The sequence below is a fragment of the Bufo gargarizans genome, chromosome 1 (assembly GCF_014858855.1).
Source record: "Bufo gargarizans isolate SCDJY-AF-19 chromosome 1, ASM1485885v1, whole genome shotgun sequence".
Classification (NCBI taxonomy): Eukaryota; Metazoa; Chordata; class Amphibia; order Anura; family Bufonidae; genus Bufo; species Bufo gargarizans.
In genome coordinates, this window is record NC_058080.1 from 688,060,628 (window position 1) to 688,182,523 (window position 121,896).

The 121,896-nt window shown below is 47.1% G+C and overlaps 3 protein-coding genes across 4 annotated transcripts; all 3 read right to left on the reverse strand.

Annotated features, from left to right (window-relative positions):
* Positions 1 to 6,403: 6,403 nt before the first annotated feature.
* On the reverse strand, positions 6,404 to 27,209 carry TMEM267 (transmembrane protein 267). The gene is made up of 3 exons (XM_044276211.1): positions 27,081 to 27,209; positions 20,996 to 21,368; positions 6,404 to 7,829 (listed from the first exon to the last, which is right to left on the reverse strand). The coding sequence occupies exons 2-3, from the start codon at positions 21,305 to 21,307 to the stop codon at positions 7,494 to 7,496; spliced, it is 648 nt and encodes a 215-aa protein (XP_044132146.1). The 5' UTR covers positions 21,308 to 21,368; positions 27,081 to 27,209; the 3' UTR covers positions 6,404 to 7,493.
* A 15,591-nt stretch (positions 27,210 to 42,800) lies between these two features.
* Positions 42,801 to 74,595, reverse strand: C1H5orf34 (chromosome 1 C5orf34 homolog). Of its 2 annotated transcripts, XM_044276212.1 has the most exons (12): positions 74,364 to 74,595; positions 68,698 to 68,787; positions 66,909 to 67,462; positions 64,037 to 64,132; positions 62,457 to 62,580; positions 55,819 to 55,910; positions 54,606 to 54,675; positions 52,701 to 52,871; positions 51,482 to 51,612; positions 50,859 to 50,963; positions 50,391 to 50,431; positions 42,801 to 43,549 (listed from the first exon to the last, which is right to left on the reverse strand). In XM_044276212.1, exons 1-12 carry the CDS (start codon positions 74,553 to 74,555, stop codon positions 43,383 to 43,385), a joined length of 1,833 nt encoding a protein of 610 aa, XP_044132147.1. In that variant the 5' UTR covers positions 74,556 to 74,595; the 3' UTR covers positions 42,801 to 43,382. The 2 variants fall into 2 exon arrangements, with proteins under 2 accessions (XP_044132147.1, XP_044132148.1); XM_044276213.1 differs by lacking the exon at positions 68,698 to 68,787.
* A 4,585-nt stretch (positions 74,596 to 79,180) lies between these two features.
* On the reverse strand, positions 79,181 to 119,884 carry PAIP1 (poly(A) binding protein interacting protein 1). The gene is made up of 11 exons (XM_044276214.1): positions 119,556 to 119,884; positions 97,736 to 97,887; positions 96,345 to 96,542; positions 94,058 to 94,170; positions 92,135 to 92,246; positions 89,986 to 90,111; positions 84,956 to 85,062; positions 83,268 to 83,385; positions 82,355 to 82,409; positions 82,187 to 82,274; positions 79,181 to 80,774 (listed from the first exon to the last, which is right to left on the reverse strand). Exons 1-11 carry the CDS (start codon positions 119,779 to 119,781, stop codon positions 80,678 to 80,680), a joined length of 1,392 nt encoding a protein of 463 aa, XP_044132149.1. The 5' UTR covers positions 119,782 to 119,884; the 3' UTR covers positions 79,181 to 80,677.
* Positions 119,885 to 121,896: the final 2,012 nt, after the last annotated feature.

The following is a 121,896-nucleotide window of genomic DNA, read 5'->3' on the forward strand; positions in this document are numbered from 1 at the left end:
CATGAAAGATTTAAATTTTTGTCCTAAGTTAGCGGAAAGTGAGACTTTGTGAGAAAAAAAAATAAATAATCAATTTCCGCTAACTTATGCAAAAAAAATAAAAATTCTATGAACTTGCCAGGCCCCTCATTGGATACCTTGGGGTGTCTTCTTTCCAAAGTGGGGTCACATGTGGGGTATTTATACTGCCCTGGCTTTTTAGGGGCCCTAAAGCGTGAGAAGAAGTCTGGGATCCAAATGTCTAAAAATGCCCTCCTAAAAGGAATTTGGGCCCCTTTGCGCATCTAGGCTGCAAAAAAGTGTCACACATCTGGTATCGCCGTACTCAGGAGAAGTTGGGGAATGTGTTTTGGGGTGTCATTTTACATATACCCATGCTGGGTGAGAAAAATATCTTGGTCAAATGCCAACTTTGTATAAAAAAATGGGAAAAGTTGTCTTTTGCCAAGATATTTCTCTCACCCAGCATGGGTATATGTAAAATGACACCCCAAAACACATTCCCCAACTTCTCCTGAGTACGGCGATACCAGATGTGTGACACTTTTTTGATGCCAAGGTGGGCAAAGGGGCACATATTCCAAAGTGCACCTTTCGGATTTCACCGGTCATTTTTTACAGATTTTGATTGCAAAGTACTTCTCACACATATGGGCCCCTAAATTGCCAGGGCAGTATAACTACGCCACAAGTGACCCCATTTTGGAAAGAAGACACCCCAAGGTATTCCGTGAGGGGCATGGCGAGTTCCTAGAATTTTTTATTTTTTGTCGCAAGTTAGTGGAATATGAGACTTTGTAAGGAAAAAAGAGAAAAAAAAAAAAAATCATCATTTTCCGCTAACTTGTGACAAAAAATAAAAAATTCTAGGAACTCGCAGTGCCCCTCACGGAATACCTTGGGGTGTCTTCTTTCCAAAATGGGGTCACTTGTGGCGTAGTTATACTGCCCTGGCAATTTAGGGGCCCAAATGTGTGAGAAGTACCTTGCAATCAAAATGTGTAAAAAATGGCCTGCAAAATCTGAAAGGTGCACTTTGGAATATGTGCCCCTTTGCCCACCTTGGCAGCAAAAAAGTGTGACACATCTGGTATCGCCGTACTCAGGAGAAGTTGGGGAATGTGTTTTGGGGTGTCATTTTACATATACCCATGCTGGATGAGAGAAATATCTTGGCAAAAGACAACTTTTCCCATTTTTTTATACAAAGTTGGCATTTGACCAAGATATTTTTCTCACCCAGCATGGGTATATGTAAAATGACACCCCAAAACACATTCCCCAACTTCTCCTGAGTACGGCGATACCGGATGTGTCACACTTTTTTGCTGCCAAGGTGGGCAAAGGGGCACATATTCCAAAGTGCACCTTTCGGATTTCACCGGTCATTTTTTACAGATTTTGATTGCAAAGTACTTCTCACACATCTGGGCCCCTAAATTGCCAGGGCAGTATAACTACGCCACAAGTGACCCCATTTTGGAAAGAAGACACCCCAAGGTATTCCGTGAGGGGCATGGCGAGTTCCTAGAATTTTTTATTTTTTGTCGCAAGTTAGTGGAATATGAGACTTTGTAAGAAAAAATAAAAAAAATAAAATCATCATCATTTTCCGCTAACTTGTGACAAAAAATAAAAAGTTATATGAACTCACTATGCCCATCAGTGAATACCTTAGGGTGTCTACTTTCCGAAATGGGGTCATTTGTGGGGTTTTTCTACTGTTTGGGCATTGTAGAACCTCAGGAATCATGACAGGTGCTCAGAAAGTCAGAGCTGTTTCAAAAAGCGGAAATTCACATTTTTGTACCATAGTTTGTAAATGCTATAACTTTTACCCAAACCATTTTTTTTTTGCCCAAACATTTTTTTTTATCAAAGACATGTAGAACAATAAATTTGGCGAAAAATTTATATATGGATGTCGTTTTTTTTGCAAAATTTTACAGCTGAAAGTGAAAAATGTCATTTTTTTGCAAAAAAATCGTTACATTTTGATTAATAACAAAAAAAGTAAAAATGCCAGCAGCAATGAAATACCACCAAATGAAAGCTCTATTAGTGAGAAGAAAAGGAGGTAAAATTCATTTGTATGGTAAGTTGCATGACCGAGCGATAAACGGTGAAAGTAGTGTAGTGCCGAAGTGTAAAAAGTAGGGCTGCAACGATTAATCGATGTAATCGATTATATTCGATAACTGGATTCGTTGTCGACGAATCCAGTTATCGAATAATCGCCGATTCGTTGCTATTCGGGCGGGCGGGCGGGCGCTGCATCTTTATTTTACCTTTTTACAATGACGCTCCCGCTCCTGTAACAGCCAGGCAGAGCGGACGGCGGCGTAACGTCACTCAATCACGTGACGCGCCTGCTCCGCCTCCTTCATTCATGAAGTGGGCGGAGCAGGCGCGTCACGTGATTGAGTGACGTTACGCCGCCGTCCGCTCTGCCTGGCTGTTACAGGAGCGGGAGCGTCATTGTAAAAAGGTAAAATAAAGATGCAAGCGCCGGGGCTGTTAGGGGGAAGGGGGGTCTGTGTATAGCACTGCTATGGGGAGGGGGGAGGATCTGTGTATAGCACTGCTATGGGGAGGAGGGGGGGTCTGTGTATGGCACTGCTATGGGAAGGGGGGTCTGTGCACTGTTATGAGGAAAGGGATCTGTGCACTGTTATGCCCATAACAGTGCACATATCCCCCTCTCCATAACTACGCCGTCCACAGATCCCCCATAATAGTGTCGTCCACAGATCCCCCATAAGTGTCGTCCACAGATCCCCCATAAACGCCGTCCACAGATCCCCCATAAACGCCGTCCACAGATCCCCCATAAACGCCGTCCACAGATCCCCCATAAACGCCGTCCACAGATCCCCCATAAACGCCGTCCACAGATCCCCCATAAACGCCGTCCACAGATCCCCCATAATAGTGTCGTCCACAGATCCCCCATAAACGCCGTCCACAGATCCCCCCATAAGTGTCGTCCACAGATCCCCCCATAAGTGTCGTCCACAGATCCCCCCATAAGTGTCGTCCACAGATCCCCCATAAGTGTCGTCCACAGATCCCCCATAAGTGTCGTCCACAGATCCCCCATAAGTGTCGTCCACAGATCCCCCCATAAGTGTCGTCCACAGATCCCCCCCATAAGTGTCGTCCACAGATCCCCCCCATAAGTGTCGTCCACAGATCCCCCCCCCATAAGTGTCGTCCACAGATCCCCCCCCATAAGTGTCGTCCACAGATCCCCCCCCATAAGTGTCGTCCACAGATCCCCCCATAAGTGTCGTCCACAGATCCCCCCATAAGTGTCGTCCACAGATCCCCCCATAAATGTCGTCCACAGATCCCCCCATAATTGTCGTCCACAGATCCCCCATAAGTGTCGTCAACAGATCCCCCATAAGTGTCGTCCACAGATCCCCCATAATAGTGTCGTCCACAGATCCCCCATAATAGTGTCGTCCACAGATCCCCCATAATAGTGTCGTCCACAGATCCCCCATAAGTGTCGTCCACAGATCCCCCATAAGTGTCGTCCACAGATCCCCCATAAGTGTCGTCCACAGATCCCCCATAAGTGTCGTCCACAGATCCCCCATAAGTGTCGTCCACAGATCCCCCATAAGTGTCGTCCACAGATCCCCCATAAGTGTCGTCCACAATTTGTTTTAATATGGCCTTTGAACATAATTTTTCAAGTAAGATCATATAAACCTCTGTTTTGTAATTTTGTCGTTTTTCCCGATTAATCGATTAATCGTAGAAATTAATCGGCAACTAATCGATTATTCAAATAATCGTTAGCTGCAGCCCTAGTAAAAAGTGCTCTGGTCATGAAGGGGGTTTCACCTAGCGGGGCTGAAGTGGTTAAGGGCTAGAACCCTTGTCATATTCACCCTAATAGAGCTCTATTAGGGTGAATAGGACTTTACACTCTCCCTGCTGCCCTGTTCTTTGTGCACACAACAGCAGGGAGCTGACCATGGCGCCAGCCTCTCATGTGCCCCCCAGTCTCTCATGTGCCCCCCCAGCCTCTGATCTGCTCCCCCAGCCTCTGATCTGCCCCCCCCCAGCCTCTGATCTGCCCCCCCCCAGCCTCTGATCTGCCCCCCCCAGCCTCTGATCTGCCCCCCCCAGCCTCTGATCTGCCCCCCCAGCCTCTGATCTGCCCCCCCAGCCTCTGATCTGCCCCCCCCAGCCTCTGATCTGCCCCCCCCAGCCTCTGATCTGCCCCCCCCAGCCTCTGATCTGCCCCCCCCCAGCCTCTGATCCGCCCCCTCTGGTAACGCAAACCCATTCCCCCCTCCCTCCCCAGTATTAATCATTGGTGGCAGTGGCCACAGAGTCCCCCTCTCCACCCCATCATTGGTGGCAGTGGGCAGTTCGGTTACCATGGCAGCCAGGAGTCACGCTACTGAAGCCCTGGCAGCCATGGTATGTTAGTGAGCAGCATTATACTCACGTGCGCCGTGGCCGCCGGTTGCTCCTTCTTCTCATAGGTCTGTGCGGCGCATTGCTAATGCTGTAAGCATTAGCAATCCGACGCACAGACAGAAGAAGGAGCGCCCGGTGGCCACGGAGCACGTGAGTATAATGCTGCTCACTAACATACCATGGCTGCCAGGGCTTCAGTAGCGTGACTCCTGGCTGCCATGGTAACCGATCGGAGCCCCAGCATTACACTGCTGGGAATCCGATCGGAACTGCCCACTGCCACCAATGATGGGGGGGAGGAGGGGGACCCTGTGGGATATAGCCGGCACATTCATTGGTGGCGCAGTGGCCACAGTCCCTCCCCTCCTACACTGTCCTCATTGGTATTTAGCGGCAGCCGCGCACAGTGGGGAGGAAGGGACTCCCTCCTTCTCCCTCCACTGTGCCGGCCGGCTCAGGAGAAAATGGTGCACGCAGAGAGCGCGATCATATCGCGGTCCGGTGATATAGGCGATATGGCGAAAATCCATATCGTGGCCCAAATTTATATCACATATCGCCCACCCCTAGAGTACATTCACAGGGAACTAGCAAGCTAGAAACATTATTGCTCAGGCACCCTCCCACAGTGCCTTAAATATCTGGAGGTGGGATCTCATAGGCTGGGGAAGATTAAGGTGCATGCTACGGGCAATGAGAGCCTGAGCAGGCCTCAGTTTGGGTGGAACGGACAGAGCCACGCTGCTTTGGTGGCCAGACCCACCAGAGAGCAATATGATGCCTGCAGTTTCTGACCACTGGAGACCCAACCGAGGAGGGATGGTGAGCGCTCTGGTGGCTGTACCGGCCGGGAGGAGTAAGGCGGCAGGAGTGGGCCACTGGCATAACAAAAAATCGAAAATCTTGGTAGCTATGAAAGGATTTACGGTAAAATAAACACCAGATCACATTAATACCTGTTTTCTGTTTCAGGGTCGCAAATTCCATTTGTCACTGGAAGTAAACTGTAATATGTGCCCAAAATAAAAAATAAAAAAGGCAAAGGTTTGTGAAGATCCACAGCATAGACACCAATGTGCAGTTAGAAAGCAGACTTGACATTTTTGGAACAATGTAGTGAATTTATTAATGTAGCTCCATTGATCAATTCCCAAATAGTGACATTTCAGGCTTAAAAGTAAGGGATCCTTCCTTTAAAAGAGGCACCCCTACCAGTGTTGACTTTATACTATTTTGTTATACCCCTCCTGACACTCACTATCATATTATTAATAATATAATACTACTTCTCACATTTATACTATTAACACGTGAATAATGTATCGTCTTAATGGGATCTCACTTTTTGGAATCTATTTTATAGGTAAAGCTCTACTTTTCTGACCATTAGTATATGAACACTATTCTGAAAGGTTTAGTACATTTTCTTTAGTTTCTGCAGTCTGATTATATTTTACATCATGACAGATAAAGGGGTAATTGACAAATTAGGAATCCAGTCAGGAAATGGCCAGATTCCAAATTAATTATGTTTCATTGTAACTTCCTAAAGCTCTGATTTTTGTAGGCAGTCCAGCAAACCAGACGGGACCACAAGGGAGGGTGCTATTTGCTGTAAAAGTGGCATTTATTTTCCTGTGACTACTTTTACACTTGCGTTTGTTGCGGATCCGTCATGGATCCGTTCAGATAATACAACCGTCTGCATCCGTTCAGAACAGATCCGTTTGTATTACCTATAATATAGCCAAGAGGGATCCGTCTTTAACATCATTGAAAGTCAATGGAGGACGGATCCGTTTTCTATTGTGCCAGATTGTGTCATAGAAAATGGATCCGTCCCTAATGACTTACATTGTGTGTCGGAACAGATACGTTTGGCTCAGTTTTGTCAGACGGACACCAAAACGGTTCACCTCCAAAGCGGAATGGAGACTGATCGGAGGCAAACTGATGCATTCTCAGCGGATCCTTTTCCATTCAGAATGCATTCGGGCAAAACTGATCCGTTTTGGACCGCTTCTGAGAGCCCTGAACGGATCTCACAAACGGAAACCAAAACGCCAGTGTGAAAGTAGCCTTACCAGGCAAAACATGTAAATAGTGGAAAGTGTCTTATGTGCCTACTGCTGCTGTGCATGTACAAAGACATATATCTCAATCTCCTTGGTTAAAAAAATAATCCCATAATCTCAATGTGGATAAACAGAAATTACCATAGTACATCATATCTTGGAAAAGATCGCAGTAGTGCTGCGGCCTTCTCTCAGCAAACTGAGCACAGTGCCGTACATTGTATAGCGGCTATGCTTGGTATCCCAGCTCAGCTCTATTCACTTCAATGCGGCTGAGCCGAGCCTAGGCCAAGTGACCGGTTAAAGTGACTTCACACGATTTAGGCTAAGCTGAGAGAAGGCCTCTGGGAAAGGGATAGGTCCTCAGTGTAAAACTCACGGAAAACCACTATAAATGCTGCTAAGAACAGCTCAGGCAAGATGACCGCCCATAATCATGTTCAGGAAATAGAACAAAAAAAATCTACAATCAGGAAATATAATCATATTAGAAAAAAGGGATGTGTTTTACTATTAGGCTTTAACTGGCAGAAAGATATTTTGGTGACACATATACTTTAAATACTTATATATGTCTTCCAGTCCCGTGCTTAATCCCCCTCTCTATACTTTCCTAAATTAGAGGTCAGCTTAAAAATCAATGGCATTACTAAATAAATAGTGATATTCTCTTACTCCGAAATCTGATATTCAGATCCAAAATGTGGAAGTAACACCTCAGTTTCTGAAAAAAGAAAGCTCAGGTACGGTAGGTACACCTTCGTTCCCTGCAGGAATATACTGGGCAATTGTATACATAGTGTTAGTGTGCGAGTGATTGCCTCGAGTCAGCAGATACAGATTACACACTACTGTAGAACAGCTTGCATTCTGCTGATGGGACGTAACAGGAAATGCAGACCTGTAGACCACCATCATACATCTTCTGGAATGTAAACATTTTTTTTTTAAACCATCAAGATTTGTCCTCTCGTTCCTTCAGACATCGATGTGTATTCCGTGCTTCTTGGTCATCATTTCTCTCGTTCCAGTTAGGTACATGACGAGGGAGCACAGATTGGGGAGCGAAGCAGTGATCGCCACATAAAGCCAATATGGAAGCGGACCAGTCTTTCCAAATGGACACAGCCAGAGTCCATGGCGAATTCCGTCGCGGACGTGGTGGGAAGTCCAAGATATGAACAACATCCAAGGCAAGAAACACCAAGAGTCCTTCAACCTCAAAAGCTGCATGAGGAACTTCAGGGCAAGGGCCAGGATAGGAATCAAGGTTGAACAGTGGAGAGGAGGACGGTGAGGGAGGTGGAGAGCAGCCTATGGACAGAAGGAAAGAGCATCAGTAACCGCAAGCCTATAAATACAGGATCGTATAAAAGTTATCACTGTGCTTAGAATACAAATACAGGATGTACTGTAGATAAAGCTGGCCATACACAATACAATGTTTTCAGCTGATAGCTATGTCTCCTGACCCCGCTAACAAACGAGGAGCAGGGATCGAGTCTCTGCCAGCTTAGAACAGAAGAATCGGGCAGTTGAAGTTGAGATCTGCTCTTGTAGTAGTTTTAGGAGGCCCCATACATATTAGATGGTTGACTGTCCCAACCGGTCCGCCTGACATTTATCTGATGCGTTTTCCTAGGTAAGTGCCATTAACCTTAACCTATGTCAGACACACAAGAAAGGGGAGCTGGCAGTATCAGCTTTATGTTCGGTAAAGACCTTCATCACCAGTTCTCCAGTCTATGGACCAGACCAAGGGCGTAGCTATAGGGGAAGCAGGAGAAGCGGCTACTTTGGGGCCCGAACTCAGAAGGGGCCCACCCAGGAGGAGGACTAAAAGATTCTATTGTCCGGGCCCCCTCAATAGTATTATACACTGACATTATATACAGTGATACTGTAGGAAACGGATGAAGTGGCTGCCAGGCCTGGTCCGAGAGAGAGGTTTTAACTAGCTACAAGAATGGGGGTTGTGCGGAATAGGGGATTGAGAAGAAGTTGCTTGGGCATGGGGGGCATTCAAAGATTTGCTGTGAGGCCCAGTCGTTTCTAGTTACGCCACTGGACCCGCCCAAACAACTCCCTGTACATTGTATAGCAGATGTGCTTGGTATCACAGCTCAGCCCCGTTCATTTCTATGCTCCTAGGCCTTGTGACCGATGAACATGACATCACTGGCCTTGGAAATGCTGGGGCAAGCCAGAGAGCTAGTACGAGCACCGATGCCTTCTCAAACAGCTGATCGGCGGAGGTCCGAGGTGTCGGACCCCCACCGATCAGATACTGACGATCTATCCGGTCTATCAGCTAAATAGTCTCAGAAAACCTTTTTAATAAATAATAAAATGTCGCGCTGCAGCTTCCGATCATAAACTATATAATCCCTATGTCAAAACTGTAATAGAAAGGAGATTTTAGGAGCATTTTAGTTAATAAAAATGAAAACAGATGTCAGACACAGACTATTTTTCCCTTTTTCCCCCACCAGGTATAAAAAGAAATATGCAAAAAAAAAAGTAAAAAAAAATGGGCAGATTGTCACATAATAGGTGTCACAGGTGTCATCAGGACGGGGCAGACTTCTGGCATCTCATGTGGGACTGCTCGTACTTAAGGGGCTTCTGGGAAGCTGTGGTAGGGGTGCTATCCGCAATAGTCCCAAATGCAGTACCGCTGTGCCCAAAGAGTTGCTTACTCGGCATCCTAGATGAGGAAGTTTGGGGTCATCACCATAGGATTCTTCTGAGCGAAACCCTATTCTTTGCCAGGAAAGCCGTTGCCCTGAGATGGATGGATGATAGAGCACCTACACTGGGTCAATGGAAAGCGTTGGTCAATCAGGCTGTAAGCATGGAAAAGGTTGTCTATATTCACAGGAAGTGCCCACAAAAGTTTGACAGTGTGGGGTGAATGGTGTGCGTCCCCTTTGACTGTGCACAACGCTTGTATGTATTCGGTTGCCGATGTGTAGTATAATGTCTATATGCATTGAGGCACCTGCCTCTTCTACCTCGTGGTCTATAAACGACACCTGACTTGTACATCTCCTTGTTGTACCGGATCTAATGCAATACTGTCTTGTACTGCTGTGCTTGTACTATGTCCCCTGCGTGGGATTGAACCTGGATCTGCTACTTCTTTACTTGTGATAATGTAACATGCCTTTCTTGTTAAACTTCAATAAAACGAGTTTAAAAAAATAAATAAAAAAATAAAGCCCCATGTCTCAACGAACAAAAGGCACAAAAATTATCTACATAAACGAACAGAAAAAAAAGTTGCATGTACTAATAAACAGGAAACGATCTGTCAGGAATGGGATAAATGTCCCAGGTCTTGAACGGGTTAAATATTTGCTACTGTAGGGAAGAGAGAGAAAAAAAAGACACTCATTCCCGCTGATGGAGGTACTGTACCGAAATGAATCAGATATCCTCTCTGGCCGGCTACACGCACGGTTTTCTTCTTTGATCCTCTCCTCTGTTTCTATGGAAACCATCCACATGGCGCATCAGCAGGCTGCGTGTTTTCATTTTGCTACAGACGCTCAATTAACATTTCACCTCGTCTCGGCCTGACCCCGGTAAAAGGCACCCTGACAATCTGCCATCAATACATATTTTATAAGGGCAGAAAGCGGAGGTTTCCTGCAGCGTCCCGTGCGGACTACGCGGTCAGACTGCTTTTCTCATCTACTCGCTCTGTAGCCTGCGGGCTGTATAGGCGAGATCTACCAGATACAATCTTAGGCTCCATGAACACGACCTTGTCCATATTTTGGTCCGCAAACCATGGATCCGCAAACCACAGAATCTCCCGAGTGCGTTCTACCTTCTTCTTATTCTCCTCAATATATAGGACTGCTCTCGTCTGCAGTATGGACTAGAATAGGACACGTCCTATAATTTGTGGAACGGCCACACGGATCCACAATACATGGGGATGTGTGCATGCCCCCACAGAAATGAAGGGGTCAATCTGCTAGCCGCAAAAAATACGGCTGTGTGCATGAGGCCTTAGAAGAACCAGTAATCACCTGCATTCAAGAAACCAGACCAGGGGCGCACGCAAGGTTTTAGGTGTCACTGAGCCTGTACTCAACAATTTTACCTCTTAAATATTCTACATTTTTCAAACCAGCCCCTGGATCGGAATGTTTTTGTAATTGCATGTAATTAAAAATTTTGTATAGCCACAGAGTTATTCAATAAAATGTATCTGAATAGTGCCACCTGCTGTTTGTTCTTTTCCTTACGCTCTGTCCACCTCAATAAAGTGGTCACACGTGCTCAGTTCCATCTTCCACCTGCCACCAGCTGTATCTGTTGTTAGAATCTGTGACTATTACAAGGAAAGAGAGAGGACATGCCAGGTGATCGGTAGAAAGGACATACTCCCTGACCTGTGATAGATCAAGAGATGCAGCAGAAAGGACACGCCCCTGAGCTGCCAGCTCGAAATAAATCTAGCAGAGCAATGAATGGGGAGATCTGTGGATCCATGTGAGGTACAGGGCTGATTCTAGCCTTGTTAGAAAGAGATTGTCATGTACTATAAGGGGTTTCAGTTTAATTTTTTACATTAATAATGGGATAACCCCTCGAACAACCAAACCTGTTTTTTTATAGTTACATTCTGACAGCCCCACGTAAGGGCTTGTTTTACATGGAATGAGTTGACTCTTATTTTTGGGAGGCTGGATGAACAAAAGCAGCACTGTTGTTTATTATTCTTTATTTTTATGGCACTTACTATGTGGGCTACATAATGTGATCATTTATTTCAAGTCATTACATAAGCGGTGTACCAAGATGGCAGTCCTGACAACCATTGTTAGGTCCCCCCGGCTGCCATAGCACACATTGGCACACCATGACCATGTTGTGGAGGGTGGATGGTTTGGAAGAGGGAGCTCCCTCCCTCTGTCTAACCACTTAGATTCAACAGTCGTTTTTGACCGTGGCATCTAAGAGGCTAAACACCCAGCACTGGAGTTATCTCCGATCCTGTAGTCTAGCTGTTATTCACAGCCAAGCTCCAGCGGTGATGGCACAGGCACTGCTTCTGCGCCCATGTAAACACAATGACACAGGTGTACGGCTTTCTGTGGGAAATTCACCCCACTGATGAGGGGCACATATTGGAGAACCCCAAACATAATCCCAATTCCATCTATAACTTAGTAACTCTCTGCCCAGGCAGCACTGTAGCCTGCCATAGCCCAGGGTCTAGTATTCGGGATTATAGGGTATACAATTTCAGCGCAGTTCTGACACTGGTGTATTCAGGTCTAATACTCTGCTTTGTATAAGTAGAAGACGGCAGGTGACCCAAGAGGCATTGGAGAATGTGGGGAAGGATGATCAGTTAGGCGAGTATGACATATTTTTTTCATCATTTTTTATTTACTGGCCAGGCACCCCTTTAATGGTCAGTTCACTGCTTTAACATGATGACACCCCTGAGATACTCTATGATACTATTAAAGATAACTAGACATGTCTGTATTAGTAAATGATCCATGATCTGGCAATTCTGGAGCATCTGTTACAGCTGGGCATTGTGGAGTTCCTCTGTTACTCCTCTTGGAATTTATGAATTCATTAACAACTGGGTGTAACCAGTTGAGGGTGTCCTCCTGTCAGACCCTGTCTAATCAGTGTTGACAGTGCAAGACTGTGTAGGGCCAAACCTTTCCTTTGACAAGGGAAATGGTAACACCGAGTTGTCAGGGGGAATAACAGAGGAACAGTACAACATGGTCTTGCAGGAAATGATGATGCAGAATTGTTGCGTCGTGGGAAACACAAGTATTTACTGAAGCAGCCATGTCATGTAATATGCAAGAATTACTACAATTGCCTGTGATCAGCGCCCCAACCTGCTCCAGTTCTGCTCTGTAAGGCTGATATCATACATGTACGTTTTGATGCAGCTTTTTTTTTTAGCTAGGTTAGGCCTCTTTCACACGAGTGTTACGGATTCTTTCAAGGTCTGTTCAGGAAAAAAAAAAAAAACTGTCTTGTCTGCAATAGGGTTTTCTGCACTTTGGTGCTTTTTGATGCATTTTTCACGCTCATGAAAAAAAAAAAAACCCTGAAGAATAACAATCTACATCTCCTAGCAACCGACTGAAGTCCTATTCACTTCTATGGAAAAAGAGCTGCATGAAAAAACGCAGAATATAGAACAGGCTGCGATTTTTCCTGAACGCAGAAATGATGCGTGAAAACTAGGATTTAGTCCAGATGCTATGCATTTGCGTCACACATCGCACCCTGCCGGAAAACCCCTGTGGAACAAGCCTTAAGGAGTGATTTCAAAAGACAGTGGAAATACAGGTCCTTCTCAAAAAATTAGCATATTGTGATAAAGTTCATTATTTTCTGTAATGTACTGATAAACATTAGACTTTCATATATTTTAGATTCATTACACACCAACTGAAGTAGTTCAAGCCTTTTATGGTTTTAATATTGATGATTTTGGCATACAGCTCATGAAAACCCAAATTCCTATCTCAAAAAATTAGCATATCATGAAAAGGTTCTCTAAACGAGCTATTAACCTAATCATCTGAATCAACTAATTAACTCTAAACACCTGCAAAAGATTCCTGAGGCTTTTAAAAACTCCCAGCCTGGTTCATTACTCAAAACCGCAATCATGGGTAAGACTGCCGACCTGACTGCTGTCCAGAAGGCCATCATTGACACCCTCAAGCAAGAGGGTAAGACACAGAAAGAAATTTCTGAACGAATAGGCTGTTCCCAGAATGCTGTATCAAGGCACCTCAGTGGGAAGTCTGTAGGAAGGAAAAAGTGTGGCAGAAAACGCTGCACAACGACAAGAGGTGACCGGACCCTGAGGAAGATTGTGGAGAAGGACCGATTCCAGACCTTGGGGGACCTGCGAAAGCAGTGGACTGAGTCTGGAGTAGAAACATCCAGAGCCACCGTGTACAGGCGTGTGCAGGAAATGGGCTACAGGTGCCGCATTCCCCAGGTCAAGCCACTTTTGAACCAGAAACAGCGGCAGAAGCGCCTGATCTGGGCTACAGAGAAGCAGCACTGGACTGTTGCATGTCATTCGGAAATCAAGGTGCCAGAGTCTGGAGGAAGACTGGGGAGAGGGAAATGCCAAAATGCCTGAAGTCCAGTGTCAAGTACCCACAGTCAGTGATGGTCTGGGGTGCCATGTCAGCTGCTGGTGTTGGTCCACTGTGTTTTATCAAGGGCAGGGTCAATGCAGCTAGCTATCATGAGATTTTGGAGCACTTCATGCTTCCATCTGCTGAAAAGCTTTATGGAGATGAAGATTTCATTTTTCAGCACGACCTGGCACCTGCTCACAGTGCCAAAACCACTGGTAAATGGTTTACTGACCATGGGATTACTGTGCTCAATTGGCCTGCCAACTCTCCTGACCTGAACCCCATAGAGAATCTGTGGGATATTGGGAAGAGAAAGTTGGGAGACGCAAGACCCAAGACTCTGGATGAGCTTAAGGCCGCTATCGAAGCATCCTGGGCCTCCATAACACCTCAGCAGTGCCACAGGCTGATTGCCTCCATGCCACGCCGCATTGAAGCAGTCATTTCTGCAAAAGGATTCCCGACCAAGTATTGAGTGCATAACTGAACATAATTATTTGAAGGTTGACTTTTTTTGTATTAAAAACACTTTTCTTTTATTGGTCGGATGAAATATGCTAATTTTTTGAGATAGGAAATTTGGGTTTTCATGAGCTGTATGCCAAAATCATCAATATTAAAACAATAAAAGGCTTGAACTACTTCAGTTGGTGTGTAATGAATCTAAAATATATGAAAGTCTAATGTTTATCAGTACATTACAGAAAATAATGAACTTTATCACAATATGCTAATTTTTTGAGAAGGACCTGTATAAGGTAAGGACTTCTTCTCCTTCCCACTGGATCCACTGCTTACTGACACGGCATCAAAAACGGCATGTGTGTATTCGGTTTTATTTTTGCGGTTCAGGCTCTCAGAGTTAAAACGGACAAGAATATGACATGATCAATTTTTTTGCAGGACCACAAAACGGAAATACGGATGCGGACAGCACACAGCCCCACTGAAATGAATGGGTCCGCATCCGATCCACAAAATATGTGAAGCGGATGTGGACCAAACCTACGGTGGTGTGCATGAGGCCTTACTCAAAAAGCTAAAAAATACTGTAATTTCTACTATTCTCCGTGATTTCTACAAGGTGAAACAGACTCGCAGCACAGAGGTTGTGGGAACATCCATATATCACAGCTATGGAGCCAGTGACACCCTCATTACAGTCTACTGGCCTCCTGTAGTGGTGAGACATAACGAGGTGAAGGTGTGACAACAGAGTCACTAACGGGTCCTCACAGGGCACTATTCGCTTTAAATAGGTTCGCCAAGCTCAGATAACCTTTTCCGAGTGGCTAGCTAAGGTGCAACCTGTAGTTCGGGGTCCAACACTGAGCTCTCTGGGGGTTGTAATGTCCCTGTAACTGGGGTTACTATATCAGTCCCAGTTACAGGAGAAATCAGTATTAAAAAAATAAAAATAAAGTGATGTTAAATGTCCTCCAGAAGTAAAAATAAAAGTGCTTTATAAAAAATAAAAAAATTTCACATGTACAAAAGTGCCCTTTTTCCCCAATTAAGTCATTTCAAAATTGTTAAAAATAGAAGAAAAAATAAAATACGGAAAAAAGTGACATAAAAATCCATGCGGTCATTCCGCTTCAATTGGTGCGGATTTACGGGCAGATTTGATGCGGATTTTAAACTCCCCATTGAAGTGAATAGAGAAAATCCGGTCAGATTTTAAAATCTATTCCATAGGTCAAAATCCGCACAAAAAAAAATAAAAAATCTGCATCGTGTGCATGAGAAATTCAAATTCTCATAGAATACAATGTACATGACCTGCGGTGTGGATTTTCCGCACGCAATCCTGATCGTGTGCATTTACCCTAAAAACATCACCTCATCCCACAAAAAAAAACTGACCCTTACACAAGACCATAGCCAGAAATTTTGTCAAAAATATGGCTGTAAGAAAATGGCAACACAAAAACATGCTCTTAATGTGTAAAACTTAAAAAATTATAAATAGACATATTTGGTATCGCGTCTGTAACGACCGACTCTATAAAAATATCACGTGATCCACCCTGTCAGGTGAAAGTCATAAAAAAAAAAATATAAATTATGCCAACATAAAGTAGACATGGTGAATGTTAATTAATAAGTATTTTATGAGGTATCACTATGCGTCTTAAAGGCTTTCTCCGGGATTTTAATATTGATGACCTATGCTCGCCATAGATATAGCAGCAGCGAGCAGGAAGAGAGGAGGGAGACAGGAGTGGTTAAGGGGTTAATATTAGACAGATTTACTTTATGGCGCATGCACTTTTATAAGTTTGGAGTATTGTAAATTCTGCACCAAATTAATGCTAGAATTCCATCCATTTACTCCACAAATACACCAACATTTTGGCGCATTTAAAATCTGTCCCTTTCAGTGAAGCCACACCCACTTCCCATGATGTGATAGAACACTTTAGACAATTGTTATAACTCTTCCTCAAAGGGCCTCATTTATCAAAACTGCCTTAGAGTAAACCGGTCTTTGTTGCCCATAGCAACCAATCTGAGTTTACTTTTAAAGGGGTTGTCCGGGTTCAGAGCTGAACCCGGACATACCCTTATTTTCACCCCGGCAGCCCCCCTGAGCCTAGCATCGGAGCATCTCATGCTCCGATGCGCTCCAGTGCCCTGCGCTAGATCGCGCAGGGCACGGGCTCTTGTGTTTTCAATAACACACTGCCGGGCAGGTAACTTCCGCCCAGCGGTGTGTTCGGTGACGTCACCGGCTCTGAGGGGCGGGCTTTAGCTCTGCCCTAGCCGTTTTACTGGCTAGGGCAGAGCCAAATCCCGCCCATCAGTGCCGGTGACGTCACCGGGGTTCCTGTCAGCCCCATAGAGAGCCCCGGTACGTCACCGGAACTCAGAAAAATGCCTTTGCCCTGCGCAATTTAGCGCAGGGCAAAGGAGAGCATCGGAGCATGAACTGCTCCGATGCTCATGTCAGGGGGGCTGCCTGGGTGAAAATGGAGGTATGTCCGGGTCAGCTCTGAACCTGGACAACCCCTTTAACTTCTTATACCGCCATGAAAAATGAGAACTCCGATTGGTCTCAGTGCCGAATCTGCACATGTGTGTGCAGATCAGACGTTTCCTGCACTGAAACGCAGCACAAAAACTGCAGTACAGCACAAAGTGTGAACGCGGCCTTTTATTACTCCAGTATTTTTAATATGAAACAATATATTTTGCATTCTAGTATTTCGAGTACTTCCCCTTTATGTGATATGTAATATAACTCTCAACATGCCAGTCTGAAGGACAACTGAAAGCCGCACTCACAAATAAAATTCCAGACGCCTTTTCTATCAAATATTCAGCAGCTTTGAGGAAAGATGACCTATTTCTGACGACTGAACATCCAGGCTGCAAAAACAAAACCTAAGTCGTCTCATTGCTGCAAGTACGCAGTGGGGTCAGCATTTATTTAGAAATGTACAGTGGCGTAACTAGGAATGACTGGGCCCCACAACAAGTTTTTTAATGACCCCCCCCCCCAAGCGACTCAGACAAGGCCCGGCAGCAGCTCAGTCCGTTTCCTACAGTGTCTGTAGATAATGTCATTGTATAATACTGTTGAGGGGGCTCTGAAAATAAAATCTTTTAGTCCTCCTCCTGGGTGGGCCCCTTAGCGGCTGCTTCCCCTATAGCTACACCCCTACAAATGGACTATTATTTCATATATGCGATATAGGTCAGAGAACTCCACAGGAGGTCCTGGCGAAGAAGGCCATTTGCACAAAATTTCTCACCTCCATTCAGACAGCACGGATCCGGCAGGGGGAAGCCATGAGCCCTAATCGGTTTTGTGACTCATTTGCTTCCAGCCCCAGAAGAGGGGGAGTGGGAAGAGGCCGGGAGGGGCCGGCTACAGGTCAAAAGGCTTGTGCCAGCAAGCGGGCGAGTCTTTTCTCTAAAGGGGGGGGGGGGGGGTCACATCGTGCCATGTGTTTAGAGGGACCTGCAAACTGCTGACATCACTGCCTCCCATGTGACTACAGCTAAGAACTCATCACAACCCAAAGGACTCATATGCCTGGTGAACTGACTTTTGCTCTGCTCCCTGGTTGTACCCCATCATCTGTATTTGTAACCTCAGACCACTGTATATATTCTTTGTGTGTATAGTGTTATGTCTAGTGAGCCCTTAAGGCAATTAAATATATAATTAAATCTTTCGCTGTTCTGGCATTTCGATCACGAATCCCCACGTCCGTGTTTCAGCCTAGTTATACGCTACTGCGGGTTGGTTTCTCACCCTATATAATTAAAGGGGTTGTATCATCTCAGACAATGGGGTAATATCGCTAGGATACGCCCCCATTATCTTATCGGTGGGGGTCCCAGCGGTGGGACGCGCACCTATATCGGGAACGGAGCCCCGCAAAGTGGTGACTGGAGGACTCCAGTCCGGCCACCACAGAGCGCTCTCTACCCATAGACGTGAATGGGAACGGGCTTATATCAAACGAGAAGCTGGTGGCAGTCTTCCCGGGCTGAGGAAGCGCTGTTTCACTCCCTCAGATTGTTGCCCTTCTGTGCCCGTGTGGACAGGAGAGGTTTGTGAACACTGTACCAAGCTGACCTTACCTGCTCCTCAGGGATGGCGTAACGTCATGCCTTGGTAACAAGTGACTATACCGTATCTCGCTGGCTCTACGTATTTGACGTCCGGTGGCAGCAAGGTGCGGTATTCGTCACACCCCCGCTTCTTCCTTCCAGTGCAGAGAAGGGTGACCCGTCATGTGTCACCACATAGACCTCCTTATTTTATGGCATATATGAGATGTCCTGCTGTCCTGAAGATGTTCTGATCGGTGGTCATGCCGTTTGCCAATGGCTCGCAAGCTTTTTTACTGGCCATGATGGTTCAGGTGTGGGCTCTATCCTGCTACTTAAAGGGGTTGTCCCACGAAAAATATTCAGCAGTTTTCAAACCAGCAGCTGGATCTGAATACTTTTGTAATTGCGTGTAATAAAAATTTTTGTATAGCCCAAGAGTTATTCAGTAAAATATATCTGTATAGCGCCACCTGCTGTTTGCTTTGTTTCTTATTCCTCTGTCCACCTCGCTATGGTGGATGCTCAGTTCCATCTTTCAACTTCCTTGAGAGTTGCAGCAGAAAGAACACACCCATTTGGCTGTCATCTTGATATAAATGTAGCAGAGCAATGAATAGGGAGACCTCTGGATCTATGTGAGGTACAGGGCTGGTTCTAGCTTTGTTAGAAAGTGATAGTCATGTTCTATTTTTACATCAATCATGGGATAGCCCCTGGAGCCATACATATTAAATATCAACAGAATCAGACAATTATTATGTATGAGGGTCTCCCAACTGTCACCGAAGACTACAGATAGCTTTGGGCTGAACACTTGTCAAACTATCTTAACAGCCCCATTCACTTAAGGGCGTTGTCTTACTTCAGTAAATGGCATTTATCATGTAGAGAAAGTTAATATACAAGCCACTTACTAATGTATTGTGATTGGCCATATTGCCTCCTTTGCTGGCTAGATTCATTTTTCCATCACATTATACACTGCTTGTTTCCATGGTTATGACCACCCAGCAATCCAGCAGAGGTGGCCATGCTTACACACTATTGGAAAAGCACCAGCTTAGGTGTACTCCCACGGTCCCAGCCACCAGAGAGGCTGGCACTTTACTTTGCAAGCATGACCACCACTGCTGGATTGCAGGGTGGTCGCAATCATGGAAACAAGCAATTTATAATGTGATGGAAAAATGAATCTGGCCAGCAAAAGAGGTAATATGGACAATCACAATACATTAGTAAGTGCCTTGTTTTAACATTCTCGACATGATAAATGCCATTTTCTGAAGTGAAACAAAACCTTTAAGTGCAATGCCAGACACACCCCATGCACAGATGAGGAGGTGTTCCTGGAAGAAAGCAGCCATGTTTTTATAATCCTTACAACCCATGCAATCGTACAGAAGCCTCCAAGATACAAGGTGCAGGAGACTTCTGTAACAGGTAACCCCCAAAATACAAGGTGTAGAAGATTTATGTAACAGGTAACCTCCAAAATACAAGGTGCAGGAGACTTCTGTAACAGGTAACCTCCAAGATACAAGGTGCAGGAGACTTCTGTAACAGGTAACCCCCAAAATACGAGGTGCAGGAGACTTCTGTAACAGGTAACCTCCAAAATACAAGGTGCAGGAGACTTCTGTAACAGGTAACCTCCAAAAAACAAGGTGTAGAAGATTTATGTAACAGGTGACCTTCCAGGGGTTTTAATGTTCACAATGAATCAGTAGTTAGGATTTTCTTTAGCCTAGTTCACACAAACGGTTTTTTTTTGCGAGTGTATGGGCCGTTTTTTTGTGTTCCGTATACGGAACCATTCATTTCAATGGTTCCGCAAAAAAAACGGAATGTACTCCGTATGCATTCCATTTCTGCATTTCCGTTTTTCCGTTCCGTTGAAAGATAGAACATGTCCTGTATTTGGCCGCAAATCACATTCCGTGGCTCCATTCAAGTCAATGGGTCCGCAAAAAAAGGAACACATACGGAAATGCATCCGTATGTCTTCCGTATCCGTTCCATTTTTTCTGAACCATCTATTGAAAATGTTATGCCCAGCCCAATTTTGTCTATGTAATTACTGTATACTGTACATGGCATACGGAAAAAACGAAACGGAAAAACAGAAACACAATGGAACTCAAAAACGGAACAACGGATCCGTGAAAAACGGACCGCAAAAAACTATAAAAGCCATACGTTCGTGTGAACTAGGCCTTAGGCCCCATGCACACTGCCGTGTTTCACAGCCGTGTGCGGGCCGTGGAACCGCGGCCTGGATCCCTCCTGAGAGCAGGAGCGCACGGCGTCACTGGTTGCTATGACGCCGTGCGCTCCCTGCTGCCGCCGCAATACAGTAATGCACTGGTATGATCTATACCAGTGTATTACTGTACTGTGCCGGCAGCAGGGAGCGCACGGCGTCATAGCAACCAGTGACGCCGTGCGCTCCTGCTCTCAGGAGGGATCCAGGCCGCGGTAACACGGCCCGCACACGGCTGTGAACAACGGCCGTGTGCATGGGGCCTTACTCTGGGAAAGGATTAAAATCACCACCCTAGCCCTATATCTAAATCACTTGGTCAAGGTAGAGTTTGTTGAAGCTCCTCCTGGCACGCAGCATGACGGCACATATCTGGTCGTCCCTTAGCTAGCCCCCCGATATCTACCAACAACATATAATATGTCTAGGATGGATTTGCGCATTACTGTGTGCTCAGGGAGGTAATATTTTATTTAAGTCATGGAGTCACTGACCTTTAATGAGAAGGAGTCGGCAATGAAGAAGTGGTCCAAGTCTATGATACAGGCAAAGAATCCAGCAAGAATAACTTCACAGAAGTCACTTCTCTTCCGGAGGCCAACGACGATGGCCCACGACCACATGCCAATCACACCATGGGTTGCGCTGTCGGACATGGCTCGAAGCCAATCATTTTGCTGGATGAAAGGCGCTTGCTGCACTTTGTCTGCCAAGAAGCAGAAGACGCCCAACCCTAGACTGGAGGCCACGGACGCAGTGCTGATTGTCTGGAGGAGAGCATCGGCCTTCTCCATCTCTGAAGCCATTGCGACTTACAAGGCACTAAAACTCCAAGACGCCAGCAGCCCATCTCAACACCGGTTCATTCTGCAAAACACAAAGATTTTGTAAGCGGTAAAGTCCTGCGAGTCCTGACGAATGTCTCATTAATGCAGAATTTCTCACCAAATTACTAATCAAGGAGCTTGTATCTGCCTATACAGGTTTGTTGATCACAGCCGTGTTACACGTGTTCATGCTTATGACATATGGACACAGCACGTGTGCCATGTTATTATCTGCCTGCCAATTTCTGCAGGCTTTCCTTGCGGCTCATCATTTCCATTTTCAGTACTTAGATACTGATGACCTCAGGATAGGTCATCAGTATCAGATTAGTAGGGGTCTGACACCTGGCTCCCCCACAGATCAGCTGTTTTGGGCAGGCACTGGAAACACTACAGTAGACGGAACAGGTGGCGCAAGGTTCTGTCCACCGTCTAGTGCCCACACCAGGGTACTGCAGCCCAGCTCCTATTCAAGTGAACGGTTGCTGAGCTGCAGCCTTCTGTCTACTCTATCGTTTCAGGCACCTGCCCCAAACAGTTGAATGGCAGGGGTGCCAAGTTGGCAGACCCCTACTAATCTCATACTGGTGACCTACCCTGAGTATAGGCCAATAGTATTTAAGTTCTAGGAACCCTCTTTAAAAGGGTTTTCCCACGGAAAATGCAGTTTCCAAACCAGCACCTGGATCTGAATACATTTGTAATTGCATGTATTTAAAAATTTTGTAAAGCCGCTGAGCTATTCACTATCTGTTTAGCGCCACCTGCCCTTTTTTTTCTAAATTATTTGTGAAAGTGGTTGCCACGTACCAGATTAGGTCTGATTTTCATTCTTTACATTAAAGGGGTAATATCGCTGTCTTATCGGTGCGGGTCCCAGCAGTGGGACGCGCACCTATATCGGGACCGGAGCCCCGCAAAGTGGTGACTGGAGGACTCCGGTCCGGCCACCATAGAGCGCTCTCTACCCATAGACGTGAATGGGAACGTACCGCACATGCTCGCCCACCGCTCCCATTCACTTCTATGGGCCTGGTGGAAATCGCCGAGCCAGAACTTGACTATTTTTAGCGACCCCATAGAAAATGAATGGAGGGCAGCTGCGCATGCGCAGGGCGCTCTCCACCACTTTCGGGGCTCCCCCACAGCTGGGACCTGCACCTATCAGACAATGGGGGCATATCCAAACTGTGGAGCAGCCTACGCCAGGTCGGCGCCGTCGTACATTGTAGAGCAGTCTCTACCTGTGCCGAAGTGTGACAGGTCACGTCTGTATGAACACGTCACGTCTGTACATGGCACATACAGTAAACCGCACTTCTGTATAGGAGAGCAATATTGTTACTGAGCAAATTACCGTAATATAGCACAACAGCAGATTACCTAACCAGCGGCACAATGCTATATCTCATGCAGCGGGAGGACTTCCAGCACAGACGCCACAATCTATAAGAAATCGCTATTTTACCGTATGCAGTCATGTGAAGAATAAGTAAAAAGACAGGACAAAAAAAATGTTCCTTCCAGGTTTCTACTGAAGGTCAAAAATAGAAGGAGGCAGCAAATTCCCACAGCGCCCCGAGTCATTGTGCTGTGAAGTAGGAGCGGGAAAGGTTAGTAAGAAATAGCCGTTTATAGCACCAACGCCGCTCTGACCTAAATCCGCCATATAGGTAAATTAACGTCAACCCCTACCTTATTATAATGATTATACACTCAGCAGAGCATCATTCAACTTAACGGGGACCTCTTACTACAGAGAATGCTTAAAGGGAGTCCGTCACCTACTTTTAGCGCTCTAGACCGCTCATATTGTGTTTTTGCGCAGTTCCCCCTCATTTAAACAGTACCTTTATTGTATATGTCTCATGTAGAGAAGATGAAAAAACAAGTTTATAATGATATGCTAATTAGGTCTCACAAGTTCCCAGGGGCGGCGTTATGGCCGCTAGTCTCCAGGCCCCTCGCTGATGTGCCCGCCTAACCACTCCCCTTGCAGTCCTCTGACCCGCCCTGCCCTCCTAGTTCGGCGGTGGACAGCGCGCGCTCGAGATCTCAGAGGCAGAGGAGGATGACGAACGAGGATGGCAGGGTGGCAGACAACTGCAAGCGGAGAGGTTGGGTGGGCACATTGGCGAGAGGCCTGGGCACTTGTGGCCATAACACCACCCCTGGGCACTAGGGCTGCAACGAGTACTCAATTAAATCGAGTAACTTGACACAAAAAAATCCTTGAAGCAAATTTTTTGCATCGAGGATTCGTTTGTGTCACGTGACAATGGAGCGGGAGTGAAGAGCTTGCTATTACTCCTGCTCCGTGGTCTCCCGCTGGCCCGCAATACTCACCTTTCCAGCAGGGGGCCTCCAGACACTCCACAGCACGCCCATAGTCCCGCGCTGCACTGACCTCCTGACGTACACACGCCATGACCTGACCCACTGTGTGACCTCAGGCCCAGAGCAGCGCGGAACGATGGAGTGTCGGCGGCGCCCCTGCTGGAAAGGTAAGTTGTGACAGCTAGGGGGTGGGGGCGCAACTATGGCCGGGAGCCCAGCGGCATAGCAACCAATGATGCTGTGCACTCCGGGTGTCAGGAGGAGGGCAGGCTGCATGGACGGGCACAGCTCTGGGTGCTGGGACAGAAGCTGTGTGTGGTAGCGGCAGCGCCAGATTGCAGGAGGCCTGTCCTCGAGATCCCAGGATAATACAAGAAAGGAAGTAAAGGTGCCCAGAAATGGTGCCAGCCAGGGTGCCCCAAAAAAATAAAAAAGAAAGGGCGTCAGAGTGCTTCTATGACTATATGACTAGTGCCAGTTTGTGTCACCATAAATGATGGCAGCTAGAGCAGCCACCTGTATAGTGCCAACCAGACTGCTTCCATGAATGGCTCCAACCAGAGAATCACAGAGAATAGTTCCAGTCAAAAGGCCACCAGGAACAGCTGATGGCACGGGGGGATAGTGGAGCTGATGGCACTGGGGGATAGTGGAGCTGATGGCACTGGGGGGAGCGGAGCTGATGGCACTGGGGGGGGGGAGATGATGGCACTGGGGGGAACGGAGCTGATGGCACGGGGGGGGGAGATGATGGCACTGGGGGGAACGGAGCTGATGGCACAGGGGGGAACGAAGGCTGTTGGGGACTGATGGCAGGGGGTCTGATGAGTTTTTATAAAGGAAAACAGTCAATTCATTTTTTCTTATTAGAGTACTCGATTAATCGTAAAAATAAATCGGTAGAATACTCGATTTCTAAAATAATCATTTACTGCAGCCCTACTGGGCAAACCTAATTAGCATATGGTTATAAGCTCGTTTTTTAAGCTTCTCTACATGAGACATATACAATAAAGGTACTGTTTAAATGAGGGGGAACTGCGCAATAACGAGATATGAGCGCTAAAAGTAGGTGACAGACTTTTCCATCCTATTGTTTGCATAGACACATAGCTGTGGTTCACCCGATTAAAACGCGTTTTTTGTTTTGTTGATCCAATGCTCCTTTCCTGAGTTGTGATACTTTTGTTTTAATATGCAAATTAGGACTTTGGTGCAATGAGGGCAACACTATTGCTCTTGTTGCATCCAAGCGCCACTCATTTCTCTGGCCAGACTCTCCCTGGCTGCTTTTTGCCACTGCCTGGCCCTGTCAATCAAAACAGCGAGGGAGGGGCTGGCCACAGAGAGGAGCAGAGCTTGGGTGCAACAAAAGCCAGAGTGACGCCCTGATTGCACCAAAGGCTTAGAGATGTCCAGTTCTTGAACAAATCGTTCTTTTGAATCAATTCCTTTCACTGAACTGGAGGAGTCGATTCATCTGACTGAGCGGATCCAGCGCAGTGTGAGGTTAGCAGGTCTTGTGTAACATGATCCTAGAGTAAAGGCTGGGCCCCCCCGACCCACCTGGTCTGCAACAATTTTAGTTATATTAATTACCCCTCCGGTCCTGAGTTTTCCCCCCTGGGCTTCTGTTCACTTGCTTGTCAGCCGACTCAGCAAGTGAATCGAAGATTCGATTAATGAATCGGTTCTTTTGAATGAACCGATTCATTTAAAAGATTCAAACTTCCCATCACTACAAAGGCTTCATTTGCATATTTAAAAAATACATCATAACTCGGCAATGGAGCCTCAGATCAACAAAAGAAAAACAGCATTTTAATCAGGTGAACCCCAGCTAGGTGTCTGTGCAAACAGCTGGAAAGGGAGGACGCTGGTGGCAGATGCCCTTTAACAAAGAAGTGATCATTACTTACCTAGCAGATCCAGGGACATAGCTATAGGGGAAACGGCTACTTTGGGGCCCGAACTCGGTAGGAGCCCACCCAGGGGGAGGAGTAAAAGATTTTATTGTCAGGGCCCCCTCAGCAGTATTATACAATGACATTATATACAGTGACATTTAGGAAACGGCCGGGCCTCGTCTGAGAGAACGATCTTGACTAGCCACAGGAGTCGGGGTTGCGGTGGGGCCTGTCATTTCTAGCTATGCACTGAGCAGATCCCATGCCTCCACTCTGGTTCTGGATCGGAGGGCTATGGTATCTGGATTGAAAGGGGCTATGGAAGATAAATTAAAAGGGATTCTGTCACCTCTTTTTACCCTATAGAGATGCGGACATACACGGCTAGATCGCCGCTAGCATGTCCGCAATATACCTGTCCCATATCTCTGAGTGGTTTTATTGAGTGTAAAAAATGATTTTATATATATGTAAATCAGCCTGGTAAGGAGCCCAAGGGGCTGCACTAAGCGCTCTGGAGCCCAGCCATGCCCGCCTGTGAAGGAGCCCAGCATCGCCTGTATCCACGAGTCTCCTCCTTGCTCACAAAGTCAAATCGCCGTAATCTCGCGATGGGCGAACTCGCGCATGCGCAGTGCCGACAGTGTTCTTTCCCTGTGCTGCCTCAGGGAAGGAACTGCGCATGCGCAAGATGAGATTATGGCGATCTGACTTCAGTGAGCAGGAGGAGATTCGTGGATGCAGGCGGTGCTGGGCTCCTTCACAGGGGGGCATGGATGGGCTCCAGAACGCTTAGTGCAGCCCCTCGGGCTCCTTACCAGGCTGATTTACATATATATAAAATATGGGACTGGTATATTGCGGACATGCTAGCGGCGATCTAGCTGTGCATGTCCGCATCTCTACAGGGTAAAAAGAGGTGACAGAATCCCTTTAAAGTTTTTTTTTTTTTACTATTTTAACAGGCTCCTGTGAGTTTGCAACAATAAAAAAATGATAATTCGGACAGCCCTGTTAATGATCAGCAGAGCGCTCCCGATCACAGAGAGAAATGCGCAGCGGACTGCTTCTCCGTCTTCCCAATGTCCTCCTTACACTCACGAGTCCAGGCAGGACACGGCCGATCCTGAGGTCAGACCATCAAACACTAAGTCCCGGAGTACCCCTTTAATATCTAGAGGGAACATACATTATATCTTGTCATTTATGTCCATCTAACTTCATTACAATCCATACCTGACATGAGATTTACATTGACTTCTATGGTTGCATGGCCAGACCTGCACCCTGTCATCCTGCACCTCAAGGGTTAATGCCTGCTAGCTTCTCTTTTCCATGACTATTGAAGATGTCCCTTGACACTTGAAATTGAATCCCAAACCCTGGGGACCCAGATAATTGCGGAGATGACTGTGGCTGCAGTCCCCGGATAGGAGCACAGCCTTGCTGGGACGTGTAGTGCTACACCCAGCCTGGCTAATGGCTCCTGTGGCGCAGTTGCTCCTTACCTCCACCCCTCCATAGGACAGCGCCCTCCACAGTCCGGATGCAGCGGTGACGGCGGTCTGTGTACTGCAGGGAACGTCGGCTCACTCTGCACCTGCCCGCTGCTTCCGGGACTCTGAGCTGTAAGCGCTGAGGGGGCCGGTCCCAGAAAACAGGCACTGATTGGCTGTCGCTGCCGTACTCGGATATGTGATTGGCTAAGACGCGCCAGTGACCAGCTCCCATGTCACTGCAGAGCGCAGCTGTCACTGGTGGTGCTGCCCAGAGTACACAGCGGCGATACCGGAGCGTCCAAGGTGTAGCAAATGTGAACACGAGCTGACGAGCTGCGCATCTGCCCGGCAAATAGGCAGCCTGTCAGTAATCGTTATTAATCTAGTTTCTCAAAACCTTATATAGTTTATAGAAAAAAAAAAAACAAATCTGATGTACATAAAGCTTAGTCATGGTGTAATACGAAATGAGAAGAGTTTTGATTACATTGCTCAACGTTTTCAAGACCTCTGCTTGCTGTCATGCACTGGAAACATCTAGTAGGCCAGGAAGGCTTTGCATGTAAGAATTTCAACCTGTATTCACCTGTTTACCACATATTACTGCCATTTTATCATTGCTGCCTGCCTCTCAGGAGCCATCATTTATTTATTTTTTTCTCCATTGATAGCGGCGAGAGCTTGTTTTTGGGTGGAGCTGTAATTTTTCAACAGCACCATTTTGGGGTGCATATATTTTATTGATTAGTTTTGATAAATGTAGGAGCGGATTAAAGGGCTTTTTTGGTCTCCCTAAAATCCTTATGCTGCGATTTCTCAATATATATACCGTAGCTATTACTCTGTTTGGTTCAGTAGTTCTATAAAAAAACAGACTTTTATATTATGCAAATTACCTCTCTAGCAGCAGGTAGGGCGGCTACCTGCTGCTAGCAGCCGCATCCTCCATTCATAATGACGCCCCCTCCTCATGTTGATTGACAGGGCCAGCGGACGCACTCGTCCTCTGACTGGCCCTGTCTGCGTTTTAAATCTCGCGCCGGTCTTCAGTTGGCGCAGGCGCACTGAGTGGAGGACGCTCGCTCGGCCGCTCCATCCAGGGCCGGCTCCAGGTTCATGTGGGCCCTTGGGCGATAAATCCCAGTGGGCCCCCATGAGGCATTTTTTTACAATGACATGTCCCCCTGTGGCTTCCACACGGTATAATGACCCCCAGTGGCCCCTATACAGTATAATGACTACTAGTGGCCCTTCACACAGTATAATGAACCCCCAATTCCCCCCCCCCCCCACTGTATTATGACCACCTGTGGCCCTGCATTCAGAATAATAACCCCCAGTCGCCCCCATACTGTATGGAGGGGGCTCTGGGGGTCATTATACTAAATGGGGGACACTGGGGGTCATTATACTATGTAAAGGGTCCTCACAGTATAATGACCCCACAGTGACCCTCCATTCAGAATAATGACCCCCAATCGCCCCCACACTGGGGGTTATACTGTATGGAGGGGGCACGAGGGGTTATTATATTTAATGGGGGCTCTGGTGGTCATTATGCTAAATGGAGGGTCAATGGGGATCATTATACTAAATAGGGGGCACTGAGAGTCATTATACTGTGTAAGGGGCCCTCACAGTGTGATGAATGACCCCCCAGTGGCCCCCTCACATACCTATCATTGCAGGGGAGCTGGCGGTCCTGTCCATCACTAACCGCAGCTCCCTGCGCTCCTTCTCTCCTCCGCTGCAGCAGTGAGCCAGGCCTGGAGGAGAGAAGGAGATGTGCAGTGATATAGCTAGAACTGACTGGGCCCCACAGCAAATTTTAGTACGCCCCCCCCCCCCCAATGTGTGTTCACATCACGTTTTTCCTATCGGTTTGATGTATACAAATGTGCAGCGCTCCACGTTTTTGTATCCTGCAGAGTCAAGTAAAAAATGCATACGTTAACGTATATGTTTTTTACCATGGAACTGTATGGTGAACGGACGCCACTGTACGGCATCAGTCTGAGGATTGTATGGTGAACGGACACCACTGTGCGGCATCAGTCTGAGGCATCTGGTAACGCATATATTTTTGGTATACATTAAATGGATGGCACAAATGGGATGTGAACCCAGCCCTAGTGTCAGAATAAGCTCCAGTACACAGCGGAGCAGCGTGGCGGAGAGGGAGGCCGCCATGTACTGACAGAGCGCTGCCTGGTCCCGGTGGTCAGTGGTGAGGACTGTGTTTCCCAAGGATCATTTTCTACTGGGAAATACAGGGCACAGTATAGTACACTAGAATATATATACTATAAAGATATTAGCCCTACCCTTGAATAATAATACAATTAGGGGGTCATTTATTATATAGAAATACGTCTATGTTAGGCTACTTTCACACTTGCGTTCGGGGCTCCGCTTGTGAGTTCCGTTTGAAGGCTCTCACAAGCGGCCCCGAACGCATCCGTCCAGCCCCAATGCATTCTGAGTGGATGCGGATCCGCTCAGAATGCATCAGTCTGGCAGCGTTTGTCCTCCGCTCCGCTCAGCAGGCGGACACCCGAACGCTGCTTGCAGCGTTCAGGTGTCCGCCTGGCCGTGCGGAGGCAAACGGATCCGTCCAGACTTACAATGTAAGTCAATGGGGACGGATCCGTTTGAAGTTGACACAATATGGCTCAATATTCAAACGGATCCGTCCCCCATTGACTTTCAATGTAAAGTCTAAACGGATCCGTTTGCATTATCATGCAAACGTATCCGTTCTGAACGGATGTAAGCGTTTGCATTATAGGTGCGGATCCGTCTGTGCAGATACCAGACGGATCCGCACCTAAACGCATGTGTGAAAGTAGCCTTAGGCGTATTTCTGACACAGATTGTGGCATAAAGGTCCTTAACACCGCAATCTGTATCTTTTCCCGCTCATGCCAGGTCATGGCGTGGGCAGGGAAGAGGAAACTGTTATGGCCATGCAGTTATTGGATACCACCGCCATATAGTGATAACACCGCCATACAATGATAAAACCACCATACAGTGACCGGATAAAAGGGTATAAGAGGGCACAGTACAGGGAATGACTATGGGCACTGCACAGGGTGTGGTAAGAGGGCACAATGCAGGGTATAAGTGGGCACAGTACGGGGTGGGGGGCACAGTCACATGACCCTGTGACGTTAGAAGGTCCTTATGGTGAATGCGGTTCAGATGCCACCATAATGAGAGGCAGAGGAGTGAGACAGGGGCCCTGGATGGACAGGAGGGGTGGACACAGCAAGTAGGGGGAAGGGGCTCGATTTTCCCTGAATGGCTGTAAAAAAAATAATAATAATAATATCAACTTACCACATCCATTTGAACGCAACGAGCCGGACCGCCGCCATCTTGTTTGAAGATCTTGCACGAAATCCTGTGTGTGATGACACATGACCTCACCACGCCGGCCGATGTGATAACGTGTGAGATTTCGCGCTAGATCTTCAATCAAGATGGTGGCGGCCGACTCTTCGTCATCACATGGATGAGGTAAGTATGATTTTTTATTTTTTTTACACTGTTATTACCATCAGATGCCGCGATTAGCTACGAACGCAGCGTCTCAGCGGTACAATGATGGGTAACAGCGATTTGTCACAAAGTGAATATTTTTTTAAAATTTGGTGAAGCAGCCCAATCGAATTTGCAAATACTTTGCCCATCACTAGTTACAACCACCGCTGCAGCGCAGATACGAGGTGGCTGGGGCAGTAGCTGCTGTGCATGCCAATCAGTGCTCTTACAGTCCGGCCACCATAGAGGCCATTGCTTTTTCCTATAGTGTACAAGCACGACCACCGCTGCTGGATTGCAGGGTGGTCGTAACCGTGGAAGCAAGCAGTGTATAATGTGATGGAAAAATGTATCCAGCCAGCAAAAGAAGCAATATGGACAATCACAATACATTAGTAAGTGCCTTGTATTAACATTCTCTACATAATGAATGGTACGTGCTGAAGCGAGACAACCCCTTTAAGTGATAAAGACTCTGTTAGTAACGGCTGTATGTTTGGGGTCGTTGCCCTGCTGCAGAATCAGACACTTCCCTGGTCATTGCACAATGGATAAGTATCTGCCTGTATTTCTCAGCATCGGGGACACCAGTAATCCTGCCCAAATCTCCAACTGCAGCAGATGAACACCCTCTTTAAGATGTCAATAAGGCCTCATGCACACGGCCGTTGTACAGGCAACATCCGTGCGGATTTCTCCGACGGATCCAGCCCCATTCTACTTCAATAGGTCAGTGATCTATCTGCAATGTTCCGGATTGCGGAGCCATTCAAGTGTTTGCGGGCTACAATAGGGGCACAGCCGATCAACCGCCATGTGCATGAGGCCGTAGTTAGAACTTTACCCACAAGCTCACCTTTGTAACCGAGGACAGTACATCTCCCTTCACTGCGCACGGTCCTTGGCTTCATCTGCGCCATGCGCATGCGCAGCAGGCTCCCTCGGCCGCACTCATCTCCAGGAATAGGGGAGTCCTTTTACTAAATAATGCCAAAACAGTTGTTTGCAACTAGGGCATCTTCACAAGGCTATAGCTCAGGGGTCAGCTACCTTCGGCACTCCAGCTGTGGTGAAACTACAACTCCCAGCATGCTCCATTTACTTTCTATGGGAGTTCTGAGAACAGCCAAGCAAGTGTGCATGCTGGGACTCGTAGTTTCACCACAGACGGAGTGGCGGAGGTTGCTGATCTCTGCGTATAGCTCAATTGCATAAGCCCATGCCAGTGGTGCAGTGGCCCCACACCTAATAGCAGATTTACTGTAAGTGACCTAATTAGATGTACCCATGGGGACATATGGCCTATCAAGCATGTTAAGGGTATTTACTTCATCTTCTGAATTGTCATAGACAAGATAGTCTTGGAGGAGTTTAAAATGTTGAGACCCCTTCCAATTGCTAGAACAGTTGGGATCTCGACCTCCTGCCTAGATCCTGGTAAATACCTGGACAGTATTCTGCATGTATATGCAGTATATATAGGAGCATCCTGCCCTCACTATTGCACCAGACAGATGCATATTGTATTTCACCATAGGCCTAAGATGGCACAGTGTTCACTGCTGTAATATCAGGAGAGCCCTATAGGATTACTATCTAAGGGGATCACGTTTTTTTGTAATTTTTGCTTCAGCACTTCCACCAGATTCATAATTGCCCTTTAATGCACACGAATCATTACGTTCCCCTGTGTGAACAGTGAATCATCCATCTAGTGATCTGTGACTACTTTGGATTAGATTTGCAGTGCATCAAGCAGCTAAAGATGGAGACTTTAGGAAGGAGGCCTGCTTTATCATGTATGGCTGTCCTTCCTAAACTGTGATGCATCTCACTGTTCTTGATAAAGTGCCAGACCGTTTTATTTGGTTTATTACAGGTTGCTTCATCTGGAAACACATTTTTCAGTTCAATTACCCGTCATAAATGTTACCCACATACTGCACTATACTAGTACCCTGCCAGGACCTTTCAATCACATTGTGGGATTACACTTAAGGGCTCTTTCACACTTGCGTTCTTTTCTTCCGGCATAGAGTTCCGTCGTCGGGGCTCTATGCCGGAAGAATCCTGATCAGGATTATCCTAATGCATTCTGAATGGAGAGAAATCCGTTCAGGATGTCTTTCTTCAGTTCAGGACTGGAACGTTTTTTGGCCGGAGAAAATACCGCAGCATGCTGAGCTTTTTGCTCCGGCCAAAAATCCTGAACACTTGCCGCAAGGCTGGATCCGGAATTAATGCCCATTGAAAGGCATTAATCCGGATCCGGCCTTAAGCTAAACGTTGTTTCGGCGCATTACCGGATCCGACGTTTAGCTTTTTCTGAATGGTTACCATGGCTGCCGGGACGCTAAAGTCCTGCCAGCCATGGTAAAGTGTAGTGGGGAGCGGGGGAGCAGTATACTTACCGTTCGTGTGGCTCCCGGGGGCGCTCCAGAGTGACGTCAGGGCGCCCTACGCGCATGGATGACGTGATCGCATGGCACGTCATTCATGCGCATGGGGCGCTCTGACGTCATTCTGGAGCGCCCCGGGAGCCGCACGGATGGTAAGTATACTGCTCCCCCGCTCCCCACTACTACTATGGCAACCAAGACTTTAGTAGCGTCCTGGCTGCCATAGTAACACTGAACGCATTTTGAAGACGGATCCGTCTTCAAATGCTTTCAGTTCACTTGCGTTTTTCCGGATCCGGCGTGTAATTCCGGCAAGTGGAGTACACACCGGATCCGGACAACGCAAGTGTGAAAGAGGCCTTAGTAACACAGCAGCAACAATGTATCTGCCCCCTCCTCCAGACAGAGGTTAGAGTCATGGAGCAGTTCTACCCCCATTCAAGGGAATGGCTCAGTAATCACATTGATTTCATGGCAGCATTGTCACTAGAGATGAGCGAATCGAAATTGACGAAGTGGAATTCAATCCGAATTTCAGGAAAAATGTGATTCGCACTGAAGCCAAATTTCCTCACACTTCGTGGTAACGAATCACATTTTTTCCTAAAATGGCTGCTGCACGTGTTAGGACATGGAGCAAAGAACTCTGGGAACGAGGGATCACCCACAATGCCATGCATGCACCCTGTTTTACTGATTGCACAAAATAATCAGGTTCTCGATTGAACTCTTTTCTTATGTCCATCTCACGGGTCAATATAGTTTGCATAAATTTTTCTTTTGACCCGATAATTTTTTTAAAATATTTATATAAAGCATTTGCTTTATATACCCGACAAAAAGCAGTAGGAGAAGCAAGACAAAAACCATACTATGTACAAACCCAGAACCACACCGGCCCGAAACAGCCCATAAACAAAATGGGTGGGAGCTGTGTTCCCCAATGAACGGAAGAGAAACAGATTTTACAGTAAGTACAAAAATGTAGTTTTATCATCCTTATCATTGGGGGACACTGGCTTGACCATGGGATGTTACAGAGCAGTCCCCAAGGGTGGGCATAACAAGCAGCCCTCCTGTCAGAGAACTGCCGTCTGTAAAACTCTACACCCCAGAGAAGCGTCAGAAGACGCAAAAGGTGTGTACTCCTTGGAAAAAGTATGGAAAGACGACCAGGTAGCTGCCCTGCATACCTGAATGGCTGAAGCCTCGTGATGCACCGCCCAAGAGGCCCCCACTGCCCGAGCCGAATGAGCAGTCACCCGGAAGGGTGGGGCCCGGTTATTAACGTGGTACGCTTTCACAATGCCAAACGAATCCATCGGAAAATGGAAGACTTTGCCACCGCCGCCAGCCCTCGTCTCGGCCCCTCTGGAATCACACACAGGGAATCCGTCCGCCAAAAAGATGCAGTCTGGGACAGACTCAAACGGCGCGTACTAAATCCAGGGTGTGAAGCGACTGCTCCCGAGGACGAGACTGGTCTGGACAAAATGAAGAGAGAATATTCTCCTCATGTAGATGGAATGCCGATACCACCTTCGGCAGGAAGGACTGAACAGGGCGAAGGACCACTTTATCCTGATGGAGGATCAGAAAAGGCGACCGACATGAAAGAGCTGCGAGTTCGAAACCATAAGGATGGAAGCGATTGCCACCAAAAACGACACCTTGTAAGACCGGAAGCGAAGCGACACCTGCTGTAAAGGCTCAAACAGGGAACACTGGAGAGCGTTGAGTACTAGATTAAGATCCCAAGGATCCAACGGAGGATGGAAAGGGGGAGCAGCATGCGCCACCCCCTGCAGAAAAGTGCCCTTTGAGGGAGCAGAGAGCCAGCCCCAAGTCCATACCCAACTGCAGGAAATTTGAGAGTCGCGGCAAAGAGAACCGAACGGGAGACAGCTGATGCCGCTTGCACCAACTAAAGTAGGACTTCCAGGTCCGATGGTAAATTCGGGAAGACGATGGCTTCCTGGCCCGAATCATGGTCTGGACCACCGCATCAGAGATACCCTGCACCTTCAGTACAGCGACTTCAACAGCCATGCTGTTAAATGTAGCGACCCTAAATTCGGGTGGAAGATGGGCCCCTGCGATACGAGGTCTTCCCGAAGAGGAAGATGGAAGGGTTCGTCAGCGAGAAGAGCGACTAGGGACGCGTGCCACACCCAGCGCGGCCAATCGGGGGCCAAGAGAATGATGGGCAGCCCCTCGTCTCTCATCTTCCAGAGGAGGAGCGGAATAAGAGGCAGACGTGGGATCATGTAAGGAAACGTGAACTGACTCCACGGAATTACCAGCGTGTTGCATGCCAGGGCCATGGGGTCCTTGGACCACACGACGAAGTCCTCTACCTTTGTTGTTGAAGCGGGAGGCAATGAGATCCACATCCGGTCGCCCCACCACTCGCTGATGGCCTGAAAGACCTGCGGGTGAAGAGCCCACTCGCCAGGGTTCGAGACGCTCCTGGCTGGGGAAGTAGGCGATCCAGTTGATGACACCAGTCATGTGGACTGCGACACTGCCAGAATATGTTTCTCCACCCAGCTGAGAATCAGCGCCGTCTCCGCCATGACTGCCGGGCTCTGGGTGCAGCCCTGGTGATGGATGTACGTACGCCACCGCCGTGGAGTTGTCGGACTGAACCCGAACTGGACAACCCCTGAGATGGTCAGCCCAGTGCTGCAGAGAGCCGAATCGCCCTCAACTCCATAACATTGATTGGAAGGGAGCGTTCCTCGCGTGACCATACCCCCTTGAACAGAGAGATTTTTTTTTTTTTTTCCCAACACTCTCCCCCTGGAGACATCCTGTACCACCCTAGACAGGGAATGCGCCCATTTCGGTTCTACCATAGGCTGGGCAGCAGGAACCAACGGGTCTGGGGCCGAGCCACTAGATGGCGGAGCTGCACACGCAGAGCAGAGGGAGTCTGACTGAGGGGATGGAAATTTTGCGCGACATGATGCACAGGCAAAATGACGCACCAAAGGGACCGCCTGCTTCGGGACCTGGGGTCTGGGCTCAGGCATACTGACAACCCTGGCGCCTAAGCGAGGAAGGCTAGGCCCTGTAAGAAGGGACAAACAGCTCTTATCCAGCCTGTGTCCCTCAAAGCAGCAAGACCAGGTTGTCAGCGTCCTGCCAGGTGCTTTAAATTCCGGAAGTGGCCGGTCCTGCCCCCAAAATGATGTCAGACCTCAGCACCCCCCTCGCCAGGACACCTGCCCACATCTGGTTTGGCCGGGGGAAAAATAAGCCGCGGCGGGGGGGGGGAGCCCTGAGCCGCCGCGCGACGTGTTCAAACCAGGCAGCAGGATGATGCGGTGCACGTGGGAATGCATAAACCAGAAGAAGCCCCAGAAGGAAGAGTTGCGCTACGCGACCGCAGAGCAGGGGCAGCAGAAGTGCCACCAAGCCCTGCCTGCTGCACTGGAAAAAGAACGCCCCCCTCATGAGTAAGCACATGTGCAGCGCTGTGCCCACTGCATCCCCCCCGGAAGCACCCTGGTAACTTGGGGGGGGGGGGGGGGGGGGACAACTACTAGAAGGGGGGGAGAACACTGGGGCCAAATTCCTTCGCCTTTTTTTTTTATATATATATATATATATATATATATATACACATACACACACACTCACCTGTCCAGCATCTTCTGCCCCCCTGGCTCCAGCCGGATCACTACCTTCGGTGTGTGGACCCTTGGTAAGGGAGGCTACAACGGAACAGAGGGGACTTGAGGTGGACGGCTGTGGTGATCCAAACGCTGGCGGGATACAGAGATTTTGTGGTAACCTCTGGAGAATGGGAAGGAGCAGGAGGCTTGGGGGACCCCCTGGTCTCCTGGGTGGGAGTGCAACTGATTTAGCTTAGTCCCTAGAGGAAGGGTATAGCTAAAGGGGAGGCGCTTACACTTTGCATGCTTAGTGTCCGCCTCCTAGCGGCAACAGCTATACTCATGGTCAAGGTCCAAATCTTTCCATTAGTATCTTAACTCTGTGGAGGTTCTACTCCTGGTTTTGGCTCACAATCACTGAAGTGTGAACTAGGCCTAAGGGCTGTATTACACCAAAAGATTACTTGACCCACTGGTCAGATGGCAGTTTACACACACAGATCTTTTGTTAAACACACCAACTATTGGTCTCATTGGACAGATATTGGTCAGATAATTATTGGTGTAATACAGCCCCAAGACCAAACGGCCGCCATCGACGAGCATAGATAATTAACATCTTGGTAAACTAAAAGAATTTCTGTCAGGATACCTAAAGCAGTGGTGTTTTTTGGGTACGACCACAAGGCGTAGTGGTTCCTGTTAAATTAATGAGGACTGCACTGCTTATGTCCGTACTGCACTTTGAATACTGCGCGGCCATTAACAATGCAGACTGTGACAGACTGAACCGTCACTGGGGCTGCTGGAGAAGCCTGAGGGCCAGCCTCCTTCCTACCGACTATGGACCCAGAACTATGGAGACCCCCTCAGACCTTTTGGGGTTACAAGGAACTATGAACCCTGATTTATGTGTGGAATTTTTAATGCCACATATTTCCTATTGCCCATTAAAGGTGCAGGGTGTGAATTCAGCAGCACAAAAAGGGTTAACTCTGCACTGAGACTCCCACTGATGTTGGTGATGGGATTAACCACTTCAACCCCCCTAGCTAAAACACCCTTAATGACCAGGCCACTTTTTACACTTCTGCACTACACTACTTTCACCGTTTATTGCTCGGTCATGCAACTTACCACCCAAATTAATTTTACCTCCTTTTCTTCTCACTAATAGAGCTTTCATTTGGTGGTATTTAATTGCTGCTGACATTTTTACTTTTTTTGTTATTAATCGAAATGTAACGATTTTTTTGCAAAAAAATGAAATTTTTCACTTTCAGTTGTAAAATTTTGCAAAAAAAAAACGACATCCATATATACATTTTTCTCTAAATTTATTGTTCTACATGTCTTTGATTAAAAAAAAAATGTTTGGGTAAAAGTTATAGCGTTTACAAACTATGGTACAAAAATGTGAATTTCCACTTTTTGAAGCAGCTCTGACTTTCTGAGCACCTGTCATGTTTACTGAGGTTCTACAATGCCCAGACAGTAGAAAAACCCCACAAATTACCCCATTTCGGAAAGTAGACACTCTAAGGTATTCACTGATGGGCATAGGGAGTTCATAGAACTTTTTATTTTTTGTCACAAGTTAGCGGAAAATGATTTATTTATTTTTTCTTACAAAGTCTCATATTCCACTAACTTGTGACAAAAAATAAAAACTTCCATGAACTCACTATGCCCATCACGAAATACCTTGGGGTGTCTTCTTTCCAAAATGGGGTCACTTGTGAGGTAGTTATACTGCCCTGGCATTTTAGGGGCCCAGATGCGTAAGAAGTAGTTTGAAATCAAAATCTGTAAAAAATGACCGGTGAAATTCGAAAGGTGCACTTTGGAATATGTGCCCCTTTGCCCACCTTGGCTGCAAAAAAGTGTCACACATCTGGTATCGCCGTACTCAGGAGAAGTTGGGGAATGTGTTTTGGGGTGTCATTTTACATATACCCATGCTGGGTGAGAAAAATATCTTGGCAAAAGACAACTTTTCCCATTTTTTTATACAAAGTTGGCATTTGACCAAGATATTTATCTCACCCAGCATGGGTATATGTAAAATGACACCCCAAAACACATTCCCCAACTTCTCCTGAGTACGGCGATACCAGATGTGTGACACTTTTTTGCAGCCTAGATGCACAAAGCGGCCCAAATTCCTTTTAGGAGGGCATTTTTAGACATTTGGATCCCAGACTTCTTCTCACGCTTTCGGGGCCCTAAAATGCCAGGGCAGTATAAATACCCCACATGTGACCCCATTTTGGAAAGAAGACACCCCAAGGTATTCCGTGAGTGGCATGGCGAGTTCCTAGAATTTTTTATTTTTTTGGCACAAGTTAGCGGAAATTGTTTTTTTTTGTATTTTCTCACAAAGTCTCCCTTTCCGCTAACTTGGGACAAAAATTTCAATCTTTCATGGACTCAATATGCCCCTCATGGAATACCTTGGGGTGTCTTCTTTCCGAAATGGGGTCACATGTGGGGTATTTATACTGCCCTGGCATTTTAGGGGCCCTAAAGCGTGAGAAGAAGTCTGGAATATAAATGTCTAAAAAATTTTACGCATTTGGATTCCGTGAGGGGTATGGTGAGTTCATGTGAGATTTTATTTTTTGACACAAGTTAGTGGAATATGAGACTTTGTAAGAAAAAAAAAATAATTCCGCTAACTTGGGCCAAAAAAATGTCTGAATGGAGCCTTACAGGGGGGTGATCAATGACAGGGGGTGATCAGGGAGTGTATATGAGGTGATCACCCCCCTGTAAGGCTCCATTCAGACGTCCGTATGTGTTTTGCGAATCCGATCCATGTATCCGTAAAAATCATACGGACGTCTGAATGGAGCCTTACAGGGGGGTGATCAATGACAGGGGGTGATCAGGGAGTGTATATGAGGTGATCACCCCCCTGTCATTGATCACACCCCCCCTGTAAGGCTCCATTCAGACGTCCGTATGTGTTTTGCGGATCCGATCCATGTATCCGTAAAAATAATACGGACGTCTGAATGGAGCCTTACAGGGGGGTGATCAATGACAGGGGGGGGTGATCAGGGAGTCTATATGGGGTGATCAGGGGTGTAGTGTAGTTTGGTGCTACTTTACTGAGCTACCTGTGTCCTCTGGTGGTCGATCCAAACAAAAGGGACCACCAGAGGACCGGGTAGCAGGTATATTAGACGCTGTTATCAAACGATCGCCGCTGGCAGGCTGGAGATCCACTCGCTTACCTTCCGATCCTGTGAACGCGCGCGCCTGTGTGCACGCGTTCACAGGAAATCTCGGCTCGCGCGAGATGACGCATATATGCGTGACTGTGCGCAGGGCTGCCGCCTCCGGAACGCGAATCTGCGTTAGGCGGTCCGGAGGTGGTTAAGATAGCAGCCGACTCCTAGATGAGTAGATCACCCTATGATACACTCAGGAGATAATCCCATCACATGTGTCTCCTCTCTCCCTATTCATTCATTATGGAGGGGGTGAAGATGTCTGTTTGCATGTTGTTCATGGTTGATTGCATTATGTTGTTAGACTTCTTGAACTGTATATATATTGAGTTGGTCTTCAATAATGTTCCTGTTTTACATTCAACATAGAGCCTCGTCTCATGTGTGTTCGGATTGCTATACGCTGGCTATAACCCCTAGCTCTTGTAAGAGCTGTTCCTGTGGTGGTTACGGTGTCCAGTGGAGTGCTTGGAGCCCTCGGGAAGCACTAGGAGCATCCATCAACGGAGGTACCCAGTTGGGGTGCCAGGAGATCAGTTACACAGACCAACTAAACAGTGGGGTCCCGATTAGTTTAAAAGGTGGCATATGCGGCATCTACGTCCACGTCGTACTTGACCACAGCACGGCTGTCTTGCAGCCGCACAGTGTGGTCATACTCTTAATCACGTAATGATAGTTTAGGCTCGCTAGTTAGTCGGCCAAGGCTGAAGACAATTTGCTAATTTCCTTAGAAAGAAAATGTAAGTATAGAAGCTAGCAGAACAAGAGAGAAGGTGAGTAATATTCACCTACCCATCCATGCCATGATATAATAGCAGATATTAATGTACAGTCGTGGCCAAAAGTTTTGATAATGACACAAATATTAGTTTTCACAAAGTTTGCTGCTAAACTGCTTTTAGATCTTTGTTTCAGTTGTTTCTGTGATGTAGTGAAATATAATTACACGCACTTCATACGTTTCAAAGGCTTTTATCGACAATTACATGACATTTATGCAAAGAGTCAGTATTTGCAGTGTTGGCCCTTCTTTTTCAGGACCTCTGCAATTCGACTGGGCATGCTCTCAATCAACTTCTGGGGCAATTCCTGACTGATAGAAACCCATTCTTTCATAATCACTTCTTGGAGTTTTTCAGAATTAGTGGGTTTTTGTTTGTCCACCCGCCTCTTGAGGATTGACCACAAGTTCTCAATGGGATTAAGATCTGAGGAGTTTCCAGGCCATGGACCCAAAATGTCAACGTTTTGGTCCCCGAGCCCCTTAGTTATCACTTTTGCCTTATGGCACGGTGCTCCATCGTGCTGGAAAATGCATTGTTCTTCACCAAACTGTTGTTGGATTGTTGGAAGAAGTTGCTGTTGGAGGGTGTTTTCGTATCATTCTTTATTCATGGCTGTGTTTTTGGGCAAAATTGTGAGTTTTCCAATTTCAAATATTTATGTAATTCTCAAAACTTTTGGCCACGACTGTACAATAACACATTTTAAATAACTGTGCTAACATTGCACCAAGTATGATACTAAAGGGGTTGGCCACCTTCTGCCCCCACCCTTTACCTGCTCCACGCCTCTGGATCCTGGTGGTTTCTTGGCTTCAGCTGCCTTGCTCAGGTTCCCTGCTGTCAACATCTGCTTTGATGCCGCTGCAGCCAATGACCTGCTCCCCTTGTATTGTCAGCTGGTCACGTCAGCCAAATTGTAGCCAGTAGGTGCAGATCTTTTTAACAGTTTTGCTTAACTGATGGGCACACTAATGCAATCCCCATAAATCTGCCAGTATGGATTACCCAGATGTGTTATGTGAGAGTGACTATGGACAAGATGATACTAAAGGCCCCCATGTACATTAGCATATTGTCAGCCAAACGTACTGGACTCACATTATCGTGATCAGATATGAAATATACTATGCTACAGTCAGTACAGGGGGAACGTGTTCGGCAGACACACGGCCCGTTTTTCTTAGGACAATCATATTCATGTGAAATATCCCTTGTCCCAGGTTTATAAGGAGCTTCTGACTATTCCCTGACAGATGATGATAGGTGAGAGAAGGATTGTGCAAAATGAATATTTTCACCTGATCCTTTTATTCTCCTGCAGGATGTGCTGCCAGAGGATTTTTCCAGTCTCCCCATAGAATACACTTACAAGTGTGGCCAAGGCAAGTGGGAACTTTCTAGTGAGAGAGAAGGCTGTCGGCCAACTATTGCATGTGTATGCCCAGTCTAAGACTGCGGGTTCGCGTGAAGGCGATTTGCAAGGATACCCCAACTACATCCCATTCTCAGAATGTTCGAGGGACGTGAGATCTACTGGGAGGCACCATCAAAATTCACTATCAATTTGATACAGTCAGCGAGTGCCCTTTGGAGCACTCAGTTAAAAAGGTTTAGCATCTATTCTCATGGATGGTGCCGGCTGGTCAGGCCATAGTCGACTTCTCCCGCTGTTGCATATTTGGGTAGTGAGAGTTGTCCTAGTGGATTAGGCTGTTTGACACGTGACGTGTGGCTGATGGGCCGGTATGTGTCAGTGTCCTGCATTTATTAACCATGTGGAAGGCCACTCGATGTGCTGCTACCATACGTGGACATAAGCGAGAGTAGCTGGCCAGCACAGACCACTATGCCACGAATTCAACATGATATTTGGCATTTGCAGTATACCAAGTGCAGATCACCCTTAGGGGTTTAGGCTGTGTGAACAGAGGAAAGAGAGGGGTTGTAGAGGGGGGGGGAGAAAAAATAAGTTCTCTATGGTGTATAGAGAATAAAATCCACCTATTTCATCAGCTCTGGAACGGAGTGCCATGGCCACGTGAGTAGCGTAACGACATCTGATCACCAGAACATGCATCTATATACATGATGTGTTCGCATTACATTTAAAGTAGCAAAAACAGTTTTTACCTGACAAAAACACTTTAATTTCATAATACATCTGGAGAGGGCTAGGACCGCAGTTTATCTAAAGCAGAGCCCCCCAAAAACAGAGCTCCGAGTCCCCTGCCCTACCTCACACACAAAGATAAAGGCGTTAGCCCATGAACAACATTTATCTATCCATCCACAGGATAGGAGACAAAGGTATAGTCACAAGGAGGCCAACCGCTGGGACCCCCTGTAAATATAACAGTAGTGCGCGCGTCCATGAGCACTGCTACATTCGCTTTTATGAGACTCGAGGTACCTAGTCTCATGAATAACAAATCCAGCAGGTACAAGTTTTTTTGTGTAGTTAAGGACCCCTACAAGACACAGTGGGCAAGACTTGATGGGGGTTGCACGATTCTGTAGAAGAATCATCCCACCACGAAGTTTCCTTGCCAGGCTTGAGCCACCACAAATAGGAAGCGAGAATCTGGTGACATCACCTTGTACACTGAACGAGCTCAGGCTCCCGATTTAGCCACAGGAATGGAGAACATCCCTTGCCTGTGAATACGCTTCATCATTTCCTTCGTATAAAGAACACGCTTCTCCTCCTGACTCATATCTGCAATTATGACTTTCTAGAAGAAAGCAGCAAGTCAATATCTTGTATGGCTTTTGAGGTCTTCTCCAGAATAGACTGTATATCCATTTCACTGATCTCGTCTTGCACGCCCTCAGCATTACCCGGGTGGCTGGGAATTCTGTGATCCTTTCTGCTGCTATTCTCCAAAAGAACTGAATGCATGCATTAAGGACAGAATGAACATCCAATGAAGATACCGTCATGGACTGCTTGGCTACAAAATGAACATAAAATAATTACAGTAACAATCCTGTAAGGCACAGTTTATGCATGCTTTCGGTTGATGATCAGTCTGCAAACAATATCTATGGCTGGATGGTAACATTTCCATCACCGGGCTCTCTCTGTGCTCAGGGCCCCCAGTGTCCACTGTCCGAGCATCCCGGGCTCTTGGATTTAGGCACAAGACCTCCTGTTGTATCACAAATCTTCACAGTGGCTCTCATCTAATGCAAATGGCAAAATCCCCACATAACTCTCCCTTCATGCTGATGGTGTTCCCATAGTGTGACCACTGCTGTGTTGTGTGCAGGCGCGGCGCTGCGCGGCTACTAGTATTACAGGCAGAGGCACAGTACTTGCCAGTATTATGAGGGCATTGTGTATTACAGATCCTAGCTGCTTTAAGACCGTCTCTCAAATGGGGGCTTGACTTCAGTCACTGCTGGGCCTTAAAAAAGAGGTTCTGCAGCAGTGTGTGATATACTATACTGTTGAGTGCTCCTACAGCATCTTGTAATGTGCATGTTAGCTCCTTAGGACCCTCATTTGGAAGACAAAAACGGGGCATTTCATTTGTGAATGAGAAGAAAAAGATGCAAATGAGCTCTTAACAAGCTCTGCCTCTGATGCCACCAGATGTAAGGCTGCTGTCCTAAAAGTCAATATTCAACCCTTTAAATAGGCCTTGAGACATGACTTGAATATTAAATAAGCCAGTATCTCATCTGTAGATAGCTGTTTTGGGGCGATTGCCCCTCATCAGTGCAGAGCAGAGAGTACTGGCTTAACTGGCCTAGTGCTGGGTGAGAGGCCTGTGTCAGGATTTGGGGGATACTATGTCTCCTGGGGGAGAGAGCGCCTTAATCAGCGTAAGGACACTTATAGCCATAGTACTCCCAAATCCTGACCTAGGCCTCTCACCCAGTTAAGCCAGAACTCCCTGCTCTTCAATGATAAGGGTCAATCACCCCAAAACAGCTGTCTGCAGATGATATGCTGGCTTATTATCCAAGTCATGTCTCAAGGCCTGTTTAAAAGGGTCGAACATTGACTATAGGAAATACTGGTTTAGTTTACCGGTAAATCCTTTTCCAGGAGTCCGACATGACAGCACCCATGGAGGTTGTCCTATTGGTCTCTGTAGGGACAGGAAGCGAGAGAGATTAAAAGGCCCCCACCCCTCCCACTCTCCAGTGTTTTACCAAATTACTACACCGGATAGGATCCAACACTTTTATTAATACAATGTTATATTCACACTGCTTACAAGGCTGGAACCAGCATAACGGGGAGGGTAGTACAGGGTGCTGTCATGTCGGACTCCTGGAAAAGGATTTACCGGTAAACTAAACCAGTATTTCCAGGACGTCCCTCCATGACAGCACCCATGGAGAACTAACAACTGAATCTCCTAGGGGGGGGGACTACTGCCTGAAGGACTTTCCGCCCAAAGGCCAAGTCCTGTCCGGCCAAAACGTCTAGCCTGTAATGTTTGGCAAAAGTCAGGAAGCTAGACCAGGTTGCCGCTTTGCAAATCTGGTCAATTGTAGCGTCGGCCCTTTCGGCCCAGGAAGTTGCCATTGCTCTCGTGGAATGTGCCTTCAGATTTAAGGGGCAGGCTATTTCTTGCAGCCTGTATGTTTCTCTGATGGTGTCCTTAATCCACCGAGCCAGCGTCTGTTTTGAGGCCTTCAAGCCTCTATTCTTCCCACCGAACTGGATGAACAGATTACTTGATCTTCTCCAGGAACTGGTTCTGTCCAGATAGGCCAGGATTGCTCTTCTAACGTCCAGCCTCTGGAATCTTTCCTCCTGTATATTTTTGGGGAGGGAACAAAATGAAGGGAGTGTTAGCTCTTGTTCTCTGGAAAGCAGAGACCACCTTAGGTAGAAAGGCTGGGTCTGGCTTCAAGATTATGCGGTCATCCAAAATCCTTAAGTAAGGTTGTTTAATTGACAAGGCTTGGATTTCCCCTATCCTGCGGGCTGTGGTTATAGCCAGAAGAAACACTGCTTTGAGAGACAGAAATTTTTCGGATATCTGCCCAATCGGCTCAAACGGAGGATCGCATAATCCTTCTAGAACTACGTTCAGACTCCAGGGGGGAACCGACTGTCTTAAAGTGGGCCTCAATCTGGAAGCTGCTTTTAGAAAGCTTCTAATCCACCTATGATCTGCAAGGGGAGTATCGAGACAACAGCTGAGTGCCGAGACCTGTACTTTGAGTGTGCTGGGTTTCAGACCTGCATCAAACCCCTCCTGAAGGAACTCTAAAATACAACCCACCGTGGGGGATCTGGCATCTGCCTGGTTCTGTGACAACCAGGATGAGAACTTTTTCCAAATCTTGTTGTATATTGCTCTTGTAATAGGTTTGCGGCAGCTCTGTAAAGTTGAAATTACCTTGTCCGAGAGTCCCTTGTTCCTTAAGGTTTGCCTCTCAGGATCCACGCTGTAAGGTTCAGTTTGTCCAGGTTGGGGTGAAACAGAGGACCTTGTGATAGTAGGTCTTGTCTTCTTGGAAGGGTTATTGGTTCCCTGATGGACATGGTCTTTAGAACCGAAAACCAGGCTCTCTTGGGCCAAGCTGGAGCTACCAAGATCAGCGTGGATGAGCACCCTCTCAATTTCTTCAGGATTAGCGGTATGAGGAGAAGTGGGGGAAAAGCGTAGGCTAGGCTCATATCCCAAGGTTGGGAAAGAGCATCCACCGCCAGTGGTCCTCCTCTTGGGTCTAGCGAGAAGAAATAGTCCAGCTGAGTATTTCTGCTGGACGCAAATAAATCCACTTGAGGTCTCCCCCACTGTTGGCAAATCATTTGGAATACCTCCTGGTTCAACTTCCATTCCCCTGGCCTGACTAATTGTCGGCTGAGAAAGTCCGCTGTGTAATTGAGAGATCCCTTCAGGTGTGTGGCTGAAATGGACAAGATCTTCTCCTCTGACCAGCTGAAGATGAGATTCGCTAGGTCCTGGAGATGAGGATTCTTCGTCCCTCCTTGTCTTTTTATGTAGCAAACTGTTGTTACGTTGTCCGATAGCACTCGGACATGATGACCCATGAGGAGATGTTCTGCCGCTCTTAGGGACTCCCAGACCGCTTTCAATTCCCTGTAGTTTGAGGATCTTAGGGCGTCTGCGTCGGACCAACTGCCCTGAAAGAACTGGTCCCCTAGGTGGGCTCCCCAACCATGGCTGCTTGCGTCCGTGGTTAATGTTTTGAGCGGTATCGTGTTCCAGGCAACTCCTCGGGACAGGTTTTCTGTTACCAACCACCAGGAGAGGGAGTTTACCGCCCCGTCTGAAAGAGATACCTTGGTGTTTAGTGATCTGTGGTCCTTGTCCCAAGAAGCGAGGACCTCCGCCTGGAGGGTTCTTGTATGGAACTGGGCCCAAGGAACAGTTGTGATGCATGAGGTCATCAGTCCTAGGACCTGCATGGCTTCCCGCAGAGTCCGTTTTTTCTTTAGTTTGAAGGCTCTTATTCTTTCCCTTATGCTGACTTGCTTGTCTTGGGGAAGAAGAGAGTACTGGGTCACGGAATTTAGGAGGGTTCCTAGGAACTTCTTTTGCGTTGCTGGTTGTAGGTCCGATTTCTCCAGGTTTATTTTCCATCCTAGACGAGTGAGTAAAGATAGAGTCCTTCCTTTGTGAAGCTCTAACTCCTCCTCTGAGTCTGCCACGAGTCTGCCACAAGCAGAAAGTCATCTAGGTAGGGGACTATAGTTACCTGTCTCTGTCTTAGATAGGCAACTATCTCCGCCACTACCTTTGTGAAGATGCGTGGGGCTGATGAAATTCCAAACGGGAGACATTGGAACTGGAAATGCATAATCCTTCCGTCCTTCTTGATTGCGAACCTCAAATATTGCTGACAATGAGGGTGAATGGGGACGTGATAATATGCGTCCTTTAGATCCAGGGTGCATAGGAACGCCCCTGGGCTTATCAACGGAATTGCAGATTTTATTGATTCCATCTTGAAATGATGATGTGTTATCCATTTGTTCAGAAATTTCAGATTGATGATGGTTCTCTTGGAGCCATCTGGTTTTGTGATGAGGAAGAGTTTTGAGTAGTGACCTTTGAACTCCTCTGAAGGAGGGACTTGTACAATTGCGCCTAAAGTCAGAAGTTTTTGGATGTCCGTCAGGAGCTGGTCCTGCAGAGAGGTCGATTGAAAGACTGTGGTCTGGAATAGATGAGGAGGAGGAAGGCGAAACTCTATCTTGAACCCCGTTCGGATGGATTCCAGGATGTATTGGTTTTTGGTTATCCTGGTCCATTCTTCCCAAAAGAACTGGAGTCTGCCCCCTACTGGCCTGGCGTCATTGTTTCTCAGGCTTGGAATTGGGGTTAAAAAGGAAACCTCGACCTTTTCCCCCTTTGGGGTAGCTCCACCTTCCAGTCTTCCCTTTACCTCTGGGAGTGCCCTGGAAGCTGCTGGTTGTCTTACGAAAGGGCAAAGGTTTCTTTCCTTTTTCCTCCGGAAACCCCTTCTTTCTGTCCGCTGTCTTCTCCAGGATCTCATCCAGTACCGGACCAAAGAGGTGAGAACCTTTAAGGGGTAAGGCGCATAGTTTATTCTTGGAGGCTATATCCCCCGACCAGGGTTTTAGCCACAGGGCTCTCCTTGCCGTATTGGTTAGGGAGTCTGTTTTTGCTGCAAATCTTATGGACTCTGCTGAGGCGTCTGCTACAAAGGATGCAGCCATCTTAAATAGGGGTAATGACGCCAGGATCTCTTCCTTAGGGGTGTCTTGCCTAAGATGTTCTTCCAGCTGGTTCACCCAAAGACACAGAGATCTGGCCACGGACGTAGCAGCAATATTGGTGTTAATGCTATTGGCCGAAACTTCCCATGCTCTTTTGAGCAAACCGTCGATCTTCCGATCCATTGGCTCCTTTAACTGGGCTGAGTCCTCAAAGGGGAGGGTGGTTCTTTTTACCACCTTCGCCACCTGGATATCGACTTTAGGGACTACATCCCACAGTTTTGTGTCCTCCGGGTTGAACAAAAGCCTGTTCTTAAATTCCCGCGGTATATACAATCTCTTATCGGCGTCAGCCCATTCGTCTATGACTAGGTCCTTCAAATTCTCGTTCACCGGGAACAATTTTTTCTTCCTAGCTTTTAAGCCGCCGAACATCTCGTCCTGTATCGAGCGAGTCTGCTCCTCTTCCTCTATATCCATAGTCTGTCTTACAGCCGACAGGAGGGGATCTAGATCTTCTTGTGAGAAGAGATATCTTCTCTGATCGTCGGCCATATGGGAGGAACCCTGATCGTCGTCCCCCTTTAAGGTTTCCCCTTCTGAAAGGTATAAGCCTTCTTCTTCAGAATCCGACTCCCTGAGCACACGGGGTCTTTTGGGGGGAGGGGAGACGGCACAGGGTTTTTGCGCTACACTAGAGCTGGCCGCCTGGATCTCCTCTTTCACAATCACTCTCAGGTCTGCCAGAAGGGAGGATTGTTCGTCTCTGAGGATCTTTGCTAGGCAGTCACTACACAGGGCTTTTATATATGCCTCCCCCAGTCTCTTTGAGCATAGCGCACATCTTCTGGGTTTCTTTTTAGGCTCTCCCAGCGACTTAACCGTGGTGTCTTTCTCCCCCTGGTAGGAAGAGAGAGAGACCATTAGCCCAGCGTAAGGAATAAAGGAGAGGGACCTGGATACATCTCACTTTACTTACATGACTCGGGGTAGGGATGTCTGCGCTAGTGTCCTGCATAGCTGACATCTGGACCTCCATACCACACCTGGACAGCAAACTGACATTCAATTTAAGTCCTACCTGGTCCACCCGTTGCCGCGCGGCTCCGCCTCCTTATTTCCAGGTGGGGGGGGACTCAATGCCATGCAGAGTCGACCCCCCCTGCGTGCATTCCGCCGGGCTCGGCGTTCCCTGGGCGCCGCCATCTTTCTTTCGCCCATGTGACCCGCACTTCCGGTCACATGGGCTGCACGCCGAACGGGAGGAGCGCCGAGCGCAGGAGCCGCAGCCGATCCCAGAGCTCCCGAACCCGGAAGAAGCGGCCTCGGCTCCCTGATACCGCGGCCACCACACAGCGCTCCCGACCGCTTTCAGCTCCTCGCCGATGCGGCCAGAAAAGAAGGTATCTGGGGAAGCCAGGGGACCTCTACCCAGAGAGGTGCTAGCTTTTAGGGCCCCCGAAGCCTGAAGAGGAGAGGGAGACCCCCCCCGACCAGGCTCGGCCCCATATAGATTCCCAGGGCAGGGAAAAGATTCTCTCGGCTCCCATCCCTGTAGGGACAGGAAGAACACTGGAGAGTGGGAGGGGTGGGGGCCTTTTAATCTCTCTCGCTTCCTGTCCCTACAGAGACCAATAGGACAACCTCCATGGGTGCTGTCATGGAGGGACGTCCTGGAAAGCTGCCTTACATCTGATGGCATCTGATGAAAAGCTTGTTAAGAGCTCATTTGCATCCCTTTTTCCCCAGAATTACAGAGGAGCATGTATGGCCTGTAAGTCTCCACACACCGATTAAGGTGCTCTCTCCCCAAGGAGAGATATAATACCAAAGTTTGTGAATGATTAACATGGTGCTCCTCTTTTATCTTTAAATTTGCACTCTGTGGCAGATAAGGCGAGAGGACAATGGAGATGAATGTACTGTATTGAGAATATTTGTAGTCTCCTCACAGTTCTATCATCGGTTGGTAAGCTTTCTCCTGGTTGCAGAGCTCCGGGTGACATAATGGAGTACAAACATGATCTCGTATAAAGCTGTGGTTTTAAAGGATACAATTAAACCTCTGAATCTTTTCAAGCTCACGTGCTACCGTCCTGGAGGAAGAAAACAAGCATCAGATATACATAAATCGTACAAAGCAAGCAAGGAACTCTGCAGATCACAACAATAACAAAAAAGGGATAGGCTATCGAGATCCGATTGTCAGGGATCCAACACCAGACACCCCAGCGTAGCTCCGGCGCCAGGAGCTCCATCCATTGTGCAGCGGATAGCGCTAGTTACTGTAGCACTGCTCCTATTTACCTCAATGGTAACCAGCTCCATCCACTACATAATGGATGGACCTACTCTGAGCTGAACAGCAGAAGGGTGGGGTGTCAGACCCCCATCTATCAGATATTCATAGCCTATGCTGAGGACAAAAAGATCATCAACAAAAAAAATAAACAATTTCTATAGTTATCCATGTGTGGCGGTAAAGTGACCAACACCATGTTGGAGGCTGAAAAGCTTACCCACCCAAATCCCTTCACCAAGTCAGTTTCCGTATTACTGGGGGTCTGCCTTTCTCCCAATGACTTCTCATCCAGCCATCTGCACCAGGTCACAGCGGTTCCGACATAGCTACAGGGAGAGGACACACTGATCATAGCAGCAAGTATGAAGAATAAAGTCAAAAGAAGGTAAAACTAATACAAAAAAATGAACAGAAATGGACAGAAATTAAAGCAATAATTCTGATATTAGATTGGGGAGTGTGCATGATGTAAATCTATAACAAGTCCAATGAAGAGTTTCACATTAAAGCTGCCATCTTCCATGTTAATTCCTTAGGAAAAGGATCTGCGCTTATTGTTTAAATGGGTCGTCCACCCAGGACATTCCCCATCCATGTGGGTTTTTAGGGTGTTATAAATGAAGGTCCCTTTGTATTGGCCAAAGCAGAGAGAGACCCACTGAGTGGAAAAATCTAAAGGGATTATCCTGGAAGGACGACCCTTTAACACACAGTGGGTACACTAAATGTAATACTGGAGTACGCATAATAATACCATTGGCGCATGGAAAGCTTTAAGTATTTTTTTAAAAGGTCTTATAAATCTTAAAAAACAAAAAACATACTGAAGTGAACTGAAGCACACCTTGCATATTCTCCAGAATCCTCCATTTCTACCAGTTTGGACGATCCATCTGGAAAGCGCAAACAGCACCAACTGAACCGTTCATGTCTGACTGTGCTGGATGATTTCTGCAGAACTGTGCTGTCTGGACACTGTGGGAGCAGAAACGCTACAATGGTCTATATTCGAATTTAAAGGGCATCTGGCAGCAGATTTGCACCTACGAAACTGGCTGACCTGTTACATGTGCACTTGGCAGCTAAGGGCATCGGTGTTGGTTCCATGTTCATATGTGCCAGCACACCTGAGAAATATGATGTTTTATTATATGCAAATGAGCCTCTAGGAGCATTGGGGGCGTTGCCGTTACACCTAGAGACTCTGCTCTCTCTGCAACTGCCGTGATCTCTCCACTTAAAGGGGTTGTCCGGGTTCAGAGCTGAACCAGGACATACCCTTATTTTCACCCCGGCAGCCCCCCTGATGTTAGCATCAGAGCATCTCATGCTCCGATGCGCTCCCTTGCCCTGCGCTAGATCGCGCAGGACAAGGGCTCTTTTGTTTACAATAACACACTACTGGGCAGAATCGTCCGCCCGGCAGTGTGTTCGGTGACGTCACCGGCTCAGATGGGCGTGCTTTAGCACTGCCCTAGCTATTTTACTGGCTAGGGCAGCGCTAAATCCCGCCCATCAGTGCCAGTGACGTCACCGGGCTTCCTGGCAGCCCCAGTTAGTCACCGGAACTCCTGAAAATGCCTTTTACTTGCGCAATTTACCGCAGGGCAAAGGAGAGCATCGGAGCATGAACTGCTCCGATGCTCAAGTCAGGGGGCTGCCTGGGTGAAAATGGAGGGATGTCCGGGTTCAGCTCTGAACCCGGACAACCCCTTTATGGAAAAGTCAGGGCCTGACAGGTGTGCTGATGCTTACACTGCCTAGCCATGTCAATCAAAGTGGAAAGGGCATGGCGGTTGCAGAGAAAGCAGAGCTTCTATGTGCAATGGGAACGGCCCCTGTTGCTCCTAGAGGCTCATTTGCATATATTAAAACAATTTTCTCAGCAATGCGGGCACATATGGACATGGGACCAACACAGGTGCCTTCAGCTGCCAAGCGCACATGTAACAGGTCAGCCAGTGTCATAGGGACAAATCTGCTGACAGATGCCCTGTCTTGTCCATTAGACGAACACATGGACTATGCACATGACAAATCCCCCCTAGGACTATGTACATTACCTCTTGACTTTTATTAAAGTTGGCAAAATTCCAAATCATGTATAGAAGGACGCCATCCAGATAGCTCGCACACACCGTGTTATTAGAATATGCTGCAAACCTGCCCTGGTTCGGGATGAAAGATTGCTCAAGCAGCAGTGGAATGACAGCTCTGGAGTCAGGCCCAGATCCCTAGCATAAGAAAGGTACACAATAAAAGAAAGTATGGGGGCAGCCTGCATTTCCCCCATTAATCATTGAGAGGTATGTATGATCGATATGGAGGACTTACAGAGGACATGGGGCGAGGATCACATCCCTCCACATAGCGGAGGAGACTGTCAGCCCCTATGCCTCCACTATATTATGCACAGCTATGGTGTGATCAGCAGGAATTCTGCTTCGCTCTGTGAATTAACATCCATTACCAGAAAACACGTCATCCCGGCCAATTAGGTCTATAAAAAGAATCAGGAGCCGTGTTCAGGAACAGCTGCAGATAAAAAAAAAAAAGTCTCCAACAACCCCAAATACCAGGAAGATGTTTGACCCTCGACGCCACTATTTTGGGCCTTAAAGGGGTTTTTCAGGATTTTACTATTGATGGTCTAGCCTTGGGATAGGCCATCAATATCCGATTGGCAGGGTCCGACACTCTGCACCTCTGCTGATTAGCTACTTCGGGGTAGCCAGAACGACACAGGTCAATGCATTGTGTAGTAGACGGAGTTGGTTACTGCAGCACTGCTCTCATTCACTTCAGCGGGACCAATGCTGCAGTTACCAGCTATGTCCACCGCACAATGGACAGCGCTGTGGAGTTTCAGTGCTGAATTCTGCCACAGAACTACCCCCGGGATGTTAGAGTGCTGCTGATGAGATACTGATGGCCTATCCTGAGCCCAGGCCATCAATAGTAAAGTCCTGAACAACTGCCGTAAAGGGGTTCTCCAGGACCTTTATCTTTAGGATAGGTCATCTATATCAGATCGGTGGGGTCCGACTCGCGGAACCTCCACCAATTAGCTGTCCTGCTCCCAAATGTGAGTAACACTGCAGTAACTGGCTCTGTCCACTACTCCGTGTAGTTACAGCTAAATCGGAGTGGGGGGATCCAATACCCTAAATATAGGAATCTCACAGAACCTCTTTAAGGACACAATCTTTTTCCTATTGGCAGCCATAACTTTTAAAGGCCTTGTCCAGTCATTCAATTTTCTATACAAAAATGATCAGAGTAGCATAGTAACACCTCACTGACCCCCGGCACACCGATCTTGATGATTCACGGGTGCCACTGGTCTTTACTTCTTGGTCCCTTCTTGACACCAGACATTCACTGGCCAGGAGTAACCATCCTCCCCTACTACTGGCTTTGTGGTCATTATCTGTGTGTCGATAGAGACCAGTAAGTGGAGACTGGTGGGGACCCAGGAAGTTTTGGAACGGGAGCGGTGGGGGATCATGAGGTGAGTATCACATTTTTTTCCTTTAATGCCAGTCTGAACGGCACCTACAATACTTTTTTCTGGGTAACGTTACGGTCACATCTGTGCTACCTGATCCGGTAGTCTGTTCCAGCAGAGGAAATTTGGCTATGCCGGATATGGTAAAATCTTCTGCCGGAACAGCCTGCCGGATCAGTGACTGCAGATGTGAACATACCCTTACATAACCCTGAGCTTCATAAAACCTGCATTAAAATAAAGCTGCCCAAGAGTCCGGTCCTGGCCACGTCAAGGATACAGAACATCCCCTACATTTACCTACACAAGGATTTTGCAAAGCAAAATCATCTGAAGACATTCCCATGACCTTCAGGCTGAGACTATATTTAGCAATAGGCCTTTTCTATCCTGCATTTTGCATAGCGGCAGGAAATTTGCTTATCCAGATACAAATGGAAATGACACATTTTAGTCGTACCGTCCTCCAGCAACAGGTGTGAGAGACAGGATTCAAGGAGAGCTTGTGCTTGCAGCAAAATTCCAAAAACCTGGAAAATGAAAAGCAAAACGGACAGTGAACATAAAAGAAATAGAAACATATAGGAGATATAGAAACAGACAGCCAAGTACCTCATACAGATACAAGCCATGGGAGATATAGAAACTGTAGCGCAAAATGCAGCAATGCGGGGGTGGCCATGCATTATCACATACTATAGCTAGGCAAATCTGCTATTCAGGAAAGGCTGTGTGATCGGCCGTAGTGCTAGCCATATAAGTAGTCACCCAGCTTTCCCAGAAGCATACCTGCCAAAAGTCACTTTTTGGGGGGACAGTCCATTTTGTTAGCATTCTAGATTATATCTGGGGCAATCCTCAAAAGGTCCACCTGGGTGTATGTCCCTGCACAGACTGAAATTGGCAGACCTGATTGGATAGTGTCAGACTGTGCAGGGACACCCCCAACTGGTAACACCCAGCTGGACTTTTAATCGCAGACTGATGGCAATTCAGTTATAAACTTCTAGCAGGAAATGTTAGAGGAATGTCACAACATAGAGTCATAGGAATGTGTGTCCCCAATTGTTATTAAATGGGGAACACAAGCAGAACAGACATGTCAGGGAGGGGGACAGGTCCTCTTAAAGGGAACTTGTCACCTCCAAAAACCATCCCAAACCGCCAGCAGTACCCGGGAGTAGCCCGCAGTGCGTTTCTAATGATCATTTTCTTTCAGCAGTCAGATGCAGAAAAAGCTCTGAAAACGTTCTTTTATCCCCTGCCCGCGCTATTTTCTAGTCATAATTGAAGTCAAGGGGGCAGCGGCTGACAGCGCTTATGCAGGGGAGTCCGGCTGGCTTTGCCGAACTGCCGGCTGTCAGACACAGCGAAGGGGGCGCGCTTACCTTAACTTGAAGCTAGGAGGCTGCTGCCCCCTTGACTTCAAGCATGACTAGGAAATAGCGCGGGCAGGGGATAAAAGAACGTTTTCGGAGCTTTTGTCGCATCTGACTGCTGAAAGAAAATGATCATTAGAAACGCACTGAGGGCTACTCTCGGGTACTGCTGGCGGTTTGGGATGGTTTTTGGAGGTGACAAGTTCCCTTTAAATGTCCTGATTTTTACTTTAAATGTTGGTAAATCTTTAGATCTTGTTTCGGCACAGGCATAATGAGAGCAGGAATACTGACCTTCTAGCCTGAGATATGACGGAGCGCACAGAATACAGAGCTCGAGGCTTGTCCGGAGGGAGATCTCTGGCAGTATACAGCCGGTCTTCTACCTAATATCATACAAATACAAGCCATTCACACTGGCTGGTCAAGCAAAGAAATTATAGTTGTTCCTTGGTATTCCTTCCTCTAAACTGTGTATGATATCTTTGTGTTCAAAGTCTTCCTGCGACTTCCTTTCAGTCTCCAGCCATGTGGCGCCATCTTTGTTTTCCCTGTTTCACACTCGTTACTTTTGAAAGTCACGAGACTAGAGCGTGGGCACGTGCAATAGTTCTGCGTAGCCAGGTACGTGTACAGTGCACAGCCGTCGGATCACGACACGTGCAAAATCTGCAAGCAGAAACAAGCTGAACTTCAATCAGCTTGCTGGGGGACTGGTTGCTTTCCTGAGGCCAAGTTCACATGGCAAAATCAGTGGCAGAAAACTCAGTAGCAGATTTCTAGCTGAAAACATGTCATTTTTGGTGAAAGATTTCTAATTTGGTGAAGGTTTTAGAGTTTTCACAAGATTATTAGGTTGAGGTTTCTCTGCCTCCCTACTGTCTTCTATGAAATCCATATCTGCTTACTAGAAGTAACACGTCACTTCTCAGGGGTTTTTCAATTCAGCTACTGATAAAACGTCTACCATTTTACACTGCATGCACAAGGTGTTTCTTTTTTACCATTAAAAGTCAATGGAAAAAGATGATAATTACTCTTACTGGTAATTGGATTTTCTTTTAGCCTCCACAATGGCACCACCTGGAGGGTAACCTGCCTTCTTGGGGACAGGAAACAACTGTGAGATCAGCCAATAAAAGGCCCCCTCCCTCTTACCTTCTCCGGTTAATAACCTAGGACTCAGAAGTATATGCCATATTTTAATAATGTTTAAACATAAACAGATAAAAATAACTTGATCTAGTTATATGAAATCAACAGAAAATAATCTATTATAGAGAATAATTGGGTGATAATACCTTGTGCCGCTGTGGAGGATAAAAGGAAAATCCAATTACCGGTAAGAGTAATTATCTTTTCCCCACGCCTCTACAACGGCACCACCTGAGGAATAACAGAGAAACAATTAGGGGGGACTACCGCAGACAAAACCTTCCTGCCAAAAGAGGAGTCTTTGCTGGCTAAGACATCTAATTTATAGGTGTCTAAAGAAGTTATAGGGACTCGACCAGGTGGCAGCCCGACAAATGTCCTCAAGAGAAGCAGAGGCGCCTTCAGCCCAAGACGCGGCCAATGCTTGGGTGGAATGAGCCTTTACCCGAGAAGGAGGAGAAATTCCCCTCTTGTCATAACAAAAATACAAGACTTAATCCACCGAGTTTGCCGCATTCCCCCGATTTAGTCTGAGATACTGATTCAACAGCTGATTTGACTTCCTGAGGTTTTCAGTTGATTCTAGGTATTGAAGCACACATCTCCTCAGGTTCTGAAACAACGTGTAGGTGGCTGATATTCCAGGTCTTAACGTGGCCGTGGATGACTCCCACGTCTTTTTAAAGGAGGGACTCAAATTTTTTATCCATAGGGTCCTTCAGTAGCCCCAGATCCTCAAACGGCAGAGATGATTTCTTGGAAATCCTTGCTACCGGAGCATCGACTTTAGGAGCTTTGTCCCAAGAATTGGAATCTTCCTCAGCAAAAGGGTACTTCCTCAAACATTTTAGGCTACTTTCACACTAGCGTTCGGGGCTCCGCTTGTGAGTTCCGTTTGAAGGCTCTCACAAGCCGCCCCCGAACAGATCCGTACGGCCCCAATGCATTCTGAGTGGATGCGGATCCGCTCAGAATGCATCAGTCTGGCACCGTTTGGCCTCCGCTCCGCTCAGCAGGCGGACACCCGAACGCAGCTTGCAGCGTTTTCGTGTCCGCCTGGCCGTGCGGAGCCAAACGGATCCGTCCAGACTTACAATGCAAGTCAATGGGGACGGATCCGTTTGACGTTGACACAATATGGTGCAATGTCAAACGGATCCGTCCCCCATTGACTTTCAATGTAAAGTCAGGAGTCCCCATCAGATCAGAGTTTTCTCCGATCCGATGGTATATTTTAACTTGAAGCGTCCTCATCACCATGGGTACGCCTCTGTGTTAGAATATACCATCGGATTTGAGTTACATTGTAAACCTCAGATCAGACAGTATATTCTAACACAGAGGCGTTCCCATGGTGATGGGGACGCTTCATGTTAGAATATACTGAGAACTGTGTACATGACTGCCCCCTGCTGCCTGGCAGCAGGGGGCAGACCCCCCCTCCTCCTGTAATTAACTTATTGGTGGCCAGTGCGGCCCCCCCTCCCTCCCCAGTATTAATTGTAGCCAGTGCGGCCCCCCTCCCTCTATATTAATCGGTGGCCAGTGCGGATTCCCAGTATTAAATATGACCAGTGCGGCCTCCCCCTCCCCAGTATTAAATATGACCAGTGCGGCCCCCTCCCTCTATATTTATTGGTGGCCGGCCAGTGCAGATTCCAAGTATTGTGACCAGTGCGGCCTCCCCCCCCCCACCTAATTAAAATCACCCCCCCCCCCCCCCATCATTGGTGGCAGCGGAGAGTACCGATCGGAGTCCCAGTTTAAATCGCTGGGGCTCCGATCGGTTACCATGGCAGCTAAGACGCTATTGCAGTCTTGGCTGCCATGGTTACTTAGCAATAAATACAAGCATTATACTTACCTGAAGAGCTGCGATGTCTGACCGGCCGGGCGCTCCACCTACTGGTAAGTGACAGGTCTGTGCTATAGGCAATGCGCCGCACAGACCTTTCACTTACCAGTAGGAGGAGCTCCCGGCCGGTCAGACATCGCAGCTCTTCAGGTAAGTATAATGCTTGTATTTATTGCCAAGTAACCATGGCAGCCAAGACTGCAATAGCGTCTTAGCTGCCATGGTAACCGATCGGAGCCCCAGCGATTTAAACTGGGACTCCGATCGGTACTCTCCGCTGCCACCAATGAGGGGTGGGGTGATTTTAATTAGGGGGGGGGGGGGGGGGGAGGGGAGGCCGCACTGGTCACAATACTTGGAATCCGCACTGGCCGGCCACCAATAAATATAGAGGGAGGGGGCGGCCGCACTGGTCATATTTAATACTGGGGAGGGAGGGAGGGGGAGGCCGCACTGGTCATATTTAATACTGGGGAGGGAGGGGGGGCCGCACTGGCCACCAATAAGTTAAATACAGGAGGGGGGGGTCTGCCCCCTGCTGCCTGGCAGCATCTGCCAGGCAGCAGGGGGCAGTCATGTACACAGTTCTCAGTATATTCTAACATGAAGCGTCCCCATCACCATGGGAACGCTTCTGTGTTTAGAATATACTGTCGGATCTGAGTTTTCCGAAGTGAAAAATCAGATCTGAAATAAACAGTTATGCAAACGGATCCGTTCTGAACGGATGCAAGCGTTTGCATTATAGGAGCGGATCCGTCTGTGCAGACACCAGACGGATCCGCTCCTAACGCAAGTGTGAAAGTAGCCTAAGAAGCCGACTGCCTCTCTTCCAGATCCCTCCACTGATTTTGTATAAGACAGTCTTAATATTACTGTAAACAAGAAAAACATTTGGTCCTGGACAGTGAGGCTCTTTGGGTTCCTCCAAATTTATTGTTGCTCTGAGATTCACTATCCTCAATGGAACAAAGTGGACGTCCCGAAGTATTCTCTGAGACAATAGAGTCCGTGTCAGAAGAAACTTCCCCTTCATCAAAATCAGAAGCCTTCTCCTCCGGAATAAAGGATTTAGAAGTGGAGGCTTTAGGAGGGACGGCAGAAAGTTTAGCTTCACCTGCCGCATAGACTTCCTCTTTAATTAGGGCTCTTAAAGGGGTTGTCTCATCATGGACAATAGGGGCATATCGCTAGGATATGCCCCCATTGTCTTATAGGTGTGTGTCCCACCGCTGGGACCCGCACCTATATCGAGAACGGAACCCTGCAAAGTGGTGGCTGGAGGATTCCAGTCCGGCCACCACCAAGCCGGCTCCCCATAGAAGTGAATAGGAGCATACCGCCCATGTGCGGCCCCCGCTACCATTCATTTCTATGGGGCTGACAGAAATAGCCGAGCCAGCGCTCGTCTGTTTTCGCGGGCCCCATATAAAATGCACCCTCCTTTACTTGCAGGGCTCCATTCTCCATATAGGTGGGGGTCCCAGTGGTGGGACCTGCACCTATAAGACAATGGGGGCATATCCTAGCGATATGCCCCCATTGTCCATGATGACACAACCCCCTTTAACCTCTCAACCAGGAAAGGAGTTTCTTCAGAGACCACTCAATACATCTTGGGCACAGAGTTTTTGGAAGAAGCAGAAAGCCCCTTTTTACATAAGGAACATTTCTTCTTTTGGGATGTTTCCCCTTTAATGCTCTCTGTCCCCTAGGAAGACACAAGCAAGTGGGGAGCTAATTAGAAAAAATAATAAAATACAGCCATAATAGACAGCCGTCACCCAGGAAGAAAGGAATCAAACCCCCTGTGCACAGAAGGGAAGAAGGGTAAAGGTGATCAAAATCATCCTCAGGGAGGAGGCTTACCGGGCTGGAGGGCCTGGAGGTTTCAGTGGCCTTGCGGGTGGGTTCGCTGTCCGACTAAGGACACACTGCCAGTAGGAGGGCACGCTGTGTTAACTATAGAAGGGACAAATGCATGTGCCCCGGCGTTCTCCCTTCTTATTTCCACTTCCTAGATCGGTGTGATGACGTCAGCGCCACAACGCTGACGCCTGCTTCATCACGCCGCGACGCTCCCGAGACTGCGGGAGCATTCCCTGGCCCATGGGAACGCCCCCAACCACTGCACCATACGGTTCCCCTGCTTGGAAAACGGAACAAAGTACGGGGTAGCCTGCACACGCCGGACTTACACCAAGAGGAGGGAAGAGCGGCTCCGCGACCCCTCCTCCAGCAGTGGCCCTCCGGATGAACCGGGAGAACAAACCTAAAGGCCCTGCGCCCCAACGCTGATCCACAACCTGCCTTCACAGAGACAGGAAACAACTGGAGAAGGTAAGAGGGAGGAGGTCTTTTATTGGCTGATTTCATAGTTGTTTCCGGTCCCTAAGAAGGCGGGTTACCCTCCAGGTGGTGCCGTTGTGGAGGCATGGGGAAAACAGTTTTGGTTGTGGATTTCCGCTGCTGAATCAATGGCAGATTTTAGCCGGGTGAGCATTCCCTAACTCATGAATACGCTAGACAGGATAAAATGCCCACTGGACAAATCCGAGTGATCCGAGTCGACTCCGTTTGGCTTAAATTTATTCAGATGGTGCCCTCATTGCCTGGAAAAGTATCTCTCTCCTCTCGATTCCCCAAAACAGAATGACACAAATTTCAGGTTCAGTTAATCAAAACTTTAGAGATTTGACCACAATTTTTCTAAAATTATAGCGCTGATTCTCTCTCTCTAATTTACATATAGTGGGGACATGTGTAAAACACATCACACAATGATCAAAAAAATAAATAGTGAGGAACTATCATTCTTTTGCTTACGTGCCAGTGAGTGTTTTTGGTGACAAAACTGAGGTGACAGGTTCTCTTTATTGAATGTGCAAAGAATGGGGGAGACTTACAAAAATACATTTAAGGGTACCTGGATGATAGCAGGGAGAATCAAAGAAAACATCAAAACGTATCAGTATGTAAATCATGCTACAATCAGATCATCTATCATGGCTTAGACCAGGGCTTTTCAACCTTATTTTACTGCTCACAGCCCAGTATAACAGTGAAATAAGCAGAATTAGACTGCTGTTTTACCGTGAATTCTGAGATCCGGGAATAAAATAGGCTTTACAAGGCTTATGTGCATAAAAATTTACTAAAATATGATAAAACACATACGAAATATGACAAAAAGTAAAGTTACCTAGGCCATGTACAAATGAGTGAGCTCTCTATCCTCCAGGGCCCAACATGGCATCCGGCTGACACCCATTATACAAAGTGGTGGTAATCAGATTTTACTCTTATGATGTCCTCATTTGAGATGAGCTCTTTGGTACACGTCTAGAAGTTTTCTAGCTACATGGCCCCTTCCTAAAGGTCTCCAGTGTCCAGTACACATGTACAGTTACTTTAGACCTTAGGAATGCAGCCTGGTACCTGGTTCCATTAACCAATTATATTACAAGGGATATCATTACATTAAAAGGATAAGGAATAATTAAAGGGAAAGAACCACTAAATATAAACCTTGCCACACAACTGCTAAACTAGTGATTGCTGCAGCCAGATTACTGCCTCCTCCGTTGCTCCTCACCATAAAATGGCAAGCATCTCACTTGAGAAGCCATGACTTTGGCAATCCATTTGCCTTTAATTTGGGCAAAAGGGAACAAAATATACAGGAAACATTATCTGTATTAAATTTGCAGTTGGAGCTAATCTATTGCTAACTGTTATCAGCCACATCAGGCTGCAGAGAAGATGCAATGTTCCCCCCTCCCTGATCACAACATTTCTCTTATCTTCTGTCCAAAGAACTTTAGTCAAGCTAATGGCCCTTTAAATTAAGTCAAACAAAGCTTTGTTATCATCAGGACGTAACTGGGGGTCAGTGCTTAGAAAAGCCTCAGTACATACGTACCTGTTTAGCATCTGTTTGTATGAAGAAGTGTTGGAAATATTTTCCCATACCGTCGCCCTCCGAAATAAAAATGGAACCATCGCCTGGGTGAATTTCCACCACATTGGTTCCATCCAAAATGAATCTAAAACAAATGAGATGAATTAGACAAGCTGTGGATGACGCAGCTGAAGGCATCTGTGTTGGTCCTATGTTCATATGTGCCCGCATTGCTGAGAAAATATGCAAATTAGACTCTAGGAGCAACTTGGGCATTTCCATTACTCCTAGAGGCTCAGCTCTCTCTGCAACTGCCGCCCCTCTGCACTTTGATTGACAGGACCAGGCAGTGTAAACCTCATCATGCCTGCCTGGCACTGTCAATCACGGGTCAATCAAGAGGGTGGGGCAGATGCAGAGAGAGTTTTCTCAGTAATGTGGGCACATATGAACATGGGACCAACACAGATGCCTTCAGCTACCAAGTGCACATGTAACAGGTCAGCCAGTGTCATAGGGACAAATCTGCTGACAGATGCAACTTTAATATTAGACTGGTAGGGATCTGATCGAAAATACTCCCACCAATCAGCCGCTCGAAGGGGCCATTCCAATTAGGTGGGCACCACATCCCCTTCATTATTTACCAGGCACAGCTTTGTCCCATTTCATCGGGCGGCACTAAACTGTAATACACGGTCACTAGACGTACAGAGCTGTGCTGTACGGGGCAGTGTGCACAACGACGGGGACGCCCCTTTAAACAGCAGATGGGGCTGCCAACAGTTAGACCCCCCTTACTAAATCTAAAATGTATGGCCTTTCATTAGAATAAGCGGCATGTTAATGAAGATTTTTTTTTGGGTTGTTTATTTGTGATTGTGTTATAAAAGTGGTAACCCCACCCCACCCCAAAGAATCCTATGTGGGGAATTTATCATTTTCCTATGCCAGTTTTCTGGAGTATAAGGCCCCTTTCACATGAGCGAGTATTTGGCACGGGTGCAAATGTGTGATGCGAACGCATTGCGCCTGCACGGAATCCGGACCCATTCATTACAATAGGGCTGTGTACATAAGCGTTGGTTTTCACGCATCACTTGTGCGTTGCGTGAAAATCGCAGCATGTTCTATATTCTGCGATTTTCACGCAATGCTGGCCCCATAGAAGTGAATAGGGCTGCGTGAAAATCATATCGCATCCGCAAGCAAGTGCGGATGTGATGAGCTTTTCACTGAGGGTTGCTAAGAGATTTTTTTGGAAACATTAATTTTTTATTTTTTTTTTTTTTTATCACGCGCGTGCAAAACGCATTAAATCGCATTGCACTGCACACGATCGCAGACAAAACTGAATGAACTTGCTTGCGAAATCTGACATTTTCCACTGAACGCATCCGGACCTAATCCGCTCACGCTCATCTGCAAGGGGCCTAAATGTTGCAAACCCCTTGATTGTCTGCCGAGTCCAGCTGCATTCTGAAAGAGGGACGTCCAGGCAAGCCAATCCCCATAATGTGCAAACCCATATACCACAAGTATGGAATCATACTAGCACTGGGTTCAAATACTCTGTAAGAATAAAGTATGTGAAGTCTCACCTGTACAGGGCGCCGTCGTAGATCACCACTTTCAAAGGCAATGAATTTACTGCCAACTTGTCTCCTTCTTCCAAAGAGGCCTTCCAATAACTCATCCTATAATAAGGTACACCGTGGTTAGGAATATGGATGGCACTTACACGGGATTGACTGCTGTGTATTGATCAGCCTCTTATATCACGCAGATTGAATACAAGAATGTGTCTGATAGAATCGAGCCGCTAGGACTGGTTTTGAGTCAGCGCTTGTTCAAGTTCCCTAAGGAAACTATTAAAAAGTATTTTTTTTTTTTAATCTAAAATTAAATTAAAAAAAAAAAAAAAATATATTATATATATATATATATATATATATATATATATATACACACACACACACACACACACATTTTAAATCACCCCCCTTTCCCCAAAAACAGAAAAATACATAAACAATTAAAAAAATATTATTGGCATTGACGCATGCAGAAACACCTGTAGTATTAAAAAAATACTTATCCCATGTGGCAAAATGGAAAAAAAAGTCAAAATGGTTGATTCACCATTTTTTGCTCGCATCACCTCCCACAAAATGGTACAAATGAAAATTACAGATCACCCCCCCCCCCCAAAAAAAATGAGCCCCCACACAGCTCTGTAGACATAAAAATAAAAAAGTTATGGGGTCATGGCGATGCAAATAATGTTTTAGTTTTTTTTCCCCAAAACTTTTTTTAAGGTATTAAAATGCAAGAAAAACTCAAAGTTGTTTTTTTTTTATATAATTCCACCCAATTAGAATATTTTTTTTCCTCTTCATACTATTTTTTTATGCAACCGTACCATTAGAAAGTACAACTTGTCCCACAAAAAAAACAATCACTCATACATAATAAAAAGGTATGGCACCGGGAAGGCCGGGAGTACAAAACCAAAATGTAAAAAATAAATAAATAAATATATATATATATATAAAAAAAAAAAGGAAAATGGCCCGGTCGTGAAGGGGTTAAGGCGGCCAATCCGAATGTGACCACCATACTTTCCATGCGGAATCTACAGTAAGAATAGAAAAAAAAAATTTGTAACTCTGCTTTGAAATCTGAAAGCATGTGAACTACCATACAGATTTTCTATTGAAGCCAGAGGAGCGTGGTAAGTGGGAGGATATCATGCATGAAATATCTGTGCCCTAAGGGTATATTCATACGCCGCGGTTTTCTGTGACTGTCCCATGCATCTGAGTGAGGCTTGCAGAGATCCATGTGCTTGGCACACAGACAACACCTGAACCGATTTTCACCCACAGAACTTTCTGCAACAAATCATCAATATCCCCTACATGGAACAGTGTACAATTTTGGGTTAACTGTGTATAAGGAGGACGTAGCTAAAACTAGAGCACGTGCAGAGAAGGGCAAGCAAAGTAATTAAAGGGGTTCACCAGGAATAGTATAAACATGGCCTCTAGCAACCCATCGGAGAATGCGACTTGGACAGGATTCCTCCATGTGTACATCTGCTTGGGGATGGGTCCTCGTTACAATGTGCTCCAGCTTCGGGCTTCGCTTCACACAGCTGAGATTTGCTGTTAGGCTACAATAGAATACTATTGCAGTCTATTGGATTTTCACTGGTTTACTTCACAAGGCTCCAGACTGTCATAACAGTTGATTGGAGCCCTGTAATGTCACCAGGTAGGCTCCGATCAAAGGGAGCCCCCAACAGCGGCATCTGAGGAATTAAATGACTGGGACCATCCCCATTCTTGGTCACTGCCGGTGGGTGCCTGCTGTATTATAAAGCTGGTATATGCCATGTATGGAGCGAGCTCAGCGCGCAAGCCTGCTCCATACAACCCCTTAACGCCAATCACGTAAATGTATGAATCGATTGCAGGGCCAAGACATGTTGTCAAACTTGGGTTTGTTCAGTCTGGGGGAAAAAAAAGATGGCTTAGAGGAGATCTAATTACAATGTACAAAGAGATGAATGGACATGACAAGAGAGCATTCTCTACGTCTACAGGAAAGAAGGCTTCACCATTATCACTGTCTGGCTTCTTTACTGTAAGACCAGCGAGACTATGAAACTCTCTGCCAGAGGAAGTTGTGATGGCCAAGTCATTGTAGAAGCTCAAGAAGGGTCTGTATATCTTTCTCTAATGTAATAATATTGTAGGTTGTGTGTGGTAGAATTTTGGAGATGGGTCATTGATCCAGGGATTTATTCTGATTGCCAGAATTTGGAGTCGGGAAGGAATATGCCTCATAAGGGTTTTTTGCCTCCCTCTGGAGCAACACTAAAATTATAGGTTGGACTTCATGGACCCATGTCTTGTTTTCAACCATACCAACTATGTAACAGTATAAATCCATCCTAAGAGTCCAATCAAACCCACCTCTACAGAGAAACAACACTGTTATCAAGAAAGGGGGTGAGAAAATAGTCCAGGGAGTCATGAAAAGATCTTGGAGAAGGAATCAGACCCTAATGGGTGGCCCCTATATGGACCCTCTCCTGTCTGGGTGCCACTGATAAACGGGTCCTAGAGTGTATCTGTAAAGAATAAATCAAGGCAACTGGACTTACTGTAGATTTCTTGAAAACGTTTCACTCGTTCTTCCAACGAGCTTTCTCAATTCTGAGTGACTGTACAAGAATTCTCTGGGAATAAATATGTAACCAGATGTTGATTCAGTTACATATTTATTCCCAGAGAATTCTTGTACAGTCACTCAGAATTGAGAAAGCTCGTTGGAAGAACGAGTGAAACGTTTTCAAGAAATCTACAGTAAGTCCAGTTGCCTTGATTTATTCTTTACAGATATACCATGACCTGGATAAACGAGAACCTTCACAGACATGGTCCTAGAGTGGGATGTGACACCTACCTGTGCATGTGTGCAGCAGGACAGGTTAGAGGTAATGCTCTTGGTAACGCAGACACCGTTCTTCTATCTGGGAAATCGGACTTGGTCTCATCAGTGTCCACAAACTGTTTTGTGTCACCTTCTTGGGCTAACTTCCTGTGGAAGAGAAGAGCCAAGTCCATGGGATACTGAAAGGACGGTGGACAGTCGGCCACAGAGAAGCGCTGCACCAACCAGGTGTACTGGGAGGCGTGCTTGGTCAGACATGACGGAGGCTCCTCTTGGAGGACGCAGGATGAATATTTCGACCTGTTCATGTTCTTTGTGGTCTTGATCCCGGCAGTCTTGGGGTCGGCGTTCACTTTGTTGTGGTTTGTATTTTCTTCCTCACAGGGGGCGCAGCTGAGCTGGCATAAAAACTTCACAGTGAATTCTTTCTGTAGGGTGTTCATGTATAAATCTGCATGCCCATCCAACGAGGAAACCTTTACAGTGCCATCCTCCATGTGTGTCACACAACCGGTATCGTCCTCCAGAGCGGGCCATGTCACTTCAGAGATCTCAGCCAAAAGAGTCTGAAGAAAGAGCAAAATAAAAGGCTCAATCTATACATCCCACTAAACGTCCAGGCTGGAGGAGATTAGAAAAACATGGCCACCTTCTTCCAGAAACAGTGCAATACTTGTCAACATGTGAACATGGACGGAGCGGTTTGGAGATAAAAATGATCATGTTTTTTCTAATCCCAGACAACCCCTTTAAGCTAGGTCAAGTCCTGAACATGGAGAGGCGTGATATTCGAAAACTTAGATAGAAGTATGCAGATAAGTTGATGAAAACCTGCACGCCCCGCAAGCTTCAAATGTGAAACGTGGGAAAAACGTACTTGATCGTGCCTAGACCGTATTGCAAAATGCCCCAAAAGATGGTGAATTTCTGACACATATGCAGGTCTTTTATTAAAGACACACAAACCCTTGTAGAGGAAGATCCAGTCAAGTCATTAAGAGGCGCACGCCTTTACATAAATTTGTCGCATCTGTCCTCTGTCTGTGTGCCAGAAAATGAATTCTGCTCCAGCAAAATGTTTGCACAAAATGCACAACTTTTTTTTTTTTTTTACAACAAAAACCTAGTGTAAAGATTTGGTTATTGACCCCCAAAGTTCCATCATCTTTTAGACCTCTTTAAGAAGAAACTGCACTAAAAAGAATTTAAGTCTAACTCACCTATTTTGGATAGACAAGAGGGCGTGGCTTAGTGGAATGGGGGAGTGGCCTAAAGGGGCCCCCTCGTATAGATTATACTTACCTGCTCCCCGACACCCGCGTCGCTTCGGATCCCTGCACGGCCACCACTGCATCACCCCGTTGCCTGGATCAAAACAGCCGGCGACTGGGGGAGGGACAGCCAATAGCAGGCCGCTATGGAGACTGGCCTCCCTAGTATCGCGGATGACGCCAGGGAGGTTGGTCCCACTCGTGGCCTGCTGTTTTGATCCAAGTGACGGGGAGATGCAGTGGCCACATTACAGGGATCCGGAGCGACGCGGGTGCCGAGGGGAGTAGGGAAGTATAATGTATAAGAGGAGCCGGGGCATTGGGGGGGGTCCATTATAGGGGTTGGATAACCCCTTTAAGACACTTAAGACACGATTATGCGAGGCAAAATCAGGCACCACAGTCCGGGCCCAGCCAGCGCACTCATGATAAATCTGGCACATTTTGAGACTTTCTACGTGTACATGTCTACAGGGTTAGTAACACCACCCCGATGTACTTGGTCATGGCACTATTACTGCAGTACCTACCATGATCTCCTCTGAAGGTATCAGGCTACAGGGCAAGAATGGTCGGCTGGAAAAGGTGTTGCGAAAACTTAGCGCCTGAAGAACTTGTTCCTACAGAGAAGGCAGAAAATACAAAAATACTTAAAAAACTACTACACAAAAACTGCATGACAAAACTAAATTGTCAATGTAGTCAGAGCTGGCACAGCCTGTAAGTGTGCTCACCTGTCATGAGACACCGTGAAAGAGTGAACATAGTGGTAGCACAAGTTCCTGATCAGCAGGGTCCTGTTAACCCACCATGAATGGAGTGGCAGGTCCTGCATGCAAGATGCCATCCCATTCATTCTCTAGGGGGTTGCTAGAGATAGCCAAGTATAGTGCAGCCCCATAGTGAATGAATGGAGAGTGACCAAGCATGCTCAACAGACGCTCCATTAATACTGGGGGATGGGATTGTGGGGGTCCCATCAGTCAGATCCTCATCCCCTATCTGGCAGAAACAGATACGTTAATAACTTGGCATGACCCCTTTAAATGGGGTTTCCTATCTTGTATAGTGATGATGCATTGCTAAGCTCTGCCATGACTTGATGGAGGTCCAACATCTGGGACTCCACTGATTCTGAGACTGAAGGGTCTTCAGCACCAGAGTAGAGCAAGATTCATCTGCTTTTAAATGAATATACCCCCTCGGCCCAATGGTTGCCTTCTCCACCTCCCCTTATCCCAGCCCAGGTTACGGGTAGTGGATTTCTGGAGATTGGCCGTAGCTCCAACACAGTGTAAGGACACTGCTGGGAGGAGAGCAGCGGACCGGCTGTCTGGTTAAGGAAATTCTGTGTTAGGGAGCATTCACACGACCGTGTTGGTTTTGCGGTCCGTAAATCACGGATCCGTGTGTTCCGTATGTCTTCAGTTATCTTTCCTTTTCCGTTCCGCAAGTCCGTATAATACGGACGTGGTGCTTCCGTGTGTCATCCGTTATTCACGGTCCGCAAAAAAAACGGATGGGTAATGAAATGGGGTTTCCTAGAATGTTTTCAGTCCAAGGGTCCGTTAAAAACGGATGACACGTGGATGCATTTCCGTGTGCTATCCGTTTTTCACGGACCCAATGACTTTCTATGGGGCCACGGACCGCGATTTGCGGCCAAGTATAGGACATGTTCTAAAACACACGGAACGGACACACGGAACGGACAGCACACGGATGAGAATAAAAAGGCATACCGCAATTTTCACGGACCCATAGAAATGAATTGGTCCGTGCATTGTCCGTCAAAATTGCGGAATGGAAGCGGAAGAAAAACACGTTCGTGTGAATGCTCCCTTAATGGGGTTTTCTCATCAAATTTTAATCATCTATCCACAGGATAGGTGCTAAGTGTAGAAAAAGCTGAGGGTCCAACTGCTGGGACCACTACAATCACGAGAAAGAGGATGCACACGTGTGACCATCCCTCTACCCACTTCAACAAGACCTCCGAGTCACAGCTCTTATGTCCGCCAGTCTTATAGAAGTGAATGGAGCTGTGGTCATGTATGTTTCATTCACATAGAAGACTTGAGGACCCTCATTCTTGTGAGGATCCTAGAGGTTGGACCCCTACATATCACACATTTAACACACACACCTAACCCATGGATATACGTCATCTGTGAAAGGACCTTAGGGACTGTATAGTGGACGGGGGTGACAAGTCTGGTTGCCTTCCCAGCTAGGTTTCCCAGAACCTTAAGCTCTGTTCACACTTGTGTCTAGGCTTTCCAGTATGTGTGACATAAGCATAGTGCATCCTACTGAAATTACTGAGACCACATTGAAGTTAAGGGTCTACTGGCATTTGGATCCATTGGAAACAGATCGGTCACTGAGGTCCTCCTGACAATGTGTGCTCCCATTACACCCCTGTATATCCCCCCCCCCCCATGACACCCCTGTATACTCCCCCCATATTACACCCCTGTATACTCCCCCCATATTACACCCCTGTATACTCCCCCCCCATATTACACCCCTGTATAATCCCCCCCATATTACACCCCTGTATAATCCCCCCCATATTACACCCCTGTATAATCCCCCCCCATATTACACCCCTGTATAATCCCCCCCCATATTACACCCCTGTATAATCCCCCCCCATATTACACCCCTGTATAATCCCCCCCCATATTACACCCCTGTATAATCCCCCCCCATATTACACCCCTGTATAATCCCCCCCCATATTACACCCCTGTATAATCCCCCCCCATATTACACCCCTGTATAATCCCCCCCCATATTACACCCCTGTATAATCCTCCCCATATTACACCCCTGTATACTCCCCCCCCATATTACACCCCTGTATACTCCCCCCCATATTACACCCCTGTATACTCCCCTCCATATTACACCCCTGTATACTCCCCTCCATTACACCCCTGTATACTACCCTCTATTACACCCCTGTATACTCCCCTCCATTACACCCCTGTATACTCCCCTCCATTACACCCCTGTATACTACCCTCTATTACACCCCTGTATACTCCCCTCCATTACACCCCTGTATACTACCCTCTATTACACCCCTGTATACTCCCCTCCATTACACCCCTGTATAATCCTCCCCATATTACACCCCTGTATACTCCCCCCCCATATTACACCCCTGTATACTCCCCTCCATATTACACCCCTGTATACTCCCCTCCATTACACCCCTGTATACTCCCCTCCATTACACCCCTGTATACTCCCCTCCATTACACCCCTGTATACTCCCCTCCATTACACCCCTGTATACTCCCCTCCATTACACCCCTTTATACTCCCCTCCATGACCCTCTTTTAGGGACCTACTGAAAGGAATGACAGAGTGGAATGCCCATAGAGAATAATGTAAATGTAATATTTGAATTAGATACAAAACCATATAACATATCTAATAATTATTTACCAGGCTTACTCTCCAAATTCAGTGGGATTATTTAATGTTCAGATTACGTGGAATTATCACTGTTTTCTGCAGAATGACGAGGGTGAATGACACAAAGGAGTGCCCATAGACTATAATGGGAAGTAAACTCTGAGCTCAATTGCAGGTAAATCTGTGTTATGTAGGACATTGACCTTTACCGCAAGTGTTCCCTGGGTAGAGCAGCACATTGTAAAATGAAAATTACCTTGGATTATAACCGTTTTCTATAGAATGCAAAGGTGATGGAATGCCCATAGGCTATAATGGGAAGTAAAACGTGACTTGGTGCCTGAACCATTCAACATATCAAATAAATCTGTTAGGGATGTCCCGATACCGATACCAGTATCGGTACCGATACTGGACATTTGCAGAGTACTTGTACTCGTGCAAATGTCCCCGATACCACTGCTGATACCTGCTGGGTGCTTGCGGTGGCGCTCTCAGCAGTTCGGCGTAGGGGAAGGAATTCTGTGACTCGCATTACCGGCACCCGACCTCTGAGAGGACGCTGCGATCCGTGCAATTAACCCCTCAGGTGTGGCACCTGAGGGGTTAATTGCGCGGATCGCAGCGTCCTCTCAGAGGTCGGGTGCCGGTAATGTTCTTCAGTCTCTGCATTGGTGGCAGTGCGCCCCCCTCCACAATACTATTAATCATTGTATGTTAGTGAGCAGCATTATACTCACGTGCGCCGTGGCCACCGGGCGCTGCTTCTTCTCATAGGTCTGTGCGGCGCATTGCTAATGCTATAAGCATTAGCAATGCGCCGCACAGACAGAAGAAGGAGCGCCGGGCGGCCACGGCGCACGTGAGCTATAAGCATTAGCAATGCGCCGCACAGACAGAAGAAGGAGCGCCGGGCGGCCACCGCGCACGTGAGTATAATGCTGCTCACTGACATACCATGGCAGCTAGGACCTCTGTGGCGTCCTGGCTGCCATGGTAACCGATCGGAGCTGCCCACTGCCACCAATGATGGGGGGGAGGAGGAGGGGGACCCTGTGGCCACTGCAACCAATGATTAATACTGGGGGGGGGGGGGAGGGGGGCGCACTGTCCACTGCCACCAATGATGGGGGGGGGAGGAGGGGGACCCTGTGGCCACTAATACTAGGGGGTGGGTGGGTTGAGTTACCAGAGGGGGCTGATGAGAGGCTGGGGGTGCTGAGAGGAGGCTGGGGGTGCTGAGAGGAGGCTGGGGGATGTTTTTTGGACCTTTGGTTGGTTAGTAGTCACCAAATAAATGTGTTATTTATTTAATTGTTATAATTGGTATCGGTAATTGGTATCGGTGAGTACTTAAATAAAAGTATCGGTACTCGGTCTAAAAAAAATGGTATCAGGACATCCCTAAAATCTGTAGCAGGTTTAGGCTAAATGCACACGATCAGGATTGCGCGCGGAAAATCCGTACCGTAGGTCATGTACATTTTATTCTATGAGAATTTGAAATTCTCAGTGCACACGATGCTGATTTTTTCCACACGGATTTTGACCTGCGGATTTTAAAATCTGCAGCATGTAAATTTAATTTTATTTTTCCTGACCGGATTTTCTTCATTCACTTAGTAAAATCCGCATGCACCGAATCCGCATGCAAATCTGCACCAATTGATGCGGATTGACCGCACAGATTTGCCTGCGAACACCTGCGGATTTCAGTGCGGGTGCTCCGCACATGAATCCTGAACGTGTGCATGTACCCTTACTCTTCAAGTTCAGTGGGATTATTTAAAATATTGAGATTAAGTGGGATTATCATGTTAATGTCCTACATAACACAGATTTACCTGCAAATGAGCTCAGAGTTTATATCCCATTATAGTCTATGCACACGATCAGGATTGTGCGCGGAAAATCCGCACCGTAGGTCATGTACATTTTATTCTCAGTGCACGCGATGCTGATTTTTTCCACACGGATTTGGACCTGCGGATTTTAAAATCTGCATTCACCCTCGTCATTCTGCAGAAAACACTTAGGGTCCATTCACACGTCCGTTTTTTCTTTCCTGATCTGTTCCGTTTTTTCAGGAACAGATCAGGACCAGATCTGGACCCATTCATTTTCAATGGGTCCTGGAAAAAAATCGGACAGCACAATGTGTGCTGTCCGTTTCCGTTGTTCCGTTCCGCATGTCCGTTTAAATATAAAACATGTCCTATTCTTGTCCTGAAAAATCGGATCCTGGTACAATACAAAGTCAATGGATCCGCAAAAAACGGATGACATTCGGATGTCATTCCGTATGTCATCCGTTTTTTGCGGATTCCGTTCCTGGAAACACATAACAAATTTTTATTTTTTTTTTCAATTTTTTTTCAAAGAAATCCAAACAACTTTATTTGATTATTGAACTTTATACATGTTTCCGTTTTTTGCGGATGACATACGGAAACATTTTCAGGAACAACGGATCCGCAAAAAACGGACCGTTTTTCAGGATGAAAAAAAACAGGACGTGTGAATGGACCCTTAATCTGAACATTAAATAATCCCACTGAATTTGGAGAGTAAGCCTGCTAAATAATTATTAGATATGTCAAATGGTTTTGTCTCTAATTCAAATATTACATTTCCATTATTCTCTATGGGCATTCCAAATCCACTCTGTCCTTCCTTTTAGTAGGTCCCCTCTTTTACACCCGTGGGCACACGGTGTACCCGTCACCCGGAAGCCATTCCGTACAGCTATCTGTAGGCGCCTCTCACCTTGCAGCTGCTGGTTACGAACTCCGTCCTATGACGTCCCCTCTGCGGCCTCTGCACCTGGTGAGCTGCAGCCTGGGGCCGCTCATACATGAACTCGGTCCCGCACGGAGAAACAAGCAGCCTGGCCCCATCCCGGTACTGGACCTCCACCGAGTCATCCGTGTACAGCAGCAGCGCGCGCGGAGCCGACATCCTGCGTCACCGGCGCACCTAACCGACACTACACGGTTCAAACGGCCCGGCCACACCGAGCACCGCCCATCAACTCGCTGATTGGTCACGGTGTAACCAAGGCAAGCTTTCAGGTCGCTGATTGGCTAAGAACGTCGTCGCCATAGTAGTTGGGGAAGACGCTTCGGCAGGTCTGTCAATGTTTTATTTGGATGATAGCTTGACAAGTCACCTGACCACAGACCATCCTTTACTGCGCATGCGTTTCTCTTCTCCAGCGTGTACTGAGGCGCGGCGGAACTACTAATCCCAGCGTGTCCTATAAATCATGAATATCATTTGTAGTATTTGTGACGCTTCAGTCCATTGACTGCTAGTATAGAATTAACATTCGAAGCTATTAGAATCATACAGACTTTAATCCTCATTCACACATCCATGTCTGTGCTCAAATCCCTGAGAAGGTGGTCAGTGATGCCTCTTTCAAGATGTCCGTGATGGATCCGTGTGTGTGTTCCGTGTTTCACCGACCCTGCACAGCTGAAAAATAGTTTTCAAAGCATCTCTTCCAAATGATCCATGCAACACGGATAGCATCTGTGGCTTTCACGGACTCAGACTATAAAGCCTCATTCACACGTCCACGTCTGTGCTCAAATCCGTGAACAGGTGGTCAGTGATGCATCCGTGAAGGATCCACGTGTCTGTTTTTTGCTGTCCGTGTTCCACTGACAGTGAATAGCTGAAAAATTATTTTCAAAGAATCTCTTTTTAATGATCCGTGAAACACGGATGGCATCCGTGGTTTTCACGGACCCATAGACTATAATGGACGTGATGGATCCGTGAACACAGACAAAATAGAGCATGCATCCGTGGTAAAAACACGGACCCACGGACTGTGCCAAAACACTGATGTCTGAATACACACATTAAAATAAATGGGGACGTGTGCTGTCCGTGGAGCTCTGACGTGTGAATGACGCTTTACACTTGCGCTAGTTATTTTCAGTGTTTTCTACTGTAAAAAAAACATTTCCCGAACTCGGGTTTGGTTCCAAGTGGTGCCTTCAAACCAAACCCGAGTTCGGAAAATGTTTTTTTTTACAGTAGAAATCAATTTATGAAGTTATTACCCGAAGTCCCGCGAGACTTTGCATAGTAATAACTTCGGCTCATCAGAGCCAATACATTCTAATACTGTACGGAACGCTCGCTCTGTACGGTATTGAAACAAAGTTTTATGTGAATCGACTTCGGATGTTTCATCAGAAGTCTATTTGCTCATCCCTACTAATAACCCTCATCTCTAAATTACTAAAAGGTCATAAACACTTATTTAAGGGCTCGTTCACACGTGTGCTGCCCACTGCTGAATTGCGGCCCGCATTTGTGGATCCGCAATACACGGGCACCGTTCCGTGTGCATTCCGCATCACGGATGAGGACCCATTTACTTCAATGGGTCTGCAAATCCGGAGATGCGGAACTGAAGCACGTAACGGAACACTACAGAGTGCTTCCTGGGGTTCCGTTCCTCTGCACCACAAAAAGATAGAACATGCGCTATCTTTTTGCGGAACAGACGGATCGCTGACCCATTCAAGTGAATGGGTCCGCGATCCCCATGCGGCTGGGCCACAGTCGGTGCCCGTGAATTGCGGACCGCAGTCGTGTGAACAAGCCCTAAGCCACATTCTTATCAGTAAGATATGAACTGAGCTCTAAAGTACTCACAAAAAGTTATGGATATTTGGCTTGTGGGGGAAATTTCAGGATGAACCTAAAATGCTCTCTAAACTTTACAGGTGAACTTAAAGGGGTTGTCCGGGCTTTTACTATGAGGATAGGTCATCAGTATCAGATTAGAAGGGGTCCGACGTCCAGCACCCCCACGATCTCTCTTCCTGCTCTGCCATGTTTTTGCACTTCATTTGGTTCGCAGAGAGCTGTTGCATTATATGTTGTGTTGTTCCACTGCTTTGCCATAGACAGCAGGAAGAAAGAAGATAGACGGCACGTGCACACCGTCTCTCATACAGCTGATCAGCAGGGGTACCAGGTGTCGGACCCCCGCCGATCTGATATTAATAACATATCTTGAGGATAGGTCATCAATATTAAAAGCGGACAATATTAAAAGCTGTTCGCATCCGTACGTCCTGTTCTTGTCCGTTTTGTGGACAAGAACAGGCATGGTTACAATGGGTCCGCAAAAAATAAAATAAACAAAAACAGATGCAACACGGATGTCACCCGTATTTTTTGCGGATCCGTGTTTTGCGAACTGCAAAATACATACAGATGTGTGAATGTACCCAATTACCTTTATGTAACCCTTTAAAGGAAAGATTGTGACCATATATATATATTTTTTTTTTCCAACTAAAGTGCACATTACAGCCAGACAGGGTCATGTAAAATCTTTTATTTACTATATTTGTACAAGGAAAAAACCCGAAAAAGAAAGATAAATAAGACACAGCAATGAATGTACAAGACAAGTGAAGTGCTCTATACAATCCAGGCCGGCACTAAGTACACGGGGTAGACAGTCTCTGCCTAAGAGAAATTAAGGTTCATGGCTTGAGATGCAATTGAAAAACATTTAAAAAAATGATCACATTTATCTGTCAGACTCAGAGCCTGTAATACTATCTGGAAGGAGTACAAGATCCTGCCCCCGATCTGGTAGATCCGCCTGCCTCTTGTGACTTTTCAGACACATATTCAAGCAATGACATCTGTGATGTTGGCACCACTTCAGTTAATACAAAGTTTTGTCCCTATCCAATAGGCTCTGCCTTTTTGACCTGGGACAGCCGCACTCTTGTCCAAAGGGATGTATCAGGCACTGGAGCACAGCCCTGAACAGATGGGAGCTGCAGTACCAGACTCCACCCATGGTCAAAAGTGGCGCTGTTTTTTGAAAAACTTAATGCACCCTCTTTAAGGCAATGGCTACACGATATCTTCTGTAGCTCGAATGTGTGACGTTTGGAAGCCATTACAGTCTCAAACTGTAGCCGGCTGAAAACAATAGGGCAGATTCCTCAGCCAGTTTCCTAGACGCTACGAGCCGGTATTGATTTCAGCTAGAAGTTACACCATTTCTGGCATAAATTATAGAAAATCTGGCAGGTCGCCCCTTCCACCTCAGCCCCATTTTCTCACCACTATGGCGTGCACCATAATTTACAATTTCTTTTTACGCCCTAAAAGCTTTGATAAATCAGCCCCATTATGTTGCACCATTGTGCATGTGTCAATCAGTGCAAATACGCCGGCACTCACCAGCTAACCGGAGCCGGTGATGTACCTGGTGACAGACGCTAATTGTACAAGCTAAAATATGGAAAGGTTCGTACACGGGCCTGAAAAGGACGGACATATCTAATGGCACAATGAAGATTCTGCAGTAACTGAGTTTCACTTTTCATACTGAAGGGTCATATTATTTTTCCCCCTATAACAATTCCTTATGGTTGTCAAGATCCCTGCTTGCTGTCATTCCGTAAGAGCCTTAATAATTTACCTTTAGGGGATAAAATCTGTCCTGGTTATGGGATGGACACAAGTGCACAGTGAAACCTTGCATCTGTGTGTCCATCACATGCCCAGGACTACTGAAAGTAATCAATGAAAATTCCTACTGAATGACAGCAAGTAGAGATCTTGAAAGCCGTGAAGAATTAAAAGGGTTTTCCAAGACTTTAATACTGTTAATCCTCAGGATAGGTCATCAGTATCTGAACGGTGGGGTCTGACACCCGGGACCCCCGCCAATCAGCTGTTTGAGAAGGCACCAATGCTCCTGTGAGCGCCGCAGCCTTTTTGCAGCTTACCAAGCACAGCGCTGTACACTGTATTGCGGCCGTACTTGGTATTGCACTCAATGGTGGGGCTGAGCTGCGCCCAAGCCGTGTGACTGATGAACGCCACATCACATGGCCTAGGAAAAGCCGAGAGAAGGCCGTGGCGCTACTGCTCTCGAACAGCCAATCCGCAGGGGTCCCGGGTGTCAGACCCCGACCGATCTGATACTGATGACCAATCCAGAGGATAGGTCATCAGTTTTTAAAACCTTGGAAAACCCCTTTAAAATAAGAAGAATTTGCTGAAACTGTAATACCCCTTTAAAAGCAGTCTTTACTAGTACATATGACAGATTTCAGCAGGAACTATGGAGCAGTGATGTCACTGGTACCTAATAGAGGTTGGCTGTATCCTCATGAATATAGCTTCCTCCCTGAGAACCACCTTATCCTCTGTGCATAGATTTTAGGTTGGGGGTGGATCTAATTAAGGGTCCATTCACACGTCCGTTGTTTCTTTCCTGATCTGTTCCGTTTTTTGCGGAACAGATCTGGACCAGATCTGTACCCATTCATTTTCAATGGGTCCTGAAAAAAAATCAGACATTGTGCTGTCCGATTTTTTTCAGGACCCATTGAAAATGAATTGGTCCAGATCTGTTCCGCAAAAAACGGAACAGATCAGGAAAGAAACAACGGACGTGTGAATAGACCCTAAGACTGCGCCAAATCTACATCTGCTATGCAAGATATGAACGATAATCTGCAGAATTCTCTGGCGTAACGAATAGTAAACCTGTCAGTCTGCGGAGACCCTGCCCGGTCTCACTAAACCCCACCAACTTTTTTTTTTGCCATTTGCCAAGTTGCAAAAGAAGGCGCAAGTATGGCAAGCGCCACAATTTGTCGCTTTTCTATGCCATAAGAGTAGCGTTAACCCATTAATAAATTAGCTCCTACCCATAAGTGAACATTAATGGGGTTCTCTGCCTTGGACAATCCTTACTTGTTAAACAGGTCCCCTGACAGCAATTTGATCACAAAGTGTCCTGTTTTTGGCATCCCGAGGATCAGCTGTAATCTGTGGGGTAACCTGGAAGTGTTTCGTTTCCCTCCCCATGGTAGGAATGAAGCATTACACCACTGTCCATTCATACCAGTGGATTATCTATGTAAAGCAGGACAGGACCTCCAGAGTGAGAGGTGTTCACCCTGTGGGTAAAGTATGAGGATCCTCCAGAGAGGACACCCATCAACTAACTCAGAAATACTTAACAGGGTCTATGGCAAAGGGTTTTTAAAGGTAATGAATGCTAAGAGCATGTGGCTTGCTATAAACCTAGAAATGGCATTCTCCTGGGACAGCTACCGACAGGCTTATTTCTGACTCCAAACGCTAACAAACCAATCATCAGTATTTTCGTCTTTCTGCATTTTTGGAGCCGCAACAACCAGATATTACACTGAAAAGGATAAAAAAAAAAATATAAAATCCTGTTCCAAAAGTTTCTGTGATTGTACCATGAAGTACCAACACAAGGTTCTCAAAAGGAGCACGACCCCTTACACGTTCCAACTGCAAGAAAAGCTGCATGTGGATTTGTGCCTGCCTGGAATTGTATATTTCAGTAGTGGTGCGGCTCTATACGACATAGAAAAAAAAAAGAAGATTAAAATTTCCCTTTAATAGACTACTTACATCGCCCCAACCCTTTCTACCATCTCTTGGCTATCAGATTTCCCCCCCTACGGTGAACACAGAGCACAAGTGGATGAACATCCTTAACGTACAGAGTAATTATGGTAAAATAAATTGCTTTTTATTTGTCAAGTTTCTATGTCAAGTACAGAAAAACATCGCTGAAAACCTTCAAGAAATAAATTAGTCAGGCTGAGCTGGGGGTTCATTGAGGAATACTGGGATTTGTTTTAATAGGCTCTAACCCACAAAAAAGCCATGCACATTACCTGGCCAGACGACCTACTACATCCTTCAGGTTAAAGGATGGGCCTACCGAGTTAGGAACGGTTTTATCACAACAATGTGCCGTTAGATTGGATATTTTTTCCTTTTTCTTTTTTAATGCAGCCAAAAAGAAAACAAAAAAACCACTGTTCCTTTAACTGAACAGAAATGAAACTAGAATATTTACACAAATGTCGATATAACTTACTGGGTATCCGCGTACACATTTTTTGGCATTCACTTAAACAAAAGAGTTTGCATAAATTTCTAGATCTGAGATAATCTTGAACGTAATAATATTGGTGCAAGAATGATACGTCTGCCCCGTGTGCTAAACAGCGTACTGAACCATGTCCATGTATTCACTTAGTTCGCTTGTGTTCTGACTCCAAGCAGAACTTTTCATAAGCTTCTTGCATCTCAGGGTCCATTTCATCATCGCCAAAATCATCGAGGAACCTACACAGAGAAACAAAGCGTTAATGAAACTCTGCTGCCACCTTATGGACAAACTCTCTTACTACAGCAGAAGACAATTTCATGGAGTCCTCTACAGGTCTCAGATTAAAAGGTATCTGTCAGCAGATTAATACCTATCAAACTGTTACATGTGCGCTTGGCAGCTGAAGGCATCTGTGTTGGTCCCATGTTTATATGTGCCCGCATTACTGAGAATGATGTTTTAATATACGCAAATGATCCTCTAGGAGTAACAGGGGTGTTTCCGTTACACCTAGAGCCTCTGCTCTCTCTGCAACTGCTGCACCCTCTGCACTTTGATTGACAGGACCGGGCAGTGTAAACCTCATCATGCCTCGCCCTGTCAATCAAAGTGCAGAGAGTGCAGCTGCTGCAGAGAGAGCTAAGCCTCTAGGAGTAATGGGAACGCACCCATTATTCCGAGGCTCATTTGCATATATTAAACTTTTTCTCAGCAATGCGGACACATATGAAGATGGGACTCACATAGATGCCTACAGTTGCCAACTGCACTTGTAACAGGTCAGCCAGTGTCATAGGTACAAATCTGCTGACAGATGCCCTTTAATGGCTCTTGTTCTTGCTTGTGGTTGCCTATGGGAACAGACCACAGTAAGGAAACACAAGTTGGGTTATGAACTGTGTCATACAGCTCTATGATGGCAGGTAGTGAAAGCCCAAATAACCTTCCACAACCATGACTCGTAGCACACAACCCAATCAAATCTAAGGCTCCAGTCATATAGGCAAGTTTATCCTTTGTGCCCCATGCAACCAGTGTATGCCAAAAGAGTCTTTTCAAAATACACTGGGCTGGTAGGCTTTGGCATAATTTCTATTTAACGGTATAACCATGTGTAGTCTGTAGATGAATATAGTATACATTTTTTATTTATGTATGTATGTATGTATGTATGTATGTATGTATGTATGTATGTATGTATGTATGTATGTATATATATATATATATATATATATATATATATATATATACACACACACACATAGAAATGAATGGCTACACAGCTGCATAAGAGATACACAAATGTATTTTCTTTCCGTATACGGAACGATTCATTTAAATAGGTCCGCAAATAAAAACGGCAGTTACTCCGTGTGCATTGTTTCCGTTCCGCAAGAAAATAGAACATGTCCTATTATTGTCCGCATTACGGACAAGGATAGGACTGTTCTATTAGGGGCCAGCTGTTCCGTTCCGCAAAATATGGAATGCACACGGACGTCATCTGTATTTCTTTGCGTATCTGTTTTTTTCTAACTGCAAAATACATACGGTCGTGTGCAGGAGCCCTGATATTGTTGAAATTCATCCACTGATGAGAGGTAGATATGGTGGTCAATGAATAAAGAAATGGTAAAAGAAAACCTACGCATCTCCAGAAGCGGACAAGTCTGTCCCAGTGTCTTCACAGAAAAAGTCTTCTCTGTCCAGCATCTCCTGGTACTTTTCTTGATACTCTGAAGACAGTAAGCGCCACATGTAAGACTCAGTATTTACAGGCAAGAACACATACCATCCTGAGTGTCTCATAAGGTACCTGGGTCTGCAGCAGTGAAGGGAATACCCTCAGAGGTGTAAAAGGTGGGCTCATTCTGGAAAAGAAGCAGGAAAGAAAGAAAGAAAAATGATACACAAAAATTGTGACGATATCCACCATTGAACATTATTATGATACTCAATTTCAAGATGAAAGAACACAAAAAATAAAAGATACAGATGCAGCAAGTTTTAAAATTGACAGTTAACACAACAAAAGCCATTGAAAAAGTGAACTTTACGGCATCTGTAAATACACAAAAAATTGCAGCAATTCCCCCCTTAGAGGGGTGCTCCAGGATTACTGTGGTAGTTAAGAGATACGCTCATGTAGCTGCTTACGTCATGTACACATTTCCCATGCTTTTTCACTTTGGACTCTCCTGACCTGTTCTCACCATGTTAACCAATCCCTCCGGTTTGTCTCCATCCTGTAGGTATCACTTCCTGTATCCAACCAAACCCATGAAGCACTTCTCCTTTGTCAGCCGCAGATCCAGCACCGCCCAGCTAGTTTATAGCTCCTCCCACCCAGCTAGTTACAGGCACACCCCTCTCTCTGCCCTATCCATGGACAGGAAATAAGAGCGACATGGACATAGTCATGTGACCACAGCCCAGAACGTAAGATAGGAGCAATAAAGGTAAAATAAATACATTACAAAATGACAGCGACCTTCATAAGTATTTTAAAGGATATTGATGCAAACAGAAAAAACCCTTTAATCAGCTGCCTTCCTTCCGATTCTCTCATGTTACAATCAAAACTGAGAAATATATAAAGAAGTGTCTTCTACCAATGTCATGCACCCAGTCAATTCATGCTCTGGATTTCCACTCCAGATTTCACCATCTGCAACGCACCGGTTTTGTTATTGGCCTAGAAGAGACACGACTTGTAGGTGCAAACTTACCATGAAGTAATTGGGGTCATTTTCAGGGGTGGCTTCCTTGAAAGTCCAAGTAGAATGAACCCTCCCCCAATTACTGGATCGAAGTTCTACTACTTTCAGCAGCATCTGTCTTACGTCTCTGAAACAAGACACGTGCAATTTAGATACAATACACCCCATTTAAAAAAAAAAGGGTTTCCTCTGTCCCTAAGCGAACGTGCAGACAGAGGATTTTGTCTGCTACGACTTCCGCCGCAGAAACCACTGTGCTGCAGTTTCCTACGTGGGTTTTCATACAGACCCACTCCAGGTTTAGCTCCATTGAAGGATCCCGCTGTGACTTTGCAAGGGGTCCATTCTTAATGTGTTCTCTGGAATCCTCAGAGGCACAAATTGTGGAGCGGCCTTCCACAATGGGAGGCGGTTTAAGCACAGATCCAGCCTGGTTTTCGGCACTGAATCCATGCCCAAAATCTGTCTGAACAAAGGGGTTTGCCACTTTGCAATCTTTTAAGGTTACTCACCTCTTCTGTTCTGTTTGTTAACTTGCTTCCATATTCCGTTTGTTCATCTTTTCTGGTGTTTGCTGCTCCGCTTGTAAATAGTGGCTGTGCACAGTTTGGGGTCCTGCGTTCCCCATTTACGCCATCACTGGAATTTAGCAGTCCTGTCCAGTCTTCTACTCTGCAGACCCTACATCAAGCATTCTGCATATGCACAGAAGAAGCAATTCTCTACCTCCAGTGTACCATCCGGTGTGCACTACTGGCAAGTGTAGTGTGCGTGCCCACTATGGACAGCGCCACTGTTGTGCTGCTGTCACTGAGGAGTGCAGGAGATGCCGAGAGACCCAGTCTGTGCAATATGCTACTGTTTCAAGTAATCAATAAGACACCTGATCTATACAACAGTAGAAACTCACCAGTGACTTTATATAAATGCATCCGGTGTGAATTGAAGTTTAGTGCGCACACGAGGTCCCCAATATATATATTAATTGATCTGTTTACCAGACCAGGGCCATACTAGTTAGAAGGGGAATTTTAGGTTTTTAATGTTTTATTGTGGTTTTTATTTGAATGATCAACTCAGATGGTGATTTGATCTTTTTAATAAATTAGTATTTTAGATTTAGGCCTCATGCACACGGCCGTTGTGTGCATTGGTGACAGCAATTTGCCATCCCCAATGTACAGACACCATCCGTGTGGCTGCCGCAGATGGATCAAGACCCATTCAACTTGAATGGGTCCGTGATCCGTCAGAACTGGGGAAGAAAATAAAAGAAATAAAAATAGAACATGTTCTATTTTTTTTTTTTGCGGAGGCACGGAGAGAAACCCTACAGAAGTCCTCCAGTGCCGCACCGCACCTTCCAGATTGCGGACCCATTCACTTTGGCTGACAAACGACCGGGCCCGTATATTGTGGACCTGCTGTTTTCGGGCCGCAATATAAGCACAGCCAGGCAACGGCCATGTGCATGAGGCCTTATGCTGTGGGTATTTTATATTGCAGAGGCTTCCAACCACTGTCCAGCCACCTTTGTGCAGTAAACCCCAGAAAAGATGAACAAATGGAATATTGAAACAAGTTAATGAACAAAACAGGAGAAGTGACTGTAAAACAGTGAGTAAGCTAAAAAGATTGCAAAGTGGCCAACCCTTTGAAGCTTGAGACAAACTAATAAAGTAGGTGTCATTATCAACCTGCTACGGTCTGAATCCAGAACCACGTTCTTCATTCTCTGGATCACGTCATCCATGTGATAAGTGCCCTTCTCTTTCCATGCATCTTCTAGAACAGATCCAGTTAACTAGAAAAGAACACATTTTAGTTTTTATGACCTGATCTGAATGAAGAATGGGCACCTGCACCCCTCACCCGCTGGACTAGGGTCTATATGATGAATTTGCTTATTTCTTCTCCTTACCAAAGGAAGATTGATGAAACATTTTGTTAATAAGGGTGAAGTGTAATTGAAAGTGGTTACGCCCCAAGTAGTTGTGGGTACAGCTCATCACAAATTCTCAGTAGTATATACTGTAGTATTGAACACTTCATCGCAGTGCACAATTTTGGCCTTAAATGGGTTGCCTAGGGTTTAAAGGCGATGTACACCTTTGGGGGCCAATTTCTTTTTTATTATTGCATTGTATTCATTTGATGCTAAAAATATTTTCCTAAATTGGCCTTTATTACAAATATAGAACCCTATTTTTCTGTACAGCCGTGCGTTCCTCTAGTAGCAGGATCTACATTTTCTCTTATCTCTGACCTTATAAACACTTATTATAGCTCAGTTCTTATCTTACTGATAAGAATGTGGCTTAAATAAGTGTTTATGGCAGCATAGTAAATTAGAGATAAGGTTTATTAGATGACCGGCACAAAGTGAAAGTAAAGTACAATTCATACAGCTAAACAGTTAAAGAGTAACTAAACCTTTATTCAAGTTTAAAAAAATAATAATTATGTCCCAAATACCCTACATTTTTGTTTTCTAATATACTTTATTTATTGATTTTGACTTTTTACTAAAGATATTTCCCCCTCAAGCCCTGATTTCCGGCACACTTTAAAGGGAGTCTTTCACCTATACTGACAGTTATAGAACACTAACACCATTATCAGCATTAGGCCTCTTTCACACTACAGTATGTCCATTTCAGTGTTTTGCGGTCCGTTTTTCACGGATCCGTTGTTCCGTTTTTTTGCTTCCGTTGTGGTTCCGTTTCCGTTCCGTTGTTCCGTTTTTCCGTATGGCGTATACAGTAATTACATAGAAAAAATTTGGCTGGGCATAACATTTTCAATAGATAGTTCAGAAAAAACGGAACGGAAACGGAAGACATACGGATGCATTTCCGTATGTGTTCCGTTTTTTTTGCGGACCCATTGACTTGAATGGAGCCACGGACCGTGATTTGCGGCCAAATATAGGACATGTTCTATCTTTCAACGGAACGGAAAAACGGAAATACGGAAACGGAATGCATACGGAACACATTCCGTTTTTTTTGCGGAACCATTGAAATGAATGGTTCCGTATACGGACCGTATACGGAACGCAAAAAACGGACCGCAAAACGGAAAAAAAAAACAGTAGTGTGAAAGAGGCCTTACAGTCCCCATATGTGAATGCTACTCACTGTTTAGCTGTCCGTCGCTAATTTTTTTCAAAAAACACTTTTATTAAATATGCAAATTAGGTCTGAAGGTGCCCAGGGGCGGTGTTCAAGCAGCCAATTCCCAGGCCCCTCGTCGCTATTCATATGAAACCCCTCCCCTTTCACCCCTCTGGCCCGCCCTAGGTTCTTCAGAAATCCAGCGCTAGCGCCCTTCACAAGATTCGCCGCGCCTGCGCACTTCATTCCCCATTATGGGCAGAGGCACAAGAGTGTTTAATGCACATGTGCCGGAATGGGGAATGAAGTGCGCAGGCGCTGCGAATCTTGTGAACAGCGTTGGATTTCTGAAGAACCTAGGGCGGGCCAGAGGGGTGAAAGGGGAAGGGTTTTCATATGAATAGCGACGAGGGGCCTGTCCGCTCAGCTAATCCTGGTATAGCAGATTGTTATAGAGTACCCATGTGCTATGCCAGCATTTAGTAAACCTCGGGGGGCACAGGTAGGAGCAGCAATGTGTGCTCCTGCCCATACTCAGTTCTCTGCGGCAGCGATGTGGAGAATAGTGAATTTAAAGCACGCAGGAAATCAGGGCTTTAGGGGGAAATATCTTTAGTAAAAAGTCAAAATCAATAAATAAAGTATATTATAAAAAATATTTTTAGGGCATTGTTTTTTTTTTTTGTTTTTTTTTTAACTTGAATAACATTTTTGTTACTCTAACCCTTTGAGACAAAGCAGCTCAATATTTTTAATAAAGACCAATGAAAAAAAAGTTTTTTTTTGTCCAAAATGAGTAAAATGCAATCATTAAAAAAAAAAGATGCCTCTGAAGGTGTACATAGCCTTTAAAAATTGATAGCCTATCCGAATGACCGACCATCAATATCTGATCAGTGGGGGTCTGACATCTTGCACCCTTGCCGATCAGCAGTTGATCAGTGTGGGTTTCAAGGTGATGTAAGGTCGGGCAGCAGCTGTAAATGGCCTAAAATAATAAAAACATCAAGCTTTACACACTATGTTAATACGTACTATAGACAAGATACCTTTGCAAAATATTTGTCTTTTTATTCCACATTTAGCAGGCTCCCATAGGTAAGGTCACATTTGACCATGACATCTGAGGGGTTAAATGTCTGCGATTGGCATTACTGCTGATTGCAGACACTAGCCCTAACACTGGCAGACACTAACACTGGCAGAATTGCATTAGCAGCCCACTTCACCTCACAAAAAATTACATTTCATGATATCAAAAAGTCATATATATCCAAAAATGGTACCATTAAAAACTACAGCCCGCAAAAAATGAGCCCCACACAGCTCAATCAACAGAAAAATAAAAAAAGATATGGCCCAGAAGGAGGAGAACTTCCCCTCTTGTCATAACAAAAATACAAGACTTAAAGGATAACTGTCGTATTTTTTTTTTGAGTATTGGATTGTGGTGATTAATATCTCCTTGGTGGCCCTATTTCAACTTTTCATTGCGTATTCAATTACCCCTTAATTCCACAGTTTTGTTCCCTGTTCTGCCTGCTTTTACCTGTGCTTAAAATAGGGTTGCTAGGTATGTTCAGTCTATCTGTTGAAGGAGGGAGGACGCAGAAGCACGCAGCGTGCAAGGTCACATTACTGACAGACAGGGACTGTGTGTAAATGAATAAAGCCAGGTCCTCCCCAGCAGCTGATAACAGTGCCTGGGCTGTGTGCACTTCTCCCTGTCCCTGCGCTTGGCAGACGCTCCCTCACTCAGCAGACTGGGACAATGCAGAGTGGAAGCAGCGCAGACCAGGGAAGGGAGATCTGCCGTCTGCTCAGTGTATAAATGACAGCAACATGTGGTAAGAGGACCCCTTTGTGCTGCAGGAGATTAACCCTTTAGGGGGAAGGGCTCTGGTTACTGACACTTTTGGGGGGCTATTGTTACTGGCTAGTGAGGGCAGGCGGCATTAGCCTCAGGGTGAGGGCAGTGGCGGCCATCTTAGCTGAATAGTGAAATTGCAGTTTTATGCAGACTGGTTGCTAAGGGCTGAATCTTATTAAGAATGGGGTAAGTCAGTCTAATAGTAACTGATTCTGGAATATCATATTATTAGTAACTACATATATGAAAATTGAAATTAGGGTCTAAGTGTGACAGTTATCCTTTAAAATCGAATTCAGCAAATTCCATGTTAGAAAATGCAGATGCCGCTCCTTTCCTTTTGAATTCTGCCGTCTGCCCATGCAGCAGTTTACAACCACGTATGGGTAGTTGCCGTATTCAGGAGAAAATGGGTAACACATTATGGGGTGCATTTTCTCCTGTTTGGGCTTAAGTGACTTTTTTCAAAGCCATGTGTTTCTAAATATTATGAAACGCCTGTGATGTCACAGTGGTCAGTAAACCTCTCAATAAGGGTCCATTCACATGTCCGGATCCGCAATAGAACCGGCCGGCACCCCCATAGAACGGCCTATTCTTGTCCGCATCCATTCCTGCCACATAGAGAATGAATGGGTCCGCACCTGTTCAGCAATTTGCAGAACGGCTGCTGACCCATTCTACAGACGTGTGAATGGACCCTTAATTACTTGAGGGATGAAGTTTCCAAAATGGAGTCACTTTTAGGGGGTTTCTTGTGTAGGGGTGCCTTAGTGTGCCCTTAAATATGACATGACACCCAAAATCCATTCCAGCAAAATCTGCTCTTCAAAAAACATATGTTGCTCCTTTCCTTCTGTGCCCTGCCGTGCGCCCATATAGCTGTTTACAAACATAAATGGGGTGTTTTTGTAAACTGCAGCATCAGGGTAATAGATATTGGGGTTCGTTTTGCTGTTAACCCTTGCTGTGTTATAGAAAAAATTGGATTAACATTAAAAATCTGCACAAAAACTGAACTTTTTTAATTTTACCTCGATTTTTCTTTAATTTTTGTGAAACACCTAAAGGGTTAACATAGTTTGTGCAACCAGTTTTGAGTAATTCGGGGGGTGTAGGTTCTAAAATGGGGTCATTTATGGGTGGTTTCTGTTATGTAAGGACCTCAAAGTGACTTCAGAACTGAACCGGTCCTTGAAAAAGTCGGCTTTGAAAATTTTATAGAAATTTTGAAACATTGCTTCTTAAATTCTAAGCCTTCAAACGTCCTAAAAAAAAATAAAATGACATTTTAAAAATGATGCCAACATAAATGAGAGATATAGGGAATCTTAAGTAAAAACTATCTAATGAGGCATCATAAACTGCCTTTAAGGTGTAGAAATAAAAATGTAGAAAAATTTTGTTTTTTCCAAATTTAGGATTTTTATGATATAAAGGTAAAAGTTATCGACCCAAATTTAACTCCAACATCGAGATGTCACGAGAAAACAATCTCTGAATGGCTTGGATAAATAAAAGCATTCTAAAGCTATCACCACATAAAGTGAAAAATGTCAGATTTGCAAAATTAAGCCTGGTCACGAAGGTGAAAAATGACTTGTCATGAAAGGGTTAAAGACCTCACATTCCCCGTACATGTACGGCGGATGTCAGGAAAGGGTTAAATGGAGGAAGCTGAACGGTGAATAACAAACACTGGCATCAGTAGATCTAGAGGTAGCGATGAGCTGCTGCTTACCTTCAGTAGTTTTACAGCACAGATGAGATTATCATCTACTGGATTGGAGAATAAAGCATCCAGCAGCTCCTTGAGGCCGCTCTGCAGGATCTCGGCTCGAGTCACTTGGCCCTTTGCACCTTTTATCTGTTAGAGAAAAAAAAATATAGTCTCCAGCACATGGAAAATCTTCACGATATATCAGGCCAAAGGAATAACATGTAACCTACTAAACATTGCCCGGACTGGCAAGTAACCACAAGGAGGGTTTTTTAGCGTATCAAATAACTGTCACCATACAGGTTACTTTCACACTCGCGTTTGGTGCAGATCCGTCATGGATCTGCCCAGTCGGATCCGTTCAGATAATACAACTGTCTGCATCCGTTCAGAACGGATCCGGTTGTATTATGTCTTCTATAGACATGACAGATCCGTCTTGAACACCACTGAAAGTCAATGGAGGACGGATCCGTTTTCTATTGTGCCAGATTGTGTCAGAGAAAACGGATCCGTCCCCATTGACTTACATTGTGTGCCAGGACGGATCCATTTGGCTCATTTTCGTCAGACGGACACCAAAGCGTAATGGAGACTGAACAGAGGCAAACTGATGCATTCTGAGCAGATCCTTTTCCATTCAGAATGCATTAGGGCAAAACTGATCAGTTTTTGACCGATTGTGAGAGCCCTGAACGGATCTCACAAACAGAAAGCCAAAATGCCAGTGTGAAAGTAGCCTAAAATTGTGTGTCTATGAGTTATTACAGAAAAGTCTTCAAAAAGGCAGGTGTGACCCCCATAAGAGGTCTATGGGAGGCATTTTTTTCTATTTTGTTTTCTACATTACCGTTTTCTTCTGTAAGTGCGGCTGTATGCTACAGGGGAGAAACACAGCCTCATATTACAGAGCTCTTATTGGGGTTTTCTGGGACTTAGGTCATCAATATCAGATTGGTGGGGGTTCGATACCGGGCACCACCACCAATCAGCTGTTTCTGCTGCCGCTGGCACTGGAAACTATATAGTGAAGAGAACCAGAAGCACAAAGTGGTTGCGCTGAGCTGCAGTATGCCGACGCTGGAGCCTTCTGTCCACTGTACAGATTCTGATACTGATGTCCAATCCTGAGGATAGCCCGTCAATATCAAAGAAAAACAAGAGCAGCTCCAGCACCATGAACCTATAAAGTCAGATCTCTTCTTTAGCAGCAGCTGTAATAAATGCTGAAGCGCCCAACATTGGAAGATCTTATACAACACTGGAATATCACTTGTCATATGCAATCACTTCTTAATCTATGGCAGTATGAATGGGCCGCAGCACTGGTTTACGGTTGGGGGTCCCTTCACAGTTTTTCCCTGGGCACCTGGCTGTGCAGGGAACTGCAGCTTGCCCCATTCACTTCTATGGGAGCTATGACAAGATCAAAGCACAACCAGCTTGGTTATTACCATCCATCCACTTCTCTCAGCCGGGATGGGGTCAAAGGACACCTGTTCCAGAGAGAGGAGTGTGTTCCTGATGTGGGACCTGCATCTAGAAGACACTTATGGTATATCCATGTGTTCCTAAGGCCTCTTTCACACGAGCATGGCGGATTAGGTCCGGATGCGTTCAGTAAAACTCGCACCATTTTGCAAGCAAGTTCCATCAGTTTTGTCTGCAATTGCGTTCAGTTGTTTCCACGCGGGTGCGATGCGTTTTGATGTGTTTTTCACGCTCTTGATAAAAAACTGAAGGTTTACAGACAACATCTCTTAGCAACCATCAGTGAAAAACGCATTGCACCCGCACTTGCTTCCGGATGCAATGCGTTCTTCACTAAAGCCCCATTCACTTCTATGGGGTCAGGGCTGCGTGAAAAACAGAATATAGAACATGCTGAGTTTTTCACGCAACGCAGAACTGATGGTTGGAAAAAAAAAAAAAAAAAAAAAAAAACAGCAGCTCATCGCAACCACTTTGTGATTCTGGTTCTCTACACTATGTAGTTTCCAGTGGCTCAGGATTCAGTGTGGGTGCTATGCGTTTACGTCACGCATTGCACCCGCGTGGAAAACTCGCTCGTGTGAAAGGGGTCTAAGGCTAGGTGGATATGGTTATGTGAAGTGTTTGCCAGCTAACATCATGTTCTTGTAAGAACCTACATTGGGAATTCTAGTCTTACCTCCAGGTTAAGATAAAGTTCACCCAAGAACAATACAAAGGCATGAAAGCGCTTTCTTGTGGCTTCATTTTCTTTTGCTGCCTGATGTCTTTTTTCAAATTCTGTCTGACACCTGGAGGAGGCGAAGATTGCAAATATAGAATGACTTGGAAACAGAAATGCTAAGCACGGGTCTGACTGGTATGTGGTGACCTCTCTATCAGGATATGATACTAGGTAATACACATATATCTTGGCCAATATACAGTACAGACCAAAAGTTTGGACACACCTTCTCATTCAAAGAGTTTTCTTTATTTTCATGACTATGAAAATTGTAGATTCACACTGAATGCATCAAAACTATGAATTAACACATATGGAATTATATACATAACAAAAAAGTGTGAAACAACAGAAAATATGTCATATTCTAGGTTCTTCAAAGTAGCCACCTTTTGCTTTGATTACTGCTTTGCACACTCTTGGCATTCTCTTGATGAGCTTCAAGAGGTAGTCACCTGAAATGGGTTTCACTTCACAGGTGTGCCCTGTCAGGTTTAATAAGTGGGATTTCTTGCCTTATAAATGGGGTTGGGACCATCAGTTGCCACAGAGTTCTAGCAGTAGACACATCTCTAGAACAACTGTTAAGAGGAGACTGTGTGAATCAGGCCTTCATGGTAGAATATCTGCTAGGAAACCACTGCTAAGGACAGGCAACAAGCAGAAGAGACTTGTTTGGGCTAAAGAACACAAGGAATGGACATTAGACCAGTGGAAATCTGTGCTTTGGTCTGATGAGTCCAAATTTGAGATCTTTGGTTCCAACCACCGTGTCTTTGTGTGACGCAGAAAAGGTAAACGTATGGACTCTACGTGCCCGGATCCCACCGTGAAGCATGGAGGAGGAGGTGTGATGGTGTGGGGGTGCTTTGCTGGTGACACTGTTGGGGATTTATTCAGAATTGAAGGCATACTGGACGAGCATGGCTACCACAGCATCTTGCAGCGGCATGCTATTCCATCCGGTTTGCGTTTAGTTGGACCATCATTTATTTTTCAACAAGACAATGACTCCAAAACACACCTCCAGGCTGTGTAAGGGCTATTTGACCACGAAGGAGAGTGATTGGGTGATGCACCAGATGACCTGGCCTCCACAGTCACCGGACCTGAACCCAATCGAGATGGTTTGGGGTGAGCTGGACCGCAGAGTGAAGGCAAAAGGGCCAACAAGTGCTAAGCATCTCTGGGAACTCCTTCAAGACTGTTGGAAGACCATTTCAGGTGACTACCTCTTGAAGCTCATCAAGAGAATGCCAAGAGTGTGCAAAGCAGTAATCAAAAGCAAAAGGTGGCTACTTTGAAGAACCTAGAATATGACATATTTTCAGTTGTTTCACACTTTTTTGTTATGTATCTAATTCCATATGTGTTAATTCATAGTTTTGATGCCTTCAGTGTGAATCTACAATTTTCATAGTCATGAAAATAAAGAAAACTCTTTGAATGAGAAGGTGTGTCCAAACTTTTGGTCTGTACTGTATGCCGCTGAAAGAGATGGCCTTTATTAGCCCCCAGTCACGTCTCAATCCAGATTGTCATCTCTCTGCCTGTTCATCTGATTCAGCTTGATCTATCTACATCACTTCAAATTCGGGGTTGGGGGAGGCAATATAGTACTTGGTATATTTATCCATTATAGGCATGAACACATACATGACAACACTCCTGATTATGGGGTGACAATCCAAATTTATCCAAGGGTTGCCGTTCTGGAGGGGCATACCCAGGGGACCGATTATGGGGATTTAAATGCTGAAATGTATGAGTGTACAACAGGATTGTCATGACAGGTACGCCAGGACTTGTAAAAGATATCATGAGACTAGCGTCAGCTTACAATGCCCCGGGAGCAAGCAAACATCACCATTTATTTACCTCTTAAGGAGCAAGTGCCTGAAATTCCAGTTCTGAGAGTTTATCTGAAGATTACTTGTCAAGTGATTACACAATCGCGCCCCAGTATAGGAGAAATTGGGGACTGAAGTTGCCTTAAAAAAAAATAAAAAAATACAAATTGGGAATTATTTCCTAGTAATGCATGAAAATACTCGGTTGTAGCGAAATATCTATAACTTAGTCAAAAGCTATTATAAAATGCAAAAGATGGAGAGACACCAGTCAGTCATGGAGCGGAGGAGAGCCATCCTGTTGACACTGTTAGGCTCCATTCACACGTCCGCAATTTCGTTCTGCATTTTGCGGAATGGAATTGCGGACCCATTCATTCCTATGGGGCAGCATGATGTGCTGCCCGGACACAGAATTGCGGATCCGCACTTCCGTTCCGCAAAAAAATAGAACATGTCCTATTCTTGTCCGCAATTGCGGACAAGAACAGGCATATTCTATTAGTGCCGGCAATGTACGGTCCGCAAAATGCGGAAGGCACATTGCCACTTATCGTGTTTTGCGGATCCGCGGCTCCGTGTATCCGCAAAACACGTTGCGAACGTGTGAATGGAGCCTAAGGCCCCTTGCAGACGAGCGTTCCTCCCGCAGTGAGTCCGCATCTCGCAGCTCCCGGCCTGAACTCCCATCGCTGCCGGGGGTCACACAGCAGTATATTGATTTATGATGCTATGTAACCCTTACAGTTCTGGAATGTATTGAATAACACTGGCATAATGCTGCCAGTGTTATCAAAAACATTCCAGAACTGTAAGGGTTACATAGCTTCATAAATCAGTATAATGCTGTTTGAATCCCGTCCGTGCTGGGAGGTCAGGCCGGGATCTGCACTGCGGGAGGAACGCTCATCTGCAAGGGGTCTTAATGTAGTAGATGGGAGGGGATCACAGTATTTAGTCCCTCACTGACCAGACACATCCTATTGCTATGCCATTCACTGGAACGCTCCAGACATTTAGGCCCCTTTCACACGAGCAAGTCCCCCGCATCAGACTCGCAGCGTGTGTGAGGGAGAGCACCCGTCCTTAACTCCGGAGCACTTCTGGGGTCGCATGGCATTATACTGATTTATGCTGCTATGGTTACATAGCATCATAAGTCAATATAATGCTATGTGACCCCGTCAGTACTGGGAGGTCAGGACAGGTACTCTCCCTGACACACGCTGCGAGCCCGATGTGTGGGACTTGCTCGTGTGAACGGGGCCTTAAGCTGCATTTCTTTTTAACATTTCTACATGTATGTCACACAACAAAGTCGTGCTCAGGACGATTTACTGCTGATTGTTAGCAAAATGCTTGACACAAATTACAGAAAGGGAAGCAGTAACGTGATAGCATCGTGTTAACCCCTTCCAGACAGCCTAACTAAATTGACAGCTAAAGGCCTCTGGCAGAAGACTAAATTTAGGTGTGGTCTATTCCAGGCTGTCACACTGACAAATAGCTGAAATGATCAGTTTCCGTCAATGAATCGACAGAGCCATCATATTGAGCATTGAGTCTCTGAATACAGAATCCAAAGCTTCCGAGTTCAGGCATTTGCTAGAAAACCCTGAAAAGGGAACCTGTCAGACTGAACCTGCAGGCAGCTGGTTCTAGAGCAAGAGGGGCTGAGCAGATTGAGGATTCAATAAAACCTGTATGTCATTCAATTAAATCTCTGCTCATCCTGGGCCTTGAAGTCCAGGAGGTGGTCCTATCAGTGACTGACAGCCTTCCCTCTATGACTGTGTATACAGAGATACCTGTCAATCGAGGATCGCCTCCTTGACTTCAAAGCCCAGAAAGAGCAGAGGTTTAAATAAGTGAAATACAGGTTTTATGGAGTCTTCTCCCACAAAACTACATCTTAGTCTGCTCAGCTCCTCCTACTCTATAACATGACATTTTATGACATGACATGGGGGTCCTATCCTCTGGACCACCACTGATGTTATACTGCAGCATGATATTATCACTGATGTAAACGCCACATTGTCTAGTGTCCTGCTCACTAACAGCAGCAGAAGTCCTGGGTTATGGTGGACACGAGCAGCACCCAAAGGACCCCACTGACTAGAAGAGTCTGTCAGGTTTCTGGCATCTTGCCAGACAAAACAGAGCAGCATGCAGGGCTATTTTATGTGGAATCTGCAATGGAGGCCCGATACAGAGCCTCCGACGCAGATGTGAACCCAGGCTTTTGGTAATATGTCGAGTCTCCTGTAAAGATATAATCTGGAGGAGATAAGGTTATGTTACAAAATACATACCTGCCCATAGATAAGTTCCACGAGCTCCTTCAAGGATTCTTCTGTGGTGACCCAGCCATTCAGGACATCTGTAAACTGGCCAATCTCAGCCTCAAAGCTACCCGGCTCTTCAGTTAAATGGTTGAGTATGTCCTGGACATAGCTTGCCAACGTGATGTTTAGGACAGCCGGATCTCCCACATTATTCTCCTCATAGGACTAGGACAATCACATAGCACAAGTTAGAACTTCTACATTGCTGTGTCACATAAAAATACCTAATAACATCAAACCTAGCACCATGGCCGCTTTCCATAAAAGCTCAGCAGATATCTATGGATGTCATCCTACTTATAAGAGCACCTGTTATTATGGCAGTTTCTTTAAAGGCTATGGACACCTTCGGAGGCATTTTTTATGATTGCATGTTACTCATTTTGGGCTACAAGTAATTTTTTCAATTGGTCTTTATTAAAAATATTCAGCTGTTACCGAGATACAAAAAAAAAAAAAAAAAAAAGTCTGTGTGCAAACTGTCGTTTTGTGTTTTCTTTGAATCTAGTCATCTGATGGCTCATGTGTAGTTCTTATTTTTGATCTCCTGACCTCATAAACACTCCCATTATAGCTCAATTCTTATCAAACAGTTTAGAATGTGGCTTAAATAAGTGTTTATGTGGTCATTACGTCAGAGATAAGAGCTCAACATGAGCTGTCAGCTGACAGGATAAAAAACAAACAAAAAAAAAAAAAACTGCTGGCATGTGACAGCTTGCAAACAGTGATTTTTTTTATAACCATTGTATCGCATGAACTGCTGAACATTTTACATTTTTAATAAAGTCCAACTGAAAAAATGATTTTGAGCCTATAATGAGTAAAATGCAGTAATATCATTATCTCAGGCGCTCCCACAGAAATTAATTGAGCACCGACATGCTTTTCTGACCAGCCGCTCTGTCAATTTTGGGGAAGGGGGGGGGGGGGCAACAGGGTATGGGGCCTCCATTCTCATGATCGGTGGGGGTTCCGGTGGTAAGACCCCCACCAATCTGCCTGTTTTAATGTTTTATTATACTTATTGAGTCTTACTTTTTCTAAATCCCATGGGGGATATATTTAATCTTGATTTTCCCCATAATGTCCGTGGAGGACCCAGACAGTTATTAGGACACGTCTCAGAACGGTCTAACAACAGAGAACACGGTCAGACGGTCCCTGGATCCTTCAAAGGATATGACAGCTTTTGTCCTGCTCCTGAGTGATCAGCATGACCAATATGCTCATCCTCATGCGGCAACTGCCCAAGGCTCATGACGTACACACTCTTCTCAACTCCTTACCATGGCTTAAAAAAAACGTACGTAACATAACGAACTACCAGCAGAGATCACACATAATGCAATACTTACATTGCCATCTGCAAAATATCCGGAGGGATAAAACTCGGCTGCATTTGCAGACAGTTTGGAGTTCACGGTGCTGGAATCTGGAGGCTGACCCTTATACACGGCCATGTGGCTGGTCTCTACAGATATCTGAACCTTTTTCTGATTTATTTGGGCTATGGAGACAACGAGAAGCTTGATGTAAGTGTTTAATGCAGAGACATCGCTTGGCAATAGTGTTATACATTTGTAATGAGAGACAAGGCATTATCCCCCGGCTCATTCATCATGTACACACAGCCTATATTCCGCCCCCCTTACAGCATCTCCTACCACGCTGCCCACCTGCATGCTCTGCCATCCCTTCCTGCTTTCCCACATGCACCGCTGTACTTCCTCTGCTGCCCACCTGCAGCGCTCTGCCATCTCTGCCCTCACTACCTGTCTACAAGGTCACCATGATGCCAGTGATCTGTATACAGCACAGCCAAACAGCAGAGCAGAAGGTCCACGTCTCCCCACTGTCTATGGTATATGGACAGTCCAATAAATGATGATGGAGGCAGCATGTCCGGTACAAAAATCCCTTTATTGGAAACCGCTTAAGTGAACAAACGTGTAAAGGTTGTTACGTTTCGGCTAACACATAGCCTTTATCAAACACCCCGTGTTATCCAAAAGATCCTGTTTAAAAACCCTAAGCCACTCCCACAATCACGGCTGTGGCCAATTACAGATTCATTTAATAGCTCACTATATCTCCGGTGTGCCGATATCTGCGTATTTATAATATCATGGTGGTCACCCATGTAAAACATAAGATCCAGCCACACACCTACCTTCATGATGCACGCTTCCAGCGCGTCCCTCGGCAGCCAGCACGCATGTCTGGGGAGGAGGGGCCATGTGTTCACATGTCCGTCGCTAGTCACATGATCGCAAGCCAACACGCCCCAGTGATCACGGTGACGTCGAAGCTCCTCCCAATCCCCACCCAGTCAGCGCTTCGTTGTCAGGGACGCGCAGAAAGCCCCCCTCTGATATGATCGCTGGCGAGTTTGTATGGGATACCTTTACAGGCGGCATAGACGAGGGAGGGCGGCCTTCTGCGCGTCCCTGACAACCAATCGCTGATTGGGCGGGGATTGGGAGGAGCTTCAACGTCACTGTGATCACTGGGGCGTGTTGGCTTGCGATCATGTGACTAGCGACAGACATGTGAACACATGGCCCCTCCTCTCCAGACATGCGTGCTGGCTGCCGAGGGACGCGCTGGAAGCGTGCATCATGAAGGTAGGTGTGTGGCTGGATCTTATGTTTTACATGGGTGACCACCATGATATTATAAATACGCAGATATCGGCACACCGGAGATATAGTGAGCTATTAAATGAATCTGTAATTGGCCACAGCCGTGATTGTGGGAGTGGCTTAGGGTTTTTAAACAGGATCTTTTGGATAACACGGGGTGTTTGATAAAGGCTATGTGTTAGCCGAAACGTAACAACCTTTACACGTTTGTTCACTTAAGCGGTTCCCAATAAAGGGATTTTTGTACCGGACATGCTGCCTCCATCATCATTTATAGGCCGCTGAAAACACAGGCCGCTGAAAACACAGGCCGCTGAAAACACAGGCCGCTGAAAACCCGTGTTGCTCAGCGACAGCCCCGAAACCTGACAGATCTAGAGGAGATCTGTGTGGAGGAGTGGGCCAAAATCCCTGCTGCAGTGTGTGCAAACCTGGTCAAGAACTACAGGAAACGTTTGACCTCTGTAATTGCAAACAAAGGTTTCTGTACCAAATATTAACACTGATTTTCTCAGGTGTTCAAATACTTACAGTATGTTCAGCAGTGCAAGACAAATACATTCTTTAAAAATCATACAATGTGATTTCCTGAATTTTCTTTTTAAAATCATGTCTCAGAGTGGGAATGCACCTACAATGTGAATTTCAGACCCTTCATGATTTCTAAGTGGGAGAACTTTGCAGGGTGTTCAAATACTTCTGTTCCTCAATGTACATAGAAAAGCCCTTGTCCTGCGCGATCCAGGGCAAGGGAACATGACATTCTCTGATGCCAACATCAGAGAGGCTACCTGGGTGAAAATATGGGTATGTCTGGGTTCAGATCTGAACTCAGACAACTCCCTTAAATTGATTTTCATACCGGATCCGGTTTGTTCCATTTCACAGACTGGACACAAAACGGCAGCTTGCAGCGGTTTTGTGTCTGGTCAAAACCGGAAAGCCATATGGCAAGTGTGAAACGTGCCTTATTCTGCTTTTCACCCCGCTAGGGTACAAAGCTGCTGCCTAGGAAGACATTTTTTGGGGTGAGGCGGGCTGGTACTTCCCAGTCATTAGAACGCTGACCAGCCTGTATAATCTCCGTGGTCTGCTATCAAACACCACTGACTATAAAGAATGGCGCATCAATGCTGTGTGACCAGGGCCGGCTCCACTGGACAGTCTGCACCTCCCCCTTCCTCATGGTAAGGCCACTTTCACACCGTCAGTGTTCGGTCAGTGATTGTAAGGAACATAGGCCAGCAGGAAATCTTCCCATTATACCTCATCTCGGTGGAGGCTCCACTTCTGGTTTTGGCTCACAATCACTGATCAAACACTGACTGCATGGAAGCGGCCCGAGTGGTTCTGTTGCACTGGGAAAAAAAAAAGGGCATGGTGTGGGTCAGACGAGCGAGGGCAATGCGTGAAGCGAACGCACAGCATCCGCCCTGAATCCTGACCCATTCATTTCAATAGGTCTGTGCACATCAGCTGTATTTTTCATGCATCATTTTGCATTGAGAATCGCAGCCTGTTCTATATTCTGCATTTTTAACGCAGCTCTGGCTCCAGAGAAGTGATCGGTGCTTTAGTGAAAAACGCATTGCGGATGTCACCTGGATGCAGTGATGGTTCCTAGGAGATGTTGTTTGTAATTCTTCAGTTTTTTTCCATGTGCGTGAAAAAATACATCAAAACTGATTTCACCAACGGGAAAAAAAACGGAAACACTGAACGCAATCTCAGACAAAACGGACTGAACTTGCTTGCAAAATGGTGCGAGTCTCACTGAACGCACCCTGAGAGAATTCGTACAGGTGGAACACGTGGGCCAAGGTTTACTAATGTATCTGCCCCAAAAACGTGTCTAAACTAAAGTGACACAAAATATACCCAATCTGGTGCATCTAGGGTTTCTACACTTTTTTCCAACATGTTCAACAAGGAGGCGGGGTTTAGCAGAAAGTGGTCGGAGCTTCAAGTCAAGAGGCGGGTGTAAGAGGCGCCAAAATTCTAGCGTAAAATTCTGTCCAAAAGTAAGCCCCCTGATAGTCGGTATAGAGTCAGAGAGAAGTGTCTGAGCCCCTGGGATAAATCTGGGGTAGGTCTAGAGAACCAGTCTTAGGGCACTTTCACACTAGCGTTTTTCTTTTTCGGCATAGAGTTCCGTCACAGGGGCTCTATACCGGAAAAGAACTGATCAGTTTTATCCCCATGCATTCTGAATGGAGAGTAATCCGTTCAGTTTGCATCAGGATGTCTTCAGTTCAGTCGTTTTGACTGATCAGGCAAAAGAGAAAACCGTAGCATGCTACGGTTTTCTCTCCGGCGAAAAAAACTGAAGACATGCCTGAACGCCGGATCCAGCATTTTTTCCCATAGGAATGTATTAGCGCCGGATCCGGCATTCAGGATACCGGAATGCCGGATCCGTCGTTCCGGCATGCGCAGATCGGTAAAAATGAGAAAAATGTACAAGACGGATCCGTCGGTCCGCATGACAAGCGGAGAGACGGATCCGTCCTTGCAATGCATTTGTGAGACGGATCCGCATCCGGATCACACTGCCGCAAGTGTGAAAGTAGCCTAAGATTACTCCTGTAGGATTAGGACATCCATCAACAAACCTCAACTGCACCAAAACTGTATGCAGTTTTTTCCTGCACTGTCCGAATACAACTTTAAAGGGATTCTCCACTTTTGCTAAACTGATGACCTCTCCTCAGAATAGGTCATCAATATCAGATCTCCATACAGCTGATCGGTGGGGGTGCCGGCAGTCAGGCCCCGGCCAATCGGATATTCATGACCTATTCTGAAGAGAAGATAAATGCAGACGGTGTCAGCAGCATCTCACATCATCGACTTTTATTTGGACTTCAAAGCAACAATACACATAGCAGCAACGTTTCGGCTGATACACCGCCTTTGTCACGCCTATTTACATTGTGTTACATCCATATATTTATGGTAAAAACAAGTGCGCCACCCCCATCCAGATTATCCAAATCCAGTATGCATATTTCTTCAACCCCTCTTTAGCCTAATTTACCTATATGTCTCACCTGAATGTCCACCAATCACACTATAGGTCAACCCCATCATCGCATGACGTCCGACATTGCTGTGCACCAAGTGTAGATCACAACATCAATCACCGCATTCGGCGTTCCTCACCGCCATGTGCGCATGTATACACAGCTGTACAAGCACTCACATCATAGTCTGTGCCCCCCACAATGCGTCCGTGGGTCCGCCCCTCAATGTCACGTCGCTCCGTCCTCTGCTGCCGTCATCGGGCCGCGACACGCGTTCCCAACTCCATCATCTTAGCGCCGACGCTATCTGACCTCACAGAGGGTGTCCCAATGTTGCCACGGCAACCCACAGCGTCACCGGAGGCATCCAAGTATCCATAGAAGCCCCACAACTATAGGCTGCGATCCACCACCTGTATATGGGTAGCCCCAAGTAATCACAATCCACACTATATAATATAGATTATAGGATAGTGATCCCAGACTACCAAAACTATTGATCCACATGATCCAGCAATGTCAGACTCACGAGTGCGATCACGGCACACTATCCATATCCCAGTATCCAGAGGCACTATATATGTCCTAATATCGCTATATACACTCCTCAACATCTAGCTTGACCAATAGCTTAAGTCTGTCCCGCCAAAAAAATACATGCGAGTGTCATCATCTGCTCCGCCATAATCGCAGGACAGAATTACCATACACCCTCGGACAATCATGGATGGGGAAAAAGGCCACTGTATGTGAAAACAATAGATTATATATAGATTTCCTTCAGAAAGAGGTGGAAAGTCTCAAGAAGGTGCTCAGTGATCTGGATACCCAAATCCAAGGCCTATTGAGTGTGGAAGAATATATAACATACAAAGATAAAATGTCTCAGCACGTGGCACGTCATAGAGTGGAGGTTGAACGTGTGAAAAGAGATAAGTGGCATAGAGACCTTGAAGACTATCAATCTGGCAAAGTATATAATTGGCAGTCTACGCAAACCCAGAGGAATAACCGACGGAGGAGAGGGAAACGTTTTGAACAAGGCAAATTTGGCTTAACTACAGGGGACTCTGACTCAACTGATGAGTCAGGTACATAGAATTTTTTTAGGAGCCAACAGAGGAGGAGGGGAGGTGGATATCAAAGGGGCGGTAGGAAACCTCACCGGCCTCACAAAAAAATCTGCCACCGATACAATCGTGTCCTCCGAAACATCCACAGGGCCGTGCCACGAGACGGGGTCGGAAGCAGTAGACCTCGTTGTCAATATTTCCTCTATACAGCTAAGTGAAGCCCAGATCCAAGTATTAAGTCGTGGATTAACTTTTTGCCCAAATATCCCTCGAGACTGGTTTGAATTAGAATTGGACCTTCAAAAGGTTCTATAGACGCTTGAGGCTGAAAGCGTTTTTTTTCTGGCAAAGAGAATATTAACAAGAATGCGATTGCTGGTGACTCCAGGACTGTATTATCATGTCACAAGTTGGGGTTAAAAGATAAGAGTCAATTTGTTCCACCACAGAGCAATCATGTTGTTGAGGCATATATAGAGATTATAAAAAAATGCATTGATGAATTGAAAACTGAAGGGGTCAGAGTATTAAGACATAATCTATCTTTGATTGAAAGGCAGGCTATACTAGAGTTAGAAAACAATACAAAGTTGACTGTGAAACCGGCAGACAAGGGGGGTGCTGTGGTCGTGATGGACACGGATAAGTATTTGGGAGAAGGATCCCAAATGGAATATAGCGGGCATCTTAGGAGTGATGTTGGATAAGGCTGTAGAGGATGGCATCATCAATGATGATTTAAGTAATTACCTACGTGTCAGCTATCCCATCACTCCCGTGATATATGTGCTGCCAAAGATCCACAAAAGGTTAGTGGACCCCCCTGGCCGATCTATTGTGTCGGGCAGGGGTTCCATCTTTAACACCGTCTCCATCTTTCTGGATAAGATCTTGCGTGTCCATGCGACCTCGGCACCCTCCTACATAGGGACACGGGACACTTCCTGACTAAATTGAATGAGATCATACTGCTTAAGGAGTTTTTGCTAGTCAGCTTTGATGTTGTATCATTATATACATCCATTGACCATGTATATGGGCTTAATGTCATTGATGTGGCCCTGGCCAGCACGGGTTTCTCTCCTGGAGCTGATCCTCGACCTCCTGGAGGTTGTCCTAAGAAGGAATTTCCTCTTTGGCGACACCTTCTACCAGCAGAAGCGTGGGGTGGCCATGGGGTCCAATGTGGCCCCGACCTACGCTAACATCTTCATGGCGGAGGTTGAGGATCGACTGGTATATCGTTCCAAATTTCATGAGAGAGTCCGGTGCTGGTGGCGCTACATTGATGACATTTTTATGATTTGGGAGGGTACTACTCTTGAATGTGATGAGTTCCACCAACACTTGAACTCTGGTTTCTGGGGACTTCAGTTCACTGTATCAGACAGTGAGCTGCAGTTTTTGGACGTTAGGGTTTATTTACAGGAGGGCATACTTAAAACCGATCTCTTTCAAAAATCCACTGATAAAAACACACTGTTGAGGTATGATAGTAATCATCCACACAAGATGGTTGACTCGTTGCCATGGAGCCAATTATTACGGGTACGCCGGATTGTGTCAGAAGAAGATATGTTTGAAAAATGTGTTTATGAGATGTGTAGGAAGTTTACAAACAGGGGATATCCCAAGAGATTGATGGGACGCACTAAAAAGAGAATCACGAACACTGAACGTAAGGGCACTCTAAATGTGAGTCCACACAATAGAATAGAGACGAGAATCCCTTTTGTGTCCGTCTACGGAGAGGATAGTGGCAAAATTGCCATAATCCTTAAAGAAGAATGGCAGGAATTTGAATTACCTCCGATGATGGCATATAAAAGGGGTCCTAACATTCGTGATCGAGTTGGGAAGGCAGATGTCGGAGGGAAAGATCTGGATAGACAACTAATCTTGGTCCCCAAAAAATATGGGGAATTTTCCTTGTCTCTCATGCTGCAACTGCAGTGGCATCATGAGAGGTGATAGCTTCCCACATCCATACAGTGGTAAAATATACAAGTTGAAAGGATATTACACGTGTAGATCCAGAGACGTCATTTATATGATACAGTGCCCGTGCAGTCTCATATATGTTGGTGAGACAACTATGGAACTAAGAGAGCGGATCAATAAACACAAGAGCACAATTAGGAAAGGTACGATTGATAAACCTGTAGCAAAGCACTTTATTCAGTGTGGGCATTCCATAAATCGATTACGGCAATAGATGGTGTAGGGCAGTGATGGCGAACCTTTTACAGACTGAGTGCCCAAACTGTAACCCAAAACCCACATATTTATCGCAAAGTGCCAACACAGCAATTTAACCTGAATACTACAGTCCAGTACAGTATTATATCTTCCATGAACTTTATCACTTAGCTATAATAGCCTGCCTACATTCAATGTGCTGCCTGTGTTGTTCATAGTGCGGCCTGCGCTGATGAATGGCAGGAAAAGTCTAAGGCATACTGGTACATCATAGACCAGGCATGGCCAACCTGCGGCTCTCCAGCTGTTGTAAAACTACAACTCCCACCATGCCCTGCTGTAGGCTAATAGCTGTAGGTAGTCTGGGCATGCTGGGAGTTGTCGTTTTGCAACAGCTGGAGAGCCTTAGGTTGGCCATCCCCATCATAGACCATTTCCAGGGTGTGGGTGCCCACAGCGAGGGCTCCAAGTGCCGCCTCTGGCACCCGTGCCATAGGTTCGCCATCACTGGTGTAGGGTATCTCAGAAGGGGAGGTGATAGGAATAAGATTCTGAGGAAAAAAGAACTCAAATGGATACACAATTTGAAGTCACTCCAACCGTATGGATTAAACATTGAGTTTCCACAATTGATTAAGTTGTTGTTGTGTAGTTTCCTTGTGGGTGTACAACTCTGTATTTTGTTTTTACATACAGTGGCCTTTTTCCCCATCCATGATTGTCCGAGAGTGTATGGTAATTCTGTCCTGCGAGCAGAGGATGGCAGAGCAGATGATGACACTCGCATGTATTTTTTGGGCGGGACAGACTTAAAGGGACACTGACAGGCCGAATAAGCATAATTAGCTGTATATATGTATGCACAGGTCTTCTATTGTGTATTAAAAACATATAAGTCTAACCCCTGTCCACCTTATGAAGACTGTAAAATTATGTTTTATAACCTGATAGAATTGCTTGTCTTTCTGCCCAAGGGGCGGCGTTTCAGCTTTACTTCTGCCCAGGCAGCCGCCCCCCAACCGCCGTTCTGAAGCGCCGCCCAGCTCATCAATATTCACTTCGCTGGGCGGCTTCTGCTGTCCCCGACGTTCCCAGATCCGGTGCATGCGCCCAGCACCCTCACTGGCCGGGATCACATTGCGCCTGCGTTCTGCGCCGGGCACTTTTCTCAGCAGCGCAGAAGCCGCCCAGCGAAGCTGAAACGCCGCCCCTTGGGCAGAAAGACAAGCAATTCTATCAGGTTATAAAACATCATTTTACAGTCTTCATAAGGTGGACAGGGGTTAGACTTATATGTTTTTAATACACAATAGAAGACCTGTGCATACATATATACAGCTAATTATGCTTATTCGGCCTGTCAGTGTCCCTTTAAGCTATTGGTCAAGCTAGATGTTGAGGAGTGTATATAGCGATATTAGGACATATATAGTGCCTCTGGATACTGGGATATGGATAGTGTGCCGTGAGTCTGACATTGCTGGATCAATAGTTTTGGTAGTCTGGAATCACTATCCTATAATCTATATTATATAGTGTGGATTGTGATTACTTGGGGCTACCCATATACAGGTGGTGGATCGCAGCCTATAGTTGTGGGGCTTCTGTGGATACTCGGATGCCTCCGGTGACGCTGTTAGTTGCCGTGGCAACATTGGGACACCCTCTGTGAGGTCAGATAGTTGCGCGTTGGTGCTAGGATGATGTAGTTAGGAGCGCGTGTCGCGGCCCGATGACGTCAGCAGCAGAGGACGGAGCGACGTGACATTGAGGGGCGGACCCACGGACGCATTGTGGGGGGCACTGACTATGACGTGAGTGATTGTACAGCTGTGTATACATGCGCACATGGCGGTGAGGAACTCCGAATGCGGTGATTGATGTTGTGATCTACACTTGGTGCACAGCAATGTCGGATGTCATGCGATGATGGGGTTGACCTATAGTGTGATTGGTGGACATTCAGGTGAGACATATAGGTAAATTAGGCTAAAGAGGGGTTGAAGAAATATGCATACTCATTGGTCAGTTTATACCATTGCCTGCAATTGGATAATCTGGATGGGGGTGGCGCACTTGTTTTTACATAAATACATGGATGTAACACAATGTGAATAGGCTTGACAAAGGCTGTGTATCAGCCGAAACGTTGCTGCTATGTGTATTGTTGCTTTGAAGTCCAAATAAAAGTCGATGATGTGAGATGCTGCTGACACCGTCTGCATTTATCTATATATTCCGGCCGTTGGATCCAGGGCCATTGGTGAGGCTGTTGCATCTACTAGGATACATCAACAAGGACCGAGTGCTGCTGCTTCTACATTTTGTTTTATGCTATTCTGAGGAGAAGTCATCAGTACGGCAAAAGCAGAGAATCCCTTTAAAGGGAACCTGTCAGCTGCACTATGCTTTCCTCACTGAGGGCAGCGCGGTGTAGGGACAATATCTTTCACAGTACTGATCTGCAGAAGCCCACAGCTCGGTGAGGCTCACTGTGCCCACCCCCCGGACCACAAGTGACAGGCACAACAGTAAAGAAACCTGTCACTCATCGTCCGGAGGCGGGGGAGGATGGGGACAGCAGTGGACGCCTCTCCCTCGCAGCGCTGGTGCGTGCTGTGGGCTAAAGCCAGTCTGTACTGACATCCCACCAGCGTCAGGCAGCTCTGTCCCTACACTCCCCGCATGGAGGCTGCACAGCGCAGGCGACAGGTTCCCTTTGAGAGGAGCATCTCGATTCTGTCTCTTCAAAAGGATGCAGTTAAATACACTTCATGCGCTCAGCACCTATCCAGGATATAACATGGGGGAGATCATCAGGGACCCCAAAAACACCCTTTATCCAAAGTACAGATGGGGGGGGGGGGGGGGGGCACTGTAGAGTATTTCTGGTAGTGGCAGGAGTGACAGGGGAAGTAGTACCAAGTATAGATGATGGAGGTAGTGGTACTGTATAGGACTGCGCCATATTATCACATCTCCGAGACGGCACTGTGCCCGGGCACAGACACCTTACTGCACATGCAGATGGCGCCTCCAAGAAGTGAAAAAACGAGATTTTTGTATAACTTACCAGTAAAATCTCTTTCTCGCTCTTTCCTTGGGGGACACAGAAGACCTTGGGTATAGCTCATCTCCCTAGGAGGCGTGACACTAAGTGAAAACTGTTAAGCCCCTCCTCCACAGCTATACCCTCAGCCTGGAGAGAGAGACTGCCAGTTGCGTGTCCAAGCAGTGAGAAAAGGCAAAGACCAACAAGGAACCAAAAAGCCAACTACCCAACGGGTAACAAAAACTCGGAAAACGCACAGAGAAAAAACAATGAATGGGTGGGTGCTGTGTCCCCCAAGGAAAGAGCGAGAAAGAGATTTTACTGGTAAGTTATACAAAAATCTCGTTTTCTCGCCCAGTTTCCTTGGGGGACACAGAAGACCTTGGGACGTTCAAAAGCAGTCCAAAAGGGGGAGGGACCACAGCACCAAGGTGAAGCACCCGAAAGGCATCAATGAACCGCCGCCTGTAAACCCAGGCGGGGTAAGGCAGCATCCGCCAAAGTCAGAGCATGCACCCTGTAGAAACTCAGTAAGGCGTGCAAGGCAGACCCGTGGCCACCGTGCCCAAATGCACAGCCGAAGCCCAATGCCTCCAGCCCAGGAGGCACCGACCGCTCTGGTGAAAGGAACGGTGACACCAACGACAGAATCCTGCCCTAGGTGCGGTAACCTCAGCAATAGCCAATCTGATCAAGCGGAGGAAAACCACCCTGGAGTCTGTCAACCCTATGCACAGACCTCCTGGAAACCCAAGAGGCCGAACGTCTGCAAGAGTCGGAGATCTCCAAGTAAAAACGGCAAGGCCCAAACAACGACCAAATAGGTGAGGTGTTGAAGCGAAAGGCAAACACCACCTTCAGAAGGAAGGAAGAAACGGGATGCAGAAACAGCCCTGACCTGGAAAAGACAGAAAGCTCGTAACAACAAAAAAGGCCAATCTGGCACCCGTCAGAGACACGACCGATACGGAACACGACCGTACAGGACAGAAGGGATAGAGAGAACTCCTGTAACGGCTCCAAGGACAAGATTGGAGCGCCGAGAGCTCAGAATACAGTCCCCAGGGCGGTACCGAAGGACAGTACAGAGGAACCAAAGAGCCACTCCGAGGAAGAAGGACTTGGCAGGCCAGAGGGCCGGGAACGCTGGAAGAGGAAGAACAGCGCCGACACTTGACACCTCAAGGAAAAGACAGAACCATGGGGAAAGAACTTCAGTGTGGGGAATGCACAGCTTCCCACAGAACCCCAGTCAAAAAAAAAAAAAAAAAAAAAAAACCTAAGTCTTACGACAGATCCTGGACGAAACACAGCCAGGAGCGGACAGTCGCCTGGCAAGCAGGCGAAAACCCAATGTGATCAGGCGCAGACCAGTAACACGGGCACAAGGGTCGACAAAACTAGCCCCGTCGGCCCTCAAACAACGTTGTCCCGTATCCACCCGAGTGGAGGAGCAGAGGACAGAGGGAAAGAACCCAAAGGATCCACCAGACGCCAGGGGAAGGCAGGCTAAAGTCCATGCCGATGCAACCACGTTGTACAGTCCCGGTGAGGGAGACCAAAGGACAACCTGGACCGAGGTAGTCCCCCCAAGACATCGAGAAGGTAAGTCTACATCAGGACCATCGTCTTAGAACGGGCCACGCAATCTGCACTCAGTGGGGGGACAGAACGCGGTAGACTCGGTAAATAGGCACACAGCTAATACAGCCAGCGTGAACAAGGGAGACGGTACGAGGCCAAAAGGAACACCGGAACCATCCACTTAAACAAACATGCTCTCCCCAGAGGGGAGGACCGTGAAAATACAGCCTCCGAAGGCTGGCGAGAAGCCACATCGGAGTGATTCGTATAGAGCGGGAGCCGAACAAAGCCGGCGAGATAAGGCCGCCGAGACAGAGGCCGACAACACACCCTCCAACCGAAAGGAGGAGTGGGCAACAGGGAAGCCATAGGACAGCTCAAAAGCAGAATCCGCTACACTGTGAGACGCCCAGTCCACCGTCTCGCAGAAGGCGAATACCTTGAAGAACCCAAGGCGGAGGTCCCCGGACCTGGGTAATCCAGCACCCAAGAGAAGTCGGGTGACCTTCCCGAGAAGAGCAGCCCGAACCCGGTAGCAGATCAGACAGGAGCGTAGAGGCGCCAAGAGGAAGGACTCATACCACACTGCATCCGAAGAGGAGGAAATTGCAGCAGGCAAGGGAACCACAGTCCTGCCAGAGTCAACGAAGAATTCGAGAGGCGCCGCAGACAACAGCACTCTCGACCATGTGACCACTAGCGCAGGGAAGTAATGCCGCAGAAGGACGCATGGGCATGCATCTAGGACCCACGAACACTCCCTGTCAGCTCGGTGCAGCAGAGAGCAAAAGAGCCTGTCCGGTCAGGAGGACAGAATGAACTCCCTAGGGACGAGTGCAAGGCTGGCGGCAAGCATCGTCTCCCAAGAAACAAAGGTATGCCGCAGGAAGCAGGTGAGGCATACGTACGAGCAGCCCCGTAAGCAGCGAGAAGGCCAACCCACCTAGAAAAAAAGGGGGGGGGGGGGGCTCGTCCCAGAGTGCCCCAGCATGTACGGAATTGCAAAGTGCAACCTGAAAGGGAGTTATGCACAAACCTAGCATAGCATGCGAAGGAACGCAATCAGCCCACCCCGAAAGGGGGGAAATTGTACCTGGCCAACAGCAGACGGCAAGAGTGCAAAGACCCGTCCCAAAAGGGAGTGATGCCTAAGGCCGTACCTACTTCAGAGAAGCAGGACATTACCCTATATTCCAGCAGGAACGCAGGAGGTCCACCTAGCGAAAGGGGAACATGCACAGGGATATCCTAGCATTAAATGAGTGTGCAATAATACACCCAACACTGAACTCAGCGAGAGTGCAACTACTCTGCCAATGAAGGGGGACATGTACAAGTCCAGCACAGCCATACAAGGACAGCCGTGAATCTCATGAGCGTGCCAAATTCTGCCCTTGAAGTGAGAGGTGGTCATGCACAAGGCCAGCACCGTAACCAATGGAAGTGCAAGCGTCCCACCCATGTTAGAGGGCCATTCTCCTGGCCAGCAATGTATACGGTGAGAGTGTAGCACAACGCCCAGAAAAAGGGAGGGTAAAGCACATGGCCAGCATCTCATCCAGGGAGAGTGCGAGCACACCGCCATGCATGGGAGTCATACACATTGCCAGCAATGTACTGGCAAGAGACAAACACAGTCACTAAGGATGCGTGCATGTCGCCTGAGGAAGGAAGGCATGCCCCGGGCTGGCAGAGAATCCAGCAAGAGTGCGTACACCGCCTACGGAAGAGGGGCCATGCATATGGCCGACAGCGGATCCAGCGAGAGCGCAAGCACCCTGCCATGTATGGGATACATTCACGTGGCCAGCAACGTACCTGCGAGGAAACAACCAACGACAGAGGGAAGTATGTATGCTGCCTGAGGGAAGGAGGCATACCTAAGGCCGGCAGGGAATCCAACAAGGGTGCAGCATACCGCCTAAGAAATGGCCGGCAGCGAAACCAGTGAGTGCAGCATAAGAACATAGTACATCATAGCACATCAGCGAGTGCGCAGCATTCCACCAATGGAAGGGGGATGTGCACATATCCAAAACCGTATCCGGCGAGAGTGCAGTATTCCGCCTAAAAAAGGGGGTCATGCACATGATCGGCAACAGATCCAGTGAGAGTGCCGCGTTCCGCCCAGGAGGGGGGTCACGCACATGGCCGGCAGCGAATCCAGTGAGTGCTGCGTTCCGCCCAGGAAGGGGGTCCCGCACAGGGCCGGCAGCAAAACCAGAGAGTGCAGCGTTCCGCTTATGGAAGGGAGTCGTGCACATGGCCAGCACCGTATCCGGTGAAGGTGCAGTATTCCGCCTAAGAAGGGGGTTATGCACATGGCCAGCCAGGGGGAGTGCAGTAGCCCGCCTAGGAAGGGGGGGAATGCACATGGCAGGCACCATAACCGGAGAGACGATGAATGCTGCCTACAGAAGGTCCGAATGCACTTGGCCAGCGCCGTATCCTGGAAGAGGCAAGAAAAAAACCACCTAAAAGGGGAAATGCCCTAGCAGCGACGCAGGCTGGGAGCGCAACACCATGCCGCCTGTGGAAAGAGGACATGCAGACATGCAGCATTACTGATGAGGCTGCAGCGTCCTGCGCAGCCCAATAGAAATCATGATCAATTATTAATTATTTTATCATTATAAAACTTTTTTTTTTTTTTTTTTTTTTTTTTTTTTTTATCTAATTTAAAACCCAGCCTCTGAGGCTAAAGGGGAGCCACTATATAGGGGCCCTGAGAAGACCAGGAGAAAAAAAGGAGGGCTAACTATACAGACCCACTTGTGGGAGCCGGCCTGTACCCAAAGGGTTAACAGGGATCCGGCCTGGAGGGCGGCGTGCGATCCCCTGGGGGCGGAGGAACCTCCAGGCGGGAAAAAAATCGCGCCTGGAGAAGTTCCCGCCCCCTCCACCAGAGACCGGAAAATTGCGGCCTAGTAGGCCGCGAAGCCGGGGGCTAAAGTTGCGGCGTCCGGCCCGTCATACCGCCGGGACCTGAGGCGGAATGGCGGTTCAAACCGGCCGCGGGAGCCCACCCCGCAGGCCGGTCGGGATTGCGGCCCAGCAGGCCCGAAGCCTGGGACCAACTAGCGGAGCCCCGCCGACCGGCACCTGCTGGGGCATAGTCAAGCCCAATGCGGGCCGCGGGAGCCCACCCCGCCGGCCGAAAGAGAGGGGGGCGCGGAGTGCAGTTCTGCCGGCCGCGGGAGCCCACCCCGCCGCCAGAAGAGACAGGAGGGCCGGAATGGCGGCTCGCTGGCCGCGGGGGCCCCTCCGCCGGCCGGAAGATACAGGGGCCCGAAGTGGCGGTTCTGCTGGCCGCGGGAGCCACCCGGCCGGCCGGAATAGACAGGGGCCAAAATGCGGTTTTGCCGGCCGCGGGAGCCCACCCCGCCGCCAGAAAAGACAGGAGGGCCGGAATGGCGGCTCGCTGGCCGCGGGAGCCCACCCCGCCGGCCGGAAGAGTAAGGGGTCCTCCTTACTCCACTGCAGCGTCCTGCCCCTCCGGTAAGCCCAATGTGATCAGGCGAAATGGGGGGGAAGCCCAGATGCCAGGGGGGGACCCAGAGACGGAGAGCTCAGGATATAGTCCCCTCACTAGCAGCATGTCCCATGAGGCCAGGAGAAAAGAGGAGCAGATTGCCGCACAGCGGCACCCCAGGGGCCAGCCTATGTCCAGCAGGGGAAGGGTCCAGAGGCCCAGTATGGGGGTCAGGCACGCAGGAGACCATTGGGTGGGGGACGTAGGGCTGGAGAAGCCACTCTCTTACCACAGCCGTCATCACCCTCGGTCCATTCCAGCAGGGTCGCCCCTTCAGCTACTGGCACCGTAGTGGCAGGACGCTGGAAGAGGGGCTTGGCGTGCGGGCGACCCTTGTGCTGGCGGGATGCAGGGGAGCTGGGCTGCCCTGGTCCACCTTGCCTTCTGTGGGGGAGGCAGCAGTGCGGTGACCGGCACTGGCGCAGCTCAACCCCGGGAGAACAGAGAGGTCTAGTGCGTCTCTGTTGTCCCTGATGATCTGGAACAAAAAGAAAGAAAAAAGTAAAAATCTAAAAATTTAAACAAGGAGAAAAGAGCCCTGCAGAGCAGGGAGTGTCTTGCCTCCTTGGACACTAAGCAAAAAACTGGCAGTCTCTCTCTCCAGGCTGAGGGTATAGCTGTGGAGGAGGGGCTTAACAGTTTTCACTTAGTGTCACGCCTCCTAGGGAGATGAGCTATACCCAAGGTCTTCTGTGTCCCCCAAGGAAACTGGGCGAGAAATACAGTGCACCCCCCCCCCGATACAGGATAACCCTCTATATACAGTGCACCCCCCGATACAGGATAACCCTCTATATACAGTGCAACCCCCCGATACAGGATAACCCTCTATATACAGTGCACCCCCCCGATACAGGATAACCCTCTATATACAGTGCACCCCCTCTATATACAGGATAACCCTCTATATACAGTGCACCCCCCGATACAGGATAACCCTCTATATACAGTGCAACCCCCCGATACAGGATAACCCTCTATATACAGTGCAACCCCCCGATACAGGATAACCCTCTATATACAGTGCAACCCCCCGATACAGGATAACCCTCTATATACAGTGCAACCCCCCGATACAGGATAACCCTCTATATACAGTGCACCCCCCCCGATACAGGATAACCCTCTATATACAGTGCACCCCCCCCGATACAGGATAACCCTCTATATACAGTGCACCCCCCCCGATACAGGATAACCCTCTATATACAGTGCACCCCCCCGATACAGGATAACCCTCTATATACAGTGCACCCCCCCCCGATACAGGATAACCCTCTATATACAGTGCACCCCCCCCGATACAGGATAACCCTCTATATACAGTGCACCCCCCCGATACAGGATAACCCTCTATATACAGTGCACCCCCCCCAATACAGGATAACCCTCTATATACAGTGCACCCCCCCCCCCCCCCGATACAGGATAACCCTCTATATACAGTGCACCCCCCGATACAGGATAACCCTCTATATACAGTGCACCCCCCGATACAGGATAACCCTCTATATACAGTGCACCCCCCGATACAGGATAACCCTCTATATACAGTGCACCCCCCGATACAGGATAACCCTCTATATACAGTGCACCCCCCGATACAGGATAACCCTCTATATACAGTGCACCCCCCGATACAGGATAACCCTCTATATACAGTGCACCCCCCGATACAGGATAACCCTCTATATACAGTGCACCCCCCGATACAGGATAACCCTCTATATACAGTGCACCCCCCGATACAGGATAACCCTCTATATACAGTGCACCCCCCCGATACAGGATAACCCTCTATATACAGTGCACCCCCCGATACAGGATAACCCTCTATATACAGGACAGCCCCCTCATACAGTGCTCCCCCTCTATATACAGGACATCCCCCAGTACAGGATAACCGCTCTGTATACAGGACACCCCGCTATATAGTGCACCCCCCCTCCCCGATACAGGATAATCCTCTCTATATATAGCACCCCCAATCAAAGGTCGCAATAACACCTGTACAAGCGTCATAGACGCCTGTTCGGGCCATTTTACTCCCTGGAAAAAGTATATGGTGTACCGATACGCCTTAGACTTTTCCCTGCCACTCACCAGCGCAGTGAGCGCTGTGAACGGAACGGCAGCGATGCTGCTGCTGCCTGAAAGCCAATAACAAGGCTCATTACAGTGAGGAGCTTTTTTATTGGTCAGTTTGAGCGAGCTGCCGACCATTTGGCACGCTGCTCTGAAGCTGCAGCGCGCGATATCACTATATATGCACACACCATCTGCACAGGGCAGCTCTCTCAGTGGGTGCTGCCCACACTCTACAGCACCTGGAGCACCATGTTCAGGATCTAGAGCAGGGCTCGTCCTCCGGTCCCAGCTGCTGCTTAGGATGAGCCCAGTAAGTTAGCTCTTCTACTGTGGTGATGGGTGCTGTGGGTAGGGGGGCACCAGGTATCATCTCTACAGTGTGTACCACTGATAATGCGCAAAAGGAGTGTCCTGAGGTTTACCTGATGCCATGAACTTGTTTAGTACCGAGCTGTCTGCAAAGCATCCCCATTGTTAACCCCTTCAGTCGATCTAATCCCGTCATACTGTAAGATCTCACATCCCGTTTCCTTTCCCATTACAGATTGTGTGGGCATTGTAGGTACAGCTTGTTGATCTACACACATGCACCAAGCTCTATTAACTCTTGCTGTTCCTTCAGAAGAAAGAAGGACCCACACAAATGAAACTTTGCATTTCCCCTTTTCATCCTGCGATTTGGTGACATAAAGGTATTGCTCTGTCTCAGTCTAAACCTTAGCCGATTTCTTGCTCAGGGTGTGCCCAGTAAGTTAGCGCCTCTTCTGTGGTGATAGGTGCTGTGGGCAGGGGCACCACATTATTTCTACAGTATGTGTATTCATTCATGGTGTATGGGCACAGAGCTATGGCACTGCAGCCTCCATTGTGTGTACGCTCTGAGAAGAGGAGGGGGCATGCCCCTGGCACTGGTGTTCTGAAGTGCCCTGTGCATGTGGAGGGCAGTGGGGTTTGTAAGAGGCAGGCAGTGGCAGGAAGGCCTGTGCCCTGCTGTGGCTCTCATGCCTTTCTGCAGTACTTAGGCTGGAAGTGAAGCTCTGCTTCACTCCCATGTAACATGTCATAGGATCCACTGGTGTGGACAAGGACAGGGCCCCAGTGCTAATGGGACCCTGCCTGTAACTGCCATAGACCTACGTGCAGCTGTATGCCACCTAAAACCAGAGGGCTGCTGCGGCCTACTGCTTCTGTCAGGGGAGGTGTCCCTGTTATGACTGACCTGTCTGACTAGTGATAAAGTACAGGGAAGACCCACTATACTGGACTATGCTTTACTATAACTGCCTGCTGTTATTAAGACCAGTAACGGTCCCCTGCATCGCCACCTCTTAGGCCCCGTTCACATCACCGCTATTTATTTCTGTTATTCTGCAGAACAATGAAAATAACGGAAGTGCTGGATCGGGCGCATAACTGAGATGAACAGACACCATGTACTGTTATGGAGTCTATTCAGGTTCTGTTTAGGATCTTGTCTTTTTACCAGACAAATAAGTCCCCATGTAAGGTTTTTTTGTCCGGTGTTTGACAGAATCTGCGACAGAGCCCCGTACAGAGCCTCCAGCGCAGATGCGAACAAGCCCCTGACATTATGTAGGCCTACTATCAGTTATTTCTACTACTTCAAGCTTTGTACTCCTCCTCGCCTAAAAATACTCCTCAAAAATGGGAAGAGGAGTATTTTTACTCTTCTGGAAAAAAAATTGTGCGACCTCTGCCCCAAATACAGGATAACCCCTCTAGATGCAGTGCACCCCCGATACAGGATAACCCCTCTAGATGCAGTGCACCCCCGATACAGGATAACCCCTCTAGATGCAGTGCACCCCCGATACAGGATAACCCCTCTAGATGCAGTGCACGCCCGATACAGGATAACCCCTCTAGATGCAGTGCACCCCCCGACACAGGATAACCCCTCTAGATGCAGTGCACCCCCCGACACAGGATAACCCCTCTAGATGCAGTGCACCCCCCGACACAGGATAACCCCTCTAGATGCAGTGCACCCCCCCGACACAGGATAACCCCTCTAGATGCAGTGCACCCCCCGACACAGGATAACCCCTCTAGATGCAGTGCACCCCCCCGACACAGGATAACCCCTCTAGATGCAGTGCACCCCCCCGACACAGGATAACCCCTCTAGATGCAGTGCACCCCCCGACACAGGATAACCCCTCTAGATGCAGTGCACCCCCCGACACAGGATAACCCCTCTAGATGCAGTGCACCCCCCGACACAGGATAACCCCTCTAGATGCAGTGCACCCCCCGACACAGGATAACCCCTCTAGATGCAGTGCACCCCCCGACACAGGATAACCCCTCTAGATGCAGTGCACCCCCGACACAGGATAACCCCTCTAGATGCAGTGCACCCCCGACACAGGATAACCCCTCTAGATGCAGTGCACCCCCGACACAGGATAACCCCTCTAGATGCAGTGCACCCCCCGACACAGGATAACCCCTCTAGATGCAGTGCACCCCCGACACAGGATAACCCCTCTAGATGCAGTGCACCCCCGACACAGGATAACCTCTCTAGATGCAGTGCACCCCCCGACACAGGATAACCTCTCTAGATGCAGTGCACCCCCCGACACAGGATAACCCCGCTAGATGCAGTGCACCCCCGACACAGGATAACCCCGCTAGATGCAGTGCACCCCCGACACAGGATAACCCCGCTAGATGCAGTGCACCCCCGACACAGGATAACCCCGCTAGATGCAGTGCACCCCCGACACAGGATAACCCCGCTAGATGCAGTGCACCCCCGACACAGGATAACCCCTCTAGATGCAGTGCACCCCCGACACAGGATAACCCCTCTAGATGCAGTGCACCCCCGACACAGGATAACCCCTCTAGATGCAGTGCACCCCCGACACAGGATAACCCCTCTAGATGCAGTGCACCCCCGACACAGGATAACCCCTCTAGATGCAGTGCACCCCCGACACAGGATAACCCCTCTATATACAGTGCACCCCCGATACAGGATAACCCTCTATATACAGTGCACCCCCGATACAGGATAACCCTCTATATACAGTGCACCCCCGATACAGGATAACCCCTCTATATACAGTGCACCCCCCGATACAGGATAACCCCTCTATATACAGTGCACCCCCGATACAGGATAACCCCTCTATATACAGTGCACCCCCAATACAGGATAACCCTCTATATACAGTGCACCCCCGATACAGGATAACCCCTCTATATACAGTGCACCCCCGATACAGGATAACCCCTCTATATACAGTGCACCCCCGATACAGGATAACCCCTCTAGATGCAGTGCACCCCCCGACACAGGATAACCCCTCTATATACAGTGCACCCCCGATACAGGATAACCCCTCTATATACAGTGCACCCCCGATACAGGATAACCCCTCTATATACAGTGCAGCCCCCGATACAGGATAACCCCTCGATACAGGATAACCCCTCATACAGTGCACACAACCCTATATACAGTGCCCCCCCCCCTATACCCCATATCTTACTGACAGGTGATGGGGCAGTGGTACCTTGTATGTGATAGTTAGAGGGATTATGGGGCAATGATACTGTGCAGCAGGTATTTGGAGGGATGATGGAGGTAGTGGCGCTTTCTATATGATAGTGGGAAGGATGATGGAGGTAGTGTTATTGTGTATGATAGTGAGGATGATGGAGGTAGTTGCGCTTTCTATATGATAGTGAGGATGATGGAGGTAGTGGCGCTTTCTATATGATAGTGGGAAGGATGATGGAGGTAGTGTTATTGTGTATGATAGTGAGGATGATGGAGGTAGTTGCGCTTTCTATATGATAGTGAGGATGATGGAGGTAGTGGCGCTTTCTATATGACAGTGGGTAGGATGACGGAGGTAGTGTTATTGTGTATGTGATAGCGGGAAGGATGATGGAGCTAGTGATGATGGTGGTTGTAGTACAGGAGGGTTGTCCTCGGTGCGGGTACCTGCAGCAGAGATGCTTCCCAGGGGAGGAATGCTGAGGGGCGGCCGTAGCGGCTCTTGTTGCTGGGGTCCTCCCGCCCTCTGCGCTGAGGTGATGGATTCCACTCCGTTGTTCTGGCCCCGGAAGGCGGGCGGTGTGTCGCCTTCTCGCCCGCGTCCTCTGCCTGTCCCTACGCCGCGACCTCTGCCTCTGCCGCCTCCCGGGGCTCTATCAAAGCCGTCACACATAGCGTTGTAAACACGGTACCGTCACGGAGCTCGGCAGTCGAGCAGCCCTCTCCGGGCCCGATCACAGAACCCCCGCTCCGCCCCCTTGTCAACAGGAAGCGGAGCGGACAGCGTCACCTGCAGGACGGAGGTCCAACTCCGCAGTCACTGCACACAGTGGAAGGCTGACGCAACCACAGCGCCGCCTGGTAGCGGAGGACTGCAGCGCTGGTCCCATGTGACCGTGGTGATGTCTGGTGCAGTCTGGGCAGCAGACTTGTGTGTGTCACGTCTTTCCTGCATTATGTTCAGTGACACAAACTGTGCAATGGCTAAGAATGGCCCCTACTCCCTACTGCACCTAGGGTAGTGCGCCAGTTGATGGCAGGCAGTGCGGCTGGTCGTCTCTACAAGCGGCTGCAGCGTTCTCTCACATGGACCACTGCTGTGTCTGTGTCCCCACAAGGTCCTCTGGGGACCTCAATAGGAACATGGCATGCATGCCGCAGCTTATCCCAGTGTTGCGGCATGCATGGCTCATGTACAGGCCCATGCCAGCATCATATAGTGCAGTAGGTCAGTATTTACAGTGCGTTGCTCTCATGGGCATAACCAGAAAAGTCCGAGCCCCATAAAAACCATGTACCTACTCTGTGTGAAAGGTCGTGGAGAGACCCACAGATACACTTCCAGTCACAGGGGCGGGCTGGCCATAGACCTTACAGAGAAATATCCCGGTGGGCCGATGCCCGGGGGTCCGCCCAAGCAGGGCCGGTGCTACCATAAGGCAGACCAAGCGGCCGCCTTAGGGCGCACCCTGGGGGAAAAATGAGACATGGAGGGGGAGAAATGTGACATGGGGGTTTGATGGCTGACATTGGGGGCTGATGGCTGGGGGATGATGTCTGACATGGGGTTCTGATCTGAGGTCTGATTAACATTGGGGGTCTGATTGCTGGTCTGACCTGAGGTGTAATGGAAAATATTTTTTTCTTATTATCCTCCTCTAAAACCTAGGTGTGTCTTAGGCTGAGTTCACACGGGCGAGATTTCCGCGCGGGTGCAATGCAGTAGGTGAACGCATTGCACCTGCACTGAATCCTGACCCATTCATTTCAATGGGTCTGTGCACATGAGCATTATTTTTCATGCATCACTTCTGCAATGCTTTAAAATCGCAGCATGTTCTATATTCTGCGTTTTTCACGCAGGCCTGGCCCCAAAGAAGTGAATGGGGCTGCGTTAATAACGCATTGCATCTGCAAGCAAGTGCGGGTGCGATGCGTTTTTCACTGATGGTTGCTAGGAGATGTTGTTTGTAAACCTTCAGTTTTTTATCACGCGCGTGAAAAAAGCATCAAAACGCATTGCACCCGCGCGGAAAAAACTGAACAACTGAACGCAATTGCAGCCAAAACTGACTTAACTTGCTTGCAAAATGGTGCGGTTTTAACTGAACGCACCCTGAACGCATCCGGACCAAATCTGTCACGCTCGTGTGAACTCAGCCTTAGAGGGCGAAAAATATGGTCCTTAAACCAGCCATTGTCTGAAGCAGAGAGAAGATACCAGGACCACAGAGAGGAGAAGCATGGGGGGGGGGGGGCGCCAAAATGTAGCTTCGCTTGTGTTGGCAAAAATCCTTGCACCGGCCCTGCGCCCAAGCCCTCCTCTCTGCCACTGACAACCGCACATGCGCTGAATTGAATTGCTGTGGCCTACACCTCACCTCCCAAGCCCCCTGCTCCATATCTTAGGCCTCATGCACACAAATGTATTTTCTTTCCGTGTCCATTGCATTTCTTTTGCGGACCGTATGCAGGACCATTCATTTCAATGGCTCCACAAAAAAAACCTGAAGGTACTCAGTGTGCATTCCGTTTCCGTATTTCCGTTCCGCAAGAAAATAGAACATGTCCTATCATTGTCCGCGTTATGGACAGGGATAGTACTGATCTATTAGGAGCCAGCTGTTCCGTTCCGCAAAATACGGAATGCACACGAACGTCATCTGTATTTTTAGCTGATCCGTTTTTTTGCAGACCGCAAAATACATAGGGTCGTGTGCATGAGGCCTTAATCAGAGACAACTGGAAGAGGACACAAAATGGCATCTATTGATGTCTACCACAGAAG

Coding starts and splice junctions, on each gene's coding strand:
- PAIP1 (XM_044276214.1), bottom strand. CDS start 119,781: ATGTGTGACGGCTTTGATAGAGCCCCGGGAGGCGGCAGAGGCAGAGGT. Junction 94,171..96,344: donor TGGAACTTATCTATGGGCAG/GTATGTATTTTG, acceptor TTTTTTTTTAAG/GCAACTTCAGTCCCCAATTT. Junction 80,775..82,186: donor TTGTCCGCTTCTGGAGATGC/GTAGGTTTTCTT, acceptor TTCTCTGTGTAG/GTTCCTCGATGATTTTGGCG.
- TMEM267 (XM_044276211.1), bottom strand. CDS start 21,307: ATGGCTTCAGAGATGGAGAAGGCCGATGCTCTCCTCCAGACAATCAGC. Junction 7,830..20,995: donor CCGACTCCTTCTCATTAAAG/GTCAGTGACTCC, acceptor TTCTGTCCATAG/GCTGCTCTCCACCTCCCTCA.
- C1H5orf34 (XM_044276212.1), bottom strand. CDS start 74,555: ATGTCGGCTCCGCGCGCGCTGCTGCTGTACACGGATGACTCGGTGGAG. Junction 54,676..55,818: donor GTCATATCTCAGGCTAGAAG/GTCAGTATTCCT, acceptor TTCATTTTCCAG/GTTTTTGGAATTTTGCTGCA. Junction 52,872..54,605: donor ACACCTGTTGCTGGAGGACG/GTACGACTAAAA, acceptor TTCTTATGCTAG/GGATCTGGGCCTGACTCCAG.